General features: G+C 44.5%; 3 protein-coding genes across 7 annotated transcripts in view; all 3 read right to left on the bottom strand.

The window, feature by feature from the left end:
- opa1 (OPA1 mitochondrial dynamin like GTPase) overlaps window positions 1–36042 on the bottom strand; it is an 87571-nt gene extending 51529 nt beyond the window's left edge. The window contains exons 1-17 of one of the 4 annotated variants that reach the window (XM_083766941.1): window positions 35873–36042; window positions 34877–35210; window positions 32541–32637; window positions 31559–31675; window positions 30622–30672; window positions 27443–27549; window positions 24696–24902; window positions 21458–21511; window positions 18470–18574; window positions 17441–17527; window positions 16198–16311; window positions 15856–15936; window positions 13618–13692; window positions 13374–13445; window positions 9726–9825; window positions 8602–8735; window positions 7778–7850 (exon numbers count right to left, since the gene is read on the bottom strand). In XM_083766941.1, coding sequence (XP_083623067.1) covers window positions 7778–7850; window positions 8602–8735; window positions 9726–9825; window positions 13374–13445; window positions 13618–13692; window positions 15856–15936; window positions 16198–16311; window positions 17441–17527; window positions 18470–18574; window positions 21458–21511; window positions 24696–24902; window positions 27443–27549; window positions 30622–30672; window positions 31559–31675; window positions 32541–32637; window positions 34877–35210; window positions 35873–35901 — 1837 coding nt within the window. In that variant the 5' untranslated portion in view covers window positions 35902–36042. The remainder of the gene's footprint in view (window positions 1–7777; window positions 7851–8601; window positions 8736–9725; window positions 9826–13373; window positions 13446–13617; window positions 13693–15855; window positions 15937–16197; window positions 16312–17440; window positions 17528–18469; window positions 18575–21457; window positions 21512–24695; window positions 24903–27442; window positions 27550–30621; window positions 30673–31558; window positions 31676–32540; window positions 32638–34876; window positions 35211–35872) is intronic. The other 3 variants (XM_083766943.1, XM_083766942.1, XM_083766944.1) reach the window with 3 other exon arrangements.
- Window positions 36043–44756: 8714 nt separating this feature from the next.
- Window positions 44757–123967, bottom strand: atp13a3 (ATPase 13A3). Of its 2 annotated transcripts, XM_083767464.1 has the most exons (34): window positions 123761–123967; window positions 109457–109537; window positions 97853–97941; window positions 96398–96571; window positions 93689–93901; window positions 92620–92690; window positions 90651–90734; window positions 90196–90265; window positions 86569–86703; window positions 82474–82546; window positions 80359–80490; window positions 77991–78179; window positions 76590–76747; window positions 75221–75409; window positions 73182–73243; window positions 72430–72580; window positions 71574–71699; window positions 70153–70170; window positions 69562–69715; window positions 67591–67711; window positions 65145–65269; window positions 63119–63279; window positions 61977–62108; window positions 60340–60419; window positions 59141–59183; window positions 58383–58492; window positions 56995–57091; window positions 56300–56372; window positions 55059–55236; window positions 53922–54109; window positions 51327–51415; window positions 50606–50686; window positions 49417–49518; window positions 44757–47683 (listed from the first exon to the last, which is right to left on the bottom strand). In XM_083767464.1, exons 3-34 carry the CDS (start codon window positions 97901–97903, stop codon window positions 47486–47488), a joined length of 3828 nt encoding a protein of 1275 aa, XP_083623590.1. In that variant the 5' UTR covers window positions 97904–97941; window positions 109457–109537; window positions 123761–123967; the 3' UTR covers window positions 44757–47485. The 2 variants fall into 2 exon arrangements, with proteins under 2 accessions (XP_083623590.1, XP_083623591.1); XM_083767465.1 differs by lacking the exon at window positions 49417–49518.
- Window positions 123968–143526: 19559 nt separating this feature from the next.
- The window catches only part of tmem44 (transmembrane protein 44), a gene marked incomplete at both ends in the record, with an annotated part of 4280 nt that continues 3627 nt past the window's right edge, over window positions 143527–144179 (bottom strand). Inside the window, one exon of the mRNA XM_083768063.1 lies at window positions 143527–143539. Within this exon, the coding sequence (XP_083624189.1) occupies window positions 143527–143539 (13 nt within the window). The remainder of the gene's footprint in view (window positions 143540–144179) is intronic.

Genomic DNA, 144179 nt, shown 5'->3' with positions numbered 1-144179 from the left:
CGTCAACAAATAAAAACTAGACTAAAATGTTAGGAAGGGACTAGTGAACAAGAGATCCAGTATACGTCATTTTACACTTGGTTGCATGCTGAAAATAGCAGATCTGCAAGCTCACAACTCGCCGTGCTGCAACGCATTGTGGGCTTGTAGATCGGCTATTTTCATTACATGTAAAATCAGCCATTACAACGCCATCAAGGCCCGCCAAAACACATTTTAGTCGACTAAATCAACTGTACATTTAGTCGACTAATACTAGACTAACACTAAAACATTCCAGGTGACTAAAATGTGACTAAAACTAAATGAAAGCCATTCAAGAGACTATGACTAAAACTAAAATCAAAATTTGCTGCCAAAAACAACATTGCTCTCGAGCATGTCGATCTGCTACTTAAAAAAAAAAAAAAAACACAAGAAGTTAGAGATAAGAAGTTGTCTTAAGTTCCTCTCTCGAAGAGAGTCATATGGGGTGCCGCCACCTGGTGGCGCAAAAGCACAGAAACTCTGCATGTACTCACGAACAATTCCATTGGATCGTGAACGTGAAGCTCACGGTGACCTCCCTAACCCCACCCACTCGGTATAAAACCGGGGGTTGGTCCCATGAGCGTCATTCCTCTACCTTTCTGCCGCAGATGCCAGATCGCTCTGACAAAGAATTCACCACCGGCTGTTGAAACTGTTTTCCCTAGAACGGACGAGTTTTTCTCATACTTGTACCTGGAAATTCGCAGCCCCTGCGAGGTGTTTTTCACTCACGAACGTTGCAGAAAAGTTCTCTCCAGCAGTAAGTCCTTTACACGGACAATAAAACACAAGTGTGCAGTCACGCGGCTTGTCGTTTAGTCCTTCTCTTCTACTAGCTTTGCGCCTTAGCACTCAGCTAGCTTACTGCTTCGCTTGGTCTACAGTTAGCTGCCACGTTCAGGGTTGCTGCTAGCTTAGCCTCCCTAGTGCTACTAGCTTTCAGCTTCCCTCATTAGCGAGTCCGCTGCTTAAAGCGTAGCCGTCAGGCACGTTTTTCCCCTTCGTCTACGCTAGCTACGTCCCGCCGTTAGCCCTCAGCCTACCGGCGAGGTGCTGACCAGCTACTAGCTAGACCCACGGCCCATAGCTACACGCTTCGTCTACGCTACCTGCGTAGCTATACGCTAGCTACGTCCAGCCGTTAGCCCTAGGCCTACCGGCGAGGCGCTAACCAGCTATTAGCTAGACCCACGGCCCGCAGCCACACGCTACGTCCCGTTTTTTTTAGCCTTCAGCCTTCCGGCGTCGCGCTAACTAGCCACATCCTCGCTAACCTCCAAGCTATCTTCAGCCGTTAGGCGTTGATTTAGCGTCGCCATCGTATCTTACGTAACTTACGTAAGTTACGTAGTTTACGGCCCGCTCTTAGCCTTCAGCCTTCCGGCGTCGCGCTAACTAGCCACAGCCTCGCTAACTTTCAAGCTATCTTCAGCCGTTAGGCGTTGATTTAGCGTCTCCAGCGTGCCTTACAACGCTGACTTGACGTCCAGCCGAACGGCGCCGTCAACTAGCATTCTCCGAGCGTAAGTTACGTAAGTTACGTAGTTTACCGCCCGCAGCTACATGCTACCTCCCGCTCTTAGCCTTCAGCCTTCCGGCGTCGCGCTAACTAGCTACAGCCTCGCTACCCTCCGAGCTATCTTCAGCCGTTAGGCGTTGATTTGGCTTCACCATCGTATCTCACAACGCTAGCTTGACGTCCAGCCGAACGGCGCCGTTAGCTAGCATTCTCCGAGCGTACGTTGGTTACGTAAGTAGGTTACGAGAGTTACGTAAGTTACGTTCCATAACCCTGGTTTTTTGAGTTAATTTTTTAATTTTTATTAAATCAACTCCATCGCACACCATGGCCACCGGTGGTGACGACAGTGACTTCGACCCCCCCCCCCCATGGAACCAAAGAGTTGCTTCAGACATGGCTGTCTCTACCTCCTCTCCCAGACAGACACACATGCACTGTGCATGTTTTGTCTTTGTCTTCCACACATCAGAGATGCCTTGAGAACACACCACAGTTTCACAACGTGGTTTTCTCTGTTTGGACAGCTGATCTTCAGTGGAGCACCACGAGTCCTACTCTTTCTACTCCACCACCACTTTACTTTTACCCTGTTTTGTGAGTTACAGACAGTTTTCCTCACAACATTTTTGTTATATTATATATTATTATTATATAATGATATTATATTATAACTTAAAAGAGAAGTGCTTCTACAAGCTCTTGGACTGCTGGTTCCTCCTTCAAGCTGCACCAACACCCAAGACGACCTGCAGGGGTGACAACAGCCCTCCCGGGTTCCCCGAGGAGGAACGCCACCTGGGGTCTAGACCCATGCTAGAGCATGGGTCTAAAGCATGCTCGCCAGGCTTTCGAGACCCCTGGTCTCTCCCCCTGCTGCTTCTGTTGCAGACAGGGAGACAGACTGACGCATCTCACGCGTCAAGAGTCACCAAGACAGGTCCCTGGTCGACACCTCCGAGCCCTGCTGTCCCGACCAGCCCCAAACCTCGAGGTCTAGGCCCAACGCCTCGTCCTCTCTCTCCAGACCCCTCAACCTTGACGCGTCTCAGAGACACCATGGCGAGTCCTTCCTCGGCTCCTCCCCTGCCAGGAAGGCGACTCGGACCGCCAACAACAAGCTCCACACGCTCTTCACCACACTGGTGAACAGGCCTGTGGAGCCAGACCCAAGACATCAGCCAGGTCTCGCCGGCTGGCTCTGGGTGCTGCTCTCCCTCCAGCGGGATCTCGTCGGCCCACCAACGAGGCTCCCCCGATCCGGGTGGTTGCGACGACGGGATGTCGGATGCAGTCCTAGGCCTCCACCGACAACTACCGCTACTACTACTTCACGCAGCGGCCAGACGCACAAGTCTCACTCGACGTGGTTCCCCAGCGACCCTCGACTACCGACTGCTTCCCTCAACATTACAGGTATGTACATTGTGAAGCTAGGTTTGTTTAGCTGTTTAGCTAACCTTTTCGAGGTCGGGAGTAGCAACCTCGTTGGATGGCCGATGCCACCCTAGCATGCTTAGCATTCTAGATAGGCTGCTTTCAAGGTGGACGATGGACAACGAGCTCCTCCAAGAGCTCCCTCCGTGGACGTGAGGGACAAATGTCCCCCACGCCCCACTGACCAACGCCGCCGCCCTCCAGCAGCCGCGGCCGGCACTAGGGAGGGCCACGCCAGCCTGGCCGCCAAGAAGATGTATGCCCTTGCTGCTGCACAGGGCAAACATCTCAACGCCGCTTCACTGCTCCAAGGATCTCTCACAGCCATCTTCGCGGGTATGGGGGCTGTCCCCTCCCGCGATGAGGTGACGGAGATGAAACGACGGCAAGGCTCAGCAGAAGTAGTGACACTTCCTGCCTCCCGGGGGAGACGCACCCTGACGTCTTCCCCCATCCCCCCCGCCTCAGGGCTTGCACTGGGCGTAGTAGTCTCGAACTGCACTCCCGAGCCGCCCCACAAGAGGTTGAGGCTCATGGCACGGGTTCCCGCCACGTACGGGCCCGTGACCAAGCCACACAAGTCTGCACTAAATGCACATGTTTCTGTATGTTTCTCCATAATAAGGGCACTGCCCAAAACAATAAGAAAACAACAAGAACACCAATGTCGGGGGACCATGAACCCTCTGTCAGGGGCAACCCACGGGCTGGCCACTGCAGAGGGGCGGGGCATGAAACTGGTGGCGTACTCAAACGCCACTGGGGAGACGGGTCATGCCAAAATTTTTCTCTGGTCTGAGGGTGGACCACCCTTTAACCAGGCGCATTGCATAGTGGGAACGCCACGGCGCGTCACCATGGGTTCTGCGCACCTTAGCGAAGGGTTACAGACTCCAGTTCGCTATGAGACCCACCGCGTTCGGAGAGGTCATCTTCACCGAAGCACGGGGTCAAGCTGGCCATATACTCCAACAGGAGACGATAACTCTAGTGGAGAAGAAGGCCGTCAGAGGTGCCCCTCAGCCAGAACCGCAACGGTTTCTACTCGGGGGACCATGAACCCTCTGTCAGGGGTAACCCACGGGCTGCCCACTGCAGAGGGGCGGGGCATGAAGCCGGTGGCGTGCTCAAACGCCACTGGGGAGACGGGTCATGCCGAAAATGTCTCTGGTCTGGGGGTGGACCACCCTTTAACCAGGTACATTGCACAGTGGGAACGCCACGGCGCGTCACCATAGGTTCTGCACACCTTAGCGAAGGGTTACAGACTCCAGTTCGCTATGAGACCCCCCATGTTCGGCGAGGTCATCTTCACCGAAGCACGGGGTCAAGCTGGCCATATACTCCCAACAGGAGATAATGTCTCTAAAGGAGGCCGTCAGAGAGGTGCCCCTCAGCCAGAGCCGCAGCGGTTTCTACTCCCGCTACTTTCTGGTCAAGAAAAAGGGGGGGGGGCTCCGTCCTATCCTGGACCTTCGAGCACTCAACAGACATCTCAAAACTTTCAAGTTCAAGATGCTGACGGCCAAGTCTCTGGCACGTTCCATACGCCCAGGCGATTGGTTCACGTCCATAGATCTAAAAGACTCCTTTTCACATCCCTATCTACCCACCACACAGGAAGTTCCTGAGGTTCGGGTTTCAGGGGAGAGTGTACGAGTATACAGTTCTCCCCTTTGGGATGTCCCTTAGTCTCAGGGTCTTTGTTCGATGCACGGAAACTGCTCTCGCCCCATTACGGCAACAGGGTCTCCGGGTTGCAAGCTACATCGACGACTGGCTTCTGAGCGCGGCCTTGGAGCAGGAAGCGGTACAGAACACAGCCAGGGTATTGTCCCACGTGACCTCTCTAGGTTTCAACGTGAACCATACCAACAGCATGTTGACGCCAACGCAGTCCACGGACTTCATAGGCATCACGTTGGACTCAGTCGCATACACTGCGAAACTGAGCGCCGACCGGGTGGACGACCTACTGAAGTGTGCCGCACAGTTCAGGACGGGCCACACACTTCAACTCGGGGTGTGCCCGCGCATGGCAGGCCTCATGGCCTCAGCCATATCTCTGGCACGCTGGGCAGGCTGTACATGAGACCTTTCCGGTTGAAGTCTCTACACCTGCCTCCCAAGTTCACACGGCGCCGGGTGAGAGTCTCCCTGGGCTGTGTATTGGCCTTGAAATGGTGGTCTGACAGACGCAACCTGACGGAAGGGGTACCGCTGGGGTTGCCCCTGTCCAGAAGGGTGGTCACCACGGACGCCAGTCTTTCTGGCTGGGAGCCACTCACGAGGGCAGGACGGCCAGAGGGGTGTGGAACGGTTCCCTAGAGGGATCCGCTCACATCAACTGTCTAGAACTTCTGGCGGTGTTTTTCCTCGCCTTGAAGGAGTTCGAGCCGTTTCCTCGGGGGACATCACGTGTTGGTCCGTACGGACAACACCACGACGATGGCCTACATCATCAGACAAGGGGGGATCAAATCCCTGCGTCTGTGCTCACTAGCTCACAGACTGCTGGTCTGGTGTGACGGCCGGTTCATCTCCCTCACGGCCTGTCACGTCCCAGGACGCCAGAACTCAGCTGCGGACCTCCTATCGAGAGGCCCACTCCGCTACAGCGAATGGTCCCCCCATCCATGGGTGGTGGGCCAAATGTGGCGCAGATTTGGAGTTCCGGTGGCGGACCTATTTGCCACGGGGGAGAACACGAAGTTCCCCCTGTTCTTCTCCCTCACAGGCAGGCCGCCTCTGGGTCTGGATGCCTTGGCGCATCAGTGGCCTCAGGGCCTACTCTACGCCTTCCCACCGCTGGAACTGATCCCACAAGTTCTAGCCAGGGTGAGAGTTTTGGGCTCGGGGCTGCTACTGGTGGCTCCGGCCTGGGGGTCCTGGAGACAGGACATCGCTTCCCTCCTCTATCGCGACCCTTGGCGACTCCCTCTGAGGGTCGACCTGCTAACGCAGGCCAACGGCGAGATATTCCACCCGCGCCCCCAGCACTTGGACCTTTGGGTTTGGCCTGTGAGGGGGCACCGCTCGCGGTAGCGGATCTGCCACAGAATGTCATAGAGACTATTCTGAGTGCTAGAACAGTCTCCACCAGACGCCGGTGCAACACGGCTTGGCAGCTGTTTGAACGTTGGTGCTCGACCAGGCCTGGTGGGGTCCTTCCTTTCCAGGCCTCGGTGGGGCCCATCCGGACCTACCTGCAGGAATTCCTGGACAGAGGTCTAGGCTTGTCCTCGGTTGAGGTCAACTCGGCGGCGATATCCGCCTCCCACTTAGGTGTGAACAACGGACCGGTGAGTGAGAACCGCTGATCCGTCAGTTCATGAAGGGTGTCCTACACCTTAGACCGGTTGCCAGATCCCTGGTCCTAGCCTGGGATCTGACGGTGGTATTGTATGCGCTTAAGAAGGAGCCATTCGAACCACTGGAGGCAGTGGATTTGAAGTTTCTCTCGCTGAAGACCACGCTGCTGGTCGCACTGACGACTGCGAAGCGTGCTAGTGACATCCACGCACTCTCAGTCAATGAGAGCTGCATGAGGTTTAGTGGTAACAACGCTAAGGTCACGGTTAGGCCGAACTTGTCTTTCAAGCCAAAGGCCTTTCCTGCTGGTCGTGACCCGGTGGAGCTCTTGGCGTTCCACCCACCGCCTTTTGCCTCAGAGGAGGACAGGCGGCTACACTGTCTCTGTCCAGTCAGGGCGATCAGACTGTACAGGGACAGGACAGCTCCCTTCAGACAGGGAGATCAACTCTTTGTCTCTTGGGCCTCCCACGCCAGGTGGCAGGGGAAGCCTATAACAAAGGTGAGGCTTTCACAGTGGGTTGTGGAAGCTATACAACTGGCTTACACCAGTAGTGTGGTGGAGCTCCCTGAAGGGTTAAAAGCTCACTCCACGAGGGGCATGGCGGCATCCTGGGCCTTGGCACGGGGCGTCCCCATCCAGGATGTGTGCGCAGCGGCAAGTTGGTCGTCTCCCTTGACCTTTGCCACGTATTATAATCTTGACGTGGCACCCAGGGACTTAGCCCAGGCGGTCGTGGGTGCGGCAGCGCAGTGATTGACAGTACATAGTGCCCCCATGTTCGCATAAGCGTTCCCTAGAGTGGCTCTATGAGATGGTTAGCCATCAAGCCCGTTTCACGGGCACATGAGGCAGCTTGCTGTCGGCTCCTTAGTAGGGATTGATAGCAGTCGGACAGGTTGGTCTGTCCCGCTATCGGCTTTGCTCTACCTGGTCAGGGACCTAGGTAGCCTTTAATTGTCCTCCTTACGGGAGTATACACGTGCCACGCCTGAGGGTGACGTGCGTGTGTCTCTTGATAGGTGGACCGTGGATCGGTCCTATCAGCCGGTGTGATCATACGGGAGTGTTATGATCCCCATATGACTCTCTTCGAGAGAGGAACTTAAGACAACTTCGGGTTACTTCAGTAACCTCAGTTGTATAAGTGACTCGAAGAAGAGAGTCATCAAGACGCCCTTCTGCTTTGTCAGCGGCAGAAAGGTAGATTGATAGGAATGACGCTCATGGGACCAACCCCCGGTTTTATACCGAGTGGGTGGGGTTAGGGAGGTCACCGTGAGCTTCACGTTCACGATCCAATGGAATTGTTCGTGAGTACATGCAGAGTTTCTGTGCTTTTGCGCCACCAGGTGGCGGCACCCCATATGACTCTCTTCTTCGAGTCACTTATACAACTGAGGTTACTGAAGTAACCCGAAGTTTCTGCCTTACAGCAATTGAACTAATTGAGGTCAGCTGTGTTTTCATTGTCTTACCTTTCCCTGTAACCACTGCAAAGTAACCCAGGGCCTTCATGGGGAACAGCTTGCCTTCCACTATCTGCTGGATCTGGAAGAGAAGAGAATGATCTCAATAGTATTGTTGTTGTTGCTTGGAACACTCCTCCTCTGTTCATTTTATTAAGTCATTGGTTTAATTGCTCCCAAAAAGTTCCAAAAAAGCTCTTGGGATCGTTCATGTTTAATTTGTACCACTTATGATGATCATTGTTTTCCATTCTTGTTTTCATTAGTAGGCTGAAAACCAATGGAAATCAAGCTCTAAAGTTTAGCTCAGTGTGGTCTGGGCAGAATTTAGAAAGAGCTGAGCTCCCTCTTATGGTGGAAAGACGTATTGCAGTCCGAGCAGCCACAAGGAGCTACAAACAGGAATCACTTATCTTTATCCCGTCAGTGAAATTGGAACAGGGAAACAATCCCAGTGGAAAAACAGGCACTAAAATACTTTCATTTAATTACAGCTTAGCTAGTGTTTGAAAATCTCCAGTATCAGATTATTTAACCTTTTATTTTGACACTATGGCCTTTAAACTGACATGCTTGTGAGTGACTGACTTATAATGCATGACACAAAAGCAGAGGGGTTCAGTGTGTTGCTCAAGGACACAATTAAATGGTCTATCCAACCTGTGAACCATTCATCTGACTGACAGAATTGGCAGGTGTATTGCTGAAGGGAGTGCAGTGTCAAATTATAAAGATCTGATCTGATGAATGATTGCAACCAGCACTTATGGAGGCCAAGCAGTCTGCCCACTCCAAACGAGCACTAAACTAAAAACACTGTGTACTGTTCTTACTCTGTTGGGGTTGGTGGCCAGGTTCTTCTCAGCCAGGTCCACTTTGGTCAGGACAAAGATGGTTCTCTTTCCCTGAGGGTCCATCTGGCTGACCAGGTCTGTCACGATGCTGCGCTCCGCATCCACACTGCCGTCTGCACGGAGGAAGAGGAGGGAGGAGGAAGGGTTTGAAAAGCAGAGAACCTGAGTTACCGTCATCATCATCATGGACCATGTTGTAGCACTTGTTCCTGTGAGAATGTCCTATTTACACATGAACACTAGCATGCCCTTTTCCGGGCAGATCATAATACGTCAACATTTAGCGAAAATAGCAGATCTCAGAGCTCGCGGCACGTCACAAAACACTGTGCGTTGTAAGCTTGTAGAACAGCCGTTTTTGAGAGATTTGGTGTTAAAGGACCACTTCACCACTTTTCAACCCATCTTCATATAATAGGTCCTCACTAATAATCATGATAAAATGGCACGATTTTGAATGGCACAAGTCTGTGTCTCATAGGAGGGCTGTGGGCAGTTTAGAAACCGTCTTCCAGTGACATCATCATTAGGCAGATTCTTTTTTAAACAATTTGTTTTGACAAAAATGTTTAGATTTTCATCATCGTGAGAACGATGGCTTCCATTTTCGCATTGCAACTTTTCAGAAAAGCCTGCAGTTTTTATTAGCTTGTATTCCCCATCGATGATGTCACTGGAAGACGGTTTCCGAACTGCCCACAGCCCTCCTATGAGACACAGTAGAAATAATTTGCGCCATTTCTTCATGATTATTAGTGAGGACCTATTATATGAAGATAGGTTGAAAAGTGGTGAAGTGGTCCTCCCATTCTGACCGGGCACCCATTTTGGTGTTAGCATCATGTTATGCTTTATCTATTGAAAAATAGCAGATCTACAAGCTCATATCGCGCCACCGAGTGGCGCGATACGAGCTTGTAGGTCTGCTATTTTTGAATAATCGAAGAACGACTGACATTTTTAGAATCTGATCTCAGGTCAGAATGGGTTCATCAGACCAGTGTGTGTCCAGTGGAAAACCTCGTATGAATCTGATCTCAGGTCAGAATGGGTTAAGAGAAAACGGAGTGGACTAATCCATGTGGTTCATAACGGTTGCTCACCCTGTATGCAGAGGATGATGGCGTTGGGGTTGGCCATGTAGGCCTTGCTGATGCTGAAGATGGTCTCCTTAGTGTCTGCTGCCATGCCCGCTGTCACCGTCTGCCCAAAGCACATTTAGCCATTCAATACATTGATAATTAGACCGTGTTTGGGTGGGTGTCTCGTAGCGCGACACTCGTCTGCTTTTTTTTTATAGTGAAAATATTTATTTCAGAAAACTGGAGGATTTAGAAGATTTTTTTTTTAATGTTGAGGTCAGGTCTAAATGGGTTAAATTAAGGTTAGGTTAAACATAGTGGTTATAATGATATTATCACGATACATGATATTTGAGAAAATCTACATCCTAACAGATTCTTCTTTTTGAGTGGTGCAACCACTCCTACAACCAGCAACTGCAACTGAGTTGCACCACTCAGTTCACACGGGTGTGATTTTTTTTATTGCTGGAGCAGTTATGGTAATGGCGTGTGGAAAGCATAGCATGTACTTCACAGCAGAGAGCTCAGTGAGATCTTTAATCAGGCAAAGAAAATATACCAACATGGGTTGATATTATGGGCCAAAGGTGAAACATTAATAACAATGTCTCTTCTAATCAAACAACTGCTCCCTATTTAAAAGTCTGCGTCTGTGCAATCACAGCATCATATTCTGATTAACGTCATTAGTATCACCATATCTTTAATATCACAATCCAAATTATCTCCGTAACGTTTGAAGCACAGAGCAACAGCATAATGGAGGACAGAGATGCAAGGTGTCAGATGCACGGAAAAGAGACGGAAAGGTTTGTAATTAATCTCCGGGGAAATTGGTAATACAGAGCACCTGCGACGTGTTATAATAAAATATTGATACTTGGCGCCAGCGTATGGATAATGTGTCGCCAGAGGAAGTAGGATGATATATCGCGGTATTGATTTTTTTTGTGCCACCTACTTAACCCATTCTGAACGGGCACCCATTTTGGTGTCAGCATTATGTTATGCTTTAGCTATTGAAAAATAGCAGATCTACAAGCTCATATCGCGCCACCGAGTGGCGCGATACGAGCTTGTAGGTCTGCTATTTTTTGAAAAATCGAAGAACGACTGAATTTTTTTAGAATCTGATTTCAGGTCAGAATGGGTTCGTCAGACCAGCGTGTGTCCAGTGGAAACCTCGTATGAATCTGATCTCAGGTCAGAATGGGTTAAACGGGTATTGATAATGAGAGAGTCAAGGAAAAAGGAAAGAGTAGTTACTAGGGAATTAATGCAGTCAATGAATGCCCTCAGACTTAAAGGGACACTTCACCCTTTTTGCAAAAAAATATAGGTTAATGACGTTTAGAAGCTTTAGATCACTTTCCTGGGGGTATTTATGTGTGTAATATGTGGTTTTAGTTATTTTAGATTGTAGCAGTGAGCCTGTTGTCTCTGATGTCATGGACACTGGTCTCACTACCTTCCTGGACTACAATTCCCATAATTCTTTGGTGTACTGCTCCTCCTTGTGGATAGGGGGAGAGCTGTCTTACTGAGACAACATGTAGTCCAGGAAGGAAGTGAGCCCAGTGTCCATGACATCAGAGACAACAGGCTGCTACAATCAAAAATATCTAAAACCACATAGTACATACATAAAGCCCCCCAGGAAAGTGTTCTAAAGCTTCTAAACGTCATTAACATATATTTTTTTGCAAAAAGGGTGCAAAAAGTGTTATTATTATAGGTGATATATCAAACATTTTCAAAATCCTTCAAAAATGTTGTAAAAGGATCTGCATGGTCAGGATGCAACAGAATGTAGAGCTTAGGTAGAGCGTCTATAGAGCGTCGCAGTCCTGCCCCCTTTCATGACGACGCCAGGCCCAGGAAATTATTCCCAATGTAGACATTTTTAAAGCACAGCTCAAGACCCACTTCTACAACATTGCTTTTAATTGATCTTTAATTTTTTTTTGTTATTCATGTCCTCACTGTATTGCATTACTGCTTGTTTTTTTTGGTAGCACTTTACAATAATGACCCGTTATAAAGCATTTATAAACGTTTATAAGCAGTTTGTAGACTATTAACAAATAATTAACAACCTGTTTGTTGACATGCGTAAATGATTACTAAAACCGTTATAACTATGGTTACAAATCATTTATAAGGTATTAGTAAGTAGTAAACTATTCATTAATAAGCCATTTATATACATCTGTAAATGATTATTAAAGCATTTGTAATGACCCGATTATAAAGCATTTATAAACATGTATAAGCAGTTTGTAGACTATTAACAAATCATTAACAACCTGTTTGTTTACATTTGTAAATGATTACTAAAACCTTTATAACAAATTTACGAATCATTTATAAGGTATTAGTAAGTAGTAAAACTATTCATGAATAAGCCATGTATAATGTATATATATACCATGCCAGGGTTTCCTGCACAATGTTGTTGGCATGGCGCTTTTTTTTTGAGGGGGATAGTGAATCATGGTGTGTGTGATATGAAATGTCCAGTGCCTCCCCAGTGCCTCCCCAGTGCCTCCCCAGTGCCTCCCCCAGTGCCTCCCCAGTGCCTCCCCCAGTGCCTCCCCAGTGCCTCCCCCAGTGCCTCCCCAGTGCCTCCCCAGTGCCTCCCCAGTGTCTCCCCAGTGCCTGCCCAGTGCCTCCCCAGTGCCTCCCCAGTGCCTGCCCAGTGCCTCCCCAGTGTCTCCCCAGTGCCTCCCCAGTGCCTCCCCCAGTGCCTCCCCAGTGCCTGCCCAGTGCCTCCCCAGTGCCTGCCCAGTGCCTCCCCAGTGCCTGCCCAGTGTCTGCCCAGTGTCTGCCCAGTTTCCGCCAAGTCCCTCCCCAGTGTCTGCCCAGTGGCTCCCCAGTGTCCCCCTGAGTGCCTCCCCAGTGCCTCCCCAATGTCTCCCCAGTGGCTGCAGTTTCTCCCCAGTGCCTGCCCAGTGCCTCACCAGTGCCTCCCCAGTGTCTCCCCAGTGTCTCCCCAGTGTCTGCCCAGTGGCTCCCCAGTGTCCCCCTGAGTGCCTCCCCAGTGCCTCCCCAATGTCTCCCCAGTGGCTGCAGTTTCTCCCCAGTGCCTGCCCAGTGCCTCACCAGTGCCTCCCCAGTGTCTCCCCAGTGTCTCCCCAGTGCCTCCCCAGTGCCTGCCCAGTGTCCCCCCAGTGTCTCCCCAGTGTCTCCCCAGTGCCTCCCCAGTGTCCCCCCAGTGTCTTCCCAGTGCCTGCCCAGTGCCTGCCCAGTGTCCCCCCAGTGTGCCTCCCCAGTGCCTCCCCATGTCTCCCCAGTGCCTGCCCAGTGTCCCCCCAGTGTCTCCCCAGTGCCTCCCCATGTCTCCCCAGTGTCCCTAGTGCCCCCCCCCAGTGTCTCCCCAGTGCCCCTGCAGTGCCTCCCCAGTGTCCCCCAGTGTGTCCCCCAGTGCCTCCCCAGTGTCCCCCAGTGTCCCCCCCAGTGCCTCCCCAGTGTCTCCAATAGCAATACAAGAGCAATAATCCAAATTAATCTTAATTTATTAATCAAATTAATTAATTAATTAATCAAAATCTTCGACGCGCGGCATTTGGTCGCGCGCCAGAAGCCCCCCCCCGTGCCCAGCACCATGCCAAGGCCTTTTCCTGCAGGAAACACTGCATGCAGTATCATGTGTGCATCTCTACTCACACTGATGACTCCTGGGAGGTCGACCAGTACCATCCTCTGTATTCCTGGACCTTTGACGCTCAAGGATATTGTCTGGAAAAAACAACAAATGAAATGAGACCCTACAACGCACTACGGTAATGAGGTGGCATGTTCAAAAAGGTTACAATTGCATTAAAAATGAATGGCCAAAATTCATCTACCTAGGAAGACAACCTATAAACAGCTGATGACAGATCATCTGATAATATGGTCTTAATCTCACCTCAGGGCTGACCGTCTGACCGGACTTCACACTCTTCCTCATCCTCAGCTCAATCTCATGCCTCAGGGCGGCCAGCTGTGGCAGGGAGAGGTGGGAGGAGACAGGTTAAGACATGGTGGTGCTTTATGGAGAGATGGGAGGAGACAGGTTAAGACATGGTGGTGCTTTAGAACGTCACAGAGGATGGATGGAGAGATGGGAGGAGACAGGTTAAGACATGGTGATGCTTCATAACGTCACAGAGGATGGATGGAGAGATGGGAGGAGACAGGTTAAGACATGGTGATGCTTCATAACGTCTTCCCACTCTGCAGTACTGATTCTCCTAGACCTATCAGCAGCATTTGACACAGTGAACCACCAGCTGCTCCTAGAAACCCTAGCGGAGCTAGGCATCGGTGGAACGGCACTAAAGTGGTTCTCCTCCTACCTCACCGATCGGACCTACCAGGTTTCCTGGAAAGGTCTGCTATCATCCCCCCGAACCCTCCAAACTGGGGTCCCACAGGGATCTGTACTTGGTCCCCTCCTTTTCTCACTGTACACTAAATCCCTTGGCACTATCATCTCTGCTCACAATATATCCTATCACTGCTACGCCGATGACACACAACTGTTCCTATCCTTCCCCCCCTCTGCCACTCAGGTGGAAGAGCGCATCACTGCATGCCTGGCTGACATATCACAGTGGATGTCCTCCAACCACCTCAAGCTGAACCCAGACAAGACTGAGCTTCTCTTCTTCCCAGCTAAGTCCTGCCCTATGCGGGAGCTAACTATTTCCGTAGACAACGCCCTGGTAACGTCTGTCCCAACAGCCAGGAATCTTGGTGTTGTCCTGGACAGTCAGCTCTTGTTCAAAGCTCACATCACAGCTGTCACTCGATCATGTAGGTTCACACTCTATAACATACGACGAATTAGACCGTTCCTCACCCAGGAATCAGCCCAGCTCCTAATCCAGACAACAGTCTTGTCAAAACTCGACTATTGTAACTCCCTCCTTACTGGCCTACCAGCATGTGCACTTAAGCCTCTCCAGCTGATCCAAAATGCAGCAGCTCGCTTGGTCTTCAACCAGCCAAAATTCTCACATGTCTCCCCCCTGCTCCGCTCCCTCCACTGGCTCCCGGTCGCTGCCCGCACAGAATACAAAACTCTGATGCTGGCATTCAAAGCAACCAAAGGTATGGCTCCCCCATATCTTACAAGTATGATTGAACCCTACAAACCCTCCCGCGCACTCAGATCAGCCAACGCAGGGAAACTGGAAGTACCCTCACTAAAAACGCCGGGACAACACTCCACACGTCCCAAACTCTTCTCCCTTCTGGCTCCAAAACTGTGGAATGCACTTCCCATTGCAGTCAGAACTGCAGCATCACTCCCAATCTTCCGCCGTAGCCTGAAAACCCACCTGTTCAGACTCCATCATGGCCCATAGCACTTACCCTAACCCCTTAGATAGCATTTCTGTTGGCTTAGATAGCATTTGACACAGACTTATAGCATGTTATGTAGACAGCACTATAATTGTATTGTATATAGTCATAGCACGCCATAGTACATATGTATAGCATAGTAGTGAATATGTATAGTTTATTATGTATAGTGTATGTATAGTTTCATCATATAGATATTCCACTGTTACCTTCTTAGCTTACGCATGTTTCATGATAAATGCTTTTATGTGATGTATTCCCATGCTTTTGTTCTTGCTTAAATGTAAGTCGCTCTGGATTAAGAGCGTCTGCTAAATGCCTAAATTGTAAATTGTAAATTATAACGTCAGAGGATGGAGGGATGGATGGAGAGATGGATATGGTTGTCGGGCAGAAACCTCCAAGAAATCAGTTTCACTTTTTTGTTGTTGTAAATTAATGCCGTCACAACAGTTGTGGGAGAATTTTCTTTGTGTACATGTTTCTACTCTTTGAATACAGCGAAAGAAAAGTGTTACACGAAAGTAGTGGAAAGCAGATCTACAAGCACACTATTATATTTAATATTTAGAAATGATCATAAAAAGGGTTTTAGACATAGAGGGCTACAACTGACAGCAACAATTTCGGCATTTAGCAGACGCTCTTAATCCAGAGCGATTTACATTAAGCAGTAACAAAAAGCATGGCATACAACATCACATAAATATAAAAACAAAAGTAGTTATCATGAAACATGCGTAAGCTAAGAACGTAACAGATATGGAAGGAGCTGTTGATGCTTTCAGTGACTCACATCCTCCTCCTTGGACAAGTCAAACTCGCGGCCACTGTCCTTGAACATGGCCACATGGTGGGGGCCTTCGCTTAGCGTCACCTGCAGGGAGAGAGCATAGGGGGGAGTGTGTCAAAATGGAATTGAATGAAATGGACATGATTGTTGTGTCTCCCACCGATCTTTAAATCACTTTCCCAGGCGTTCATATTATTGACAATGGTAAATCAATAAGGTGGCTCAAGGGTCACACTCACTCATACAGGTATGAGCAGAGAAATGTTGGTGCGACAGCCCCAAATGTGGGTGGTGTGCATGTGTGTGTGGGTGCATATTATTAAAAGTCAAGTGTCAAGATTTTACTTTGACAGGAGAGCGGGTCATCATCTCTCCAGAGCCCCGGGGGAAGATCCTGGCCTGGGCGATCATCTCCAGAACGCTGGTCTTCCCTGCACTCTGGTCACCGACCACCACCACCTGACCAACGATCATAGTACACACAAGAAGTCAGTCTTCTAATGCAGGGTTTCTCAAAGTGGGTGCCGTGACCCAAGTCCAGGGGTGCCTACTTCTATTTGGAATGTATCACTTCAGTTCAACCACTTAAATCCTCTATACTTAACCCATTCTGACCTGAGATCAGATTCATACGAGGTTTCCGCCGGACACACACTGGTCTGATGAACCCATTCTGACCTGAGATCAGATTCTAAAAATGTCAGTCGCTCTTCAATTTTTCAAAAATAGCAGACCTACAAGCTCGTATCGCGCCACTCGGTGGCGCGATATGAGCTTGTAGATCTGCTATTTTTCAATAGCTAAAGCATAACATGACACCAAAATGGGTGCCCGCCCAGAATGGGTTAAATCCTCTATACTGAAATACTCTATACAGTTGCACTTTCCTTGGTGCGTTCTTTTTCAATCTACACTAAATTGTGTCACCAAAAATAGCAGATCTACAAGTAGATCTGTTTTTGGTGAATGTTCCCCCCAGAATAGGAATGCTATTGGGTTTAACCCATTTTGGACTGAGGTGGATAAAAAAAAGGCTTCTAAATCCTAACATTATTCTGAAAAACCCATGTTTCTATGTCAGTGGTGCTCAACCTTTTTCATTTCAAGGAAGCTAATATTTTAGATAAAACTGTTCGCTCTGAAATATATATTCAATGATTTGCGCCACATTTTAATGATTTTTCAAAAATAGCAGACCTACAAGCTCGTAGCTTGTACTGTATGTAGATCAGCTATTTTTCAATAGCTAAATTATAACATAATGTTTAAAACACCAAAAGGGGTTCCCGTCTAAAATGGGTTAAGTAGTTAAACGCCAAGTATAAAGTTATTTACATACCGCTAATGACAAAAGTGCTATAAAGTAACAATGTAATTCATGGGGTGCCGTGGATGAAGAAGTTATTTACAAGTTATAGGTGACCTGCTGTGACAAAATAGTTTGAGAGCCACACTTCTAGTGACATGCACGTGTTCCTGTACGCCACACTGTAAAAGACACATTCTCAGTGTTGAACAGTGCCGTGGCACACAGGATCTTTGATAGATGCATTTCTCAGATAAATGACGACAGTACGTGTTTCCTTACCCTAGGTAGGTGATCCTGGGTGTTGTAGTTTGAGTCGAAGTCTGCCAGAATGTCCAGGACTTCAGAGTACAAGTCAATGAGAGACTTCTGCATGGAATCAAAAAAAAAGAAAAGAAAAAAAAGATGCATGATACATTTGACTTTATAGGCTGCGGCGGTCAAGGTGAAGCCCAACACACACTGGGTGCGTTGCCGCACGGTAACTCCTGGAAAATAGAACTGGTTTATATCGAAGCGTCAGGCGAGGCGTCAGCGCGTGTCGGACAACGCCGGTGTGGGATAGGTTCATTGAAAATAACGGAGGCGGCTGTTTTGACGCCTCCGTTATTAATAGGGGCAGCAGTGGCTCAAGGGTAGTCTTGCTGAAGTGTCCTTCAGCAAGACTCTGAACCCCTAATTGCTCCCGATGTGCAGGTTGGTGCCTTGCCTTCTTATACTGTAGTGAGCTAGCCTCCTGCAGATCCAATGCCATGGCATAAAAAAAAACCCTAACAAAGCCATGGATACCGTATCGTTTAACACATTTAGTGCCGGAAGTGCATCAAAATAGAAGCTCCGGGGTGACCGCTCTTATTCTGAAAGCCATGAACCGGAAACACTTTCCTAAAAAAGTTGACTTTACAAAGAGACCTCACATCCCCGATCATCTTAATCTATTTTTTTACGCTCCAAAAAACGTTCATATTTTGCGGGAGAGACGGATGAGGAGCAGAAATGAAGCGCCAGCATATCGATCCATTCATCACCACGGAGAGCGCCTTGGATTAGGAGATACGAGTCATTCTTTCCGCCGCGCTAACATGGGAGTCAATGACAAGCTAATTATTGCACTGAGCGTTAGCGTACGGAAAGCGAAAAGCGAAATGCCAAAAAAAAAAAGGAAAAATTCTGAATATTCTTCTCTCGCCCCGCGTCGCTGGGACATCGCTAGGACGTCCTAAGACGTCGTTGGCACTAATATTTCGGGATCCTTATGACGGCCTCATGCGTCCTACGTACGAACTGAAACGGTTAACAGTAGCTTCTCACCTTGGCTTTCCTCTGGTGGATGCCCTTGTCATCTTTCTGCAGAACCACTTTCCTCAGCTCTTTGTTCTCCTTCTCCAATCTTTCCAGCATTCGCTGGTACTTCATCTACAGAAAGCACACCGGCGGGGACATTAACAAGCCTTTTAACACACTTTTATACGTCACACCGATAGCAATAAGGATCACTCACTAAATGCATAATTTACCTGCAAAGGTTAGAACAAATTATGTTTCTTTTTAACTAGGTGTTTAGTATTTACATGAAATTTCACTCTGCTGGGTAACCACTTTCAACCTGGCGTCCATATTTGGACATGTCATAAGCCAAATAAAAAAATATACAGTATATACAAGCTCACAAGGGAAACTTTACTTTTGTAGACAGCCGGAATTCAGAATGCATAGACTAAGTTATATGGTAGCATAGACTAAACAGAGGAGTCAAAAAACTAAACTTTGTTCAGGACGAATTCATCTTATCATTACACTAAGGCTGCCCCCGAACATTTGGGGTTCGAACCTTCACTCGTTAGGGTTGCCACTCGAATCTTAATTAATGGGCTTGAACCAGTCGTTTTTTTTTTCTGCGAGAATGTGATATGCATAATAAGAGTACTATGTTCATGTTGTGTTTAGATGTTATTAATAATCAAGGGGGCACACAACCGATGCGCCAGTGCGCATACGTTGTCAAAATGTTTTCTGCGCGGTAGATCAAAGGAATGCAAGGCGCATCGTATTAGAAACGAATGGTTCAAAGGTTCGCTCGAAAATTCCTGCCCGAAGTTCGAGTCCTAAAAACAGGGCTAGGGTACAGCCTTACATTAACACATACCGTAGAAATCATCATCACACACATGTTCATCTCCTCCCTAATTCAGTATTTTAGCTGTGACGTGAGCGCCCCCTCCTGAGATACTTCCGGGTCCTACTTTTGTGTCGCTTTTGTGTCCCCATGGAGTTATACTGTGACGCCCCGTCGGACTAAATCTGAGACGAAAACAACCACGAAAGTCTAATTTTACCGCTTTCCTCGCAACAACAAAGCTGCGCTGCTCTCCAAAATCTGGCTGTGACAGGCCGTCTGCCCCACATGGAATACTATCGCCATTTTATTTGATTGTGTCAACTAAATCCTCATTAATGCAAACTAGATTCAACATACTCAAGCCTGCACACATTGTAAATATCCCCCGAAATATTTTACCGAGCAAATGGACTGTTGCCACCTTCAATAATAATTATTTTCTTTTTTTTCTTTTTTTTCTTTTTTTTTTTTTTTAATTTTTTTTTTTATAAACGTGTGTGTGTGTGTGTGTGCGTGCGTGCGTGCGTGCGTGCGTGCACTTGCGAGAGCTGTGTAAAGGCCAGCCAATAGGAAGACAGGGTGTGTGTGTGCGTGCGTGCATGCGTGCGTGCGTGCTCTTGCGAGAGCTGTGTAAAGGCCATCCAATTGCACAAATAGCAGACCTACAAGCCCACAAGGTATCGCAGAGCAACTCATTGAGATCTTGTAACTTTAATTTCAGCCCTGTAATTAAGCTCTTATATGTCTCAGCTGTGGAAGTGTAAAAGACAAACAAGTGGCGCGCAACTTGAAGGTCTTGATCTTGAATGGTCTTGAATGGTCTTGAATGGGGGGAAACTATGCCCGAACAAATTGCTCTATCGCAAAAAGTAAAAGTCGAATGCAAATAATTCTTTCGCTGTGAGTGGCCTGAGATATTGAGGTACACCATGTGCGATCGAAAATGTGGTTATAAGAGCGAGTTAAGAATTGTCATCGCGATAATTTCCTCGTAAGATTTCTACAATGGATGTCAATGAGCAGATTGACTGTATTTGTGTCACTTAAAAGGCCGTAGTTCACATTCTGTATGTCTCTGTGTTTTGGTGGTCACATTGTGTGAAAGAGGACATGTGTGGCTACAAAATGACCAAAGGACATGCGTGTAAAGTGAATATCTTGGCCGGGACGGCAATTTGTTTGGTAAATTTTCAAGGAAAGATTTTCTGTTCACGCACTCTAGTGAAAGAAGCCCTGCACTCTAACTTGGCACTAATTAGGCGAAACGGCCTGCGATTGAACTGCGATTTCGGAAAAACCGTTTAACGTATTCGAATACGGTTTGAACCACGAAAAAGTCCAGAGTCGTGTGAGCTTTCTTAAGTTTAAATCACGTTTCTACGACAAAGTATGCCAGAGTAATGAGGCTGCAAAAGTGAGGTTGATTTAGAGATCAATCCCATACATTGTCAATGGGAGGAAAAAACTATAAATAAAGTTAAATATTTTAAAAAGTATAAACTTTTTCAAAACAACTTTTTCACCAATTAAAGTTCAAAGATAGATGAACATTATAAAGTTTGAATGAAGTTTCAAAGTGAAAGTATGACGGAGTAATAAGAGCTCAAAAAAGTTAACTGTGAAAAATGGGACCTTTCTTCCATCGACTCTCACTATAAAGAAAGTAAAAAAATGTTAAAAAGTTAAAAAGTATAAAAAGTATAAAACTTTGTAAAAATAAAAATACAAGCACACATCACTGCAAAGAGCTGAACAGTTTGAAGTTTGAACTAAATTTCTAGTGTAAAGTATGTGGAAGTTATAAGGTCGCAAAAAAAAGGGTGGAATAAAGAAGAAGAAGCAGCAGAATAAATATAAACTGACAAGAACTATTGTGTGCTCGCTGTGGCGAGCCCACAATAATAGTCTTTATTGTCTCCACATCATATATTTTTGTTGTCATGGACACTTAATAATTCTACTCGAGTTGGAAGCATTAAGACCCATTTTAACCCTCTATGGCTTCCTTTCTGAAAAATAACGTCAATTTAAAAAGATTCACGCGTTTAGATATTCTATTTACAATGGGATGCGGACGGGAGCTGGTGCCACTTGGACCCGGACGTAACGTAGCACTACAAAATGACGTCGGACTTAAATACTGAATTACACAAGAACATCTGGAAGGGTGTTAATTGTACCTGTGTTCGGACCAGATCTTCCTGAAGCTGGTCGATCTTTTCTTTATCTGAAGACTGGGTGACGGAAACAGGAGGATTAGACCATCGCCCCGCTCGGCTCCACACACACCCAGCCCCACTATAGCTTCTATGGTTTATTATTATCGCGTGCACTTTAAATTACAGTGGTGAGCAGTACCAGAGTGGAGAAAAGACAAAGTTAATGCAAAAAGATTACAGGAGAGAATTAAAATAAAAAAAATCACATTTCAGGCAGTTTTTTTCAGGCACGTCATTCGGGTCTGTTTCAGCTTCAAATCAGCAGGCTAAGAATCACACACAGGACAGGGGTCACAAATCTGACCCTGGAAAAGACGGTAGAGCGTTAAGCTAGAATCGTACCACTGTACAAAATCATTACAGTGCAGGATTTTTTTGTTTTTTTTCCTGATTTGGCAACACCTCATTTTCCTCCATGAATATACCATGTTCTTCAGGTTTGAGCAATGAGACAGAACAGAAAGGGAAAGAGCCACAGGAAAGCAGGGGATTGGCAGCAGAACACAGGGAATTAAACGCACACACATACCTGTACACACACAAAAAAACACAAACGCAAACAACACTGTGCTAAGACCGAGGCTAATGTCACGAGAGCGTGGGAGCAGTAGCTGAGGTTCTAGAGGTTCTGAGGTTCTAGAGCGTGGGAGCAGTAGCTGAGGTTCTAGAGGTTCTGAGGTACTAGAGCAGTAGCTGAGGTTCTAGCGGTTCTGAGGTTCTAGAGCGTGGGAGCAGTAGCTGAGGTTCTAGAGGTTCTGAGGTACTAGAGCGTGGGAGCAGTAGCTGAGGTTCTAGAGGTTCTGAGGTTCTAGAGCGTGGGAGCAGTAGCTGAGGTTCTAGAGGTTCTGAGGTTCTAGAGCGTGGGAGCAGTAGCTGAGGTTCTAGAGGTTCTGAGGTTCTAGAGCGTGGGAGCAGTAGCTGAGGTTCTAGAGGTTCTAGAGAGTGGGAGCAGTAGCTGAGGTTCTAGAGGTTCTGAGGTACTAGAGCGTGGGAGCAGTAGCTGAGGTTCTAGAGGTTCTGAGGTTCTAGAGCGTGGGAGCAGTAGCTGAGGTTCTAGCGGTTCTGAAGTTCTAGAGCGTGGGAGCAGTAGCTGAGGTTCTAGAGGTTCTGAGGTTCTAGAGCGTGGGAGCAGTAGCTGAGGTTCTAGAGGTTCTGAGGTTCTAGAGCGTGGGAGCAGTAGCTGAGGTTCTAGAGGTTCTGAGGTTCTAGAGCGTGGGAGCAGTAGCTGAGGTTCTAGAGGTTCTGAGGTTCTAGAGCGTGGGAGCAGTAGCTGAGGTTCTAGAGGTTCTGAGGTACTAGAGCGTGGGAGCAGTAGCTGAGGTTCTAGAGGTTCTAGAGCGTGGGAGCAGTAGCTGAGGTTCTAGAGGTTCTGAGGTACTAGAGCGTGGGAGCAGTAGCTGAGGTTCTAGCAGTTCTGAGGTTCTAGAGCGTGGGAGCAGTAGCTGAGGTTCTAGCGGTTCTGAGGTTCTAGAGCGTGGGAGCAGTAGCTGAGGTTCTAGAGGTTCTGAGGTTCTAGAGCGTGGGAGCAGTAGCTGAGGTTCTAGAGGTTCTAGAGAGTGGGAGCAGTAGCTGAGGTTCTAGAGGTTCTGAGGTACTAGAGCGTGGGAGCAGTAGCTGAGGTTCTAGCGGTTCTGAGGTTCTAGAGCGTGGGAGCAGTAGCTGAGGTTCTAGCGGTTCTGAGGTTCTAGAGCGTGGGAGCAGTAGCTGAGGTTCTAGAGGTTCTGAGGTACTAGAGCGTGGGAGCAGTAGCTGAGGTTCTAGAGGTTCTGAGGTTCTAGAGCGTGGGAGCAGTAGCTGAGGTTCTAGAGGTTCTGAGGTACTAGAGCATGGGAGCAGTAGCTGAGGTTCTAGAGGCTCTGAGGTACTAGAGCGTGGGAGCAGTAGCTGAGGTTCTAGAGGTTCTGAGGTTCTAGAGCGTGGGAGCAGTAGCTGAGGTTCTAGAGGTTCTGAGGTACTAGAGCGTGGGAGCAGTAGCTGAGGTTCTAGCGGTTCTGAGGTTCTAGAGCGTGGGAGCAGTAGCTGAGGTTCTAGCAGTATAGACCGATTCACAGAGGGTTTCCTGGGTGCGGCCATTACTGAGGTGTACCATTGAGTGCAGCAGCACTGATTAGCTACACCTGGCCTACGGAGCACCTGCTCCATGGATTACACCTCAGTAATGGCCGCGCCCAGGGCACCCCTCTGTGAATCGGTCTATACATTCCTAAAGGTCTCCACACACCAGGCGCATTTTTCGGATTTTTAGCAGCGTTTCTCCATTGATTTTCCGAAAAACGCGGCTGGTGTGCAATCACCTTTACAGTGTGTCGTAATGATTCGTCTTTCCTTTGTTGTGGAAAATGATTTAAGTCTATAATATGACAACTGTGGCAATGCTTGACCTATCGTCTTCCTGCTAAATCACCTGATGTTGTCAAAGCCTTGCAGATCCTCATACAAGGACGGGTCAAAGCTGTGGTAATGGGTGCAGTTCACACGGCATGCAGCAGAGTGCCACTCCAAACCATGCAGTTGCTTTTTTCTGCACGTTAGAGCAGTGCTGTTGATGACTGAACAGAAGTCGCGCACCCAAAGTATCTACGAGTTCACAATACATTGAGACACGTGGTGATCTGGTAGATATGCCATTTTTCGGCGTGCGACTCGTCTTGCGGCGTATAAGTATAGATCAGGCTTAGATGTTTTGTAAGAGGGGAGGGACTAGGCTGGCATACAGTATGATACCAAGCAAATGCCTGTATTCCATTCCAACAGCAAAGTGATATTTAACATAATTAATTGATTGCAGAGAGTCGTTATGGGCAATGTTATCATATTCACAAAATGTCAGCTTGGTGTTTCTTTTTGGTAAATGTGTTCCGCGTCTAGGGCTGACACTTTTACAGATCAAATTATGTCTATTAAGCCATGATAATTGCTTGATAATACATTGGCCACAAGACAAGAGGACGGTGCAATGTTGGGGTTAATCTTTCTCATATCAAATATCTAAACTGCATTCTTCGTAGGTTCATTTGGTTGATCTCGTCCAGTAAAGGGTTTCTACATCAAAGGAGGGGAGGGGGCTTCTGGCCTTCTGGGTGCTACGGTCTAACTAAATGTCCAGAAGGTCTTCTAGTGCTATTTGTGGTCATCTGCAGGGGGTTGGCGTTTGGGTAGGAGTTGGGGGGGAAGTCCAAGTTGAGCTGGGGACCTTCACCTTGCGCTTGTGCGTCGGGGGGCTGGGGCTGGGGTTCGGGGCGGTGGCTGGGCTCGGAGGGCTCGGAGGGTTCGGAGGTGGAGGTGGAGGCGGACTGGGGGCGGGCTCTGGCGTTCGCGCGCTATTGGCCGCCGCAGCGGCCCGCCGGACCTCCTCCTCATGCTGCTGAATCTGCTGCTGAATGAGAATGAGCTCGCCGAGCAGACCCTGCTGAGGGACGGCACAGTGAGACACAGCAAGTATAGCAACAACCACAACAACCAGGCCAGTGTGCCACCACACCAGGCATGGACCTAATACACACACATCAATACACCACAACAACCAGGCCAGTGTGCCACCACACCAGGCATGGACCTAATACACACACATCAATATACACCACAACAACCAGGCCAGTGTGCCACCACACCAGGCATGGACCTAATACACACACATCAATACACCACAACAACCAGGCCAGTGTGCCACCACACCAGGCATGGACCTAATACACACACATCAATAAACCACAACAACCAGGCCAGTGTGCCACCACACCAGGCATGGACCTAATACACACACATCCAAAACAGAACAGCACAAGACTGCAACCACACAGTGCCTATGCAACGTCACACACGCCATGCCCACTGCTACAGGCAAAAGGGTGTGTAGACGGTTTCCAAACAAGTCACCATTCAGTCAAGAATCAGGGTGTTGGGCTTTCCCAGAATCTTGCCACTATCATCAGTGTTACCCGACAAAGTCAAGTCTCTCTCTGCCACACGTGGGGAGATGCAAAACTTTGCCAGACTGAGAGCAGCAGAGAAGGCGACTGATATGGTTAGAGCAACCAGGGCCTCTGAGCCAGTGGCGCACTGTGGCGGTTCCGTTCTCTTCAAAGTCAAACAAAATAGGCTATGCCATCCAACCCATCATCACTATGTTCAGGTTATTAAATAAGCTACTGAGGACCATTTAAGTATCTCTTCTATTCCCTCTATTGAATTTGAGACTTCATTTAGGGTATGCGTTTTTTTTTTTCTTTCTTCCAACATGAATAAAAAGTTAAAAACATAATTTTAGTGTGGTTCAGCACATACTAGGCGTTTGGCAACTGTGATCATAATCTCTAGTCTGATGATAATTTTGATGATGATGATGATGATGAAATAAGCAAAGCAAGCGCTGGGATGTCACTCTAAGCATGGCAGGCTGCAGGGGAGGAGGCGAGCTTAGCTTTAGTCCAGTGGTCCCCAACTCACGTTATTTTAGATTTCAGAACGGAGGAGAGTCACATTCAACGAGGAGGACCGTCAATGTAACTTAAGAGAACTTTTTTGCATTTATTTTTTGTGCATTCAGTAAATAAATGCACTTTCAGATCATACTTGGTATCTAAATGTGTAATCATGTTGGGACCACGACATTGGACTATAAAGCATGGTAGAGGAGAGGAAAAACACTGTCCATCTTCTTCTGGTTGGAGCCACTGCTATGTGGTCACTCATCCTGTTGGAACTGTACAGTTAAGTATATGAAGTGTCCAAACAGCATTAAAACACACGCAGCACCTCGTCCCTTTGCTAGAAGGAGGTACCAGACAGAAATGACAGACATGACAAGACAAGGAGGAGGAGAGAGGTCAGCAGGGTTGAAACATAAAAGGTGCAAACAAAGTGGTTTTTGCCATAGGCTGCTATACAGCATGAAGCAAACACAAGGCACGGGCTCCTGAATTCTGGGGGGGAAAACAACAACAGCATTGAGAAGCATGAGGGAACAAAAAAAATAAAATAGCAATGGTCAATATCAACGTAAACATGAGCTACCATGTTGTACTCTATCAGGATGAGTTCCATGTACAGTATACATGTTGGTGACCCAGTACCATACTCAACGTCGGGTCCGGGGACCGAAAAGTGTACAGATGGAGCCAAATTAACCTGTGTTTCCATTTGCACACTCAGGAGTTCTGACAAAGCTATCAGCCATATAGCCTTTTTAAGACAAAGCTAGCAGCCATAGCTTTTTTAAGACAAAAGCTAGCAGACAGAATATAACAAGGACACTCACTTCCACATTCAGTGTAGCTAAATGAATCACAGATGACCCAAAACAATTATCAATCAAATATTGTCTGCTCAATATCATAACTAAATATCTGCATCTGTGTAAAACATTATGTAGATTTAACCCATTCTGAACAGGCACCCATTTTGGTGTCAGCATCATGTTATGCTTTAGCTATTGAAAAATAGCAGATCTACAAGCTCATATCGCGCCACCGAGTGGCGCGATACGAGCTTGTAGGTCTGCTATTTTTTTTTTTAATCGAAGAACGACTGACAATTTTAGAATCTGATCTCAGGTCAGAATGGGTTAATCGGACCAGTGTGTGTCCAGTGGAAACCTCGTGTGAATCTGATTTTAGGTTAGAATGGGTTAATGAATACCGACTAATTCCTCCTCTTGACACTGAAGTGGAAGTGAGCTAAGCCAGAGCACATTATTTTCACACGGCAACACCCCCACCCCGGGTCTTGTGATACAAGACATAAACGGCCGCAGTGTGAATACGGTCACACGGCGACAAGGAAACACCCGTAAAGGGTCTATAAATGGCCGCCGTGTGAATGGTGCAGTGACAGCAGACTGCACAGCGGAATCCTCCGTGTTCATGTATGATGAACAGAGAGCATTGGACTGTGTGTGGTGGGGCGGTGGAGGTGGAATTAGAGACAGCATGGCGGTTACAGGCTCACCTTCTTGTACTGCTTGTCGCTGCTCTCTGGCGTGGCGGCAGCGGCAGCAGCAGCAGCAGCAACAGGGGCTGCCTCCGTGGCTTTTAGCGGAGGTTCTCCTGGCGTTTCTATCAAAGCAGACACAAGGATATACACACACACACACACATCACAGTTACCATGGAACAGAACACTGTATGGGCCGATTCATACTCCTATTTTAGAGCCGAATAAAAGTCGGTTCGGCGCTGTAGAGCCTACAATGTGACGTCATTTTAGGTTCGGAGGGGGGGCGGGTACCGTCCTAAAGTCGACTGAAATTTTCTGACGAGCTGAAATAATTTCGGCATTACAGCACCGAAACAGCGGTAAAATAGGAGTATGAATCGGCCCTATGTCGAGCAGAATGCCCTCCGCTGAAACTTAAAATAACTAGTCCCATGACAAGCAACTGACAGAGAGCAGTGGTTTTCAAACTTTTTGGTGCCAGAGGCACACCAATAATGGGGCAAGTCAAACTCTCGTGGTACAGTCGTATTCATGGGGAAAATAGCTGCTCTACAAGCTCACCGCGTTGTGATGCGACACACGTTGTGAACTTGTAGAGCAGCTATTTTAGCTTTTGTGTGTGTAATTTGCATTTGTAGAGCAGGATATGAGTGTGCAATAAGTACTGATATAATACATTTTAAAATAATTCATTACTGTTTGTTTGTATAGTTGTATTGTATTGGAATAATGTGTGGTTGTCACAAAATCCAAAAAGGCACAACTGGACTTATATTACTCACGGCACACTGTGTGGGAACCACCGCCTTCATGCACAGAATACACCCTTGATTAGCAGAAGCAGCATCTAAATTATTCTCAGGTGTTTGGAAAACTCTTGCCCAACATTATGCATAACGCCGTTTTGGCTAGTTGAACATACAAACCAAATTGCTTTGACAGCAACTGCCATTGTTATGGAGTCCTACTGCCTACTGGTATGCGCTCTAACATGTATGTACACAACCTGTATAAATAAACCGCCCTTCAAAGTGTCATAGTGGAACAGCTAGCTGTCATCAGACCACTAAGGAGGTTGAAGTTGACGGTAGTCTAGACTAGAACAACAAGGTAGGTAGGTACACAGAAGAGTGGGCTGGAATGGAAAGCTACTGTGTGTGGAAATTACTCATGGAGTACTTCATGGACTTACTATCCTAGATTGACTATGTCCTGGCTCCATTTTCCAAACACCGGAGTGGTTTTCACTACCAGCATTGACATTGACAGCCATTCACCAGTCCATGGGCTGTTAATGTCAATGGCTAGTGATCCCAAACAGAGCAAAGAGTTATGGTTTTACAGCAGACATTTCACCACGTTGGAGGAAATGAGGGTGTCTGAGCATGTGCGGCACTACAAGTCTTACACCATATGCGTTTGGGAAACCCAGCCAAAGACAAGATATTCACATAATATTTTGCCCCTTTAGTGTCTGTTCTTTTGTAATATTATATAATTTCAACACACTAGTATTGTGCAAGAAATGTAATCTGTTTTTGTAATGTTACAATCTTGTGGCTTATTTTGAGGCCAACATGGTGGCGTGTCCATTGTACTCTTTGTTAGCGCTCTCTAAGCATTCAGAAACACCTCAGAGGTACAGGGAAAAAGTCAAAGTAAACATGCAGAGCAAAGACTAATACTGTTAAATTAGCTCAAAATGAGGTCATAATGGGAGAGGACGTTAAAAGGACCATAGCGGTTATCTAGCATGTTTAGCTACATTTAATTATGCCTTAACCTACAGTATAGTATACTTGACATTATCATTATTGCCAGCCAAAACATTTTCCATATAAACTTGCAGCCTTGAAAAACGTAGTTTAGGTAATGCATAATAATGTTGCATTGTAATGCCTTTTCTAAAATATATTTTTTATCCCACGATTTTGTAACCCATTTTTCACCCCTGTGTCAATCATCTAATGTGATCCTGGGCTCTACACACCCTCCACCAACCTAGTCCCCCATATATGGGGGATGTAATGCCTTTTAAAGCACATATTGATTTATATATTCGAAAACGGGTAGTGAAAAAGTCAAATGTCTATGAAAAGAAAGTCGGGATCCGACGGAGCATTAGTCCGACCGAACAGGTCTAGGTCTAAATGGGTTAACATTTCTATAGATAAATAAATAGACAATGACGACATGCATTGCCACCGGGATGGTCCTTTAAGGGGTAACACACTGGATCTGTTGTTAAGTGCACTGGATCACAGGATAGGATCAAAAACAATTGAATTCATTTCTGAATTATTGATGGTATTACAAAACACTTATTAATTTGGATTTTTATGAATTCAGTGGGGATAAAATGCAATCTCAACTGAACAAACCAAAAGCGAATTAATGCCTTATCAACCACAAGTTGGTTAGTTTCAGTTCTGGGGAAGAAAAAAAAACCACTCATCCCGGTTAGAACTTTTTCCACCAGGTGATGGGACATTCAAATTAATGTCTTTGACATCACCAGGTCTGAATAACAGTTCTGCTGAACTGGATCGCAGGGGGAAAGATCCGCAACACCGCCTTTAGCTCCGACCCACGGGCCAACAGCTGACCAGAACCAGACCCACAAGCAGCAGGAAAACCATAATGACGTTGGGGTCAGGGGGTCAAGGGGAGGGGGTTCTAAGCAGCACATTTTTACTTGAATTACTTTAAGTGTTAAGTGTAATCTAAATTTGCAGAGGGCAGATACAAAGACATTTCTGTCAATACCAATGAACAAAATAAATAATGTGCTATTGTGGCGCTCTGTGCCTTTAACATTCTCGTAGCGCACGGGCACGTGACGTAGGAGAATGTTAAAGGCGCAGAGTGCCACACTATTGCCAAAATAGTCCACTTTTAATAATTGTATAGTTTCAATAAATGTGTCGCATTGCAACCCGTTGCTCCAACCCCTTGTACAGTAGATTATGCTATTTATTTCAGCTATTCTTTTTGAAAAAAATATTTTTCAACAGGTGAATTTAAACAGATAAATCATAAAGGATTTAGACGATTATGCAAAAAGAATATAGATTATCTGAAATAATTCCCGACCACCAGGCGATTATGTCTAGAGTTGACCCAGGGAGAGGAGGGAGCAGGGAAGTACTATACTGTAACTCAACATGGTTATTGGGGTGAGGATTACACACCTAATAACAGATGCAGACCAGCTCCTTTGACTTCACTACCCAAAATCACACCTGTGGAGAACGTGGAGGGGGGGGGGGTGGAAAGGAAGGACAAACATAAAATAAAAAGATGATAAAAGGCTAAAGCAGAGGCTGTGCAGAGCAGGATAACTGCTGGACGACACTGAGGGCAGCCGTGCAAACCCAGAGGAAAGTATAGTCTGGGGTTAAAGGAGTTTTATTATGTGATGAAGGGCTAACTATACATACATAGACACACTGAACTATTAGACTTCTTTATTTAATCAAATTAGGCAATGTTTTTGATCCACCAACCATGGATGATTGAAAACCTTGTCTAATTCATTCGTTTATATGACAATAAATTCCAATTGTATTCAATGTGTCTTTTTTTTATGGTTTGCGAGCACGAACAGAGAATACTAGACTTAGATTAAGAAAGCTTGACTGGGTTAATATAGATACCTACCTACTGGAATTACATACATTTATTTACTAATCTACAATGTAAATACTGCATAATAACAATACCAGGTCCAATAACTCATCTCCTCTGGACTTGCAGCAAGCAGTGATATGGTCCAATACACAGACACCATACGCAGGGCACCACAACCATGTTAGATGCTCTATACTGTAGCAGCTTTGGTGAAGTTCAATGCCAATATTAATGCCATGACTGTTAACTGGTGGGAGCCCAGAGAAGCATTTACGGTGTTGTGTGGATGTACTGTATAACTACAGTTAAGTCTATTCTCAATCGGGTGAAATCAAATACTTTGATTTGAGCTTTAGCAAAAATGCTTAATTTCATTTCATTCTGTTCCTGAAATCACAGTATCTAGAAGACGGGCCAGTCAGGCAACTCTATGATTTTAAATGTGAGGAGATCCTTATGAAGGTGCAGTGCTGGATTAATCAGGGCTGTTTTACTCACCGGTAGACAGGAGGCTTTTGAGGAAAGCGAAGTTCTCTCCTAGTTTGTTCATATCAGGCATATCAGGTAGTAGCTTAGCTATTGCCTCTAGCTCTGGGAGGGCTTTGGTCAGTTTGTCTGCGTTTCAAAAGACAAGAAAGGAATCAGTGGTGTAGATGGTATCAGTACAAAGTACAAACACCAATAAACAAGGTTTTGACGACTTCAAATATAGATTTGCAAGTTTAAATGAACCATAAGAGAGGATTTGGAAAGCAGCCCCACAAAATGGAAAGCCCAAACAGACAAATCTGGCTTCTTTCCAATATTGTACAGTTAATTTCATACATGACTGGTTAACTACAGTACGGTGTTGTCACACAAAAATGCCTGGGAAAACCTACACGGGCAGTAAAGGGCAGTCCATACTGTCTCCGACCACCAAACTTTTCGTCGGAAAGATCAGACTTTAATTTTTCGGCGAGTTCGGCGAGTCACAACATCTGGGAGTGCAGCTTTCAGAACAAAAATTCGGAGGAATGCGTTTCAGAAGTTGCGAGTGGCGTCATGTTGTAGTTGTACCGGAGCTTTCCGACGAAAGGTTCGATGGTCGGAGACAGTATGGACTGCCCTAAACTCACAGAAGGCCATCTTAATTACACCTGTTTTGTATATAATGTATATCTACCTTTATCCATACACAAAAAGGTACCCAGCTCAGTAGCCTTATGGTAAGGGCTGGATTGGGGGTAAATTCATGTAGAAATACTAGCGTCATGTCCAGGGGGAATACTTGAATATCAAGCTGCCTCACGTTGCAGGGGATAGACTTCTGACTTATGGACCACATGGCTCGGGAACCGTTAGTTCTCATTCTCAAGGAGAATACTTATACGTATTATACTTATACATGACTCATAGTGACTATAGTATCCCTCAAAATATGTAAGACTTGAACCGGGTTCACAGTACTTCATGACACAAATGATAAGATATACTGTACCTAGATCAATCTGTTCACTCAGTTCCCAGACGAAGTCAGGAATCACCCAGTTATATTCACTAAAGTCAGGTAGGAACTCCTTCCATTCTTCGTACGACTGGGGGGGAAAGGACAAATGTTCATCAACGTAAAAAAGGTGTTCCCGTCCTAAATGGGTATAATGCAAAATTGGTCATAATTCGTTGTCTGAAAACAATCCACATATTTTAGATGCCATTTTATTTTAGATGCCATATTATTTTAATAGTTTCAATTAGAATACAAATAAATATCCTGCATCTCTCCATTATGCAAGTGTAGTACTAGTGCATATGACCATCCTCTGAAAACATACATTGATTACAGAGAGCAAATTACCGTATCTACAGTTCTACAGTCAGGGAAATAGATGATCTTTTAGGATTTCAGATTTTGTTTTAGATCAACTGCCCCCATTTTCTTCTGCCCACATTTCTATACTTTCATTGTGCAGTTTGTGCCATCATAGACAAGGGCAAGGTGTTGAAATCCTAGATAACGTACACCTCAGTCGTGCCTTTATCATCTAGGAAAGTTAAAAATAGGTGTGTAGGGTGGACACACCCTCCAGTCTAGTTTAAACAGACACTGGAATACCAGGGACCATTTTGTGTAATTCAGAGAATGTTTCTTGAAGTACAACCTTGACTTGAATAAATAAGCATTGGGTTCAAATCGAGCACACTACTGTTGTAACTAATGAGTAAACATTTATACTGTAGAATAGGATAATCAATATTGGCTACATAAGTAACGAGTCCAACTGAACAGGCCTCCAACTGTGGCATTTACCTCAACGAGACAAAAACGGAATACGTAAATATATGCAAATTCAACAATAACCACGTTATCTAACCACTTAACAACACTCCTTTGACTACAAGTATTTGGGTTCATATGCATCTTCTTCCCAAAATAACTTTAAATTAGGAAGGGTACGGCCTGGTCAGCCTGCAATGACATGCATAAGATCTGGTCATCCCAACTTAGTAAGAGGTTTGTAATGGGAAAATGACATTTTAATCTATGTAAGTCAACTGCTGACAGAGGTAGTAGGAGTAAATAACTCCTGTTACCAGCAGTCAAGAGCCTATTTGTGTGATTTCTAGCAGATTGGAACAGCCATGTAAGGCCATGTGTTAAAGGAGTGTTCTGTTTATTTTCAACCTATGTGTGTTATTTTGGGACTGTAAGTGTAAAACTGTAATTGGGAGATGCCATGATACCTTGGTGTCATACTCGCTCTCGTAATAAATCCGTGATTGTGTTCTAAACACTTTTAAACCTTTCCTTGATCTGGACTTCAAATTCATTACACTTTGGTTGTGAGTTTAAAATATCCAGTACAGGTTTAAAGTAAAAATATTTAGGACGATCGTTGAGACGATTCTCGCAAATCCACGGGTTCATGTACTTTTTTATTTGCATTGTAATCCCCATAGGGGGATTTTAGATCGCCTCATATAAGAACCATGTTTGAAAAATAAACAAATCATCCAGGCCGCTTCACTCATATGGATATGAAGAATCAACTGACTGAGAGAAAATGCTATTGTTACCGCAACTGAATTAGTTACATTTTCGCTAGAAACAGACTGTATCATTATATGAGTGACTGACTGTTTGACTGACTGGGGATGAGTGAGTGATTTCGGCGCTCTATGGCTCCGAGACATGGACACTTTCAAAGAAATTAAGAGAAACGGCTGGATGAGAGCGCAACATCTCTCTTGGAAGAGCATCCCATCGAATTCTCTAATATACAGCAACCTTCCCCGTGTTTCTTCACTAGTCCGATCCAGAAGAACACAGTTTGTCGGCCACTGATCAAGAGGTTAGAACTCCCCTTCTTCTCTGGAATCCTGCCTCAAAGCAGACCAGAGGTAGAAAACTGTCGTTCTGAAATAGCATTTAGCAGATTGACTAAAATCCTGGCATAAATATCAGCACCATGCAGATGCTGTATATATAGCGCCTTTTATCCAAGGCGCTTTACAGAGATTATGCATCACATTCACCCATTCACACACACATTCATACACTGATGGCGGCAGAAACCATGCAAGGCACAAACAAGCACATCAGGAGCAATTTAGGGGTTCAGTGTATTGCTCAAGGACACTTCGACACTAACTCTGGGGGAGCCCGGGTTCGAACTGGCAACCTTGCGAACTGGCATCCAGCCACTCTACCCCTGAGCCACCGCCGCCCCTGTACAGTAGGCGTGGGGCAATAATATAACTATGTCAATCACAGTTCCTGTCCACCACTAAATTGATTCTGATCACCGTTCATTCACAATGTCAAGACAAGTATACCTTTTTGGCCGTGTAGCCTCCACCCACAGCAGAACCCAGCAGAATGTACCGCAGCCTCAGCAGCCTGGCGGCCAGGTGAAGCCCCCAGAAGTTGCGGTGCTGCTGGTGGCCCCGGCCTCCTCCCGACCCTCCCGGGGGAGGTTTGGGGGGCCGCATAGGCAGCCGGGACATGGAGGCGAAGTGACGGGCCGCTGTGCGATGCGGGGGACGCTGGGGGTTGGCATTGGCTGAGTAGCGGTGGTGGATGGCACGGGACAACGGGTGCAGCTTCTGCAGGGGCACTCGGAACCTGATTCCCATGTTGTTGTTGGAGACTAGGTTCCTGCATGCCAGGCTATGAGAAACATAAACAGTAGTGGGCCAGTGGCATAGATCATCTCCCAAACAACCAAGATTGTCCCACTACTTTATTTCTGAAAACAACTAACAATTGCACCGACCAATTAAGTGCCCCGATCATTGTACACTAAAGTAATTGGCTCCAAATGCAATTGTGCGTGGAGAAAAAAAAGCTTATTGTAACATAATTGTAACAAAAGTGACAGTACACAAGTACAGTAAAGTCCTGCATATCAAGCATTCAAGCTATGAGAAACAAACATCGGCAGAGACAAGTTTACCTAGCTGGCATGGAACATGTAGATATGACAAAATTACCATTTAGCAGTAGATGTTTGTGGCTACTGTTCTGTGGACCGAGCACCTCATGCAAAATGTGATAGGCTACAGGAGCTGAAGCACATTTAACAACAGATGTTAGTGCTGCGTAGTTTACATTTACAGCTTTTATCCATTTGTTGAGGATGTGCATGGTGACATATATATTATGCGTAATAATATAAAATATGGTGCTTACAACCGTTAGCAGTCAGCTAACAATGTTAACTATACACCCCGATAAGGATAACGCTCCTCCACTACACTGTGGCACTGGCACTGTCCTCCACTGTCACTATATACAGCTAGGCTAATGTTATCTCAATAAAAACAACTTACCAGGCAACGTTGCTGCCGACGCGCAACATAGTGCTGTTACCAACAGCGGGTAAAGGCAAATGTCGTATAGATTCCCTCTAGGTACAATTTAAACCATCTTTCCAATAGGTGGACATTTGTTTGCCTGACAGAGCAGCTAATTATCGTTAGCGAACAAGGGCACAGCAAGAAAAAGGAATGACAGCAACACTTCCGGCCGACCGGTACAACCTCCAAATAGACACCACCAAACATCAACCGATGAATCAGTTCCTATATCCAACAATAAACACCCATAAATTAACTTATGTAGTTGGCTTGGTTCAGAAATGTACAGTGGTTTACTTGTACTTCGTTACAAGTAAAAATGCCTACTTAAATTACCCAAAATAAAAGTACACTATTCATTGTGCAGAATGTCCCATTTCAATTTTCCAATGTATACAAATATTTTATAAATTATTAGCAGATCTGCTAATAATTAATCATTTTTAAGTGGTTAATGTATGTTTTGTAATAATAATCAAAATCTACAAAGTAACTAGTAGTAACTAAACAACTTAAGTAGTGTACTTAAGTAAATGTATAGTTACTTAGTTTACACACTGGTATGATCTCAGTAATTAAGGGACCAAGAAGTCACAAAGTGACTTTGGTCACTTATTGTTTTTGTGTTTATTTTTCTTCTCCTTCTTCCTCTTCTTCTCCTTCCGCCTAAAATTGCTGTTCTGACTGAACGGTGCAGTCGGTTTTCGCGAAAATCTGGTAATCTGGTAGAGGGCCATGCCAAACGGTGACTATGCGAAGCCCATGACGATTGGCCAAATGGTGGCGCTATAGCACTCAATTGAAAATGCTAACTTTGAAAGTGAATATCTCATGAACCGTTTGACCGTTAGCAATGACACATTGATACACACATGTGTCATTCTCATGACTTTTGACCTCTGACCTTTAGATCACCCACCATTTTTAATTATATGAAAAACATTTAATATATATAAATATATTTAAATGTATCACCTCCCAGGATCTTTGATCAAAATGCACGAATATTTCTACACATTTTATTTAAGTGAAAAAGAAATTGTCGAAGAGAAGTTTGTGCGTGAAAAGAATTGCCGCAAAACACACTGTAGTAATGGATAATGACATGCCCAAAATGAGGACACACTTGTTACCAAAACACTGAACGATATTACAGTTTACAATGAAACGACTGACTGTCCAGATAGCTCAGTTGGTTGAGCTCTAACCTTCAGACCACAAGGTTGTGTGTTCAAATCTGGGTAACAACAACTCAGCCTGTGATTCTTATTTGTGCATATTGTTCTTATTGCGTATTGTCTTCTTTCTTGGTCCCGCCTTATCGCTGTTTGCAGCTATATTTATTATTATTATGTATTTTTGATGGGTGCTAGCCCCTCCTATAATGGTTTAATATTTGTTTTTAGTTCAATGTTTGTTTTAAAAACACCATTGACAATAAAGATAATTTGTTTTGTCACATTATGTTTGTTTTGTTTTCATCATATTGTAAGATGATAGAGCGCCCCTCACTTCACACAGGTGTGAGTTTGTATATTAACAGAGCGGTTCTTGTTATACCAACATTGGACTTTTTAACAGAGTAGATGTAATTATTCCTGTGTTCTGGTGAATTTGAGTTTGATACTTTATCATACTTTTTTTTTTTTTTTAATATACAGGTACGCCTATATGTAATATATAATATATATTTAAATTATCTAATTTTTTTACAATAGGCGGCATTCATAAAACGGCATGGTTCTTGCCCAAAACTGCATTAGATTGGCATACATTTGGCATGTATGTACAGGGGAGGCTGGATTTGGAAGGTATCCATGTAACACATTTTCATTCACATATATTGAAGTGACAGCTAGGGAACTTTTTGAAAATGGCTATGGACGTTTTTCCCTCGCCAAAATGTAGTAAAACTTTGAAACAATTAGGTATTTACCCCCCTTCCAGACAAGGTTGGTCGCATTGGAAACCTGAGGTTGTCTAGAATCAAATGGTATCTCTATCTTTGGTCTATCTCTAATTTATGAGCATGCTACAGTCTCCGAAAGATAGTCGCCGGTGTCCGGTGTTCCAGACCGCAGGCCCCATATAATATGGGTAATAAAGAAATGGTCTTCTTTCTCTTCCATGTTTCTACGGGATATTGTTCTTATTGCTTATTGCCTTCCTGCTTGGTCCCGCAGCTTGCAGCTATTTTTATTTTATTGTCTCCACCAGGCCGAAGGCATGTGGGGAGAGTATGTTTTGCACTCCGTCCGTCCGTGTGTCCGTGTGTCCGTGAACAGCTAATCTCGGCCACCGTTAACCCGGTCGATGCCAAATTTTGCACACACACTCCCTGGATGCCAACGATGAACCTCTGCCCCAAACTTTCCAGAACGGCCTGTTATAGCGCCACCAGGAGGCCGCTTTGTGCAAAACAAGTTTTTGCACAGTACACCTACAGATTTTGTCCAAACATCACGCAAATTGGTACACAGTCTCTCTAGAGCCATTCAACGAAACCCGTCTTTCAGATTTCTCACACTCCATCCTGATTGGTTAAGATTGGCTTCCAAAGTTCACAGGAGTGCTGTACAAATCCCCACAACTCCTCAACGCAGCGTCCGATTGCGATGAAACTGTGCACGCATATTCCCACTAGGCTGAGGAAGAAATCCTGGTGGAGACCTGTGCCCAGAAGGGCACTTTTTCTAGTTTCATTTTGTTTTTTGTTTTTCATGGCTGCCAGTTCCCACCTGATGTTGTGTGGGAGTTCAGACTGCTCCAGACGGTACTGAATAGCTGCTAGCTTACATAATGTCTTGAGACTAGGACTGCAGTCTAAGATAAACAGGTCACTACTGGATTCTCTAAAGAGGATGATACGATCTCCCATCATGCAACAGCACATCACAGACGTCCCTGAACACGGCCCTTTCCCCTTGAGCTCAATCTTCTTCCAGGAGAAGGTCTCTGGACTGAATTTCCACAGATCAATGTAATTGAGATTCCTGCCATTACCACCAAATATGTACAGCTCTCCATTGTAGGTAAAGGCTGACTGATCCCAGCGTCGTTCTGGTAGAAGCTGTGTAGAAGGTGTGTTTAGCCAGTGGTTGGTCTCTGTGTCAAACACTCTGATGGTGTTGTAGTACGGACCCAAGTTGTTGATGTAATTACCCCCCCAGCCCCCAAATACAAACATCTTTGTCCCAATGATGGTGGCAGAGTGCATTCTTGAAATAGGAGGTGGAGTTCCTCTGGTGTCAATTAAAGACCAGACCATTGTGCTGGTGTCCAACTTGCAGATGTCATTAGTGATTGCATGCTCGATGCATCCTCCATGAATATACATGACCTTCCACAAAACACAGGTTGAGTGGTTTTTCCTCCCCACTGGAACATTCCCAGACACCTGTGGTTTGAACCATCTGTGGGCGTCGACAACAAATGCATAAAGCAGGTTGCAGTACTTGTCAGAGTAGTGCTCACACCCTCCCCAGAAGTAGACAATATCCTCAATGATCACAGCTGTGTAACCCCGGCGAATGGAGACAAGGTGACGTTCTCCTGTTTCAGGTGACAAATTTGCAGTGGTCAACTTCCTCCAGAGTAAAGTCACTGGGTTGAAGACCTGCACATCAATCTGATACCTGTTGTCCCATTCAAAGTAATACAGCTCGTGTCTCACCGCTACAGCAACATGACCACCTTCCTTTGACTCCTTCTGATGCAACGTCCAGGAAAACATTTATAACAGTTAATGGTGAATGGAAGTGCTCTGTAGAAGAATGAAGAGCTCAAGAGCCAAGGAAAAGGAACACTTCTAGATTATAGAGCTCTTTGAATCTTGGTCGAAAGAGTCTTGAAGATAACTGTCTTGAAGAGATCTGTGAAGAGTTGAGTCTCAGAGACTTCTCTGAGACTAAATTGCTTTTTATCATACTGGCTGGATTGTTCGTGTCATACCGGTGAGGTCACATGTAAGTATGACATCAGGGACCCCTGTCTGACCCCTATTTGGGCACAGACCTGCTGGGAGATTTGTGTGTGTGTGTGTGTGTGTCTTTATTTAACGAGGGTATTCTTTTATTCTTTTATTCTTTTCTATGGACTGTATCTATACTATCTACCTGAACCGTGCACCCGATACTTTATTACTTTGAACTACGGTACTCAACTGAGTGCTTGCTTCTCCTCCTTTCTTCAAGGTGTCTTTATTTGACCAGTAAAACCAGTTTTGGGGGAATGTGACGCAGTCGGTAGCGCTGTCGCCTCACAGCTAGAAGGTCCCGAGTTTGATTCCCGGCCAGGGAGCATGTTCTCTCTGCGTCATCAAACAACAATTAGCAGCTGGGGTCCGGACGACGATGATAGTATTGTCTCCCAGCCCTGCCTCATATTGGTCCAGTCAAGTGCAAAGCCAATATGGTCAAGTCATGTACAGCATAAACAACATTGCATATTAAGAATCACAATATATCATGAACGATATTTCTAATAAAAGGCAAATGGTCACTTTATCGTATACTCGGGCTGTGTTTTTTCGATTACTTTTCATTTATTTTTATTTTAAGAATTAAAAGTAAATGAAGGTAATTGAAAAAACAAGGTTTTCGATTTTTCAATCTTTTTAATCAAATGTCTAATGTAATCCTGGGGTCTACACTCCCTCTGCCAACCTGGGGAGAGCAACGAACTAAACTCATGCTCATCCTTCAATGCAGTCCAAGCGACTTCTTTTCACCTGACAGGGGGGAGCACATGGAAGGAACACGTTATTCCAACCAGTTCCTTTCCCCTCCATCAAGCTGGCCAGAGGGAGGAAGTTTAGAGACCAGGATTAGGCCTACTGCATGTTTTTGTGAGGATACCTACCCTAGGAGACACGGGGAGAACATGCAAACTCCACACAGAAAGGCCCTTTCGCCAACCCCACATAGGGTATGGGCACTGATATCTATCATGATTAAAATAGTTTGAAGTTACAATGGCTTTGTAGGGAAGTGGGCTTGTCTGGTAAAAATGAATATCAAATACTGAATCGAGCAACTTAAACACTGTCCAGGGTAAGGTTGGACTGTTTGGGACATTTTAAAACCCCGGTTTACTATTCCCAAAATACCCTGTTTTTCGGTTTTACAATCTTTAAAGGTGCTATAGTACCTTTTCCAAAGGGTATACCACCTTTAATGACTGGGGCTAAATAGCACCCTTTGGTAAAGGGTGCTATATAGCACCTTTAAGAAAAATGGTGCTAAATAGCTTTCCACCAACAATGCATAGTCAAGTGCTTCAATAATTTACAAAAAATATATAATGGAATTACAAAGTGCGAAGACTGAAAATCTTAATATAATTTCCAAAGTTGGGTGGGCCACTAGGGATATTAGAAGCAAATGTATACATTACAAAATGATACATAGATTCTACTTATACCTTACTGTGAAACTGTTCAGGATTAGATGGGCTTGGTGGAAGACAAAAGGTGTTGGAAATGTAGGGGGGGGGGGTGGAATGGTACGTTTTTAGTTTTTACATAATCTTTGGAAATGCCCTGTGGTTTTACCCTTCTGGAAAGAGGTACTGAGGAAACTCGGAGAATGGCTGGGACTTAGATTACCAGAATGCCCAAGGCTCTGTCTCCTGGGAAATGGCACGAGGTTGCCACAAGGGGGCACCAAGGCACAACATGCATTAGTGACTGCAGGTCTTACCACTGCAGCTAGGTTGATACTGAGAAACTGGAAGAGCTCAGCTACACCAGACCCAACTTATGACTGAAACTGCTTCTTTTGAGGAACAATGTTCAATAAATCAACAGCATTAGGCTGAATTCATGTTTCTTTCCTGGTGGGGCAAGAAATTCAAATCAACATAACCCCTGGCTGTAGCTCATTGCTCAGACATTGGGTGTTTTTACACTGTTGGTGTTACGCAGAAATATTACAGTCTCTTATTTTATTTTAGTGAAGAAAATGTAAATACAATTATCCAATCATCCTGCTCCATTGGGAAAATATGCATCAGAGCCATATCAGTTCAGAGTCAGCTATTTTCAGATCTACTCCTAGCCTCACTCCCTTGGAAATTTCAGCCCTTTTCAAATTGACTACTTGAGTTTAATATAAATTAAAACAAAGGACTTTTCAGCACATTTATTGAAAAGAAAGAAATCAAGTGAAATCAAAAATACAATTCTCAGAAATAATGTAAAACAAAAATAAATAAAAAATAAATTACGAAGTACAAAAATGTGTAGGTAATTAAAGGGGGAGGGGGTATCCTGACAAAGAAAAAAAAGACATGACATACTCCAGAATAGCCTCTTGCTGAGGTCGTGAGACACACAAATCTGAAGCACAACTAAATCATTTTGACAGAAAAAAAACCAACATACAGGAGAACAGTAATAAAATGTTTTAACAACAGTAATATTTTCATCGTTTTAGGTATCAACTTTTATTAGATTTCTCTAGTCATTACAAATACACATATTTCCCTGAGGGAACATCAACTTGAGGGGTCCAAAGACGAAGTGGTTGACCCATCCTAAATGCCTCATAATGGTCTTTGCTTCAACCACGTGAATAATTACGCAGACAATGCCAAGTAGAGATGTCAACAGTCAGTATTGGTACCTGTTATAACCGCATAGTTTGTTTTTTTGCACATTATAAACTGTTACTATGACATTATGTTTGGCTGCCAGAGAAACCAAATAGTTTGTTATAGCGAACAAGGATACAGCAAGAAATGAGAATGAGAGCTCAGGTCGGATTTTCTCTACAGGTTTGTAATCAGCTGTTTTTGGTGCATAATACCGGAATAAAAATGAAGGGTTACAGTTTAGACTGGAGCAAAAAAGATGAAGTGAATTCTTAAGGTGCATCAGCACGACAGACAGTTGAAACTGAATTATTGTATAATTTCCCAGCTCCTTCGACAGTACAAAGCCACATTCTTAAGTTATAGCAACACTTTGATTCAACATGAAAAGAGGAAGATAATTCAGTAATCAGTATACAATAAAAAATCAGTTGGATGACGGATGATGGATGGTGAGCCAAGATATAAATACACAAAAATCAAAGATTGTCAGACATATAGATGCTTATAATCTGAATTCTACAAACACTACATTGACGTAGAATTCCTTTCTTTCCCTTGTAAGACCCCTTGGTGAACACCCAGATACTGAGACAGACAAACATAAACATGGATTAACTAAAAGCAGAAATTCAACCATTTTAAGCCTTATCTTCATACAGTATTTGGTCCTCACTAATGCTCATAAGATGGTACTGTACTGTAATGTACTGTATGTCTACTCTCTCTGTGTCTCAGTGGACTGTTCAGAAACATTACTCCAATGACCTCAATAGGGATTCCAAGCTATTTGAAACTACAGCCTTTGAAACCCTGGAAAGTTGGCACAATGAAATAGCATATATATATATTTTTTGTTTCTTAAGTGTTCACAGACCACCTCTTAGACAGAGTAGAAAGAAATGGTAGGACGGTACCATCTTATGATGAGCATTAACTGACGCCCAATTATAAGAGAACATTGAAAATGGGTGGTGTATCTTTAAAAATGTCCCATTATACTTGTTTTGCATCAGTGTCACGCACCGAAAATAGCAGATCTACAAGCTCACGAAGCATCATTCTGCGACGTGTTATGAGGCTTGTAGATCCAGATTCTGGTGTACAACACCAGTGCATACGCAAGAATAAATTACCCTTTAAGAGACTTACAGGGACACCAGTCTCAACCTCTCAACATCAAGTTAAACATTAATATTTTTTGACAGAACTAGAATAGTGGCAAAAACAATTGTCCAACTACTACTTTATTTCTGAAAACTACTAATCATTGATCCGAGTGCCCTGATCATTGTACACCAAAATAATTGGCTTCAATCGTGGAGGAGAAAAGCCCAGGAATCATGACTGAACCAGAAGACGCAAGCTTATGGCAACATTGTAACAAAAGTGACAGTACACAAGTAAATCTAGACAGCACAAATATCATGTTGACAGACAACTCAACTGATTATGACAAACAGTACCAAAAAAAGTAGAAGAAAAACCATCAACACTTCAGCCCTTTGATATAAAAATGCATGACCTTTTCATATATCATAAACGATCTTTTTCAAATGCCTTTTGTTTTCTTTTCTTTACACACATCGATACTGTAAATGTACATCTCAAACAAATATACAAATAGATTATCATCAACATAAATTCAATCCTATTCAGTTTCGTCATACATAGGGTAGGGTATTCTAAAAAGCTGAGGAATATATACTTTTTTTTTCTTTTTAAACGACCACTGTACCAGTGTTTAATAAATGCCATTACTCTTTGGGAAATGCAACTAATCAGTACTTCTGTAGGAGACACCAAAAGACTGCATTTCTTTGGAAAATCAAATTGCCATTGTTTGTTCTTTGTGCAACATTCAAGACCCTTAAGGCCGATTCATACTTTGTCGTACGACGGTGTACAAATTAACCAGTATAACCCTACAGTTGGACTGGGGTCCCCCAGGGCTGTAGCCTGACTGGGGTCCCCCAGGGCTGTAGCCTGACTGGGGTCCCCCAGGGCTGTAGCCTGACTGGGGTCCCCCAGGGCTGTAGCCTGACTGGGGTCCACCAGGGCTGTAGCCTGGTTTCCAGTATAACCCTACAGTTGGACTGGGGTCCCCCAGGGCTGTAGCCTGGTTACCAGTATAACCCTACAGTTGGACTGGGGTCCCCCAGGGCTGTAGCCTGGTTACCAGTATAACCTTACAGTTGGACTGGGGTCCCCCAGGGCTGTAGCCTGGTTACCAGTATAACCTTACAGTTGGACTGGGGTCCCCCAGGGCTGTAGCCTGACTGGGGTCCCCCAGGGCTGTAGCCTGACTGGGGTCCCCCAGGGCTGTAGCCTGGTTACCAGTATATCCCTACAGTTGGACTGGGGTCCCCCAGGGCTGTAGCCTGGTTACCAGTATAACCCTACAGTTGGACTGGGGTCCCCCAGGGCTGTAGCCTGACTGGGGTCCCCCAGGGCTGTAGCCTGACTGGGGTCCCCCAGGGCTGTAGCCTGACTGGGGTCCCCCAGGGCTGTAGCCCGATACACTGCGTGACAAAACAAATCACGGAACACGGCAAATCAGTCTGTAAACCAGGCTACCAGGGCTCTATACTAGCCGCCCCTCCTCTTTTCCCGGCTACACCAAAACACAATATGAAAAAAATATCAAATCTATTAGCTCACAACACATTGCAGTGCGTTGTGAGCTTATAGAGCTGCTATTTTCACCGAATGTTTCACCTCAGAATAGGAACACTACTGTATAGGGTTAAAGTGGTTAATTAATAGATTTGAACAGATTTAACCTGTTTAAATAAATAAAGCTCCGACAGAAAAATCATCAAAATAAATAAGAGATTCAGAACACCTCGAGTGTGTCTTCTAGGCCTCACCAGATTTGTCATAATACAACTGCCAAATTTAGTACAAATGTTGTAGACACAGCAAATTGGCACAAGGACGTCAGTTCCAGCCAACAATCCTAGGCAAGGTGATCCACAATCCTTCCTTAGTCCTTCTCATAATTCCGGACTATTTTATGCTCAAGAACATTTAAAATAGCAATATATTTCACCTATTTAATGTGCAGGGCAAATATAGTTCAATATCCAATATTTTAGCCCACATTTGAAAAAAATGTCCCACCAGATTAATAAAACTGCCTTTTATCTTCTTTAATTACTTTTATATTATCAAAATGAGATAAATAGCCTACAAGCAAACCAAACCAGTGATATGTGATCGGTTGTGTAGACACACATATTCACCTGACTTGCAAACAATACTTTGATGGAAATGGCCTGACAACGCAGAGCAGACCATAAAGACTGTGACCCAACTGTATCCGTGTTATCGGTGCGCTTCACTGAAACAGTTACATCACAGAGCCTAGGGGACATGAAATATAGCCCTTTGATATCTCTGGACTCTGTAGGCGTGTCCAAGAATACATGTATACCATAATATGGTATGACAAATTCACAGTGGGTTACCTGGGTGCGGCGGCCATTACTGAGGTGTACCATTAAGTGCAGCAGCACTGATTAGCTACACCTGGCCTACGGAGCACCTGCTCCATGGATTACACCTCAGTAATGGCCGCGCCCAGGGCACCCCTCTGTGGATTAGTCTATACTGTAAATGTTTTCTTGGACTCGCAGCACATGAGTGTGAAATGGGAGTGCGTGATGTGATGTGATGTGATGTGTGTGTGTGCCGCTGCATGTGCCTTATCATGTCAGTGAGCCGAGGAGAGAGACAATGCCTAGCCTTATCGGTTTTAATTGGTCTTCCATAGGAAGAAATGTAATACGGAGAGGATTACAGATCAGAGAAAAAGAAAAGGCAAGACAATTGAGCTTCCTTCCAAAACACCACCTTTGTGGGGAGAAAATAATCACATTTATAATATATTTAAAAGATATCTGATCTTTGAACGTTGGAGCATTTAATCAACAATCTCATTTCAAAGTCACATAGCGTCCTTTTAAAAAGTACCATAATTTAGTGTCAGTCATTTACTCATGTTGTCACAGTATTAACCTTTTTTTCTTTATAGCATAATTATGTGTCATTTTGGAAGGAAACTCTAAAACTGTAAGTGGCGCAGTACTGGGCCTGTCTACAGTACATGCACATGGGGGACAACTGTCCATGCTCCCGGACCAAATGCATGCTGCCTCTTGTTGTGCGTAGCTATTTCGTTTTTAAATACATACTGAAAAGGTTTGGTTTAACAATACAGTAATGTTGCCCGCATGGTACTACTGTTGGAACAGTGGTCATATGACCGTGGCATCACGGTCATATGAAACTGGCTTCATGCAAAGTCCATGCATTCAGCGTCCTGTATGAAGACCTTTATGAGCTGGCTGTAGGTGAAGGCTTGTGAGGTGCGCGAACACAAAAGCTATCGGAGGCTCAAATTGACGGTTTTTGACACACGGGACAATTTGGCTCATCCATCACACCTGGGTGGTGTTTCCCACCCTCTGATTATGACGTAAGAGCAAAAATGGGAACGATGTGAACATGGTACATTTACTAATTCATTCCTGTGTAGATAAACATGACTGGGTTTCTCAGTTCTCTGCATATGTTTTACAACAAGGCATAAAAAAAAGCCTTGAGGCACGGCTTCACCTCATAATAAAATGTGCCTCGGCTGAAACAAGACACGCACAATGAACGGAGTGCTGGCCACAGGTCCCAGCCTGTGGTTGAGCCTACAGTAAATGAGGGTAGGTGTGTGTGTGTGTATGTATGTGTGCGTGTGTGTGTCATTTCATCAATCAATAGACACAGAGGCTGAAGTTTCAGGAGGGGCGGCCTGTTGAGAAAACAAATGTGAGCAGCCAACATGCCTGGCATATTGCCCACCAATAAATGCTCTTATAAAGCCATCTTTTCTATAGTAAATGGAACTACTCCACTGGTCATGTCAGTCAGAGCGCGGTGGGATCATACTTATTGTATGTTGGGTGCGTAAAAGAATTGTGGTTGAGGTCATGGCGGGGGCTAGGAGTTGATCACGATCTGGTAGGAGGAGCCGTTCTCCGGGCGGGGCTTGGCCTCAGTGGTGGTGGTGGGTTTGGGCGGCCAGTCAGGGTCCACGCTGAGCTCCTGGGCCAGGTGCATGTAGCGAGCCTTGGGGGCCGTCGGCTGACGGCAGCACAGGGTCGCCAGACACCTGCGTCCCCACACGTCAACGCTCCCCTATGAATGCAGCGGGTTCCAAACACATGGCCAGAGAGTGGTGAGGGGAAGAAACGCACTGTGAACCGGTGTAGCCTGCATGCTAACGTTCACACATGCTTCAGCAGTTTAAATGCAAATCATTCCATGCCAATATCATTTCAACATGCAAAATGTGAACTGCACAACTGAAATACAGCGGTATTTTATTTGTAATACATCATGCACATTGCTATGCTATACAGTCCATTAGAATACTAGAATGCATGATTGATAATACACTTACAAGGTTGGTGCGAAAAACAGCACAAGCTAATGTTGATAAGAAGTTGACATGAATTGAAAACAACATAACTGACAAGTTCCACAGAGTAGCTTAAATGTGTTTTGAATTAGTCTTGGTCTACAAGTCATCACTGTTGGGTGGAAACCTTATATGTCCAAAAATGTTGCTTTACAATATAAAAAGAACCTCAGATAGGCAACAATTAAACAAAACATACAGTATATAGACAGTTATCGACAAGCATGATGCGTTGCATTGTGTTGTGAGCTTGTAGATCAGCTTTTGTATGACAATGTCATATGATCATACGACAAATTATAAAATAGGTGATTCATTTATGGAAACACAAGGTTTCTGCCCGACAGACGAGACGACTTGTTTTGAAGAGGCAGAGCCTCTAGAGCTAGCCCGGTTTGGTCTACAATTACATACCTGGGCCATGATGATTCCACTGATACACAGTAGAGGGCGCTAGTGGAACAGCTAAACATAACAGAGAGGCGTGCTAGGCTGAGGCTAGCAGGACATTAGACGGCCTTGAGAGGAAAGGAGGGAGCCGATCGAACAGGGAGCGATCAGACTCCCAGAGTCATGCCATTACCAAGGGCTTGGAAAACATTTGTAGGGCGAAAAATACGAAAAGGAGATAAAGAACAACGATAGTTGTATAACGTGTTGATAATACTTTACAGGCCACCCAACGATTGTGTAAATGATGTCTTACATTCCCACCCATACAACACACACAGCACCAGAGTGCCAGAGCAACGCATTCTCACTCCTAACTTGTCACATACTGATGCTTGTTCAGGACCCCTTGGTGTCACTGGACAATGCACACGACTTATGTCCCATGAGACGTGCCCAAATACATACAATGTCCAGTACTGCCCACTGAATGTTTGACTTGCATACTGCAGAGAATCATAAATGATCTGCTACGCGAAGCGGGTACCTATGGTGTCCTCATCGAACACGATATAGGTACGTTGACCAAGCCTCAATATGACGACTTGGGAGTGAGAATGCATTGCCGAGAGATCTTTCATCTTTCCTATACCATGACCCTTTGGGGTAAATGTGTTATTAACCAATATATCCCTAGTATATATATTTGGATTGGTTTTGGGATAGGCTTTTATTATAATAATAGCAGGTGGTAAAAGCAAACACGATTTGAAAAAACAAATTGGTTTTTAATTCCTGCGTAGCTAAGTCCACTGTCTGGAGTGTAGGCAGGCACGGTCGGGTAGGTAGAGGAGGCACAGGGGAGGAAGAGGACATAGATCAGGTGGTAAAATGAAGACGACGGCCACATGCTTTTGGTTAAGAGGTTATAACACGGTGCTGTGTGAGGTTAGGGAAAGGAGGATAGGGTGAGAGCGAGAGAAAGGAGGGGAACGCCTGAAAAAAGGAGAGGAAGAAGAATAAGAACAACGGGAGGAAGAGGTGTCATTTTTGTCCCAACCTGTGATGGCGGCAGGGCGGCGGAGGCGGGTGTGACCCCATAGCTGCCCTGTTTGTCTCGGCTGAACACAAGCTTCCATAAGACGACGTCAAGGACGAAGGTCTATGGAGTAACAACGCAGTGGGCAGGGAGGAGGAGAAGGAGGAAGGGGAGCATGAGGTGGGGGGGAGAGAATTACAGAAAGAGACTAGTTGATTTAACACTGCGTCTGGCTTTGTCCTTTTACATCCATTTTCTTTGCTTTTTTCCGTTTGTGATGATGCCACAAACTGGGAGAAGATTGAGAGGAAGTGAAGTTATTTTGTGCGTTATGAGGTTTTGGGGTGTGCATCATCATCTTCTCCACTATTTCAAGCTGTGTGCGTTAGTCGTGAAAAGAGTCAAACAGTGAGCAGTTAAACTGAACACACAAAACAGAATTAGTGAGAAAGAGAAGGTTGGTTTTCTCCTGCGAAACAATGCAACGGGTGATTTCTGTTATGCAAAATTTCTGTCACTGTTTTTCCATTTTCATTTCATGAGACTGTATGCAGAGGGGGTTGACATGGGCAGACAGCGCCATCTAGAGTATCTGCTAAGCAAGGCTTTGGAGCTTTCAAAGAAAGAGGGAGTGCACTATTTGCAGGAGGGTAGCGAGCTAGCCGACTAAATCATACAGGTGATTTAGCAGTTGTCAACGGATTGATATATTCTTTTTTATATTATATATTTTTTTGGGTTCATTTCTGATAGTAACAGTGAGACAGAGACGGGAAGGGCTGGAAAGAAAAAGGGGATGCCAGCAAAGAGCCTTGGGTGGGATTTGAACCAGCGGCCAGCTGTGAGGAAGGGCTGGAGCCTTATTTATGTGCCAAGCGCTCTTAGGTGAGCATTCTGATCATTCTTTTCAGGAAAGAAGATTTGCAATTTGCCAGGCCACAAATTAGGTCAGAAACATATGGCATGGGTTCCTGCTTGCAAGACCTTTCACAAAATCATTATTAATGGTTTAGTTTATTCAATAGTCTGTGTAGCCCGTGTCTCTGAGGATGTGGACTTGATCATTTTCATGATACACTATCAACTCTCTCCACAACGACCGATCCTTCCTGTCCAGAAAATGATGAGCACACTGCATGGGAGAACAAAATAATTGACTGTGGGAAAAAAAACAACTAGATGTTTGTGTGTGTGTGTGTGTGTGTGTTACCTCCACCACGACAGCCACAGCAGCGTTGATGATTATGACGATTAAGAGTTTGACTCTCCATTCGAAGGGGACACAGACAATCTGGATGGAGATGACGGAGAGATCAATTCATACTTTCATCATAGCATCATTGACCACTAAAACCCTAAATGGTTCCCAAACCTTTTAGCCTGTGACCCCCACAAAAATAATTAGATGTCTCTCCCCGAGACCTAAACTAGTGCAAATGGCAGATGTACAAGCTCACAGCGTGGCGATTCGTGCCGCGTTGTATGCTTGTAGATCGGCTATTTTCACGTGCGCTTAACAGTTACATTTGTGGAATTTATGGGATTTATTTTGATTGTTTAAATTGTATTCATGAAATTCTTTGGAAAAACAGTTTGAATTTATTTTTAATGTATGAAAAAGGAGGGGGATAAAAGTGGTCCGTGACCCACAACTGGGTCCTAACCGAACTGAGCTCATGCCTCCTTCCATGCATGAGGAGTCCAAGCCACTTCTTATCACCTGACAGGTGATAATAACGGGGGAGTTTCCCTGGTTGGAAGGAACACGTTATTCCAACCAGTTACAGTATGTGATCATATATACACATCCTCCACAGGCCTACAGTGGGGATTGGCAGTGCATCACACAGAGGGGGAATTACTAAATTGGGAGAAACAGTTGCTTTTTTTTTGCGCGATTGATTCTAAAACGTGTGTGTGTGTCCACGTACCTCTAGGAAGTCGTCAATGGCGGCAACTGGATAAAACATGATGAACAGCAGGAATGCATACAGGATCAGGGCACAAAACACAAAGGGCCCTGGGAAGAACACACACACACACACACACACACACACACACACACACACACACACACACACACACACACACACACACACACACACACACACACACACACACACACACACACACACACACACACACACACACACACACACACACACACACACACACACACACACACACACACACACACACACACACACACACACACACACACACACACACACACACACACACACACACACACACACACGTATTATCAAACTTTTTTTTAAGGATGGTCCATTGTTTTGCATTGACAATATATCCATTCCCCCAACTCTCACCTAAATGTAACTCAACATACTGTAACTCTAAATGCCTTGAAAGTCAGGAGGACCAAGAAAACGTCCTCATCTTGAGGGCATTCCCTCTGCTAAGCTTTATGAACTTGAGGTTACGGCAGGGGTTGGCCATTCAATCTGCGCGTTCTCCTCAGGCCCGCGGGCTGACCAGGACACAGATATTTGTGGTTCTCGGAAAACTGTTGGTCCGTTTGAATTGCTGTTCGGCAATGCATACCCCGGAGTCATATGAGACACACGCCAAGCTTGGTTTGGACTAGAAGACATTTTGAAGCTCTTGCTACTGAAATGACCGATTATGGAGAAATCCTGTCATTTAACATGCATCTCTATGGGCGAGGAGGACAGCTTGCCATCGCAATGACCGCAGAGTGGAGTGGGTGGGGCTTAGCGAAGGGCTAATTATTGGGGTACAAGCATGTGCTCTGGGCATATTGTAACAGAATGTTTATCCGTAAAGAGCTGTGGCGCCCCCCCCCACACACACACACACACACACACACACACACACACACACAAATGTCCATCAAAGAACGTCTTGGCGACTGAACAGTCTTAGTTCTGGCTGATGTCGCGGAGTCAAAGAACTCCCAAGCAATCTCTGAGTTATGCCGGCCACAGAGTGACACACAGGCAGAGATTTGGTCAATTATAGCATGTACTGTAAATATTATCAAAATGGGTTTTACCACTTTAACCGCATTTACATCAGCCATCTGAAAACAACGATCTACAAATTCTCACTAATACGTACATGAACATATTACATACAAAATCACTAATGCATATTCATTGTGGGGGTCCTTAGCATGACACAGTTTGAGAACGTCTTGTCTTACAGTTCTTGTAGCGGGGCTGTCTGAAGGGCTCTTATTCACTCACAGTTCTTGTAGCGGGGCTGTCTGAAGGGCTCTTATTCACTTACAGTTCTTGTAGCTGGGCTGTCTGAAGGGCTCTTATTCACTAACAGTTCTTGTAGCGGGGCTGTCTGAAGGGCTCTTATTCACTAACAGTTCTTGTAGCGGGGCTGTCTGAAGGGCTCTTATTCACTTACAGTTCTTGTAGCTAGGCTGTCTGAAGGGCTCTTATTCACTAACAGTTCTTGTAGCTGGGCTGTCTGAAGGGCTCTTATTCACTCACAGTTCTTGTAGCTGGGCTGTCTGAAGGGCTCTTAAGGCTCATACATAGTCTGGATTTTCGGTGGTTAGGTGACCACCGAACTACAACATGACGTCACGAGCCGTGGTGAAGAGCAAACCACCGCCACCGCTCCAGCCCTTCTCTCTGTTTTTACTCACCACCGCTCAACGTTATTTCAGCTCCGGTGGTCAGCTCACCACCGGAGAGGTGGTCACCTCACCACCGAAAATCCAGACTATGAATAGGCCTTTATTCACTCACAGTTCTTGTAGCTGGGCTGTCTGAAGGGCTCTTATTCACTCACAGTTCTTGTAGCTGGGCTGTCTGAAGCGCTCTTATTCACTTACAGTTCTTGTAGCTGGGCTGTCTGAAGGGCTCTTATTCACTCACAGTTCTTGTAGCTGGGCTGTCTGAAGGGCTCTTATTCACTCACAGTTCTTGTAGCTGGGCTGTCTGAAGCGCTCTTATTCACTTACAGTTCTTGTAGCTGGGCTGTCTGAAGGGCTCTTATTCACTCACAGTTCTTGTAGCTGGGCTGTCTGAAGGGCTCTTATTCACTCACAGTTCTTGTAGCTGGGCTGTCTGAAGGGCTCTAATTCACTTACAGTTCTTGTAGCTGGGCTGTCTGAAGGGCTCTTATTCACTTACAGTTCTTGTAGCTGGGCTGTCTGAAGGGCTCTTAAGGCTCATACATAGTCTGGATTTTCGGTGGTTAGGTGACCACCGAACTACAACATGACGTCACGAGCCGTGGTGAAGAGCAAACCACCGCCACCGCTCCAGCCCTTCTCTCTGTTTTTACTCACCACCGCTCAACGTTATTTCAGCTCCGGTGGTCAGCTCACCACCGGAGAGGTGGTCACCTCACCACCGAAAATCCAGACTATGAATAGGCCTTTATTCACTCACAGTTCTTGTAGCTGGGCTGTCTGAAGGGCTCTTATTCACTAACAGTTCTTGTAGCGGGGCTGTCTGAAGGGCTCTTATTCACTAACAGTTCTTGTAGCGGGGCTGTCTGAAGGGCTCTTATTCACTCACAGTTCTTGTAGCTGGGCTGTCTGAAGGGCTTGCCCTTGGAGAAGACGACGGCCACGATGAGGTACTGGAAGGAAGACACGTAGAAGAGGCTGGTGTTCTCGTAGTTCTTGATGTTGTGGTCGTCCAGCTCGGTGGAGTTCTCCGACATGTTGTCGTTGTCATGGGACCACGATGACGCGTTGCACGCACTGGACCAAGAGCACAGCGGGACGGAGACGTTAACAGAGATTCAAATTTAGAGTATTTATTTCATCACTTTATTATCAGTAAATGTATGTTCATTTAAAGTGACCTTCTAACCTGCCTCATCAATATTTACCCAGGTTGAGATGAAACAAAAGAGCATACCTGATGCCACGTGAAATTGCTCCTAATTACTGCTTGTGACTACATTGTTAAAACAATTTGACGGCCGCTAATTGTTTAATCCAGGGTTCCACCGCGCGTAATACAACATTCCCGACATTTGTTTAACCCATTCTGACCTGAGATCAGATTCTAAAAATGTCTATTACATCCTGACAGTTTTATTATTAACCCATTCTGACCTGAGATCAGATTCTAAAAGTGTCTTCGATTTTTCAAAAATAGCAGACCTACAAGCTCATATCGCGCCAGTCGGTGGCGCGATATGAGCTTGTAGGTCTGCTATTTTTCAATAGCTAAAGCATAACATGATGCCAACACCAAAATGGGTGCCCGTTCAGAATGGGTTAATGCGTTTAATTCGCTGTTTTAAAATAATGAAAAAGAAACAGCAGATTTATCCGGGACCTGATGACGAGGGGGGGGGTTGTTTGGACTACAACGCCTCATGGAGGCGGATCCTGTAGCGTATTGTAATGGCCGCTGGTGTGGATGATCATAACATGCCGACGGACCATTCTTCGCCGGATTTTCACGCATCAAAAGCCCAAATACTTCAGCGTATGCTCTAAAGGTAATAAAACAATCTCGGCAGTGTAGAATATTTGATTAAATAGCGGGTAACACGTATTTCGCAGTAGAACTGTTAATGCACTACATAGTCTTGCATAGCCAGACAACTATTCCACTATTTTAAAATGCTACATACATAGTGCCTTTCCTCTGACATCATCTCTGCTAAGCTAAAGGGAACCACTGTATGGAACTCACTCTGAGAGAGGTGTCCAGTCCTCGTACCACGGCTGCTGTTTGACCAGCAGGAAAGCGAAGATCTGGAAGCCGAGGCAGATGAGGATCTGGGTCAGCACCGAGAAGAGCAGGGGGCCCGAGATCAGACCCGAGGGAGGGCGACGCGACACCAGCTCCTTCCACGCTGGGTTCAGACTCACTGAGGGAGATGATGAAAATTAAACTCTTTCAGCGCCACCTGGTGGTCACCAGTTTTGGCTCTTGTTGCCACCGAAGCCCATTATAAGAAATTTTAAAAAAATGTAATTCTATTGTGCATGTCATGTGCATGTCACCTGTCACCTGCACACCAGATTAGAGGAATTTTCTAAATATCGTCTTGTCGTCCCTGGCAATCAGTGCATAATTGGATTAATCTCGTCTTGTCGTCCCTGGTATTTAAACCGTTTTAATAGAACTGATAATAATAATAATAATAATAATAATGATAAACTGTTAATTTATACTGCACACACATTTATATACAATATAATCATTTAGATGTATGTATTTATTAATAGATTAAACAAATAACACTTTGATTTGTGATGAATTGTCATCAGGCCAATAAAAAAAACACCCGTTTTATTGAACCGATGATCCATCCATGGAGTTTTTCTTAATAAAGATGTCTAAACCATGGGCGTCAAAACTCATTTTAGATCATGGGTCAGACGAGGCAAACTGCCTTTCCATGTTGTAATTATTCCCAAGCATGAGTACATGACACACAGACTGACTGCACAGAGGGGAAATGAGCTGGCCTTGATGAAGCCCTGGACAGACTGATGGGTTGATGAGTCACACACACACACACACACACACACACACACACAGTCTCTCTCACACACACACACACACACAGTCTCTCTCTCACACACACACACACACACACACACACACAGTCTCTCTCACACACACACACACACACACAGTGGATAGTCACTATAAAGATACAATAAATGTTGCAGGCTGGATTTGACTCCTTTGCGGGCCACAGTACACACACACACACACACACACACACACACACACACACACACACACACACACACACACACACACACACACACACACACACACACACACACACACACACACACACACACACACACACACACACACTGTTGATGTGGGTTTTCTCGTTTACTTAGTCCTCTGTAACATTACAATTATAGAGCATAGTTACAATCTATGAATCTGTTCCTTTTTTTTGTACTTACTGGTGAAGACGATGAGGAGGATGATGGCGATGTCGATGAAGAGGAACTGGAAGTCTCCGAGGTTACTGAGGATCTATCAGCCAACAGGGAAGAGAGAGCTCAGTCAAGGGTCTACAGTATCAGAGAAACACATCCTTTGTCACGTGTTAAACACAAGGTGTCAATGTGCCTTAAGCCAGGATGAACGGGCACCCATTTTGGTGTTGGCATCATGTTGTGCTTTAGCTATTTAAAAATAGCAGATCTACAAGCTCATATCGCGCCACCGAGTGGCGCGATACGAGCTTGTAGGTCTGCTATTTTTGAAAAATCGAAGAGCGACTGACATTTTTAGAATCTGATCTCAGGTCAGAATGGGTTCATCAGACCAGTGTGTGTCCGGCGGAAACCTCGTATGAATCTGATCTCAGGTCAGAATGGGTTAAGCCAGGATGAATGGGGAACACTTTTAGCCACAGACTCATCATCCTCCGGCACAACACAAAGACACTTGGTCAGTCCTTTGGGCCAGTAGCCAACAAGCTCCAAAACAAAACACCCATCCGGGATTAACCCATTCTGACCTGAGATCAGATTCTAGTAAAAATGTCTTCTACATCCTGACAGTTTTCTGAAAAAGAAAATACCGAGCCGATATTCGGTTTATCTGATATATCGGACTTTCACTATTGGACTATTGCAGTTACTGTACGTACGGAATAGAGGAGGGTGACACTGATGTACTGGATGATGCTGTAGAGGGCCATGAACTTGAACACACAGAAGGAAGTGATGAGAGCAGCTCGCCCCTCCCTGTGGACAACACAGAAGACAACTCAGAAATGACCAATTCATTCATTAACTAGATTAGAAAAAGTGCCCTTCTGGGCACAGGTCTCCACCAGGATAGGAATGTAGGACATTGCAGCTTGCCTTCATCTGGTGGTTGGATATAAGGGCAACAAAAGTAAATCAGGAGTCTGAGAAATCTGAAAGACCGGTTTCGTTGAATGGCTCTAGAGAGACTGTGTACCAATTTGCGTGATGTTTGGACAAAATCTGTAGGTGTACTGTGCAAAAATTTGTTTTGCACAAAGCGGCCTCCTGGTGGCGCTATAACAGGCCGTTCTGGAAAGTTTGGGGCAGAGGTTCATCGTTGGCATCCAGGGAGTGTGTGTGCAAAATTTGGCATCGACCGGGTTAACGGTGGCCGAGATTAGCTGCTCACGGACACACACACGGACGGACGGAGTGCAAAACATACTCTCCCCCCATGCCTTCGGCCTGGTGGAGACAATTAATATATGTGTTATTGCAATTACCGGTATACCAGTTTCAACATGCACGTGAAGACAATGATGACAAGCTTTTCATGACATTCTACCTGAATTGTATACTTTCCCTTCCCAGACTGAGGCAGATTCTAAAAATGCCTTCTAAATCCTGACCTACTGTACGTTTTCAAAAAAGAAAAAAGGGCGTTCCAGTCCTCCTACTAGAGCATCCAGATCCTCGTTTGTAAGCGGAATAAACTGTTGATTCAGCACATTTGGGGCATTGCTTTGTTGCAGTCTGTTCATTGGGGTATTATGTTCATTGTCATTGCCAATAGATTAGATAATTTCCTTCATTTGTTCCCAGTAGCAACCAACTGATGCTGGTTGATGCTAGGCAACAGGTATAATAAATGTAAATATTCTAACGATGCCCATGATGTGTTTGACCAGTTTTGTCACTGGAGGGCACTCTTCACTAACCTATGGAATGTTTCGCTGATTTTCGTGAGCTCTCAACACGTTGATCACGTGACCAGATATATTTTTTCTTCACATGCACACATGCAGAGTCCTGTCTTCTTTCCGCTCTATAATGCAGTCCAATGGAAAACTGCTCACGGAGCAAGCTCTCTATAACAGCTTGTCGTGTATACAACATCTTTTTTTTCTTGATTCTACAACATCCGTGCGCGTCATTTGAGAGCACTCGTACACGGAATGGAGCGACGCAAAATATTGTGAGATTTTCCAAAAGGTAGGTGAGAAATGGCTGAAAATCCGGGCACAGAAAGTTGTGAATGGAAATGCAACGTGATGACAGTACGTACCTGATGAGGCTGGGAACACAGGAGATGTTGGGGGACTTGGAGGTGAACGGAGAGGCCACCGAGGCCTCCAGTTCTGACAGAGAGATGCCACCGTGAGCCCTCTTCAGAGCCTGGAGAGGAACACAGGATCACATACAGCAGGTTACAACACAGACGAAGCCATGCAGTAGCAGAGGTTCTACTAACCTGACGCTGCCAGATCCAAGAAGCTTGCTACACAAATTTGTTTCACAGCTTATTGGGATCTGGGATCGCGGAAGCAAATTCGATGACGGGGCTGTTCCTTTTTTTCAAGATACTTGGTAGATGATTGGATGGGACCGTCTGTCTATCACCGTGTGGGCGTGCAAACACAACCAATCATATTGACGTGTCTATATAGCTTCACATCCGGTTTCGCCCATGTCCCGCCCTTAGCTCACGCTGATTGGTTCGGTACGGAACAGATTTTTGTCAGCTCAACTGTCTGAGAGATCCCAGATGAATGCTGTGTTGGAGAACATGGTTACCCAATACCGCCCTCATCTGGCAGAGTCAGGTTAAGGTTCTACTAGTTGTGTGCAAAACTGAACTGGTCTTGTATTACAGTGTACTTGTTTGGTATTCATTAAAGTAAGATGTTTCTGCTGCTAGGGCTGTCACGATTACACATTTACGTCGGTGATTCATTGTCACACAAATAATTGAGATTAATGCTATAAGGCTTTTTAGGCTTCATAATAATAATTAAAAAAAAATATGTACTGTAGCATACTTACTCCACAGTCATTGGCGCCGTCACCACACATGCCCACAAAGTAGCTATAGAGAGATAATAAAGAATATTAATCACGTTCCTACACATGGCAAAAGCTACCTTACAAAATGGTAAAGTATAGACTAAAAATATGACATCCTGTAATATGTCTTTTAGATCTGAGATATTTTGTGCAAAAAGTTTACATTTTGGATTAGGATGTATTACTTTAGGATAATTAATGTATTGATTTAAATAATTAAATAATGTGCACTTTGAAATTCTGGCCTAAAAGGGTTGCGCTAGCAGAAAGGTAATTGAATCCCCAGAAATCAGTATGCATTAATGGACACATCAAATTCTATCACAATCCAGCTAGTCGTCTTCAAGTGCTGAATAGACACAAAAACAAGAGGTTGTTGAGGCCTTCTCTCTCCCTGACCACATACCAACTACACAGTGATATAAATCAAACTTTTAACGTCGCAACATGAAAACCGCAAGCATTGCGACGGAATGGTTAAAGTATCGTTAAAAAAAAAATCACACCTGTGTGAACCGAGTGGTGCAACTCCCCTCTCTCTCCAGCCCCCCCCCCCCCCCCCCCCCATCCTCTCTCTCATTAGCTACTGTGAGTGGATGACCCAATTAAGCATTACACTTGTTTATAACAGGGTCCACATTGTTCAATTCATCAAAACATTTAAAGACATACAAACATTTAGAGACATACAAATAGACATGTCTCTGTAGGTAAAGAACAGAACAGGAATTCATCATATGGGAAGCAAAAAAGGGAAAAGATACAATATACAGTGAGGGAAAATGGGGGGGGGGGGGGGGGGTGGGGGGATTCAGATTTTACAGAGGCCAGTTTCGAAATGCAGCCATCCGTAGGTGCCCTTTGAGAGCGGTTTTGAAGGAGTCAAGGGATTCACATGTCTTAATGACTGTTGGTAGGGCGTTCCACATTTTGGTGGCATAGGAGCGAAAAGAATTTAGTCCCTTGTTTGTGCCGAATCTGGGTTGTACATGGTTTGTTGCACTATCTCTCTCTCTGTGCACAACAGCGCCCCTACTGGTACTAATAGTCATACTAGTGCTCATTAACATCACATACATAGGCGGATGACACATAGGCGGACACATTGCTGTTCCTTGGAGTGGTTGCACCACTCAAAAAGAACACTATAAAACAGAAATAGTGAGCGTGGTACTCACTCTACGCCCTGTAGTGCTTCTATCAGCTGGGTCTTCTGATCAGGGGCCATCCTGGCAAACACAGTCCCATGGAGGACCAGCTGAACACAACACAACACAACACAACATAACATAAACACAACACAACACAACACAACACAACACAACACAACACAACACACATGTACACAACGTGTCAATGGCCACCCCCAAACTGCAATCACAACTGTGTTTAGAATTGCTCTCGTGCTCCCTTTCGGTTAACAAATATTTATAATTATTTTAATACAAATATTATAAAAAAGGGATAATACAAATGCGCTAGCTCCAATACATAATACTTATATCTGTTATGATTAATTCATTATGATGAAAGGTGGATGAGTATTAATTTGTAAAGCCGGGGAATTCTACAGTATGTTGTCTTGACTTGACAGGAAGTCTGATCCAATCACTTTTAGATTTACTCCAGTTTAATTCTGAGTTTAAGTTTTGTTGTATTCAAGATCTGATTTTAGGCATGTTTAAGCCTCCAGGAAAATCCGTGTTGAGGTTCTTAATCCACTGTTTTTCATTAAAACGTCTTTGTCCTAAAACTGTCCAGTTGGGATTGTGTTGAAGTCCAGCGCCTTTTAGGGCTTCAATGCCGTGAGCCATGAAATGTTGAACCAACCTTGTGGTTGTCTTTTTTGCATTGTTAATATTGTATCTGTGTTGTCCCAGCCTTGTAGCTATTGTTTTACCCGTTTCTCTGACATATTGTAAACCACATTTTTCACATGTGATTAAATAAATGCAGTTGCTGGTTCTGGCTGTTATTAGTTGTTTAATCTCAAAACACGCGTTTTGTAGTTCTATTTTTGACTAATTGTTTGGGTTTGAAGTATTCTGGTCCCTGGCGTGCTGGTGTGTTGATTTCTTTTAGCTTGCCCTGAAAATGAATTTTCAGGGCAAGACCTCGACCTTGCGCGTGCCGACTCGGCCCCCAGCCTGGTACCCTAGTCAAAATATGGCCCTTGAGGAAAATTAATTGGGGAACCCTGCTCTACTGTAATGATTTAAATGTGTGTGTTACAGTGTTTGTGGTCCCCCTGCCCCCCTACCTTCTGGAGCATGTCTGTAATGATTTAAATGTGTGTGTTACAGTGTTTGTGGTCCCACTGCACCCCCTACCTTCTGGAGCATGTCTGTAATGATTTAAATGCGTGTGTTACAGTGTTTGTGGTCCCCCTGCCCCCCTACCTTCTGGAGCATGTCTGTAATGATTTAAATGTGTGTGTTACAGTGTTTGTGGTCCCCCTGCCCCCCTACCTTCTGGAGCATGTCTGTAATGATTTAAATGTGTGTGTTACAGTGTTTGTGGTCCCACTGCGCCCCCCTACCTTCTGGAGCGTGTCTGTAATGATTTAAATGCGTGTGTTACAGTGTTTGTGGTCCCCCTGCCCCCCTACCTTCTGGAGCATGTCTGTAATGATTTAAATGTGTGTGTTACAGTGTTTGTGGTCCCCCTGCCCCCCTACCTTCTGGAGCATGTCTGTAATGATTTAAATGTGTGTGTTACAGTGTTAGTGGTCCCCCTGCCCCCCTACCTTCTGGAGCATGTCTGTAATGATTTAAATGTGTGTGTTACAGTGTTTGTGGTCCCCCTGCCCCCCTACCTTCTGGAGCATGTCTGGGAAGTGTTCTGCGATGACGGCAAAGGACTTCCCGCTCATGGCAAAGTGGTAGTGCTGCTGCTGAGCCTTGGACTCGTCCACATGACACACGTCCTCCAGGCTGATGGACACTTCCTGTCGGGGACAGATTAGGGAGCCAAGGAGAGCCGTGTGAAGATACCACCTGAATTATGGACCAGTGTTGAGAAGTCAAGTTGTCAACCTCTGGTCATGGTCATTCCTCTGAATTATGGACCAGTGTTGACATGTCAACCTCTTGTCATGGTCATTCCTCTGAATTATGGACCAGTGTTGACATGTCAACCTCTTGTCATGGTCATTCCTCTGTGTGAAGATACCACCTGAATTATGGACCAGTGTTGACATGTCAACCTCTTGTCATGGTCATTCCTCTCGACTTTAAGGACCAGTGTTGACATGTCAACCTCTTGTCCTGGTCATTCCTCTGAATTATAGACCAGTGTTGACATGTTAACCTCTTGTCATGGTCATTCCTCTGAATTATAGACCAGTGTTGACATGTCAACCTCTTGTCATGGTCATTCCTCTGAATTATAGACCAGTGTTGACATGTCAACCTCTTGTCATGGTCATTCCTCTGAATTATAGACCAGTGTTGACATGTCAACCTCTTGTCATGGTCATTCCTCTGAATTATAGACCAGTGTTGACATGTCAACCTCTTGTCATGGTCATTCCTCTCGACTTTATGGACCAGTGTTGACATGTCAACCTCTTGTCATGGTCATTCCTCTGAATTATGGACCAGTGTTGACATGTCAACCTCTTGTTATGGTCATTCCTCTGAATTATAGACCAGTGTTGACATGTCAACCTCTGGTCCTGGTCATTCCTCTTAATTATGGACCAGTGTTGACATGTCAACCTCTTGTCATGGTCATTCCTCTGAATTATAGACCAGTGTTGACATGTCAACCTCTGGTCCTGGTCATTCCTCTCGACTTCTCAACAGAGGGTATGCAGGTCGTGCGTGCCCTGACTGCCATCATTATACCCCCAAGTTATGGGGGAATGCCCACTGAGCGGCAAAAGACTACTTCCTGGCCTTGACAGCCAATACATCCAAACAGAAATGAGTATATGACCTCCACATGCTTCCTCACCTCTAGTCGTGGCGTCTTGCCGGGCTTGTCGGCGTATCTCCAGGTGATCTTGGCAGACTGTCCGTCTCGGGGGGGCAGGGCGTCGGCGATGATGACCGTGTCCTGGGGAGGGATCATCCCACAGTCTCTGGCCACGGAGATAGCGGTCAGCATGTTGTCCCCTGCACGGGCAGAAAGGAGATCTTGAGTAGAGTGGCCGATAATTGTTTAATCCAGGGTTCCACCGCGCGTAAAACGCTATACCCGACATTTGTTTAATGCATTTAATTAGCCGTTTTAAAATAATTAAAAAGAAACAGCGGATTTATCCGGGACCTGATGACGAGGCCGTCTCGTTCTGATGATGACGGAACCGGAAATCAAGTCATCATCTGGGCTGCTAGGGCTTCTGGGAAATTGAGCCCAATGCAAGTGGATGGGGGGGTTGTTTGGACTACAACTTGCTCTGCACTGTGGTTTCGTTCCGCATCGTCATGGCCGCTGGCTCGTCTGATCATAACATTTTTCGTGGTTAAAAGCTGCAAATACTTCAGCGTATGCTCTAAAGGTAATAAAACAATCTCGGCAGCGTAGGATATTTGATTAAATAGCGGGTAAAGCGTTTTATGCCCTCAAACTGTTAAGATGTTATTGTTTGCCTACAAATCATTAATGTTCTACTGCAGCTCCGACATCTCTCCAGCATCTCTGACCTTTTACAAAGACACCTTCCACCAAGATCGCCGAGCAGCATCCCGTCTAAAATATAGTGAAAATCGTCGGTTTACAAGCTCACATGCACTGTGAGCTCGTTGAGAGATACAAGGTTTTCTGCCCATGTCATTTAACCCATTCTGACCTGAGATCAGATTCATACGAGGTTTCCGCCGGACACACACTGGTCTGATGAACCCATTCTGACCTGAGATCAGATTAAAAAAATGTCAGTCGCTCTTCGATTTTTCAAAAATAGCAGACCTACAAGCTCGTATCATGCCACTCGGTGGCGCGATATGAGCTTGTAGATCTGCTATTTTTAAATAGCTAAAGCATAACATGATGCCGACACCAAAATGGGTGCCCGGTCAGAATGGGTTAAAATGGTCTTTGTGTTTTTATTGCATTGTTTTGTTTGTTTTTTTTTTTTTTTTTTAAGATATTTTTTTTGCGGCTTACGCCTTTTATTGATTTTTGAAGGGACAGACAGTAGGCTGACAGGAAACGGGAGAGAGATGGGGGGATGACATGCAGTAAAGGCCGTGTCGGGTCCGGGAGTCGAACCCGCGGCACACTGCGACTGGATTACCAGTCCGGTGCCCAGACCGTTACGCTACGGCCTGGGCCTTTATTGCATTGTTTTGAGGTTTTTTGTTATATTTGATTGTACAGCACTGGGATCTACTGTTGTTATTGATTTGGATCACCAGAATCACGGAGGGAGCTGGGCTGCCTCTGGGATAGACAGTAGTCTAACCAGATTAGGAAAACACCGCAGACCACTGTCCTGGAAGCCTTCCGTCAGCCCACAGCGACGTCCTAGACGTGTGTGTGTGTGTGTGTGTGTGTGTGTGTGTGTGTGTGTGTAGCGTGAGGAGAGAATGTGTGTGTATAGCGTGAGGAGAGACCTGGCACTCTGATGCTGTATAAATTGGGTCGACTACAGGGATAGGTGGGGATTGAGGAAAGAGAGGGGAGACACTAAGAGAACAATGGAGTGAGAAGAAACAAACAAATGGTAAAATAAATACAATAAACTTAAGTGACACAGAGAGAGAGAGAGAGAGAGAGAGAGAGAGAGAGAGAGAGAGAGAGAGAGAGAGAGAGAGAGAGAGCGCATTAGGTGGACTTAAGAGCTTAAGAGAATTGAACTTTATTAATCGAGATTCCAGGAATAGCTGAATAAACGCTAAGAATGAGCCTGATAAGAGCCTCAGAGCTCCAAGCAAGCAACACTCCCAGCGAGAAACAGAGGTTGTGTGTGTGTGTGTGTGTGTGTGTGTGTGTGTGTGTGTGTGTGCGCACGTGTGCGTGCGTGCGTGCTGCTCACCAGTGACCATGACGGTGCGGATATTGGCTCTGCGGAGGTCCTGCAGAACCGCTGGAGTCTCTGCCTTCAGTTTGTTCTGCATGACGATCAGGCCCAGGAACTCCATGTTGGTCTCAATGTGGTCCCTGACAGGATGGACACGCAGTCACTCATCAGGCTCAATAGAAACCACCCTATCACTCATCAGGCTCAATAGAAATCACTCATCAGGCTCAATAGAAATCACCCTATCACTCATCAGGCTCAATAGAAATCACCCTAGCCTGTGCCCTCAATAGAAATCACCCTAGCCTGTGCCCTCAATAGAAATCACCCTAGCCTGTGCCCTCAATAGAAATCACCCTAGCCTGTTCCCTCAATAGAAATCACCCTAGCCTGTGCCCTCAATAGAAATCACCCTAGCCTGTGCCCTCAAAAGAAACCACCCTAGCCTGTGCCCTCAATAGAAATCACCCTAGCCTGTTCCCTCAATAGAAATCACCCTAGCCTGTGCCCTCAATAGAAATCACCCTAGCCTGTGCCCTCAATAGAAATCACCCTAGCCTGTTCCCTCAATAGAAATCACCCTAGCCTGTGCCCTCAAAAGAAATCACCCTAGCCTGTGCCCTCAATAGAAATCACCCTAGCCTGTTCCCTCAATAGAAATCACTTTAGCCTGTGCCCTCAATATAAATCACCCTAGCCTGTTCCCTCAATAGAAATCACCCTAGCCTGTTCCCTCAATATAAATCACTTTAGCCTGTGCCCTCAATATAAATCACCCTAGCCTGTGCCCTCAATATAAATCACTTTAGCCTGTGCCCTCAATAGAAATCACTTTAGCCTGTGCCCTCAATAGAAATCACTTTAGCCTGTGCCCTCAATAGAAATCACTTTAGCCTGTGCCCTCAATAATTGAGGGCGAGAGCTCCCATACGAGTTGAGCTCAGTTTACACTTCACACCAATTATTATACAACGGGTAGTTTCGAGGAAGCAATCCAATTGGTTGAAATAGCCATCTTTCTTCCCTTGCTTCAAACGAAACGAGCATGATGGCACACCTAATCAAAACATAAAGATCAGCTGTGCTGATGAGACGGAGACTCACACCGGCTGAGTGACTAGGCTGGCAGTTTGCATGGGACATTTGTGGTCGTAGTATCTAAATCTGGCATTAAATGAATATGAATTTCTATTTTCTATCAAATATCTTAGTTACAATAAAATTTAGTTAACATGTTCTTTTTTGAAGGGTAACTGTAACACTCGAGGGTGTGCTTTATGGTGATTATTGGCACTTCAGTGATGCATGTGAAACTTGGCTGAAGCCTCATTGCATCACTGGACTGTGCCAATAATCATGATAAAGCACACCCTCTCGTGTACAGTATTATTGCTTAATTCGGAACACGACCAAAACGTTGCAGGTCAGCTCATGTTGGCTCGTTGAATAGCAAGACATTCAACTTGTTGAAGCAGCACGTTTCAGAAGGTATCAAACATTATAACCAAACAGGCGTGAACAGCTCCCGGGGATCGGTCATGCGCACGCTGTAAACACAGATTAAATGGCAGCGTTCTGGACAGAGGCCAGTGAAGACCAGCTCATCAATCTCTTTGAAGCATTGCCCCGTTTCAATCTGCCGTTATACACACACACACACACACACACACACACACACACACACACACACACACACTAGTGATGCATGTCGGTCCGTCTTTTTTAAATGTACAGCACACACCTACCTCTGACAAAAGAGAAACGGAGTGAGTGAACGAGAGAAATAGTTTGTATACTGTAAGAGTATACAATATAATATATATACAGAATACAATCAAATAGGTTCAAATGCCTGCTCTTTGCATTGATGTGGAGTAACTGTCTCTGCCCTGTTTTAAGCCGTTTATATCTCACATCCCGGAGGGACTGTTTCAATACCATTGCCATAGAAACAACAATCGGTCATTGATTGGACTGTTCAGTGTTTATAATGTTGTAAACTACTTTTGGGGATTCTGTTGCAAATCGCAAATCTTTAGTCTCAACTAAGCCTCTGAGCCCTGCCCTGCTTTGAACTGCTGCAAGGTGTGACTACTGTGCAACCTCTTTCTTTCATAACTAATGAATGACCTATTATATACTCGGTCATACACTGTATAACAATGTCTGTTAAAAATAGCCAACCAACTAGGCACACAATGACACAAGATGGAGTTTCTTCCTCTTCTTCTATTTTTCGCCTCATCTATGACATACCAGAAATAGGGTATTAACTTGGTTAAGTCTGTCTGTGGCTTTTAAAAATATTTAACCAATGAAAAGTATTACCAAGGGCTTGTAATAAAATAACTACATTGGATCCACGTGTTATTTTCTTTCCATTTCCTGTTTTTGTCACCCGACAATAGTGACAATATGTAACAGGGTGACACTGAACTGGGGCGAGGGGCAGCTGTGATACCTGTTGATGTTCTGGACTTTGTGCCAGGTGAGTTTGGACTCGAGGCGGCGGTGTGCGAGGGCGATGACCCTGAAGCCCTGCTTGGTGTAGTCCTCCAGAACCTCGGCAAAGTCCTCCGGTACTGGAGAGAGACAGAGAGAGAGGCCGGGAATTATAGACCCAGTCATGGTACTGGAGAGAGACAGAGAGAGAGGCCGGGAATTATAGACCCAGTCATGGTACTGGAGAGAGACAGAGAGAGAGGCCGGGAATTATAGACCCAGTCATGGTACTGGAGAGAGACAGAGAGAGAGGCCTGGAATTATAGACCCAATCATGGTACTGGAGAGAGACAGAGAGAGAGGCCGGGAATTATAGACCCACTCATGGTACTGGAGAGAGACAGAGAGAGAGGCCGGGAATTATAGACCCAATCATGCAGGGAAATACTCCTTTCAGGAGGCTATATGGCGGAAAAAAAAACATCAACCTGAAAGAATGAATTATCGGACTTCCCACACCAACACTTTCTGATATGAACACTAAGGCCATCACACTGCTAGCACTCTCAATATCACATGACACTGATCATCCCCTGTATCGCTTCTTCAACCTCATGCCATCTGGACAAAGATACAGAACCTTACCCTGGAAAAAGGTTAGTTTCAGTTTCAGTTTCAGTCCCTTCAGCCATAGCGGCATTAAACAAACTGCCCCGCTGATAAGATGGTTCTGTACACAGTGGGGAACTCATGTTTTTGTATTGTCTTGGTGTTATGTTTTTCTGTACTATGTGTTGTTTTTGTTGTTGACCTGTGAAGCTGTGCTTGTGCATGGGTAGTAACCCCACCTGTCCTTAGCATGTTAGTACACAATCTACAGTGAGTAAGACGGGTAGTATCCCCACCTGTCCTTAGCATGTTAGTACACAATCTACACAGTGAGTAAGACGGGTAGTAACCCCACCTGTCCTTAGCATGTTAGTACACAATCTACACAGTGAGTAAGACGGGTAGTATCCCCACCTGTCCTTAGCATGTTAGTACACAATCTACACCAGTGGTCCTCAACAGGCGGACCGCGGTCCACGACCGGACCGCGGCACACCTCTCTGCGGACCCTGGAGAAATGATAGAATAAAGAGAAAAGGCCTGGGCCGTGGCTCAGCGGGAGTGACCCCCCCCATCTCTCTCCCCATTTCCTGTCAGCCTACTGTCTGAAAAAAAGTCACCGCAACCGCAAGTTGAATTCTCTGTTGTATTCGATCAATGCCGAGAAACGCAATTAACACTCTGAATGTGTGTATTATGTGCCGGCATGTCATGATGACAATGTTGCGCTGACTGGCTCACTAGCAGTGACACATTCACACATTCAGTTGAATGAACAAAATTTGATTTTTGGAGGTGTGAAAAAATATATTTTCATACTCTGCCACCCCAGTGTTGGTTGGGATGGGACCCGGTTTGTATAGCTTGGTTTGACTGTACTAAACAGGCATAGTTGTTTCTAGGGGTGGGGGGCGAGGGGGGCAGCCCCACCCCATGGGGCCCGCGACCCGCAATTTTATTTGCGTGCGCATGAGACTGGACCATGGTTTTATTAAAAAAAATGTTGTGGACCTTCAGCATTTCTAGTTGAGGACCCCTGATCTACACAGTGAGTAAGACGGGTAGTAACCCCACCTGTCCTTAGCATGTTAGTACACAATCTACACAGTGAGTAAGACGGGTAGTATCCCCACCTGTCCTTAGCATGTTAGTACACAATCTACACAGTGAGTAAGACGGGTAGTATCCCCACCTGTCCTTAGCATGTTAGTACACAATCTACACATGTATCGGAATGGACATGTTCTTGCCTACACCATCCCTAATGAACAAACCAATTGACAAGGGACACAATTTCAAGAGGGAATTGGCATAACAAAATGAAAGAGAAACAAAGAATAGCAACAAAAAACCCAACATGACAGTCGTGTTGACATCTCACCTGTCTCCTTCTTGCAGAGACTGGCCACCACTTCTGGCGCTCCCTTCAGATATGCATCCATGCGTTTCTCTCCCAACAGGCGAGCGACCACACTCATCCTCTGGGACGCCGAGGAGAAGGGGAACTGACGCACAATTCCAATCTCGTACGCCGACTGCACACAACACACCATAACACTCACTTTAATTGCACTTTTAATTTCTGTTTCATAAAGATAGTCAGATGAAGGTCCCATAGACTGAAACATTGTCCTTTCCCATTAATAAACTTAATTAATAAACTTTTCAACTGCATTTGAAGACATTGTGCGGGAGTTTTTTCCTTTTTCACTTACACTTACACTTTTCAATGCAATTTAATTTGCAATAAATCCCAATTGCTGAGAAAATATCATTGTCTAGTTGAAGCACCAGGAGATTTGCTCATCCCATATAGAAGAATTGAAAAGTAGTTCCCAAAACTGAGTTTGCCCAAAAGGTTAAACAAGTTCGTCTAGTCTTAAGGTTTCAAATCCTTAACCGGGCCAGCTCACGTGAACAGAAATAAGGACAACTTTGGAGCATCGTCAACAAAAGGAAGTGGGACACTTACCGACAGCTCGTACAGTTCCTGGAATGACACAAGAAGAGAGCATGTGATGAGAAAGTGATGTAACATTTTGGTCTAATAAGCAAAACCCAGTGCTGTGCTGTGACATGACCTGGTCTTAGCGTCGAGGTCATCCAAAAGATTGGCATGCTCGTTGGCGTGCTTGTTCTTTCGGTGACTGCTGCATTGAAATAAGCTTGAATTTTATGGAGGGTGAATAGAATACTCTGTCTTTACTTGACTTGACTTACAAGAAACTGAACCACTAACTCCCGATGATTAGGTTGGTGCCTTGCATGGTTTCCTCTGCCATCGATGTGTGAATGTGAAATGCATCGTAAAGCGCTTTGGAGAAAAAGTGCTAAATAAATGCAGTCCATTTACTTGTACTTGACGTCACCAGGGATTGAGACTTTGAGTTGTTATTTTGCTGTATTTCACTATGATGTGTTGCTGGCCAATCATCAATTCAATACAATACACATTACACACAGTGGAATGCGTTTCTAACCTACTGTATCATCTACAGTAGAAAACAGGTCTAGCAGAAAGTGAGAGATACTTTCTGTGATTCATTATACAGTAAGTGAGCAGTGCATTGCTGAGCTGTGCATCTGTATGTTTGCACTACTGTGCTGTCCTGCACTTTTTTGCCATGAGAAAATAATTGTGTTGCTGTTGTTGTAACCGTTTGTTTTTTACTGTTTGAGACCGAAGACAAATTTCCACACGTGGACAATAAATGAAACTAACTAACTAACTAACTAACTAACTAACTAACAAACTCCAAGGTGACATTATTTTAGAAACCAATAAGGCATGATTTTTTGTTTATTGTGTTTGTAATAGTTTTTTTCTTGTTTGTTTTCGTTGGAATGCTTTTTTTTTGTTACGTTTTCTTTCTTCAAATGTAACTATATTTAACTATGTAATAGGGATAGGCATTAATATTATGGTGAATTTGATAAAATGGCCAACATATCCTCCCTGCATATCCATCGCCTGTCCAATATTTGGAGAATGAGCAGTTCGGTTTTGCAATGGGAAAAAGATGTGAAACCGATTCCAATTCCACAGCGGACAGCTGGTGTTTGAAAATAGGACGAGCCACACGTGCACAGTGCCACACTTTGTGTCTGTAGAACTTTATTCGGTTTGCCAGTTTAATTAATTGATCATTTAAATTATCAAGTGTTTCACCCCGAGTGTGGGTGTGTGTGTGTGTGTGTGTCTGTGTGTGTGTGTGTGTGTGTCTGTGTGTGTGTCTGTGTGTGTGTCTGTGTGTGTCTGTGTGTGTGTGTGTGTGTCTGTGTGTGTGTGTGTGTGTATGTGTGTGTGTGTGTGTGTGTGTATGTGTGTGTGTGTGTGTGTGTGTGTGTGTGTGTGTGTGTGTGTGTGTGTGTGTGTCTGTGTGTGTTACGCACCATGTCCTGCTCTGTGGAGACAGCGGGAGTGGGTTCGGGGGGTAGCAGCTGTTTGGGCGGGCGCACCACGGTGGGCATGATGCGGTTATGGAGTGCTGTCTCCTCCTCAGTTGCTTCCTCCAGGATCTGAACGGATCAAAGAAGGGATGGGAATGTTGAATTGAGGATAAACACAGTTAGCAGACAGAAGACTACTTCTTTTTATATTCATTTTGTGTTTTGGCACATGCTTCTCTAAGTTCCTGGAAATATGTATTTTTTGTAATACTGTAGATCTAAAAGAGTGGGCTTTGTGTGGCCTAGAGAAGTATTAAGTTCAGCAACTTTCTAAAGTGTCATCCTCTCCCCCTCAAGGACAAACAGGCCCATCAGAGAAAGCCCTAGAGACGTCCAGGACAAACAGGCCCATTAGGAAAGCACCAGGGACCAATGTGTCCCCCACAGCTTGGAATTCTGCCAAGTCTCATTGTCACTGAAAAGCATGCATGTTGTTCTAAACGTTATAAACAAATGCTGCCTTGTCTGAAGCATGTGTGAGAGTGAAGGGTGAATGAATCAGGGCCAGGGATCGACATCAGTTTATGAAAAACACATTTTGACCTGAGATCAGATTCTAAAAATGTCTATTTGGGGACAGGACAGTGGTCCCTGGCATATCTAAAAAATGATTCCACCATTGTAAAGGTTGGACTTATTACAGCTGCCAGAATACTGCTGCATAATTGGAAGGTCCCCTAGAACACTTGGTTTGACCAAACACTTGTGTTTGGTCAAACCACGTGAAAAGCATTGAGCCGGCCATGAAACACGGACGGAACAGACCATGTTGGTGTGATATGTGTGTACAAGGCCTCACCCAGCCTGTGGCTTCAAACATCTTGAGGTCGAGTGGGTCTCCAGACAGCTGTCCTTCTATCTTGGTGAGGGAGTGGCAAGTAGCCATGCAGGCCACAAACTGAGACTTCACCAGGCTCTCCTTGTATGGATTCTCCTCTGACACGTGGAAGCTGGAGGAGGAGGAGGAGATTAGGCAGAGAAAATGAGAGCGTTTAAGTGGGAGAAATAGTCACTGAAAAACTTTGGAGATGAAATCCAATAATTACACCATGAGGTACAAACCCTGCTGGGATGCATACGCAGATTAGACACATGAACGGACAACAGCGGATGGACATGCGCTGCTCCCGTGCTTACGGTTAGGTTAGGGTTTGAGGTAGGTTGTCGGTCTAATGACAGTCGGACAAATAGTATGTCTATAAAACATGAAGTAAATACACTTTTTTAACACTTGAGAGGTAAACGAATGAGCTCCAGTTGAACCTTGCCATTTCTTCTGTGGTGATATTTTGGAAACATTTTTCAGACTTTGGCAGAGAGTGGTGATTTGGACTTTATATATACAGATTTCTGATATCGTTTTTCTGTTAAATCGGGTCTCCGATAAATTAATAAGTTAATTAATACGTTCCTTCTTCATGTTTGGATTATTCATTGAGGAATGTTTTACCAACTGAAAATCCTCACCATTCACCAGGTAGGTAAACGACAGCAATAAAGTAATTACTATTAGTCATTTTATCTGTTATCTAGTAGTTGACCATCACATACCTGCCATTTTCAACTCTCTGGACTCCCCATAGGTCAAGGCCATCTTCTGTCAGAGTTCCAGTCTGATAGGACAGAAAGAAAAACACATGATCAAACACTTCCTCATCCACACTTAAAACACCCACAGCACCGGTCATTTAGAGGTTACTTATAACCACTGATTGCTGAGCTGAGATTAGCTGTATCTCGTGTGCTGTAAGGTTACTCGAGCACTTGGCTCCAAAGCCAGGGCCACTTAAGCCGTAGATACTTTGATGTACGATAAATAGTGATCATAATTTTTACTTTTATTTCACGTTGCTGTAAGAAAAACATCAGGGATCTCCATATAATATGGATACAACAGTAACCGTTGGTTCACAATGCCAATGTCCATATTTGTCCACAGATTATAGACTTTTCCCCTCATTACACCAGGGGTTCTCAACGTTTCTGGCCAGGGACCCCCAGAGATGCTTTGGCAGTGTCTCGGGACCCCCGCCCTGCCCCCTCCCTCCCCCCAATATAAATTGACCGCTACAATAACCTTAAAGGACCACTTCACCACTTTTCAACCTATCTTCATATAATAGGTCCTCACTAATAATCATGAAAAAATGGCGCAATTTTTTTCTACTTGGTCTGTGTCTCATAGGAGGGCTGTGGGCAGTTCAGAAACCGTCTTCCAGTGACATCATCGATGGGGAATCCAAGCTAATAGAAACGGCAGGCTTTCTAGTCCTGAAAAGTTGCAATGCGAAAATGGAAGCCATCGTTCTCACAATAATGAAAATCTAAACATTTTTGTAAAAAAATCTTGTTTAAAAAATAATCTGCCTAATGATGATGTCACTGGAAGACTGTTTCTAAACTGCCCACAGCCCTCCTATGAGACACAGACTGAGTAGAAAGAAATCGTGCCATTTTATCATGATTATTAGTGAGGACCTATTATATGAAGATAGGTTGAAAAGTGGTGAAGTGGTCCTTTAATAATATTGACGATACACCATAAATAAATACTGAAAGCAGATATAATCATTAGGGAAGGTGTATGCATGTACTATGTGAACTATATGTAAACTCTTCATTTCAATATCCCAGCCATTCAGTTGCAAATTATTTGAGAACCCCTGCATTACACAATCAAATGTAGTCACATAAATACTACTCTTGCAATGTCCTAAAGGGGATGCAAGGATTAATGTGGTTAATCCACTATGAAAAGAATCATCTCATCTCGACCAACATGTCTTCCCCAGGCAGTGCTGATGCGTGAGGAGGCTCACCCACCCTCTGCAGATCAACATGTCTTCCCCAGGCAGTGCTGATGCATGAGGAGGCTCACCCACCCTCTGCAGACCCACATGTCTTCCCCAGGCAGAGCCGGTGCGTGAGGAGGCTCACCCACCCTCTGCAGACCCACATGTCTTCCCCAGGCAGTGCCGATGCGTGAGGAGGCTCACCCACCCTCTGCAGACCAACATGTCTTCCCCAGGCAGTGCTGATGCGTGAGGAGGCTCACCCACCCTCTGCAGACCAACATGTCTTCCCCAGGCAGTGCCGGTGCGTGAGGAGGCTCACCCACCCTCTGCAGACCAACATGTCTTCCCCAGGCAGTGCCGATGCGTGAGGAGGCTCACCCACCCTCTGCAGACCAACATGTCTTCCCCAGGCAGTGCCGATGCGTGAGGAGGCTCACCCACCCTCTGCAGACCGACATGTCTTCCCCAGGCAGTGCCGATGCGTGAGGAGGCTCACCCACCCTCTGCAGACCGACATGTCTTCCCCAGGCAGTGCCGATGCGTGAGGAGGCTCACCCACCCTCTGCAGACCAACATGTCTTCCCCAGGCAGTGTCGGTGCGTGAGGAGGCTCACCCACCCTCTGCAGACCAACATGTCTTCCCCAGGCAGTGCTGATGCGTGAGGAGGCTCACCCACCCTCTGCAGACCCACATGTCTTCCCCAGGCAGAGCCGGTGCGTGAGGAGGCTCACCCACCCTCTGCAGACCAACATGTCTTCCCCAGGCAGTGCCGATGCGTGAGGAGGCTCACCCACCTTGTCGAAGCAGACGAGGTTGAGCTGCCCACAGATGTTGATCCTCTGAGGGCTGATGCAGAAGATGCCGATGCGTTTCAGCCTCCGCTGGGCGTACACGATGCCCGCCGTCATGGCGGCGGGCAGCGCCGGTGGCACCGTGATGGTGATGATGTCCAACGACTCTATGACGATGGTCTTGGCTGGCACCTGGCAGGGTACATACATACATACAGTACACACCTTTAACCCATTCTGACCTGAGATCAGATTCATACGAGGTTTCCACTGGACACACACTGGTCTGATCAACCCATTCTGACCTGAGATCAGATTCTAAAAATGTCAGTCGTTCTTCGATTTTTCTAAAAATAGCAGACCTACTTGTAGATCTGCTATTTTTCAATAGCTAAAGCATAACATGATGCGAACACCAAAATGTTCCCGTTCAGAATGGGTTAACCTACATGTTCAAATCAATATTTAGTTTATTTACTGTTGAAAATAATGTTATTTGAAAATAAATCAGTAGCGGTGAATGTCCAACAAACGAATGCCCAGCGACACAGATAACAGTGACATTGTTTATTGGCATATAGACCGTGACAGACTTACAATTAACAAACAAAATAAATGCCTGTTTGAATGTATTGTCTTGTCTTTCCACCAAATTGAAAATGATTGATAGAGGGATCAATAAGGACTCGGATCGATAAGCAGTATCGATAAGTTGATCTATATATCCATACAAATGAACAATTTCCTTCCCTAGTGTTGTCACAGCATTAGTTCAATAGCAGTGGTCAATAGTACTAGCCTTGCCCCATTTATTAAGTTGTGAGTACAAATGAATCAAAAAAGCCATCACAACCATTGACGTAATCACTTTATTCCCTATAATCGGGGGCTTAATGTATCAAAATGTAGCAAACTTTAGCTTGTTTGGCTAACGGCCGATGTAATCTACCTAAAACCGTCCGAAATCCTCGCGTGCACTCTCGCAGTCTTTATGTGAATCGCTGCGTAAAATGCGATATTTGGGGCTTGATTAGAGCTTAATTTGACGTAGTTATTAACCCATTCTGAACGGGCACCCATTTTGGTGTCAGCATCATGTTATGCTTTAGCTATTTAAAAATAGCAGATCTACAAGCTCATATCGCGCCACCGAGTGGCGCGATACGAGCTTGTAGGTCTGCTATTTTTGAAAAATCGAAGAGCGACTGACATTTTTAGAATCTGATCTCAGGTCAGAATGGGTTCATCAGACCAGTGTGTGTCCAGTGGAAAACCTCGTATGAATCTGATCTCAGGTCAGAATGGGTTAACTAGCTTATGGCCAGCCTAATTAACAGTGGATTGTGATTGCAGCTGATTCCAGGTGCCTTACCCCATTGGTGACACTGAGGATGATGGTATAGATGAAGCCAATGCCGGCCACCGCCACCAGGCAGAGCAGGAAGAGGTAGGCGTCGCGGTAGAGCTTAAAGTCGGTAGGTTTGGGGTAGAGGATGGAGCGCACCAGTTGGCCCTTGGCTGTGCTGAAACCTGCAGGGGTGGGTGGGAGTTACAGGAGGACCTTTAATGGCTTCTTTGGAACACAATAAAGGGGAAAGACAACACTTAAGGCGTAGAGGAGAAGGTTTAATGGTGTATTTCAGAGCAATAAAGGGAAAAGACAACACCCAAGGGGTAGAGGAGGAGGTTTAATGTTTTGTTTGAACACAATAAGAGACAACACTCAGCCACTAGAATTCACACATATTTTCTTTTTCTACCATTTCTGTGTTGTGTGGCTAAATGGGTGTCCAAGGTATGGTGTGACACACTTTTTGGTCCAGCGAGATGTGGCTCATGCCTGCAGGTGTCCCCGGAAACAGAGCTAACAAGCAGTGCACGATTCTGACCTGAGATCAGATTCATACGAGGTTTTCCACTGGACACACACTGGTCTGATGAACCCATTCTGACCTGAGATCAGATTCTAGAAATGTCAGTCGCTCTTCGATTTTTCAAAAATGGCAGATCTACAAGCTCGTATCGCGCCACTCGGTGGCGCGATATGAGCTTGTAGATCTGCTATTTTTAAATAGCTAAAGCATAACATGATGCTGACACCAAAATGGGTGCCAGGTCAGAATGGGTTAACTAGATATAGTTAAGCTAGAACAGGCCAATGTGAAAAGGGTGGGATATATTCCTCAATCTCGTAGGAAAGTCTGCGAGGACCACCTCACCACTTTTCAAACTGTCTTCATATAATAGGTCCTCACTAATAATCATGATAAAATGGCACAATTTGTTTCTACTCGGTCTGTGTCTCATAGGAGGGCTGTGGGCAGTTCAGAAACCCGTCCACCAGTGACATCATCGTTGGAAGAAACTGAAACTGCAATGTGAAAAGGGTGGGATATATTCCTCGGCCTCGTAGGAAAGTCTGTGAAAGATTTCACGTAAATTGCACGGTGCGTTCATGATTTGAGGCCATTTGTTCCAAAACATACTCTCTCCCCATGCCTTCGGCCTGCTGGAGACAAATACTGAAAATGTAATGATGCCGTTTAGGTATTATCATACTAAACCTGTGTTGCTGCTGTTCTACTACATACAACAACCGGTTGGGCCATTAACCTTTGCTTTTATGACATTTAGTCTGATACCATTCATGTTTATGGAAGATGCCTCTAAACATGTATTCTATTTGCTAGTTTTGAACCATTTAAAATACTCTTTCAGCTTAAAAATAACCAATAGCCAAAAATAGGCGATCTACGAACACACACACACACACCTGTGCGGACCACCACAGCCTTGACCAGCTCTCCGGTGTAGAAGCGAGTCTGGATGACATGCGTTCCACAGAACAGAGTGTGTCTCTTATGCCCTTCAGTGTTATAGAGCTGGTCCCCCTCGGAGTCTGAACCCTTATCCGCCAGGGACGGGTTGGGAAGATTGGTCTTTGTGACGGGAACACTCTCACCTGCAGCGAGGAGAGAGGAGGACGGGGGAGGAGAGATTGTGTAGTTATCGGAGAGGAGAGTCTGGAATGGCAATGAGAAGACGATAGAGCAAAGAAAGGATGGTGGGTGGCATAGATAAAAAGCTGGACTCAACTATTAGCAGCCAGGATGCACAAGAGAACAGTACTGTTTAATAGGATGCAGGGCTGGCCTGGGCAACACACTGCCAATACATTAAGAGGAAGAAATGAGGAGGATGTATGTATGTGTGTGTGTGTGTGTGTGTGTGTGTGTGTGTGTGTGTGTGTGTGTGTGTGTGTGTGTGTGTGTGTGTGTGTGTGTGTGTGTGTGTGTGTGTGTGTGTGTGTGTGTGTGTGTGTGTGTGTGTGTGTGTGCGTGCATGCATGCATGTATGTAGTGTAGTCTCCTGTTTGGGACTCATGGTCGTGCAAATGCTGATACAGATCAGCTGACTGTGGTACAGTAAGCTGACTGTGGTACAGTAAGTGTGTGCTTTGGCAGATAACCAACCAGGTGCTTTTGTCCCCTAAAAAAAACATTTAGTGAAATCCGCCAGAGTAGCTACTAGGCGGGAAACGTTGGCTTCTGACTTGTACAGAATGTGCAAACACACACACACACACACACACACAGGTTCACAATGTGCTAAATAAAACGTACATTTTGGAGCATCGAGTAGTGTGTGTGGATACATGTGGGGACCACACACACACACACACACACACACACACACACACACACACACACACACACTGACTTTCCCTTTGTCCCAGTCCCCCTATAGCAGCCATCTGGACCACAGTAATGTATGTAATGTAATCTGGCCCAGGCAAGTACAGGAGAGAAGGAACTCTGCTTCCATTCCTGCTGTTTTGTTTGTTTTTTATTTTAGGAACCGTCCAGATTAATACAGTGTTGTGATAAACATTTCCACCCCAATAGCAGCTTTTCAGTGCCTTCTGCCAGCTCTATTCATATTTTTAATTCACAATTGTAATGCCAATAGAAAAATCCGTGACATACACGGTACTATATCTCATTTTCACGCGGCAATCCTATAGTATTATATAGGGGGTATTTCAGAGACCCAGTCCTGATGGTGGCGGTAACTTTTGCCGATTTTGACCGAATAGAGCGAATCTGGCGATGTCATTTCCGGTTAAAGGGACAATTCACCCTTTTTGCAAAAAAATATATGTTAATGACGTTTAGAAGCTTTAGAACACTTTCCTGGAGATCTTTATGTGTGTAATATGTGGTTTTAGATATTTTAGATTGTAGCAGTGAGCCTGTGAGCACTTCCTTCCTGGACTACATGTTGTCTCAGTAAGACAGCTCTCCCCCTATCCACAAGGAGGAGCAGTGCACCAAAGAATTATGGGAATTGTAGTCCAGGAAGGTAGTGAGACCAGTGTCCATGACATCAGAGACAACAGGCTCACTGCTACAATCTAAAATATCTAAAACCACACATTACACACACAAAGACCCCCAGGAAAGTGTTCTAAAGCTTCTAAACGTCCGGGATCTGTCCGGGATGCTATGCGATCATCGTTTATTTTAATATCCAAGTCAAGTTAAGCTCTAATCAAGCCCCGAATGTCGCATTTTACGCAGCTATGCACATAAAGACCGCGCGTGGGTGTGTGCGCGACTGTGCACGTGAGGATTTCGGCCGGTTTTAGGCAGATTACATCGGCCGTTAGCCAAACTAGCCAAAAGTTGCTACATCTATGCTACATTAAGCCCCCAATTACAGGGAATAAAACAATTACGTCAATTCCGAACGGTAGTTCAAGATTAACAGTGATATTTTTTTACTGTACTATGTAGTGAAAGACACACAGTGGAAGAGGAAACAGGAGCGCTGAGCTGACCTGTGAGCATGCTCTAAAGACACACAGTGGAAGAGGAAACAGGACCGCTGAGCTGACCTGTGAGCATGCTCTATGTAGTGAAAGACACACAGTGGAAGAGGAAACAGGAGCGTGGAGCTGACCTGTGAGCATGCTCTAAAGACACACAGTGGAAGAGGAAACAGGACCGCTGAGCTGACCTGTGAGCATGCTCTATGTAGTGAAAGACACACAGTGGAAGAGGAAACAGGAGCGTGGAGCTGACCTGTGAGCATGCTCTAAAGACACACAGTGGAAGAGGAAACAGGGCCGTGGAGCTGACCTGTGAGCATGCTCTCGTTGACGATGCAGGTGCCGCTGACCAGCACGGCGTCGCAAGGCATGATGGTCCCGTTGCTGGGTATGACCATGACATCACCGGGGACCAGGTCTGTGGACATGGCCTCTTCGATCTCTGTGGGTCACATGATGAAGGGCAAAGGTCAGGTACAGCAGGGGTTCCGCCAAACCTTTTCATGTCAAAGGACCCCCCAAAATGACACTAATTGGCACACGGACCCCCATTTCAAAAGATATGCCAGGGAGGGACCCCCATTTTTACGGCTCTAGCAATGATTCTCAACCCGTTTAATTTCAAGGACCCCCAGTTTGACATGCATATTAGTCTACAGATCTGGGACCCTCAATTTATACTGTAAAATCAATGTTAACCCATTCTGACCTGAGATCAGATTCATACGAGGTTTCCACTGGACACACACGGGGTCTGATTAATTTAACTCTGAGAGATGTACAAACAGACTCATTGGGGGGGGGGGGGGGGGGTCAGGTGTCAGACCAGGACAGGTGGAGAAAGAAAAGAGAGTGTTGAAACAAAGATGGGGCGGTGGCGGTGGATTCAGGGGTAGAGTGCCTGGATGGGAACCGCAAGGTTGCCAGTTCAAACCCTGTGGGCTCCCCCAGAGTTACTGTCGAAGTGTCCTTGAGCAAGACACTGAACCCCTAATTGCTCCCGATGTGCTGGTTGGTGCCTTGAATGGTTTCCACTGCCATCGGTGTATGAATGTGAATGGGTGAATGTAATGCACAATCTCTGTAAATGGCCTTGGATAAAGGCGCTATATAAATGCACCAATATGGGAACCAGAGAAGGGAGGGGGGAAAGGGAGGGGGATGCCCTGGAAACCACACAAGAAAAATCAAGCCGAGTGGAAGCAGAGCCATAGAGTAAGACAAAGTTACGCAAACTCCGTTCACTTCATGGGGCCGGTCTAATGGCTGCTCTTCTACTGTACATAGACTTCTATTGGTTTGTCCCTTTTGGAAGGCCTCAAATAGGGACAACCGGAAGTTTACGGAATGCATTGCAGTCTATGGGCTCGCATGAGTACATGAACCACGTGACCACCAGGCTGTTTTCTAGGAATAGATGGCTCTGGGTGGAAGGACAGAGTGAGGAGGGGAAGAGGGAGGGAGGGACAGAGAAAGGGGGAAGAGGTATTTTGTGCGTCAGAGCCCCGGAATCTTGTTCAGCACATCACTCATTACCCACGCCTCTCTGAGCTGTGAGAGAAAGAGCTGAGGCATCATATGCATGCACACCAAACACACAGAGGACAACATTGTCCCGCACAGAAAAACACACTTTTAATATGCTTTACAGACACACAAGTGATTGTAAATAATGCTGTGTCCCGTCATAGCAGCAAACTAGGTAGCCAGCCAGACAAGGTGCAATCTGAGAACCCATCGGCAAATAAAGGAGAAACAGTGCCCCGTTTGACGTTGGTCAACAGTCTCGAGAGCCTAGACAAGGGGTGACTGTGCAAGTATTGCTTTCAGTTACACTGTCGTGACAGTAATTTCTTGGTATATTTCAGTTATTTGTCATATCTGCCCTGTGCACTTTTTCATTACGAAGCCTAAAAAGCAAACTTTATCAAATGTTCCAATTTCCAACGCCGAAAACACAATTAAATCGTTAATTTATTTATTTATTTTTACAGGGACAAAGCTCATTAATCAACATGTCAGTTTTCACCTCAATGTAAATGTGCCAGAGTTAGCCAAACCTAAATTTTATCTGTAGTCCCTGGGCAGGCTTTAAAAAAATGTGTGCCTGCACACAACACCATTCGTTGATGCCATGTGTGCATAATTATGTGCCAGCATCCATCACTATGTCCATACAAAAACACAATACAATACAGATAAAAGAAAGACAGAGTGTGTAGTGTGCCAGCACACAACACCATGCGTTGATGCCATGTGTAATAGCAATCTTGTGTGACAATAATCGTCACCATAAGTGTGTAATCGTGGCGGCCCTATGGAGCGCCACACTCAATAGTGCAGTGTCTTGCTCTCAGTTAAAATAGTGCCTAAAAGCAGACATTCCACAAATACATTGAAAATGATGGAGTAGAAAAAGACAAACCGTTGTTGGCTCGGCATACGGACACGCGGACAATACTGTGAGCTGCCACCATGTCATGAAGCATGATATATTGCTGCAGAGAGAGAGAGAGAGAGAGAGAGACAGAGAGGAGACTGGGTCAAACTTCTGGAAAATACTTCAATAAATAAATGAATTTTCCTCAAGTGTGTGAGAATCCACTCAATTCAATTCAATTCAAAGGAGCTTGAGAAAACGTACGTTTACATTGCCGATGCAGAAGTGGAACAAGACAATAACAAAAAAAAACAATTTACAAATAAATATTGGATATAAATAGGAATTAAATAAAAGAGCTGCTAACAGAGCTGTGTTACATTAATTAACACTTTAGACCATCTTGTGAAACTATAAAAAGATTGTGCATTTTCTGTCAGAGATAGTTATACAATATACATCCATATAGGAGACGTTAGCTTTATACTTTTGATAAACGGTGTACACACAATGGTTTGAATTCCTTAACCCATTCTGGACGGAAACCCGTGATGGTGTTTTAACTAAGCATTATGTTATACTTTAGCTATTGAAAAATAGCACATCTACAAGCTCATAGCACGCCACCGAGTGTCGCGCTTACGAGCTTGTAGGTCTGCTATTTTTTTTTAAATCATAAAAATGTGGGACAAATCTTTGAATATATATTCTTTCCGAAGACTATTTTATTTATTACGAGTCGTCAGGCCTAAATGGGCATCCATTCTCCTGTCACAGCAGCTCACAAATCTGGCTGCTGTGTTTGCACATTGTTGTACAGATATGGGAGTCTTTTGTGTCATTAGTCATGTTTTCAAACTCTCCATCTTTGTCCACCACCTACAGTATGTGATTATAATGTACGGGTAAGGAGGAAGGAAATTGGGCCTCTTCACTTCCTTCTCAGGTCTTAACAAATTATGAATAATTAGGTGATTCAAAAGCTTTAACCCATTCTGGCCTGACCTCAAAATTAAAAAAATATATATTTTAAATCCTCCAGTTTTCTGAAATAAATATTTTCACGATTTCATTTTTTTTAGCAGACCTGCTATTTTTCAATAGCTAAATTATAACATACAGTAATGTTTAAAACACCAAAAGGGGTTCCCGCCCCAAAATGGGTTGAATAAAGTTAAACTAAAAACACAGAACAAATACCTAAATAACATTTTAATGTGATACAGTAAATAAACTGCTTCTTCTGCTATGTGCGACGCGTGCGTGCGTGTGTACGCACGAGTGCGTCAGAGAGAGAGAGAGAGAGAGAGAGAGAGAGAGAGAGAGAGAGAGAGAGAGAGAGAGAGAGAGAGAGAGAGGGAGAGAGTTTGGGGGCGAACTAATGAACCCAGGGGCAACAGACCATGCAGATGGGTCTTTATGCTGGGCTGAATGGACCTGGATTAGACTGGGTGTGGGGCGGGGTAGCGTGGTGGACGTGTGATGCTGGTTTAGACCCGCTTGGCTCAGCTTGAACTGGCTTGGACTGGTCTCTTCACTGAGTAACAGTTTTACAGAGAAGAGCAGAATCATGGCAAAGGGGACCAGAGTACAAAAGCATTGTAGTAGTTGTAGTTTGGTTCACCTTTTCTTAGGACACCAGCTGGCCGGGGGGGGGGGCGTTTATGATACATTTACAAATACTACAGAATTATATAACCCAAGTCTGCTATCAATAGCTTCAGACTTGTTCCTGGTATAGGTCAAGGTAGGTAGCAGTGAGGTGTGGGTTGACTTATAACCTGCAAGCTGGGTGGGTTTGGATAAGGTACTAGAAAATATAAAACACACTAAAGACACTTTGTGTTTTAGTGTTGAGGCTTCAAATTCAGTGGCAACAGTACTAGTGTAGCTTTCGTTTACAACTCTGGCACCAAAACTGACAATAAGCCTAACTTAACCCATTCTGACCCGAGATCAGATTCTAAAAATGTCTTCTACATCCTGACAGTTTTCTGAAAAAGCTATGTTTCTATGTCGGTCGTTCTTCGATTTTTCAAAAAATAGCAGACCTACAAGATCGTAGGTGAGCTATGAGCTTGTAGATCTGCTATTTTTCAATAGCTAAAGCATAACATGATGCTAACACCAAAAGGGGTTCCCGCCCAGAATGGGTTGTTAAACTGAGCCGAAAATTAAGTTGTGCGGGAGATTCGGTACGGGTTCATCATCATACAGGACGTATGATGAGCTTGTAGATCGGCTATTTTCAGGGCAGGAATAGAAACGGGGCTTTAGACAGAAAACAGCCCTGGTTGCATTGACCGTACCTTTTTAATGGTGTACAGAGAGGTAGCTATGGATATGACCGACATTGACCGTACCTTTTTAATGGTGTACAGAGAGGTAGCTATGGAGATGACCGACATTGACCGTACCTTTTTAATGGTGTACAGAGAGGTAGCTATGGAGATGACCAACATTGACCGTACCTTTTTAATGGTGTACAGAGAGGTAGCTATGGATATGACCGACATTGACCGTACCTTTTTAATGGTGTACAGAGAGGTAGCTATGGATATGACCGACATTGACCGTACCTTTTTAATGGTGTACAGAGAGGTAGCTATGGAGATGACCGACATTGACCGTACCTTTTTAATGGTGTACAGAGAGGTAGCTATGGATATGACCGACATTGACCGTACCTTTCAGCGCCACCTGGTGGTCACCAGTTTAGGCTCCGAGTGCCAATTCTCCCATTATAAAGAAAGAAAGAATTTGTAATTCTATTATGCATGTAATGTGCATGTCATCACCTGTACACCAGATTAGAGGAATTGACTGAATATGCTTGAAAAAAAGAAAATAATGAAAATAATTAAGAATTAAAAAAAATATATATATATATATATTATTATTTTTAATTCCCAAGGGAGAGACGTCTTAACGCCCGTGGCATCCATTACAAAGACGGCAATAAGACGTCTTGTCGTCCGTGGTACCTAAAGAGTTGGTGTACAGAGAGGTAGCGATGGATATGACCGACATTGACCGTACCTTTTTAATGGTGTACAGAGAGGTAGCTATGGATATGACCAACATTGACCGTACCTTTTTAATGGTGTACAGAGAGGTAGCTATGGAGATGACCGACATTGACCGTACCTTTTTAATGGTGTACAGAGAGGTAGCTATGGAGATGACCGACATTGACCCTACCTTTTTAATGGTGTACAGAGAGGTAGCGATGGATATGACCAACATTGACCGTACCTTTTTAATGGTGTACAGAGAGGTAGCTATGGAGATGACCGACATTGACCGTACCTTTTTAATGGTGTACAGAGAGGTAGCTATGGAGATGACCGACATTGACCCTACCTTTTTAATGGTGTACAGAGAGGTAGCTATGGATATGACCAACATTGACCGTACCTTTTTAATGGTGTACAGAGAGGTAGCGATGGATATGACCAACATTGACCGTACCTTTTTAATGGTGTACAGAGAGGTAGCTATGGAGATGACCAACATTGACCGTACCTTTTTAATGGTGTACAGAGAGGTAGCTATGGAGATGACCGACATTGACCGTACCTTTTTAATGGTGTACAGAGAGGTAGCTATGGAGATGACCAACATTGACCGTACCTTTCAGCGCCACCTGGTGGTCACCAGTTTAGGCTCTGAGTGCCAATTCTCCCATTATAAAGAAAGAAAGAATTTGTAATTCTATTATGCATGTAATGTGCATGTCATCACCTGTACACCAGATTAGAATTTACTAAATATGCTTGAAAAAAAGAACAACATTATAATTAAGAATTAAAAAAAATATATTATATATATATATATATATATATATATTTTTTTTTTATAGCAAATAGCAGATCTACAAGCTGATATCGCGCCACCGAGTGGCGCGATACGAGCTTGTAGGTCTGCTATTTTTGAAAAATCGAAGACACTTCTGATCTCAGGTCAGAATGGGTTGATCAGACCAGTGTGTGTCCAGTGGAAAACTCGTATGAATCTGATCTCAGGTCAGAATGGGTTAATGGTGTACAGAGAGGTAGCTATGGAGATGACCAACATTGACCGTACCTTTTTAATGGTGTACAGAGAGGTAGCTATGGATATGACCGACATTGACCGTACCTTTTTAATGGTGTACAGAGAGGTAGCTATGGATATGACCGACATGAAGACGATGGCACAGGCGTAGTAGTAATACTCATCGGCGCTCCACAGGATCACACTGAAGAGCTGGAAGATGTAGAAGGGATTGAGGACCTGCAGAAGAGAGAGAAGAGCAGCGATGATGATACCAGTAAAATGCATAAAGATTTCTTGTTGCCAGTCCACCGTACATAAAAAGGTTATCTTTGAAAAACAAAGAAGGGTCCCGCACACTGTCAGAAAAATGTTGCTCTTTATTCAACGTTTCGGTCTATTCGACCTTCATCAGGACAGACAATGAAGGTCGAATAGACCGAAACGTTGAATAAAGTTTCTGACCCTTCTTTGTTTTTCAAAGATAACCTTTTTAAGTATGCTTTATTGCCCTACGCACCTGTCACTAGCCTTCTGAGGTGTGCGGCCTTTTGCTAAAAAAAGAGTCCACCGTACACAAAGGGGGGGGGGGGGGGGGCGCAGCAGTGTGCATTGTGCAAGGACCTTTAGATTGTTTATTTGCAGTCGCACTGCAGCAGAACTTCAAGAGAAACATAATATCTTTATGAGTGGATTATCAGATACGAGAGGCATGACGTGGAACAACGAGCCAATTTCACACTCTGCACCTGCATCTCTGTATCATTGTCATTTATCATTTTTATGTATTTATTAGCATAATAGTCTGGACTCTGGACTGGCCCAGTCTCCTATAAAAAAAAACTCCCCTCTCTCTCTCTCTCTCTCTCTTTCTCTCCCCCCCCTTCTCCTCCTCTCTCTCCTCTCCTCCTCTCCTCTCCTCTCTCTCTCATTAGCAGGCAACAGTGCAGCACTGTCTCTCTCTCTCTCTGTTTCTGGCACAACAACGCCCGTACTGGTACTCATTAACCAACACATAGGTGAACACTGACATTGCTGTTCCTTGGAGTGGTTGTACCACTCAAAAATGGCTCTACTGTACCTGTGTCAATGCCGTGATCAGAGTTGTTGTAGTTCTCTCCATTTTTCAGTCAGAGAAGAGACATGTGAAACTCATCATTTCCCCCTCTCCCCCCCCTCCTCTCTCTCTCTCTCTCTCTCTCTCATTAGCAGGCAACAGTGCAGCACTGTCTCTCTCTCTCTGTTTCTGGCACAACAGCGCCCCTACTGGTGCTCATTAACCAACACATAGGTGAACACGGACATTTGCTGTTCCTTGGAACCTTCCTCAAAAATGTGCCGTCATTAGCATATATTCATTCTCCTGCAGCCAATGAGCGAATGTGAAAAGTAGCAGTAAGGACAGAATAAAGGAATAGAAGGTGGATCAGCTTCCCCTCAGGGTGTTGGAGATGCTGTGTGCATTACTAATACAGATTCTGTTGACCCAAAAATGTTCTTCATAGAAGACACTTCAATCCCACTGACTAACGGACATATTGGGCTGTATTTTGCGTGTCCAGGGCTGCGTCCGAATTAATTCCCTATGCCCCATATAGTGCACTACTTTGGCGTTCCGCCATTTTGTTGTAGTGTCCGAATGTGTAGTGAGCATTTTTGCACCCTAACATAGTGGACTGAAGTATCCCACAATGCACCGGGAATTGTAGGGAGCATCCGATGGTCACTACAAAAACACAGCGAAGCAAATCTGCCCCATAATGCATTGCTCAAGCTCGCTCTTGAGCGCACATGCACGCGTTTGCGCACGTGCGCTGCTTCTGCATGCATGCACTCATTGCGCTCCAACTCAGAAGAGGCAGAAGTTGAACCAGCGAAAGAACTCAACACAAATGTACTTTTTAAACATTCGCTTTCCCTTCCCTGGCGGATCTCGAAGCTACAGATCTCGAGACAAATGATCTGTGCATTTATTTGAATTTTTTTATTTTATTTATAATAAATTACTCATTTGCAATAGTATTACTGATCCATTGTATCACCCAGGCCCAGCACATGACGTTAGGAGAGGAATCAGTTGCTTGCTGTAGAATATATTTGTGAGATTCTTTATCACAAACGTAGGCTAAATACATGCATGTGAGACACATTAATTGTGTCCGAACTCCGAACATATGTTTTATTAATATTCATTAATTCCTGCCATGAAAAAATATGCTATCTAACATTATTTAATTGAATTGCGATAAATACATTAAAACTTCATTATGTAGGCAGTCATTTATTGGACTGCTGTTTCTGTTAACACCAAACGTCCGTATTATTATTGTGAGCAGAGCTTGTAGATCGGCTACTTTTGGTAATTCTTTACCAAAAGTAGGCCTACCCGATACAAGCTCACAACACGGACGTCGCGTTGCTTATAGATCGGCTATTTTTCATAGGCCTATGTTATTTTAAAATAACCTTTTTATCATAGACATATAGGCCTAAATGCCTGCAAACATATTTTCATTGACCTATTTTTTCTTTATTCATTCATGAATTTAAAACTTAAAAAAAATTGTCCTTGCAGGGAGGTGACAGCCTGCAGTCACTTATTTGATACAGTCTGTTCCTAGCGAAAATTCAGCAGCAGCGTTTTGACTGGTTTCTTGACAGTTGATCCTTCATATCCAAATGATTGAAACGGCCGGGATGATTTGTTTATTTTTCAAACAGTTCTTTATGAGGCGATCTGAAAAAACCTAATGGGGATTTCATGCAAATAAAAAGTACATGAACCCGCGGACCTACAGCGCCCTCTACCGATATTGACGTCAGAGTCGGTGCTCCCCATACAGGGAGTATTGTCCGAAATCATCACTATAGAGTCCACTAGAGTCTGGATCCCTGTATGGGGGGTAGGGAGTAGGGAACAACCCTAGCAATTCGGATGCAGCCCAGGTCTTATTACCTAACTTGAGTAAACTAAAGACTTGGAGGCGTGATCAATGCTCTTTGGCCACTCAGAATAGCCAAATGGCATTGATCACGCCTCCAGGTCTTTAGTTTACTCAAGTTAGGTAATAAGACCTGGTACTTAAAGACACGCAAAACACAGCCCATTGTCTGTCCGTTTGACCGACTGACTGACATTATTGTCTGTCCGTTTGACCGACTGACCGACATATTGTCTGTCTGTCTGTCTGTCTGTCTGACTGACTGAAAAAAGCATTTGTTTTAGGAACACGTGCACATGGCAGTCTATAATGGACCATCAACGTACTTGACTGACGTACTTGTGGTTTCTCTTTGTCATGTGTACTTATGTCATAGTGGCACGGGTGTACACCTGTCGTTTCTCTTTGTAATGTGTACTTATGTCATATAGTGGCACAGGCGTACACCGTACAATTCTGTCATATGTTTTCCTTTCCAGAAACCGTCTACATACAATGCTACTTACGACCACAGTATGAGTTCTCAATGATTCATATAATCCTCACTTGCCCCACACTGAGCTGTGCAAACTTCACGGTCGGTGAGTTGACAAAGTGCAGTACTTGACCATAAAAACCTCCCGGCATGATGCCCACTTGAACTGCTCGGTGATGAGACACATTCCAGTTCTTAGCGTCGCCGTTTTCCCACAATGCAAGTTGAAACATTAAAGAGCAAACTAGCTTCTAATTATAGGGTTTAAATTCCAGAGAAACAGCTGAGTGCGTGGTGTTGTGCAGGGAGCCCCACCTCTTTGATAAGCAGCTTGAAAACGGAAGGCACTTTCACTGCAATCTCATTGACTCCAAAGAACAGTCTCCTGTCAAAGGGTCAGACAGAGAGGAGAGTCATTTACACAAACGGGTCAAATGTCACATTTCACACAAACCATCAAATGGAAAGCGACGCTCAGTGAAGGTAAAGTAAAGACCTTCACATTTATAAAGTGTGTGTTATAAACATAATATTAAAGTGTTGAAGAAGTCATGCAAACTGTGATCCAAAATAAATATTCGTACAGGTCAACTCATGAAACTATCGCTGTGAAGGCAACTGTTCTAAACAGTCAAAAATAGCAGACCTACAAGCTCGTAGCGCGCCACTCGGTGGCGCGCTATGAGCTTGTAGATCTGCTATTTTTCAATAGCTAAAGTATAACAACCAAAAACAGGTACTGTACAATGTGTTAGTACTGGCGGTGTTACCTGTACTCCTGTTGGTTGCTGGAGAGCCCTGTGCTGTGCTCCGAGTGCAGCCCGGAGCAACTTAACTCCCGATCCTCCAAGCCTCTGAGATCACAAAGACAGATCAATTTTATGGATTTTTTGCCCAATTTCCAACCGTACCAAATTCCACCTCTCATTCTGCTCCCAACTTTGGCTAAATTGACAATTATAAACCCCCGTGTTTATCAATTGGTTGTTCAGCAGGGCTCGATACTGGAGTACGATAGATTAATATTCTGCCTTCTGTGTGTGGAAAATGTCATCAGTTAAAAGTATGGTGATGAATGGGTTATTTTTTACTCATGGTATAACTGAAGAGGTTATTTTACGTAGATGTACAGCAGGATATTATCATCTAAGAATACAGATATTTTAGTACAACATGGATTCACCAGCTTCAACACCCATATAAACAGTCTGTAACATAGCAAAGTTCAGTTTGGCAAATTTCAAAATGAACAGACAACTCCTAATGAACAAATACAATGAGCAAAATACACTTCCACTTGATGGTTACGGTTAATATATATATACTTAAAACCGCTGTAATCATTGTAGAAACAAGCCACTAAAACCTGAGACAAGAAGGCATTACTTTTTCATCTTCCAAAATTTCTAAAGCGGTATAATCTTCTTAGCAGTGGAAACCTCAAATACTAAATTGTCTGCCTAGCTTATGAGATTATGCATGGTTTAGCTCCCGCTACTCTGTCTGGTTGCATGAACCTCACATTTAACACAAAGAGCTGTACGAGGGAGGACTGCACAATCAAACTATGAAAAAGAAAACTACAAAAGAAAAACTACTTTTGAAGGTTTTCGTAGAATCTGCCTCAGGTCTTAAAGGGTTATGAGCAGGGGTGCACACAAGCGGTGTGCCAGTGTGCATGCGTCGTCAAAACGGTTTGGTGCGCGGTAGATCAAAGGCATGGAGGGTGCATTTGCGCACCAGCTGAGAGACAGGGATTTAGAGAATGCTGACAGGCATTCAAAAGGAACTCAAATGAGATGTTAACGTCCTGTAAGTACACTTAGAAATAAAAACTAGTGTTGACTAATCATTACAAGTGGCTCTTATTTTGATGGCAGTTTCTGTACAGAAAGTCCGTTTCACTTGTAAACAAGCTACGATGGATGAGCTGTCAAAGTGCTAGTCGCTAAACCACGTTAGTGACCATGTTTACAATATTAAAACTGTCACTTAGACAATAATGTAGGTTACACACGCTGGGATTAAACATGGAACCTGCAGGCAGCATTAGGTGAGTTATTCATTGTATGTGTGTTGGACGTTTGTGGTTGTGCTAGAGATAAACGGACAGGTGCTGCCAGTGGGATATACAGTACTGCTGCTTGACGACGACACTGACACTAGGTGTACTAGTGTAGCTTTGCATCAGTTGCATCTGCCCCGTGTTAAAGCAGCATAAAGTTGTGGCAGGATACGAACGTCTGTAAACTAAACTACATGGGCAGGTGCTCCTTTGACCCATTCTGACCGGGCACCCATTTTGGTGTTGGCATCATGTTGTGCTTTAGCTATTGAAAAATAGCAGATCTACAAGCTCATATCGCGCCACCGAGTGGCGCGATACGAGCTTGTAGGTCTGCTATTTTTGAAAACGACTGACATTTTTAGAATCTGATCTCAGGTCAGAATGGGTTAATCAGACCAGTGTGTGTCCAGCGGAAACCTCGTTATGAATCTGATCTCAGGTCAGAATGGGTTAAGTACTAACCCAAAATAATAGTGTGCACCCCTGGTTATGTGATGTTGACTTCTGTCAACATGGTCAGATTCATACTAGCATCCATCAGTGTTCTATCTGTACTGTCAGAGTACAGTACGCTGGAGGAGAGGCAGCAGAACGAACGATGCGGAGCCGGTGAAGTGTGAAGGTGTCAGCAGATATATACGATACGCAGACGACAGAGACAGAGTGCTTACGTTAGAACCTCAAAGTTCTGCAGGTTGTCGTTCCAGTAGTATGTTGTGCTGTGGAGCGTAAAATAACGGATCTGAGGAAAGGACAGGCGGGGGGGGAGACATGGGAACGGACATGGGGAGAGGCAGGAGGAGAGGGAGGGAGAGAGAGAGAGGCAGGAGGAGAGGGAGGGAGAGAGAGAGAGAGAGGCAGAGATGGAGAGAAACAATAACATTTGTCATCAATTACAATTTACAATTTAGGCATTTAGCAGACGCTCTTAATCCAGAGCGACTTACATTAAGCAAGAACAAAAAAGCATGGGAATACATCACATAAAAAGCATTTATCATGAAACATGCTTAAGCTAGTAAGAACGTAACAGTGGAATATCTATATAATTAAACTATACATATAAACTATAAATATATACTATACTATACTATACTATACTATGCTATACATATGTACTATGACGTGCTATGACTACATAAAATGCACTTATAGTGCTATCTACATAACATGCTATAAGTCTGTATCAAATGCTATCTAAGTCTAAAAAGTGCTATCTAAGGGGGTAGTGCTATGGGCCACGATGGAGTCTGAAAAGGTGGGTTTTCAGACTATGGCGGAAGTTTGGGAGTGATGCTGCAGTTCTGACTGTAATGGGAAGTGCATTCCACAGTTTTGGAGCCAGAAGGGAGAAGAGTTTGTGAGTTTGGGACGTGTGGAGCGTTGTCAATAACATTTGTCATCAAAGAGACCTGAGCGAGAAACTCTGGATTTAAATGGAGAATGTCCAAGAGAGAGAGAGAGAGAGAGAGAGAGAGAGAGAGAGAGAGAGATAGAGAGATAGAGAGATAGAGAGAGAGAGATGTCTAAGAGAGTTTGTGTGTTAAGAAAGTATGAGACAGTGTGTGTGTGTGTGTGTGCGTGTGCGTGTGCGTGTGCGTGTGTGTGTGGGTGTGATTCAGACCTGTGTGGGCTGGTAATCGGCATAGTGCCTGTGTGTGTGTGTGTGTGTGATTCAGACCTGTGTGGGCTGGTAATCGGCATAGCGCCTGTGTGTGTGTGTGTGTGTGTGATTCAGACCTGTGTGGGCTGGTAATCGGCGTAGCGCCTGATGAGGTCCTGAGCGGGACTGCCGTCCGCGGGGTGGGGGGTGTATCCGTTGGCCAGGGAAGGGGAGGCCGAGGTGGGGGAGGAGGGGAGGGAGGTGGTCTGGGTCTCCAGGCTGTGGTAGGGGTCCCTCCCGGGGGCCAGCATCACTCGCACCTTGGCCAGGAACCAGCGTCGGAACTCGTCCTGGTCACACAGACACACACATGATGCAATGAATCACTAATGCAAACTGACATTCTTGTTTGGGGTGTTGTAGTGTGTCTGCCTCTCGGTCCAGAATTCTCTTCACGGTCACGGGAACACACACGTGTGTGTGTGTGTGTGTGTGTGTGTGTGGGTGCATGTGTGACTGCGCACGCACACACACACACACACACACACACACACACACGCACACACACACACACACCACACACACACACCACACACACACAGGGCGCTACTGCACAAATGTCAAGTTGTTTGCACAAGCATGGTTGCATGTGAGCCTGTGTCCGCCTGGCTGTCGGCCTGGCTGTGCCGGAAATGTATTTTCTGCGCTGATACAATCGATTGGTTGTATTCGCTCACATGTACTCTGTGGCATGTGAGAATGAGGTTAGCACATAAAACCCCTGGGCTGCATGTGGGACATTTGCTTGGAGGCATCCAAAGGCCAACTTATACTGTGAAAACAATAGTCACTGTTTTGGGGAACAGGTATTACTTTGTTGCACGGCTACTTTGAACACATGACACCGTCATACAACATGGTATAAAATAAATCATCAAAAGCACACATGAGTAAACTCACAAAATGGATGCTGCCAGGATGAGGATTTGGACAATGGTTTTCATATGACGGTTAGCATGTTTTGTTCTAAAATATGACATCTTTTGGGCCTTTTTCCTGCTTTTTATTATATAGCACAGTGACGAATGAAAGGAATGCCCGGAGCAAAAGGTCCCCGGCCAAGACTTGAACCCACCGACACTGTGATTCTGATAAGGTCAGTACTCTAACCGTTCTACTTTTGGGAGTGGATGCTATAAAACTATGACTTCAGCTCTTTCAGTCCCATCATATGACAAAACAACAACAAATAATACGCTACTGAGATCATGAGACATGGTGTCAATTGGAGTACAGTTCATATTGATGGGGTTGAATGTGGATGTCAATAATATTGTATTCCATCAGCCTCGGGACCTGAGATCAGATTCTAAAAATGTCAGTCGTTCTTTGATTTTTCAAAAATAGCGGCTTTTGTTACGCTCGCTCCGCGCTCACGTTCATCTCCCCCACGCCGCTCCTCGCTCGCTCAGCGCTCACCTTCATTTACGCATGGAGCGCTCCCCGCTCCGTGCTCGCTCCGAGGCTACACTCAGATGCCCGCTCCGCTCAGCAGAAAGAAATGACGGGGGAAAAATAAAATGCTGTTTTCCTGAAATTGGCTAATTAAACCTGAAGGCCTTCGTTTCGGCTAATTTCGGCTAATTTACATCATGCTCCAAAAAAGACCGCATGTTGCTGCAACATGCGGTCTTTTTTGGAGCATGATGTAAATTAGCCGTGCCGTGTGCATTGAGCGGCTCGGAGCGGCTCAGAGCGGAGGACAGTTCTCGCTCCGGAAGTCAATCTGACACATTTAAAAACCCGCTCCGCGCTCACGTCAAAATCCTCCCGCTCCGCTCCTCGCTCGCTCCGCTCCCGCTCCGCTCCGCTCACATGCTCTGATGGGTTCCCGTTCAGAATGGGTTAACTAAGCATTATGTTATACTTTAGCTATTGAAAAATAGCAGATCTATTAAGCTATTTTTGAAAAAAACGTAAAAATGTGTCACAAATCTTTGGATATATATTCTTTCAGAGCGAACGTTTTTCTTATTTTGACGACCAGAAATCACACTGGCTAGGCCAGGCTAGTGTTCCATTGACACCTGTACCATTCCTTAATCACATTAATGTAGTTAGATAATGTATTTTCTTATGATTTGTTTACATTTCAACCCTAAAATCATTTGAGAGGTAAAATGTCCCAGAGCCTGATTTGTACCTCACTGTGCAACGGAAATAACTGAGCTGAATATGCCATCTTTGACACATCGAATGACAGAGTATAAGTTAAGCATAACTTTCTATACCTTTTTCTATCCTCCTGGGCAGGGGTTTTCAACTGATTGTGAACCAGGGACCACCACCCTGACTTATATCAACCTGGGGCCCACTATTGTGTTGGGTGGGGATATGGGCTAAGATTAGTGCTTTTGTAAGTTAACACTTGCTATGCATCCCATGCATCCCACTGTTTCTCAACCGTTGACTACTCGGTAAAATGTCCTAATGACTCAACCAGACAATCCGGTGCACTTCCCCCTTCTTGAGATTCTAACTCCCTTTTTCTGTTGAATTTCTTGAACTCCAACTTGTCAGTAAATGACTACATGGATGGACTCATCATAGGTCACCAGGTCATTCAGTTCACGATTTCTCAACTAGTGGAAAGAACATTTAAAACAAATCAACAAATCCTACATTACTAGATGCATGGTCAGGGACCACATGCAATACCTCCACGGACCACCTGTTGAAAACCCATGCTCCTGGGGATTACCGGTCCTCATAAAGACGCAGCCACACACACACACACACACACACACACACACACACACACACACACACAGAGAGATAGGACTCACGGTGGAGCGTAACAGCACCACCTGGGCGTCGCGGGCGGTACTGCGGCAGCAGGTGGACTTCACACACCACTCGGGCATCCAGTAGAGCAGCAGCAGCAGGAAGCCCCCCGTGAACACAACCCCCAGGCCCACCAGAGCCAGACGCCAGCGACACAGACGGTAACTCTGCAGCTCCTGGAGGACGGGAGGGGAGGGGAGGGGAGGTGAGGAGGGGGGATGGAGATGGAGATGGAGATGAGGTCAGTGGGGTTTGACTTCGAGGCAGTTAGCATAAACCCCAGTTCCCAGTGCCAGCATACGTGTTCACTTTAAAAGACGGTGTTGCGTGTCTTAAAGGTTTTATGACATTCATTTTAATTTATTTTTCTTTTTTCTTTTAGGTTTTATGACCTCAAAAAACCTGAACTCTGAAGATTTTCTGTGGTCTGAAGTTTTCTTTGGGGTTTTTGGGGCCTTTTGAGCTACAATGAAAACAGGCAACACAGTGAAACAGTGACATCTGCTGGCAAATCCCATTGACATATATGGGATTTGCAGTAAGTGATGTCACTTACTGCCGGCAAATCAGAGCACCTGTTTGAGCCAGAAAACCCCAGATCACAGAAAATCTACTGAATGTTAAAAGTTCATGTTTTTTGGGTGCAATTGAGATTAGAAAACCTAAAAAAAAACAAGAACAATTCCAAAACCTTTTTTTTAATGTCACAATCCCTTTAAGTAGATAGATAGATCTTTATTTGTCATTGCAACGTGTACAACGAAATTAAAAGTGCCAACCAATCAGTGCATCATATCACAAAACATACTGGAGGCGTGATCATTGCTCTTTGGCCACTCAGAATAGCCAAATGGCATTGATCACGCCTCCAGGTCTTTAGTTTACTCAAGTTAGGTAATAAGACCTGGTACTTAAGACATGCAAAATGCAGCCCGAGGGGTGGCGCAAGATATACACTTGTGGGTAGATATACACGCATGCATGCACGCACACAGTAGCCGATCTACCAGCTCACAACGTGGCGCTTCGCACCACGTTGTGAGCTTGTATATCTGCCATTTTCACTAGTTTGGGTCCCGGGCAAACGTCCAATTTCTCTTTTGGGGCACAGGCTAAAAAGTTTGGGAACCACTGGTATAGAGCATTCATTGATGGCACCAGTAGCACAGTGTGAGATGGGGAGAAATAGCATATAGGTACCAGTGGAATAGAGCATTGATTCACCACTGGTACCAGACCACTGGTCCAGAGTGAACCACTGGTACCAGACCACTGGTACCAGACCACTGGTCCAGAGTGAACCACTGGTACCAGACCACTGGTACCAGACCACTGGTCCAGAGTGAACCACTGGTACCAGACCACTGGTACCAGACCACTGGTCCAGAGTGAACCACTGGTACCAGACCACTGGTACCAGACCACTGGTACCAGACCACTGGTCCAGAGTGACTTACCATCTCATCCTCCTCTCCCTTGTTGAGAACCTTCATGTCTTCTCGTTCCATGCTGCAGACCGTTTAGACCACGCCCCTCTGTCCAGTCACTGGAACAACAAGACAAACAACACCATATCAGTCCAGAGAGCACAGACGACGACAACATTATCCCCCACATACAGTAACCAGCTCAGTGGCCTTGTGGTTAGAGTGTCCGCCCTGAGACTGGGAGGTCGGGGTTCGATCCCCGGCCGGGTCATACCAAAGACTCTAAAAATGGGACCCAGTGCCTCCCTGCTTGACACTCAGCATCAAGGGTTGGATTGGGGGTAATGTCCCTTGGGGGTCCCTGCGACATACTAGCGTCATGTCCAGGGGGTGTACTTGTACATCAAGCTGCCTCATGGCTACAGAAACAGGAGATAGGCTCCTGCCCCTATGGGCCTCATGGCTACAGAAACAGGAGATAGGCTCCTGCCCTATGGGCCTCATGGCTACAGAAACAGGAGATAGGCTCCTGCCCTATGGGCCTCATGGCTACAGAAACAGGAGATAGGCTCCTGCCCCTATGGGCCTCATGGCTACAGAAACAGGAGATAGGCTCCTGCCCTATGGGCCTCATGGCTCGGCAAGGCTACTTACTTTACAGTAACAGTAACAGTACGGTCAATAACAACGTTGTCTGCATGTCAAACAATAATCCACACCGTCATACCGTTTACTAGTACGGCCTAATCATTACACGGTCAAATCCTCATCGTCAATTTAGTTAAATCAACACTGAGGATTTTACTGTGTATATATAGGCGTTGAAGGGGCCAAAGTTGTCTAATCTTGGGACAGGTGACTGGGTGGGATCCCTGACAAGAAGCTATATGTTATTGGGCAATTACATGCATTACAGATAGCAAACTGCTTCAAACTGCATAATATCTCAATGCTGCCTGTCTAATGCTGCCTGGAGGAGGCCAGTGGGAGTACACTGGGGATGAACAATGAGACTGCGTCCTGGCAGCTCTCCAACAAACACTGGATGACCTTGAGAAAGAGGAGCAAAGGAATAATTTATGTTTCAACAGGTTTCTAGGAAGGCAGTGAGGAGGGCGATGCCCTGGCATTCCTAGGAAACATTTTAATAGACATTTTGAAGCGGGTGGAGCACTAATTTAAAGGACAACTTTAGTTTTTTTCAACCAAGGTTCATGTTTTAGGTTGTTAGTAGAGAAACTAAAAGGGGAGTGTTAATTTTCTTTCATTTGCTGCTTTCTTTTGTTTTGGGTATTTTAGCAGTTTTTGACAGGGGGGCGGGGGCATTCGAGCATGGGGCTAAGTATGTATTTTTTTACAAAATATTATGGCGATTTATTTTTTTATTATTTAGTCCTAATAAACCCCAAGAAATTACATCTGACCACATTAGATAACAGGATCTATTGAATGTGTGACATATTGAGCCTATACACACAGTATAAGCCTTACCCCAGTAGGTAGATCACATTCAGTAGATCCTGTGATCTTCTGTGGCCAGATGTAATTTCCTGGGGTATATTAGGACTATAGTAAATAATACAAAAATAAATCACCATAAAATGTTGTAAAGAAATACATATTTAGCACCATGCTCGAATGCCTCCTCCCCCTGTCAAAAACACACTCATCTTTTACTTTCTCTAATAACAACCTAAAACATGAACCTTGGTTGAAAAAAACCAAAGTTGTCCTTTAATACTTTGAAAAGTTCAAAGCAATCACTTACTTCAATATAGAAAGTGAAGAAGTAGAAAGTGGACAAAAGTACAGAGATGGCCATGGAAATAGTAACAATAATACGCTTGACTTTTAAAGTAATTAGTTACAAATTGCTCTATCTACGCCTTCCCTCTCAGGGTTGAGGACACCGCGACATGCTTCTTTTAAAACCATGTCACGAGTTCACGTTGATTGAATGTCAAACCCCTCTCCCACAGCGTTAAAGGACACCTTTAGTTTTTTTCAACCAAGGTTTCATGTTTTAGGTTTAGGTTGTTATTAGAGAAACTAAAAGGTGAGTGTTCATTTTCTTTCATTTGCTGCTTTCTTTCGTTTTAGGGATTTTAGCTCTTTTTGACAGGGGGGCGGGAGCATTCGAGCATGGGGCTAAGTATGTATTTTTTTACAAAATATTATGGCGATTTATTTTTTTATTATTTAGTCCTAATAAACCCCAAGAAATTACATCTGGCCACAAAAGATCACAGGATCTACTGAATGTGACAAACTGACATATTGAGCCTATACACACAGTATAAGCCTTCCCCCAGTAGGCTACCTTCACATTCAGTAGATCCTGTGATCTTCTGTGGCCAGATGTAATTTCTTGGGTTTATTAGTACTATAGTAAATAATAAAATAATAAATCGCCATAATATTTTGTAAAAAAATACATATTTTTCCCCATGCTCGAATGCCCCCGCCCCCCTGTCAAAAACTGCTAAAATACCCAAAACGAAAGAAAGCAGCAAATGAAAGAAAATTAACACTCACCTTTTAGTTTCTCTAATAACAACCTAAAACATGAACCTTGGTTGAAAAAAAACTAAAGTTGTCCTTTAAGCTTCCGGCTTTGCAGAGACATTTTGTAGATTTTATTACATGAATGTTTATGTTTTACTTCTTATTGTTTTCTTATTGTAGGCCACTGCAGGAGTTAACTCCATCGGGGCCCATGACGTAAATCGCGTCAAGTTCAAGTGCACGGTCATGTGCCCGAGACGGAGATTGATAATCTCCGTCAAATTAGTGCTATGAAAACTGATCGCATCGCTCTACAGCCTAGCTTGCCGACGATGGGCACATTTTATTAACCCATTCTGACCGGGCACCCATTTTGGTGTTGGCATCATGTTATGCTTTAGCTATTGAAAAATAGCAGATCTACAAGCTCATATCGCGCCACCGAGTGGCGCGATACGAGCTTGTAGGTCTGCTATTTTTTGAAAAATCGAAGAACGACTGACATTTTTAGAATCTGATCTCAGGTCAGAATGGGTTCATCAGACCAGTGTGTGTCCAGTGGAAACCTCGTATGAATCTGATCTCAGGTCAGAATGTGTTAATGGATTAAATAGGCCGGGGCCCTCAAGGTGTTAACTAGTACTGGGGACTGGTTACCACTAGTACCAGTTAAGAAAAGGTTTTCTTCTTTTCACACAATGGAGCAGTAAGTGTGGGGAGAGAGAAGTAGTGTGGAAATTGTGAAACACAAACACATGATTGATTGACACTTCACTGCGTCATTGTCGCTGAAAGAAGTTGAAGCCAACTCAACTTTTTTTTTCACACCAGTCACGCAGCAACTACCTTAGCTTAATGTTATGCATTATGTTATGCTTTAGCTATTGAGAAATAGCAGATCTACAAGCTCATAGCGCGCCACTAGGTCTGCTATTTTTGAAAAATCGCAGAACGAATGACATAGAAACATAGCTTTTTCAGAAAACTGTCAGGATGTAGAAGACATCTTTAGAATCTGATCTCAGGTCAGAATGGGTTAATGTTAAACAATTGTAGCCTGTTGCTTTGTCGTCTCTAGTGTCAACGCTGCATGAGTGTGGATGAAGCAGGAAGAATTCAGTTGATTCTTTGTGAAATCAAGGGTAACAGAACTATACTGGCAAATGTGTATGCTCGAAATATATTGTTATGGAATAACAAACGTCCACGAATGAAAACTAGTACCAAGGCCAGTGGACGGAGGAGGCTTTGGTGGGTGTTTTAACATTATGGTTTGATTCTCAGGTAGCAAAAGGCCGATGCACAGCTCAGAAGGCTAGTGACAGGTGCGTAGGGCAATAAAGCATACTTTAAAGGTTTTATGACATTCATTTTCATGAATTTCATCAATTTTTATGACCTCAATTACACCCAAAAAACCTGAACTTTGAACATTCAGTGGATTTTCTGTGGTCTGAAGTTTTCTTTGGGGTTTGGAAGCCTTTTGAGCTACAATGAAAACAGGCAACACAGTGAAAACAGTGACATCTGCTGGCAAATCCCATTGACATATATGGGATTTGCAGGGTCTTACATCACTTCCGGTGCCTGCCGGCAAATCAGAGCACCTGTTTGAGCCCGAAAACCCCAGATCACAGAAAATCTACTGAATGTTAAAAGTTCATGTTTTTTGGGTGCAATTGAGATTAGAAAACCTAAAAAAAATAAGAACAATTCCAAAACCTTTTGTTTAATGTCACAATCCCTTTAAAAAGGTTATCTTATAAAAACAAAGAAGGGTCCCGCACACTGTCAGAAACCAAAAATGTTGCTCTTTATTGGTTTCGGTCGATTAGACCTTCATCAGGACAGACAATTGTCTGTCTAATCGACCGAAACGTTGACCAATAAAGAGCAACATTTTTGGCAAGTTTCTGACATTCTCAGGTATATGGCATAGTGGAAACTGGAAAACTTTGGTGAAGGTTTAAGCATTTTGCACATCACTGTCATGTTTGAGTTTGTGCTTAAAATGTACTGTAAATTCTACAAACTGTTAATAAATATTTCAATCAATCAATGTTTTGGTTTATAGCTTATTTATTATAGGTTTATTTCAACATTCCATATCAAGTTGTGATTTTAATTTGTGTATAATATAAAAGGAAATTAAGCGTTTCAATATTGACCACCGGTAATTCTTTAGCAATTAACGCAACGGTAAAGTGAAAAGGCACCATAATAAAATCACACCGGTGTGAAGTGAGGGGCGCTTTACCAACCCTGATCATCTTACATCATTGCGATATCATAACATAACATCATAACATAACATGTTTGTCTGTCAGTGACAGAAAAAACAAACATTAAACTCTGTTCATTGTTAATGGCATTTAATGTTTGTGACAAAACAAAAATTAAACTCTGTCCATTGTCAATGGCGTTTATAATGTCTGTCTAGGAAAGACAAACATTAAACCTGTATATAGGAGGGGCTAGCGCCCTTCAAAAATGGGGGGAGTATTAAGTCATAGTACAGTGTTACAGTATTATGATAAGTATGGAGCACAGCAATGTCTAACTATAGCTCAGTGGTCCATTTGGCCGGCCAAGGCCAATACCCAAATACAAGCATGACAGTACAGCCAACAGCTGTTTGACCTCGCTGGCCTCCACCTGAATTGCATTTTATAGTGCTTTTCCAAGTGCTCAAAGCGCTTTACAAAGTTCATTCATTCATACATTAGGAGGCGGCGAACAGTCAACGCCAGCGTCCTCACTTCCCACATTCACACACCAATGGTGGCAAAGCTCACACCGACCGACTCATTGGAGGCAATGTAGGGTTCAGTGTCTTGCCCAAGGACACTTCGACATGTGGACAGGAGGAGGAGCCGGGATTCGAACCGCCGACCCAGGGATCATTGGACGACCTGCTCTGCCTCCTGCCAGCCACAGCCGCCACCGTTACTTTCCCGTGCGTGCATGCGTGGTGCGTGCATGCGTGTGTGCGTGCATGTGTGTGTGTGTGCGTGCATGTGTGCGTGCACACCACACACCTTATAGTTTGAAAGTACTGATGGACAGCTGAGAGAAGGGGAGAGGGAGCTCACTGCATATAGGGTAACGCAAACATCTGATGACTCAGTTATTCAGCTGCTGCTAGCACAACTGGTGTGTGTGTGTGTGTGTGTGTGTGTGTGTGTGTGTGTGTGTGTGTGTGTGTGTGAACTTGACATATAAGTCAAAAGGTTAACAGCCAGAAATGAGGTATCAGTTACGGTTTAGACCAGGGGTCCTTGAGGGAGTTCCAGGGGGTCCCCAGCTAAATGATAGTTTGAAACGGGTCCATTTGTACACTCTCAGAGTTAATCAACATTGATTTTACAATATAAATTGGGGTCCCAGATAGAATTGATATTAAATGGGGGTCTGTAGACCAATATGCATGTCAAACTGGGGGTCCTTGAAATTAACCCATTCTGACCTGAGATCAGATTCATACGAGGTTTCCACTGGACACACACTGGTCTGATGAACCCATTCTGACCTGAGATCAGATTAAAAAAATGTCAGTCGTTCTTCGATTTTTCAAAAATAGCAGACCTACAAGCTCGTATCGCGCCACTCGGTGGCGCGATATGAGCTTTTAGATCTGCTATTTTTCAATAGCTAAAGCATAACATGATGCCGACACCAAAATGGGTGCCCGGTCAGAATGGGTTAAACGGGTTGAGAATCACTTCCAGAACCGTAAAACAATCTTCTCGTATGTGGGTCCCGGCATATCTCTTCAAATGGGGGTCTGCGGGCTAATTAGTGTCATATTTTTCTCTCGTTTGACATCAATGAAAATGCGCTAGTTGTATTAGTTAGGACGTTCCCACACGTCGTACGGTCTAAACGGGTTAATGAAGTGGTTGCACCACTTAAAAACCTGCTGAATGTTTTCCGTCACTTCCTGACCTGGAATGACCAATTGTCCAGGTGGTCAGATGATGTCAGAAATAAATCTCTCAATCCTGCATGCTTGGTTGGGGATGCTGACTGGGTTCCCACCCAAGCAGGAAACATCCTAGGCAGTTGTCATGCCGACCCAACTGTGGGTGGCAGTAGGCAGAGGCAGTAGGTGGATAGTGTGATGGGTTCATGGGCGTTGTGCCACACAGAGTGGGTGTGAAATAACAAAACGGAGCGTTTGTGCCCAGTGGGACGCCCTGACCCTCTTTGTACTTGGGGTGGATTTGGGTGTCTCTGGATCTAGATGCCAGTGTAAGATAGAACAAGGCATGCTGCTGATGACATTTGTACTGCAGGGATGGGTGCACACATAAGGGCTCAACATCTATTTTTATACGTGGTATCACCGGTGTTCCCTAGTTAACACCGTCGGGCCCATGACGTAAATCACCATCAAGTTCAAGTGCACGGTCATGTGCCCGAGACGGAGATTGATAATCAAATTAGTGCTATGAAAACTGATCCATCGTCAGCAAGCCTAGAGGCGCTTGCTGACGATGGGCATATTTTATTAATGGATTAAATAGGCCCGGGCCCTCACGGTGTCAAAGATAGGAGCACTAGCAAAAACTAGTAGTAAAATTAAATGGTGAAAGTAGTAGTACTATGTGGTAGAACATCACTGGGGAATTAAGCAATATCCTGGGGCCGGGCCAGAACTTAAAATGAACTCTCCTTGCCTGTGTCTGTCTGTCCTTCTTCCATCCGTCTTTTCACTGAGACTGTGTAAAGTGAGGGGGCACTATCATCATCATCATACATCACATTCCGTGCTCAGCCAATCAAATCATAATAACTGTCATTCCGGCCAATCACTTCTGGCGTCTTCACTTTTCTGCCCTCACTTTTCAATATGTATGCTCAGCCAATCAAATCATTGCTATGGGGTGATCAGCCAATGTTTGTGTACACACAAACCCTCACAGCTGGACATACGTAGGAGGAATACATTTTACTTACTAATAATGGTGAGATTGCACGCTGGAATGGCAGCACAGTAGCGCCCAGCGCCATCTCTGCTCCGTTGTGTCAATGAGTAAACTATCTCCACGCTACTCTAGTACCAGAGATACTGTCAGCTCACAGCTCTGTGTCCAGATGGCAGGGGAAGAGGAGCACTTGTTCTGACTAACATTTCCTCTCACAACAATTATTTGCACTCACACAAATTCTCCCTACTTTGAGGTCCAAAACTTTCGCAATTCCGAGCCGTGAATGTTATGTACCAGTAGACAAAAACACACGCAAACAGAGCCGTGGTTTGGTTTGCAACATACTTTCAGGCATAAATTAGCTAGGGTGGATCTGTAAAGTTGGCCGAGTGGCCAAGGCTCCAAAACGTGACAGAATCAAGCAATACCAATTAGGGTGTTTTCCCTGATGCAGGTCATTTACAGTGGAAAGGCCTCGAACAAAACAAAACACTAAACTTACAAAAAGACAACATAGAAAATCACTTGAAAACTAATTATAGGGAAACAAACCCAGAACTTGAGAAACTGTGTTAGGATATAAACCCTGCAATGACTGCCCCCCCCCCCCCCCTAGCAGCTCTCCCTGGGTGTTACCTTCTGGTTGTTAACTTCTGGTTGACTCAAACCCAAACAATTACACAATTGACCATAAACATGCTGTGAAAATCTTTGCAAAGTACTTGTGTTCTCTTTTACAATTCACTGAGTTACAAAATAAATAAAAATGCACTCATGTCTATTTCCACAGTCTTCCAAGCCGGCCGGCAAAGTGAGTTAAATGGATGGAAGTGTAGTTTAGGAGGTGTGTGCTTCGTTCTCCATGGGTGTATGTGTGTATAACGCACGGGTTGCCCTGTGACAGGATCACTGAACTATGCTCAAAGGACAGTATTATATAACATTCGTCATTCCACAAATGCCGATTGGTCAACTGATAGCGATATGTCAGAAAATGGGTTAGCAAGAAAACCTCAGGTTGAACCATTGGTTTTCACAGTTATGACGACAGTGGTTTATTTCATAGCAGGGTATACCAACTATGGTAAACTACACTAACCTGCTCCAAAGAGGTTATGTTCAAGACAACAGATAAATGCATATAAAAGCACTGCATACTGACCAATAAGTTATCTTGGAAAATGGCATCACCATCCTGTAGAAGATCCCATGGAGCTCATGTGTGGAGCCCGAGAGGGTGGAGCCCAGGGCAAATGAGTTTTGAGACCAGCAATTCCTGACAGGCATTCCTGACAATTTTGATATGAAAGGAAAAGTCTTAAGATTCTCAGAGGGAGTTACCGTATCTGGGTCAGCTTCTGGAGCTGTTTGTTGGCTGCCAGTCAGCAAAATCAAAGCCATTTCATTGTGCTCTTGTTATATACCATTACCTACTACAGCATGATCATCTGACTAAAGAGACTGATTGAAGCACTAACACCTTGTACTTGCAGTCTTGCACTTATGATAGTATAACCCATTCTGAACGGGAACCCGATCTACAAGCTCATAGCGCGCCACCGAGTGGCGCGCTACGAGCTTGTAGGTCTGCTATTTTTGAAAAATCGAAGAACGACTGACATTTTTAGAGTTCAGAGAAACTAAGACATTGGAGTCGTGCGGGCGTCCTTGCTTTACAATTGCACTTATGATATGACAAGTATGAGCCAACGTACTGCTGCTTAGTTTGAATTATGGTTTTACCTTATTAAATATTTTGCCCCAAGTCCATTTTACACAATGCTGTGGTCGCAGCTGAAAGAATAAGGCTGACCGTGAAGAAGCTCACCAAGTCAAACCTGGTCGAAACCTGGTCTGTTGACTAAGTATTGATACATTTTTAAACATTTAGTGAATAAATAAGGCTGCGATACCAAAGCCACCATCCTGTCTACCATGAGGATCTTGAGCTCTGTGGTGTGGTTAACTCTGCAGTCGCACCACTGTGTCTACAGTACTGGACCTTGGGTTGGCTCCCACCGGGTCAGTACTTTTCCCAGATTGCATTTTTGGTCAAAACAAGCTTTATACAATGGCCCATTGTACGATTATCGTGGTTACAAAATATATTTTCCGGGTTTTTTAGAATAAGCACTGGAAAAACACTGGCATATATATATATATATATATATATATATATATAAAACATTTAATTAATACCGGAATATTTGACAATCAAATTATCACCCAGAATTCTTTTTCCAACTGAGGGCTAGCAAAATGTAAGACAGATCTGAAAAAGAGCCTGGTCGGCTCAAAGCGTTAGCGCTGAAGTAATCATACATTTTGGTGTGCAGACTCTTAAACAGTAAGACAGAAACATGTTCTGTAGTAGTAGTCAACCCTGTAAACCCTGAGCTCACACAAGAACACACACCTCTGAGCTCACACAAGAACACACACCTCTGAGCTCACACAAGAACACACACCTCTGGCGACTGGCTTAAACTAAACTACTAAGAACACACACCTCTGGCGACTGGCTTAAACTAAACTACTAAGAACACACAGAAGAGAGGGGGAGGGAGAGGGGGAGAGGGGGAGAGAGAGAGAGAGAGAGAGAGAGAGGGAGAGGGGGGGAGAGGGAGAGAGAGAGAGAGAGAGAGAGAGAGACACATTTTTTGGCAGGACATGCTGTCAGATCAACAATGGAGCGACATGAGTTGGGGACAGACGGGATGGGGTGCGGGGATAACGAGAGCAAGAGAAGGGGAGACAGAAATTTAAGTCAAAAAAGAAAGAAAGAATGAAAGAAAGAAAGAAAGAAAGAAAGAAAGAAAGAAGCACAGAGAAACAAAAAGATATGGATTCGGGCAGAGTGCTGCAGCGTGTCACGGTGTCATGGCCAAGGGCAGGGCAACCCCTGCATCTCCCCTCCTCCCTGTACCACCAGACAACACCCCCCGCCTGCACAGATCTTATCAAGCCAGTTTCCCTGGCACACAGCAGCATGTTTTGCTTGGGACCAAACCCTTCCTAGTATTTTACTGTAGGAGCTCCCCACCCCACTCCCCCTCCCACCCCCCAGGCCAGTGGGCGCTATAGACACTGGGCGCAGGGCGGGCGGGCGACCAAGCCCTGCGCCACTTCCACAAGCTCTGCCATGACTGGAAATGCCGGGGTGAGTGCATCATACGTACAAACAACACTTCATAACAACTTTGTCCTGCTCGATTGACTCAGAATATGGACATAATGTGAATAGACTGGCCTCAAACAATGGCCTCAAAGGATGAATGCGATGCAGTCGCTGAAAAAGCTCAGGCCAAGTTACATAGGCGGTTATGTCAGGATCACCTAGTAGTCAGATAACACTTTTTAACCTCGTATGCCCTTCTGGGAGTTCACAATTACACAGGCTCCCGAGAGAGAGATATATTACCCAGTCTGTTACTCCAATGCTAAATAAGTTACCATTTAACCAGGAACTGGAAAAGAAAGAGTTTATGCTTTAAGTGAGGTGAAGTGCAACATCAGATAGTACTATGCAATAGTATGCAACTAGGCATACATGGCTGGAGTCGAACATTACATACATCAATCAAAGCAGTATAATCCTAGCCTGGCTAATAAGCCAGACTCAAATCACACTGTCATGTGGTATTTGAGTCTGGAGATGCTGTGTATGGATCTTGTTTCCCGGGGGGGGCGGATTCAAACATTCTTTCTTTGACGCAATTGGTCAGAGCTACTGTCAGTCAAAGGTCTCAAGCATTGAACGTCACTGTACCAAAGCCAGCCCATATTGCATACCGTGTCCCGATTGGCCACACCAGTTCTCTGGTGTAGGAAATGGGCGTACAATTGAGCCTCTCCAGACCGTAATCCGCCGGCAGGCAATTTTTTGCCAACGGCTGATTCGGTCTGGCTTATTAGCCAGGCTAGTATAATCCGAGTATTGGTTGTCGGCTCTCAGCTTCCCAAACAACTCAGCTTCCCATCATGCACCTGTGCACAGTGTGAAGCTCAACAGCGCCACTTTGTCACCTGAAGGTACTCTAAACAGACATATGGAGCCTAAACAGACATATAGGGACACACATTGCTGTTCATTGGAGTGGCTGCACCACTCAAAAGAACTGGGGGACATAGGACCTGGGAACATAGGCATGACCCAGAACGAATGCAGTTAATAGGCTGGTTCTCCAGGTGTCCTTACCTTCAGAGTCTGGGCCGCGATACCCCAGGCGGTCCTCCTCCCCTCGGTCAGCGCACTCTCTCACCACACCAACCTGGACCCCTGGTAAACACATTACACACACCCACCCATTAGGGACACGTCCGTCAGGCCTGGGAAACATTCACAGGCATGGAATGTGGGTAAACTCGTAAGCAGCTCTGGATAGGAGAGAACTGAAGGCCTGTCACAATTATGTTACATAATCGCCAAATAGCAATTATTTGATTAAGCTATTAAGCCATTACTTTGCATAATCCCCAGAATAGTCTTCATGTTGAAAAATGTTGATACATTATTTTCAAGTCTCAGTCATTTCTTTATACGTACTTTATACGTAGGGATTTATTTTGTTCCTGATCCGATTCCGATCATTTTGACTTTGAGTATCTGCCCATACCGATTTTTCCAGATCCAATATTTATATTTGCCCGGGGGGCACCAAGTCCTATTTAAAATATATGTATAACTCTTAGTTGGGGTTTCAACCATATACAAACCTAATCTAATTGTGACAGTAGGTCGCAGATTACTATGAAAACTTGGTCACTTGGAATTTCAGACAGCTGATGGGTGGCTGGTGGGTAAAGGACTTGGTTTCATGCTCAAGTTGTGGGGATGACGAGAGAAAAACTGGTCTGTAAATAAATACTGTGATGTTGAGAAACCCTTTGTGGGGCCTCCACTAGTGCATCAGCTCAACCTCAGGGATATTTATAGATTCTATGGTCAGGCTTGTTGTTGTCCCCTCATTTGATTAGCCTGCCATTGTGTCTGGTCAGCCCTAGTAAAGCCCTGTAGGAGAGGACAGCTGGTGGGCTTTGGTTGGACCACAGAATTAGCCGTGACGGTCATGCCGTGTTGCTGGGATGCATTAGTAAACATGGGTTTGAGAAGGGGAGGAGGAACGTCATGGTGCTGACCAACGGGTTTGAGAAGGGGAGGAGGAACGTCATGGTGCTGACCAACGGGTTTGAGAAGGGGAGGAGGAACGTCATGGTGCTGACCAACGGGTTTGAGAAGGGGAGGAGGAACGTCATGGTGTTGACCAACGGGTTTGAGAAGGGGAGGAGGAACGTCATGGTGCTGACCAACGGGTTTGAGAAGGGGAGGAGGAACGTCATGGTGCTGACCAACGGGTTTGAGAAGGGGAGGAGGAACGTCATGGTGCTGACCAACGGGTTTGAGAAGGGGAGGAGGAACGTCATGGTGCTGACCAACGGGTTTGAGAAGGGGAGGAGGAACGTCATGGTGCTGACCAACGGCTTTGAGAAGGGGAGGAGGAACGTCATGGTGCTGACCAACGGGTTTGAGAAGGGGAGGAGGAACGTCATGGTGCTGACCAACGGGTTTGAGAAGGGGAGGAGGAAAGGCATGGTGCTGACCAACGGGTTTGAGAAGGGGAGGAGGAACGTCATGGTGCTGACCAACGGGTTTGAGAAGGGGAGGAGGAACGTCATGGTGCTGACCAACGGGTTTGAGAAGGGGAGGAGGAACGTCATGGTGCTGACCAACGGGTTTGAGAAGGGGAGGAGGAACGTCATGGTGCTGACCAACGGGTTTGAGAAGGGGAGGAGGAACGTCATGGTGCTGACCAACGGGTTTGAGAAGGGGAGGAGGAACGTCATGGTGCTGACCAACGGGTTTGAGAAGGGGAGGAGGAACGTCATGGTGCTGACCAACGGGTTTGAGAAGGGGAGGAGGAACGTCATGGTGCTGACCAACGGGTTTGAGAAGGGGAGGAGGAACGTCATGGTGCTGACCAACGGGTTTGAGAAGGGGAGGAGGAACGTCATGGTGCTGACCAACGGCTTTGAGAAGGGGAGGAGGAACGTCATGGTGCTGACCAACGGGTTTGAGAAGGGGAGGAGGAACGTCATGGTGCTGACCAACGGGTTTGAGAAGGGGAGGAGGAACGTCATGGTGCTGACCAACGGGTTTGAGAAGGGGAGGAGGAACGTCATGGTGCTGACCAACGGGTTTGAGAAGGGGAGGAGGAACGTCATGGTGCTGACCAACGGGTTTGAGAAGGGGAGGAGGAACGTCATGGTGCTGACCAACGGGTTTGAGAAGGGGAGGAGGAACGTCATGGTGCTGACCAACGGGTTTGAGAAGGGGAGGAGGAACGTCATGGTGCTGACCAACGGGTTTGAGAAGGGGAGGAGGAACGTCATGGTGCTGACCAACGGGTTTGAGAAGGGGAGGAGGAACGTCATGGTGCTGACCAACGGGTTTGAGAAGGGGAGGAGGAATGTCATGGTGCTGACCAACGGGTTTGAGAAGGGGAGGAGGAACGTCATGGTGCTGACCAACGGGTTTGAGAAGGGGAGGAGGAACGTCATGGTGCTGACCAACGGGTTTGAGAAGGGGAGGAGGAACGTCATGGTGCTGACCAACCGTCAGAAGGGGAGGAGGAACGTCACTGACACAATAGATAGCCAAATAGCACCCACTGATATGAAGGCGGAAGCTCCCCTCCCCCTGGTAAATCTGTCACGTCGTAGTCACACGCGTATATTCTTTCTACTGTATGTCCGAGCATAGACTCATCTCAGTAGACAAAGGTCTAGTGGTTTACGTTTAGAAACTTTAGATAGTGTAAGGTAATAAATAGGGGTCTTGTCCTTTATGTCACTAGGACAATAAATACAATAGTGACTAAAAATAGTCTCTATAGTGAATCAGCATCACCAACATCAAATTATTGAGGACACATTCTGGGTTACACCTGACCTTTGTCTTCAGTTACGTAAGTCAGATCAGGACAAGTTTTTGTATAGTCCTTAATCACGGTTCCAGTAAAGTTTTTGTATAGTCCTTAATAATAGTCCTTCCAGTAAAAAGGGATTGACAAGCCCACCTTTAACAAAGGAAACAAAACAACATTTCCCGAAAAGCAAAGAAAGAAACCTCGGAAGGGTTACAGTTACTGTACTATTGTTCCCTCTCTGCACCCCTCTCCAATTATTATCAGGCTTTCATATCATATCAGGTGTTTTAATGGAAATTGCTCTCAGGAACAGCTCAACTGATTTTGTCCTCATCGTGATGTCATCAATGTCACCCTACTTTGTATAATTCTTCCTCTTCTTCAGTCTTCAGTTCCAAATTTGCATTTCCACTTTGTTTACAATGTCCACCATTGTTGGAAAACAAGCCTGGTTGTATCTAGCATCAGTATTATAATGACTCAAATATTAAATAATCTGCATATCAGCACCACCACCACCTCAGGACATTGTGGTACTGCAGCTAAAACGGCTTTCAAAGTCCAGAAAGAAATGACAAGGACTGGTTATATCAGAGTGGTGATTGAGGCTCAAACCATTAGAAATAACTTTGAGAGACAATATGATATTAAATATTAAAAGCAGTTTTAAAATGCATGTTATTTGCGCTTTAAGGTTAGAGCCAACAGCATCTAATAGCCCACCTCTAATACGGGTCATTCAAAGCCTCTGAAATTCTTCAACAATGCAGCCCTCAGCACTGACCAATAACATAGCATTTTATGCAATGATTACACAAACGCTGGTCTCCAGGACCCCTGGTAGTACTGATTTCCGTCCCACCAGCATTCACCTGGTGCTGTTTTAAAGCAAGCCGTCTAATCATTAAGTACTAACTATACTATACTTAGTTTCTTGTAAGACCTAGACTTGAAGAAAAGAAAAACAGCAGTAATATGTGTCCTGGGGCCGGAGTACAAAACCAGTACTTTGAACTATTGCACTTTAGTCCTTTCCAGTACCTTTAACCCAAAGAAACAGGCATGATAGCAGGGTAGAGGTGTGTAAAGAGCCCTCAAAGATTGAGCAATTCCTTTGGAGTCGAGTGGAATCATTTCCTTCAAAGACAACAGTTCAGCCGCCCCCACAGTGCATTTCACAACATAGCCTGCCCTGCACGAGATAAAGCCAAATGGTTATTCACAAACCAAGGACTACAAATCAGACAGATTAAAAATAAATGTATTTAATTAATCACTTTCTATTCTTTTTCTTCTTCCTGTTCATGAACTTGCAGAAACAATGAGCCACGACCCAATGGCAGCTGTCAATTCATGGAAGCATTCTGAGGGAAAATAAATTGTCTTTATCACTTCCCGTCTGAATGATGGGGCATTATAGCTCTGCTTTGTTCCACCAGCGCGGGTCCCGTCCTGCTGTAGATCACTGTGGCTATTGGCCTGGGTTTCAATCTATTACTACCTGCCCTTCCTTAAGTTCCTTTGGTCACAGGACAGGACAGGTTGTGATCTATGACCCTGCAAGCATTGTTTTACACAGTCTCACTCCTGGGTTCTCTCCAGGCAAAACAACTTAAAACATACAGGAAACATTTATTATACTATAACCCGGTGATATCATAATATTCATTATGAAATATGCTGATGCAAAGACAGCTGTGATCGTTAAAGTGCAAGCAGTGATTTATGGCCTGAGATAGGCAGTTACAGGTCCGACCGACTGTGCCAATCACAGGAGTTAGTAAACACAAGTCAAAGGGAATAGTGCGGCTGCCTGTGTTGGAGCTAAATAAACACGAGTTCCTTCCACCGCGGTGCGCGTTCAAACCGTCCTGCTAGTCTAAACACGAAACAGCCAATTCCAACCCACCTGCAAATGTGAAAAGAAATTCCAAAAAACCTTTTTAATAGCTGTAAATGCAGTCACCTTCCTCCCACACTCAGTGGATCCGAATCCAGAATGAAATAAGTCCAAGATCCCCTGGTGTTTTGAGAGAGAGCACCAACTATATATATATATCAAACCTGTAAGGTGCCGGGCTGACGTTACCATGCTACAAACAGCTTCTGCCCATCCAGGAAGAAAAGGGGCGGAGTTGACATGGATGAGGGGAGTGAGGGATGAGGGAAACGGATGATATAATGTGCTGGACAAAAGGTGTGTGCTTGGTATCTGAGAGCTTACATCCCAAGAGAGAGCCATGAGGGCTGAAGAGGTGGGACGAGGTGGGCTGAAGAGGTGGGACACACACAGTCACACACACACACACACACACACACACACACACACACACACACACACACACACACACACACCTAAGTCAAGCCACATGCTCTCGGATTAGTAGAGGCATTGCTCGACACCCTGGAAAAACCTGCTGATACCGTCGACCGTGAGATTGTACTGTAGAGTTGTTGTTTTTTTGTACTAAAGAGGGATGCTTTATGGTGCTGAATGGCCCTTGGTGAGGTAGGATCAGATGTGAAAGGCTGCAATGACGTTGCGAAATTACCATCGTCCACACGCCAAATGCTGGGCAATTTTGGCTGTGGTTGTCAAGTTCATTTTCCTCCAAGAAAACATCAATAAATAAATAAAATACATTCACATCACAAAATTACCAATAAAACTGAGTGATGGATAAAAACAAAAGAGATTAAAAAAATTTAGATTAGAGCAGAAAAACTAATCAAATCAAAGAAATGTTTCGAGCAACACAGACTGAAGTCTGATGAAGTGTTGCCGGAAATGAAACACCATCGACTGCATAAAACAAAGAGCTCTTAATTTGAACTATAAGTGTACAGATCTTTCTGCTCTAATTTACACGTGTGTTTTCTCTGCCAGAGTGACCCTTAGTAATTAACCAGCAACGTTAACCACGAAAGTATTCTGGTCAAACAATGTAAATCTCACCCCGCTGTAGCCGCTAAAAGGTTCTAGAATCTTGCTGCCATGAATTTGTTTTACTACCGCAGGCCAAATAACTTTTTCATACATACAATCCTCATTCTTGACAACCCACGTTAAGCTAGAAACGCCACCTACATTAAGGTCAACCAGAGATGAACAAAGGAGAAATGTCTCAAAACAGAGTACACAAATGGTCATTATGAGATATATGCCAAGTCATGATGAACCACAGAGGCTGTGGCAAGAGACAATAATTATGGCAAAGTTGCCTGAATCCTTAAACACATGAACCCGTCCCTAGTGTCCCTATTCTGGGCATGTAATGATAGGCGAACATTCAGAGTCAAAATAGCCGATCTACAAGCTTACAAGTTACAACGCATCACAATGTTTGTATTGACCAATTTCTGCAAGAGGTTTGTTGTAGGGCAAAAAGGAGTGGGGCAAGTATAACACAACAAAGAATAATATACAGGCTTCAAACTTTAAATGGTTAAGAGTCTAAGAGATACAGCCTCTCTCTCAGCATGTCATTCCAATTCGAGTCGATGTTCAGCCTTTGAACGTGCCCAGTTCAACTCCCCCTGTCAGGCAGCAATGGACTATTTGTATCTCAGGTTTGCGTTATCATGCAAAATTTCACAGTTGTTTCTATTTTCAACCAAAGCACTTCATCATGCTTCTAGTGATGGAGGGACGAAGGGGCAGCTGGTTTGTCTTGGCCTTGTTGGAGGTAAACCACCATGGGCACTGTTAACCCATTTTGGGCAGGAACCCCTTTTGGTGTTAGCATTATGTTATGCTTTAGCTATTGAAAAATAGCAGATCTACAAGCTTGTAGTTGTAGGTCTGCTATTTTTGAAGAATTGAAGAACCACTGACATAGAAACATAGCTTTTTCAGAAAACTGTCAGGACGTAGAAGACATTTTTAGAATCTGATCTCAGGTCAAAAGGGGTTAAGGCCCAGCTCTCTGAAGTGCGAGTCAGGGGCTCTGGGGGTAAACAGTGCTAGGCAGCTCAAGGGACTTTCACCATGTCAGTACATTTCTCATCCCAGCTCTGGATCAACATTGGCCCATCTTCCATCACATGCTGCTTGTCTTAGAGCTCACCTGTGAAAAGTACTCGGGCATCAGCTCAAAGGCCCGGGAAACATTGGCGCCGCACTTCTCAATCCCCACAACCTAAACCACCTCCAAAGTTCCAGTTTGAGAGGACACCGAGCTTTCTCTGGGAGAGAGGGTAAAGGTTTAGAGGTCAAAAGGGCAAGATCAATACCAGGGATCTTGACCATGATAGTGAACCTTTTAACCTACTGCACAGGAGGAGGGTGCTGGGGGACAATAATACTGCAGACATGCCAAAGGAACTATAACAATAGATAAAGTCCACTGAGCTTGTGGCGTACAGGCGTACCCAAATGCCATTGTCTAACGCAGTCCATAGAAATGCAAAACTGTGATAAGAATAAAGTAACTGCGACAAGCACATGCTATACAGCTCTACGACACACTCTACTGAATGAACCAACCAAGATAAAAATCTGGAGATAGGTCTTAGCACAGCCATGCCATGCGAATCTCTTATTAACAAGAGGTAACACCACAGGTACAGGCTTTAGCTTTTCGACCGCATGTTCCGACTGTTTCCGCGTGTCGGTCCGTTGGTGTGTCGGATAAGCGTGCGCACACCCCCAACACCACTGGTCACAAAGAGACATAACAGTCAATAATATTAAGTATCCCAATTATCTTCTTCTTATTACTTTAAGGAAGCCCATGAAAGATTTCATTGCCTTGCTTCTTTCACTTTAATACCACAGGTGTTTCTCAACTGACATTGACCACCTTTGTGATATTTGTGAGGGTTTTATAATGAGGTTTAGAATGAGATGTTTTCCTTGACCGATTGAGGGTCTAAGGGCGGATTCATACTCCTATTTTAGAGCCGAATAAAAGTCGGTTCGGCTCTGTAGAGCCGACAATGTGACGTCATTTGAGGTTTGGGGGGGGGCGGGTACCGTCCTAAAGTCGGCTCTTCGGTGCTACTGAAATTTCTGACGAGCCAAAATCATTTCGGCACTACAGCGCAGAAACAACGGTAAAATAGGAGTGCCAAATGTGGACCTGTAAAGACCTTTGATACAGTAAAGGCCTATTCATGGTCTATACTCCAGTTCAGGGTCGGCACGCGCGTATCACCAAAACCTGGAGTATGAATAGGCCAGCAACAGTGATTAAGAGCTAGACAAATAAACGTGACTTGATTCCACGGCCAGGGTATCCCTGGTTTGTGAAATGTGAGGCCTGGATATTTCACTGATTGGGTCATCTCTCCAACTGGGCTGCAAGCCTTGAGGTTATCAGAGCTATGCTGCCTGGAACTCCCTCAATAAAATGACTCATTGTTCAAATTAGGAAGCGGGGGTCAGACAATACATTATTTTATGAGGAAATGGTAGCCACAAGTGACTATGAACACGTTTGCATTAGAATGTGGGTATTATTGTGACCTTAGTCACAATTTCCTTCATCAAGTGTACTCTAGTCTAAGGCATATATAGTTAAGTGTTGAAAATGAGTGGTATTCCCCTTAAAATACATTATGTTATGTCCAACAGCAGAACCAAAACGTTTTGCTCTCATTTAAAGCTTCACTCATTAACTGTTCTATCCAATTCCGACATGATATTCAACCTGGTTCCTCCGCAGTCCGCACTAGGGGGTGACATTTTATAATTTTATAATAATAGACCATGCCTGCTTGCCCAGTGGAGAAATTGGATTTGAACCTTCAAGCAGTACCACTTCTCAACCAGTGTCCAGTAGTGTCCAGTAGTCCTACCCGAACACAGGATATACATTTCTCAATAGAGCAGGGAGACAAAATTCAGTCATCGCACTTCTGTTAGTATTGTTTATCCACGTAGGACGGGAACCGCTTTGAGGTAGTTATTGCCATGTACAGTATATAGCAACATAATCCTTTTGTACATTTTTTATAAATATGTTTTTCAGAAAAGGTAGGTCAGGATTTAGAAGGACATTTTTTTAATCTGCCTCAAGTCTAAATGGGTTAACGGTTAACGTGTTCAATTCAACCACATTTCCCATGATGCCTTGCGGGTTGTGGGCAGTTTTCCTGTGTGTAGTTGATTTGAAAGGAAACTACAAGGGAAATGGCTGCGAACAGGAGTCAACGTGCAGCACTTCTCTTCTATGTGTTGGTACCCGGTCAAGGTTCAGATGATTTTTGTGGAACTAAAAGGCATACAGATAAGAAGATGACACACTGAGAGGTGTGGCAATGTGGGGAGTTTTGTTGCATTAAATACAATGAGAAATCAGACAGAACTTGACATTTCATAAATAGGCACTCTATGAGGGAATTATTTGTGAGAAAGAGTCTTGAACTTGCAATAAACTATCTGCATGCTAATGAAAACTAAGGAGATGACCTTCTTACATCTACAAACTTGTAGATCAGCTATTTTTGGGGGACAACACAATGTACAAGAACATATAATAAAGCTTTTGGTTTTCATTATAAACAATGAAACCACGCTAGAGGATGACATACTTTCTGTTGTGACTCATTCATTACACTGACTGTGAATGAGCTAGATGAACACACAGAGCAATAAGTTACCATCTATCTATCCTATCCCGTCAGTCAGTGAACTTTGTCCCTGATGGACCTGGAAGATTTAATATTAAAGCTGGTGTGTGTGTGTGTGTGTGTGTGTGTGTGTGTGTGTGTGTGTGTGTGTGTGTGTGTGTGTGTGTGTGTGTGTGTGTGTGTGTGTGTGTGAAAAGGTCAGTACTGTTGTATTTTGAGTTTGAAAGAAATGCTGTAGAATTGGGTCCCTCGTTACTTAGTGATGAATATCTTAAATCCAAAAGCTCCATGTACTGTAACTATGCTATGAGATCAGGGGGGCAGTCAGACAGATATTTAAAGCTCCATGTACTATGCTATGAGATCAGGGGGGCAGTCAGACAGATATTTATTATAAAAGCTCCATGTACTATGCTATGAGATCAGGGGGGCAGTCAGACAGATATTTAAAGCTCCATGTACTATGCTATGAGATCAGGGGGGCAGTCAGACAGATATTTAAAGCTCCATGTACTATGCTATGAGATCAGGGGGGCAGTCAGACAGATATTTAAAGCTCCATGTACTATGCTATGAGATCAGGGGGGCAGTCAGACAGATATTTAAAGCTCCATGTACTATGCTATGAGATCAGGGGGGCAGTCAGACAGATATTTTGTGAAGCTACTAAGGAAATCGGGATTTCCTGAAAGTTCATATAATGGCCTGTTGTGGCGCTGTCATTGGGCCCAAAAAAACCCATAGCCCCATAGAAGTCCATGTATTTGGGACCAACTTCACCTAGACTGTATTACCTTAATAAACATGGTCATGAATACTTTCTGCTTCCAGTCACTAGTTTAAAGTCTAATTTCTAATGTCATAATATTCTTTTTGGAAATGTATGGTCCCATTTATAAAGAAGATTACCATAAAGTCGCGCATGTTCTGAGGTTTACGTTCATGTTAGACACGCGGAACGCTTTGTCCATATTTTTTACAGTCTATGTATGAGATACAATAAACATTTCGGCAAAGAGAAAGGAAACCAGGCAAAAGCAAGAGAATTTAAGGAAAGCGTAGTTAAATGTGTAGTAAACAAATGCTTGGCTATGAACACGGTAACATAAAGTCCCACAATTCCTTCGCTGTCTTATTTTCCCACAAGTCTTTTATTGTCTTTCATGGACCATGCCAACGATGAAACTAACACATTGAAGAGTTAACCACTTTGCCGCATGAGATTAAAAAAAAACGAATCCAATCATAAACAGTGATGAAATCTAAAGAAAATTATTTCCTAAAACAGAGCTAAACACGTATATCTATTCTACGTCTGAGCATAGACATGGTAAAGCCTGCCTCTGATTGGCCTACCGACACTGCTCGGTAGTGTTTCCTCCGAGGTGGTGGATAGTGGATACTGAATAGTCTGCTGCGCAAGGTTACTCCGTGGTGGGAAATAAATGAATACAAGAACGATATATAATACAAGAGAATGACAGCTTGGCACGAGCGACACTAACTTTTATTTTTGTAGAAGTGGCAAACTAATATTGTTTAATTTAGAACACAACCAAATCAAATGCACGCGTTCAATCAATCATTCAATCAAAGCAGACGACATAAGCAATATTAGTTTGCCTCTTCTACAAAAATAAAACTTACAATTTACTGTCGCGTGTGCCAAGCTGCCATTCTCTTGCACATTAGTAACCTAGCGTCTCGGAGGACAGTCTGGTGAGACCATGGGGGCTAGACGGGCAGTGTCGGTAGGCCAATCAGAGGCAGGCGGAGCGTTACCATGTCTATGCTCGGACGTAGAATAGATATACGCGAGCTAAACATGAGGAGAGCAACTTGGGTTGGGGATCCAAATTCTTGGGAAAATAAGTATGAAGTAGAAGTCAGAAAGGCATTCCCAACTATCAACTTTTATAAAGCGATTTTATAAAGAAATGTGCATTTTTAAAATGTTGATTGTTCCATGATGAATGATAAAATAAACGGGGGCATGACTCAATATGAAGGGTTAAATGAGGAATAAAATGAAATATGAATCAAGTACATCTATTCAAGAAATGTATCGTATGAAATGCAAGACAGCGTTTCTCATCTCCCAAAACAAGCTGCCCGTTTGTTAGACATGTCTTGAGATGGTGTAACAGAGTTAGCACAACTGAATGTCCTGTATCAAACTGCATGGAAGGAATTGGCTTAAAAAGTGTGGAAAGATAAGTACACCAATTACAGTCACCGTCCTAAAACCCACCCTCCACATGAACTTTAAGACCTGCACTTAGTTTGGTAGATGCCAGTGAAGGATAATAACTGCTACTGTTCTCCGTCGGGTCAACTTGACAAACTTCCACCATGGAATCGGAAGGAACGTCACATTAATAAATCGTTAATAAGTCCAAACTACCTTTATGTGGTCAGGTTATATCCTCCCAACTTTATTCACTGCCTGTTGATATACAAATATTCAGGTTCATATTGTTCATAATATGTCAACCCACTTAGACCTGAGAGGACGCATTTGTGTCACCTACTCACCTTATATAGCTTTTAACCACTTATTTAAAACCATTATTTTAAACTTTAGCTGTTCAAAAAGGGGACCGCATGTAATTCCGACGGAGCATTAGTCTGACATGCGGACTAGCGTCTGCTCCCGTGCTTGCGGTTATGGTTAGGTTAGGGTTTGAGGTGGGTTGTCGTTTGTCGGACCAAAGACTAGTCTGAACAACGTACTGCACCCGTTGAGAAATATATATACACTGTATATATATATATATATATATATATATGATTCTGGGGGGTCCCTGGAACAACATCATTTCAGATGGGCCGAATACATATAATTGACATGAAGTAGTTTATAGAAACATAGTTTTTTCATAAAACTGTCAGAATCTGGACTCAGGTTGTGTGCCCCATACGTTTGTGCTTCACAAACATCGACTGTTCCCAAAGCAAGTTTTCAACTCTGTTGACAGACTGTAACTTGTTGTCTGTCTGCCTGAGGCAGGTAAATAAAATGTAAAACGTTCGGGCAAGTGGAGTTTGCTTTCAAGTGTGTTCGAATGGGGATGGGGAAGCAAACATAAATTAAATGTTATTGGTTATTCATGAAGAACAAATAATGTTACCCTTATTACAAGTAGCAGACTAGCAGCTGTGCTCATTCAGATTTTCAAAGTGACTGTCTCAACTCGGCAGTTATCGAATGGATGTTAACATTAATATGATTTTGGGCATGAAGTGGGCATGACGGTTTGACCTAGAACTTGACCTGTACTTGCCCAATGGGCAAGTGCCTAAGTGTCAACTGTCAACCCGTTGTTTTTATTGTTGATAGGCTTTTAGACGGACAGACCCCCCCCCACACACACACACACACACACACACACACACACACACACACACACACACACATTTGAAATGTTTATGTCCACATAATGAGAAGTACAGGAATACCTTGTACAAAGGACATAAACACTGCCAGTGCAGTTTGACAATGGGAGAGCAGCCAGTTCCAACGTGCACACACACACACACACACCCACACACACACACACCCACACACACACGGTTTGATTCTCTCTACTGTCTCATGTTTACTGCTGTTGTTGCTATGACACCTGAATTTCCTTCCGGGATCAATAAAGCTTATCTCATCAATAAAGAGTCTCATCTCATCTTAACTTGCTCGCTTGGCTACAGCTCATCTGACAGGTCATGACAGGCAAGAAGACCACCAGAGCTTCTAAAGGAGGCAACAAATGCTTTAATTGTATAGGAAAGCAGAACATGGACACCCAGAACTGAACCAGTCCAGGACTGAACGAGGCAGGACAAGAGCTCGTAGATGTAGAGGATCCCCATCATAGATAATTATATCACATCTAATCCTCCCCATCAGCTGAGCTAGCTAGCCAACACTTGGATTTATACTCGACTGCGAGCAGTGTCGCGCACGGAAAATAGCCGATCTGCAAGCTCACAAGCAAAGCAGTCTCTTTAACGTCCAATCGGGGAAAACGGAGCTAAATCATGCTCGGATGTGTGAATCAAAATTCACGTGTTGTTCACTAATCACCATATCTATATTGGCCACGATGCGATGCGACTGAAAGACGCTGACCACAACAACAGTAGCTAGTATAGTCTCTCTGCCGTCTCGTGCGTGGCTGAATGACAGCCTGTGTGTTTTCAGCCAGCCTAGAGTAACAACAAATGAAGGATTCGCCCATGATGTCACAAGTTAAAGGACCACTTCACCACTTTTCAACCTATACTTCATATACTAGGTCCTCACTAGTAATAATCATGAAAAAATGGCATTTTTTTTTCTACTCGGTCTGTGTCTCATAGGAGGGCTGTGGGCAGTTCAGAAACCGTCTTCCAGTGACATCATCGATGGGGAATACAAGCTAATAGAAACCGCAGGCTTTCTAGTCCTGAAAAGTTGCAATGCGAAAATGGAAGCCATCGTTCTCACGATAATGAAAATCTAAACATTTTTGTAAAAAAAAATATATCTGCCTAATGATGATGTCACTGGAGGACGGTTTATAAACTGCCCACAGCCCTCCTATGAGACACAGACTGAGTAGAAAGAAATCGTGCCATTTTATCATGATTATTAGTGAGGACCTATTATATGACGATAGGTTGAAAAGTGGTGAAGTGGTCCTTTAAAGCAGAAGCAGAAGTGCTGCAGACTCGTGGGGGCTCACTTTAAAGTAACTGTCAATTAAATGTATTAATACATCAATGACGTGCCCCCCGCCCAACGTCTCTTTTCAGTTGACAATTTGACAAGACGCATATATATATAGGTTCATCGTCAAATCAAATAGTTCATGTCAGGTAAAAGTAAAGGGCTACACACACACTTCCCATGGTGCGTAACGTCACATCACTATCCTTGGTGACATTGTCCCAGGCTTTAGCATGTTAGCCGTATAGCAGAGCAACTGACACATGGGTGATGTGGACATAAAATAACAGACACTCACCCAGAACCACCTGGACGCGGTGAAGATCACCTACGAGTCATACTGAGACGAAGGGCGGCTGTTATGTGGAGCGAAGCGTCGTTGTGGGGAAAGAGGCGTACAACAAGATGATGTTATCTTTAATGTGGTGGTCGCCACACACAGGGAAGCAGCGGGGACTCGGAGGAAGGTGTTCTGTGTTGATGACAGACAGTCAGCAACAGCGAATGAGTCGTGGATTGGAAGCGCTGCTGAACTGCCCTGAACTGGCTCTGGCACACGGCAGCCTCCATCCACCCCATAGTCCGGGGGGACCGCTGCGCTGTGGTTGGCTGGCTGCTTGTTCATCAGCGGTGACGCGACGCCACAATCTACAGTACTCTAGTACACTAGAGACAGCGTGTCTGTTTCAGAGCAATCTGGAAACATGCAAGTCTGTTTGAGAGATTAGATTAGATTAAAAAAAATACAGTACTTTAGTGTGCACCGTTTGACTGTATATCAACGAGTTTATAAAACATTTTTTAGATACGGGAACATTTGTTCGGACATATCTGAGATTGAATGGTTTTAACAACGAATACAGAAAAGCTATTTTATGAAGTGGCACAGATTAAAACGCGGAGGGATTCCCCTGGGCGCGTTCCTGGGGGTCTGGAACTCCCCCCACCCCCACCCCCACTCATGGGGGCTGCTGGGGCCTGGGGACCCCCACATGTTAACTCTGTCATTTCTCTACCGTTTCGGACGCGGGGCGGCTCGCCGGAACCGGGCCGGCACCATGGGACTGGGTGCGTGTCTGGAATTCTCTCCCCCCCCCCCCCCACTACACCACTTTTCAACCTATCTTCCTATAGTTGGGTCCCCCCACTAATGATGTTCATGATAAAATACCACTATTTTTGTTTCTACTCAGTCTGTCTCATAGGGCTGTGGGCAGTGCAGAAACCCATCCACCAGAGATATCATAGGGATTTTCCCAGGTTAATTTCACTGATGTGTACAACCTTTATTCAAATAGTTAAATTTGTATTGGAGTGCGTGAAGCTTGAACAATATAGGTTAATTGCGGACCGCTACAGATAAACTGTGGATATTAACCTACCCAGGCCAAATGCCATTGCGCAATAGCCTACACCAACAAGTCTATGCGTGGTGTGTGTGCATAGCCGCATGTGAAACTATATCGTGCTGTAGGCTATTTTGCTTTCATGGTCAGCTTTCATGGCCATGTGAGGAGAGAGAGAGAGAGAGAGAGGTGTGAATTGAATCATCGTGCGTGCGTATATATGGCACATCTCTCTCATGTTTAGGTATATTGTCACGAAAGCCGTGGATATACACGGCTTGGCAAGCCGTGGATCTACAAGCTCCAAGTGTTGCGTCCACATGCAGCGCGTTGTGAGCTTGCAGATCGTCGGTGCCCCACTCACCATGAATCCAAGCAGAGGTCCTCACAAGTATAGGTAAAACACTGCCAGTGCTCAGCGCAATGGCCCGTTTTAAAGAAGTTGAGATTTTACTTGTGCGATATGTTTATAGTTTCATTGGGTATGTACAAGTCATGTTTTTAATATGCCTTTATCAAATGAGAGATGGTAGGGTATAGTGCCCAAGCCCTGTTTGCCATGCAGCCTTATGATCTGTGGTGTGCTTTATAGGCCTATACACTCTCAATTAGGGATTTTCCCAGAGGTTAATTTCACCTTTATTCAAATAGTTTCATTTGTATTGGAGTGTGAAGCTTGAACAATAGGTTAATTGCGGACCGCTACAGAGAAACTGTGGATATTAACCTACCAATAAGGACCCAGGCCAAATGCCATGATGTTAGATGTTTTAGAAAAGATATTTAATTATTATTATTATGAGAAGTGAGAACAATGGCTTCCATTATCGTAATGCAACTTTTAGGAATAGAAAGCCTGCAGTTTCTATAAGCTTGGATTCCCCATCGATGATGTCACTGGTGGACAGGTTTCTGAACTGCCCACAGCCCTCCTATATGCTATATGAGACACAGACTGAGTAGTAGTAAAAACTGTGCTATTTTATCATGATCATTAGTGAGGACCAACTACATGAAGATAGGTTGAAAAGTGAAGTGGTCCTTTAAATATCTTTAAAATCACCACAGAAGACAGCTAGTTCTGTGTCCTGGAATTCACATTCGCAGGCAGCGCAGCAATAATAAACCCAACTAATTTCCAAATTCAGTCCTATATCGTATATATATATATTTTTTTTTAAATAATCCCTTTATAGTAGGCTATACATATACCGTGTTTAATATATACCATACACACAGGTCTATGTTCCCCATGTTCTATCAAGCGGCCATTTTGCTGCTAATTGTAGTGTTGGCCATATATGGAAGATGCCTACTCCTGAGTTTTGACTCAACACCTCCATTCCCGCAGTTTTCCAAACCTGCGAGGTCACAGGAGTCCTTCACTCCTGGTTGCTCTTCAGATTCATTCCTGCTCACCAGTAACATCATTGTCAGGCTGGTAACAGCAGTGAAGCCTCTACTGAATGACACGTCTTTCTGTACACTGTTTCCATTTTGAGTAAAAAGATATAAATACCGTCTCCCATTTTGAGATGGGGCTTGAGAGACCATTTTCAACCTGTCCTCCGGGGCAGGCTGAATCTTATTGTAAATATATTGCTGTATATGTGAATCTTAATTCTGCCTCTCATGAAACAATATAATGGCTAAAACCTAATTGCTCTTGTGACTGGACATCCTTTCTTTTGGTGGACTTTGTTCTTACTTAAGGTAAACATTTTTATATTGATCATCCTCTTAAAGTATCCTGGTTAAAGCTAAGTATCAACCTTTCATAGTCAGAAATGGTTTTAAACCCTTCTATTAGGCACTCATTTTGGTGCCGAGTATATATTGTAATTTGATTACTTTCTAAAAGTATTTTTGGAGTTCCGGAGTTCTCCAAGCTAGCTATCGAAGCTATTCCTGATTTATAACAGTATCCATTTTATACAGTCCTTATCCTAATACATATCTAGTAGAATTTTATCTATCAGTAATACCCAATTTTTGCATATTATGGTTATTTTTTCGTTTTCAGTTACAGATATTGTGATATATCGTTGATGAAATCTCTTACAATATATTGAAAATCACAATATATCGAATATCGTGATATAATTATCGAGGGCTTTAGATATTGTTAATTTGTTTGGTACCCATATCGTATGTGTATGTCTGTCCTATAGGCCTAATTATGGGATACCTTCTTTGTATTCATTTTCTGGACATTGTCTGCATGTTGTGTAATAGACCATTAATAGACCACACATTTTACAACAGGCAGGCCTATCTGATAAATCTTTTGCAGATAGTGGAAAGTGGACCCTCTTGGACAGAACAGAAATAGCATAATATTTCTATATACTAAATACATTTTATTTATAGCCTATAAGGGATGACATATTCAAATCTTCTCCTTTAGTTAGTAAGTAAAAATAAAATCCAGGACCATAGGTTTCATGCAGTCTTGGCAGCCAATCACAGAGCGACCATCCATCCAGGCTATGGGTTCTTCCCTGCCTGGCTCCCCCAGGCTCACCACTAATGAATGAGACAAGCGGATGTGACATCACAGGACCTACAGAAGGTGAGTGAGATACTCTGCCTAGCGGACAATTGTCCCTTTAATAAATATTAAAGGGACAATTGTTCCCAGCTTTTGACACTTTCCCACTTCGTCATTCCCAGCTTTGATATAGGCCTACACCAGCCATCCTCTGTTAAGATGCACATTCTTAAATCCATTAGGAATTTCACCATGTTAAAAAATAAAATGTAGGGTTCAATTGTACTGTAGCAGATGATTGATTGATTGATTTTTTAAGATATTTTTTTGCGGCTTACGCCTTTTATTGATTTTTGAAGGGACAGACAGTAGGCTGACAGGAAACGGGAGAGAGATGGGGGGATGACATGCAGTAAAGGCCGTGTCGGGTCCGGGAGTCGAACCCGCGGCACACTGCGACTGGATTACCAGTCCGGTGCCCAGACCGTTACGCTACGGCCTGGGCCGATTGATTGATTTATTAACAGTTTGCAGAGTTACAGTACATTTCAAGTACAACTCAATACAAAAACTGTTAACAGTGAGTGGACGACACCATAAAGCATTACACTTGTTTACAATAGGGCAGAGGTGGGGACTTGGACTCGAGACTCGACTTGGACTCGAGTCCCGATTTTGATGACTTTAGACTTGCTTGATCAAATCAAAAATAGACTTGGACTTGCTTGGGACTTGAATGCCAAAGACTTGAGACTTGACTTGACTTGAACGCCAAGGACTTGAGACTTGACTTGAGCCCTCTTGACTTGAACATTTTCAAGTCACTTAATACCTTGCAGTGGTCCTCAACAGGCGGACCGCGGTCCACGACCGGACCGCGGCACACCTCTCTGCGCACCCTGGAGAAAAGGCCTGGGCAGTGGCTCAGTGGTCCAGGCACCTTGGCTGGTAATCCAGTCTGGCAGTGTGCCGCGGGTTCGACTCCCGATCCCGACAGGAAATGGGGAGAGAGATGGGGGAGTGACCCCCCATCTCTCTCCCCATTTCCTGTCAGCCTATACTGTCCCTACTACTATCCCTCCATAAAGAATATAAAATAAAGGCGAAAGCCACAACAAAACATTAAAAAAAACAGAATAAAGAGAAGTCACCGCAACCGCGAGTTGAATTCTCTGTTGTATTCGATCAATGACGAGAAACGCAATTAACACTCTTAATGTGTGTATTGTGGGCCGGCATGTCATGATGACAATGTTGCGCTGACTGGCTCACATTCACACATTCAGTTGAATGAAACAAAATTGGATTTTTGGAGGTGTGAATACGTTTTCCTTATGTTTTTGAGACCACCGCTACCCCTAGTTAAGTTTGAAGAAAAAAAGGACGAAGAAAGGCGCAACAGTTTTCTCAGTGCTGGAGGTGTGAATAATGAATATTTTGTCAAGTGAAAGAGCTATACAAACCCGGTTTGTATACCTTGGTAATTGGTTGTTTCTAGGTGAGGGGCACAGCAATTTTATTTTCGTGCGCATGAGACTGGACCATGGTCTTGTTAAAAAAATATTTGTATATCATATAATATCATGTAGTAGCGTGTACTATAGCGTTGCCTGTGTTCCACGTGTTGCACAAAAACAAACACATACCGGCTTCACTCCTGCCGTCGCTGCTGTTTTGGAACAGTGAATTAGAGTTTAATGTTTGATTGTATTAGAGTCTTCCTTATTTTTGTGCACAATTTAAGTTTCTTATTATTTAAGTTTATCTGATTATCTTTTGTATGACATGTAAAATGGTTTGGTATTGGTATATAATGTAACATTCCTCTCCTACCCTGTATTTGAACACGGTTTCAGTGCAAGTAATGACATTTTATGACATCCCTTGTTTGGGACTCGAAACAAAATGTAAGGACTTGGTTGGGACTTGAAACAAAATGCTTAGGACTTGGTTGGGACTCGAAACAAAAAGTTCAGGACTTGGACTTGCCTGTGTTGACTTGGACTTGACTCGGGACTTGAGAGCAAAGACTTGAGACTCGACTTGGACTTGCAACATAGGGACTTTGTCCCACCTCTGCAACCATTTTCAATTCATCAAAATGTTTAGAGACGTACGAATATACACAACTATATAGTAAATAAAAATCACACACGTGTGAACTGAGTGGTGCAATCCCCCCCCCCCCCCTCTCTCTCTCTATCTCTCTCTCTCTCTCTCACTCTCAGAGTCACTACCCCTCTCACTGTTTCTGGCGCCCCCTACTGCTATTATTAAGTCACATACTCATGCTCACACAGACAGACACACACACAAACAAGTACGAGGACATTGCAAGCTGGTTGTAGGAGTGGTTGCACCACTCAAAAAATAAATCATCATAGGAGGTAAAAAGGGAAAAGAAACATATAGTGAGGGGAAACAGGGGTGGGTGGGGGATTCAGATTTTACGGGGGCCAGTTTCGAATTGCAGCCGTTCATAGGTGGCGGTGCCCTTTGAGAGCAGTTTTGAAGGAGTCAAGGGATTTGCATGTCTTAATGACTGTTGGTAGGGCGTTCCACATTTGGCAAAACAAGTGTACTGTGCTTTTAGCACTTCCCTCACGGGCATTTCTTGAACATTGTCTCCTGGCTTCCTCCCATATTATTCCTCTTCCAATTTGCAAGGTGAGCAAAAATCTTTAAAATAGGATTACTTGCGCTTTAATTTTAAATCAGGCTTCAGAGTTTGAGTGCATCCCTGGCTGTGTCCCATCTGCAGTGGAGCGATGATCAATGAATGACGTACAGGCTAAGAAAAACACGAACAAGTTGCCACTCCTGCTTCAGATGTCCTAATCCTTGTTCCCTCATCACTTGTGCAAACAGAATTCCCCCTATTGACACACGACAGTTTGTTTTCATATGCCCCACTCTCAGGGGGGATAAGAAGGACCGAGCGCCTGGCCTCACAGGCTTCAGGGGAACGCCAGCTCAGCATTTATTACTACACATACAAAATATAATTTAGTTTATCTGTTCACAAAAATTAAGTCAGTGTAAAACAATTATACCAGCTCAGTGGCCTTGTGGTTAGAGTGTCCGCTCTGAGACTGGGAGGTCGGGGTTCAATCCCCGGCCGGGTCATACCAAAGACTCTAAATAATGGGACAAGGGTTGGATTGGGGGTAAGTCCCTGCGACATACTAGCGTCATGTCCAGGGGGTGTACTTGTACATCAAGCTGCCTCACGCTACAGAAACAGGAGACAGGCTCCTGCCCTATGGGCCTCATGGCTCGGCAAGGCTACTTACTTAAAACAATTATAGACGTCACATTACACAGTAAAATTCAATAGCTTTAATTTAAAATAAAGACCAATTATTGGTAAAAGAAAAATATATATCACCGATTCTTCACCTTTAAAAGTCATCCTGTATGGCCCAGGCCATAGCGTAACGGTCTGGGCACCGGACTGGTGATCCAGTCGCGGTGTGCCGCGGGTTCGACTCCCGGACCCGACACGGCCTTTACCGCATGTCATCCCCCCATCTCTCTCCCGTTTCCTGTCAGCCTACTATCTGTCCCTTAAAAAATCAATAAAAAGGGTAAGCCGCAAAAAAATATCTTAAAAAAAAAAAAAAAAAAAGTCATCCTGTATATCATTTAGCATTTCTGTAATCATACACAAGAAAAAGTGTTTAGGTTGTGCAGTCTTTAATGTGAAAGACATGTGCATTGTCAGAACATGTTAAAGTCTATTTTTAGTTACTGTATTGTCACTTGTCACTTGGAATTAAACTGATACTTCAATTATCTTAACAGTAAAATTAGGCTTCAACTTGGCTGAATAAGCCATTGTATATTTTGAACGCCTTGTGCTGTTATCAGCAATTGATTGCTTACACCTCATTTATTTGCTTACAATTACAATTTACAATTTAGGCATTTAGCAGACGCTCTTAATCCAGAGCGACTTACAATAATCAAGAACAAAAGCATGGGAATACATCACAAAAGCATTTATCATAAAACATGCCTAAGCTAAGAAAGTAACAGTGGAATATCTATATTATGAGACTATACATATAAACTATATATATATATACTACTATGCTATACATATGTACTATGGCGTGCTATGACTATATACAATGCAATTATAGTGCCGTCTACATAACATGCTATAAGTCTGTATCAGATGCTATCTAAGTCTACAGAAATGCTATCTAAGGGGGTAGGGTAAGTGCTATGGGCCATGATGGAGTCTAAAAAGGTGGGTTTTCAGACTACGGCGGAAGATTGGGAGTGATGCTGCAGTTCTGACTGCAATGGGAAGTGCATTCCACAGTTTTGGAGCCAGAAGGGAGAAGAGTTTGGGACGTGTGGAGCGTTGTCCTGGCGTTTTTAGTGAGGGTACTTCCAGCTTCCTAGCCATTTGTCCCAGTCAGACATGTCACCGGAGGAAATGTAACAGGAGTTAGAGAAATGAGTTTTGACTTTGCATTGTCCCATTATCACAACTCAGGGAAGTCCCGTGAGTGCCCATCAGTTACCAAAACAAGTCCCAGGCTCCTCTGCTCTGGCACCACCGTTCTAAAGACATACAGGCACACGGGCTGCTCTGGCACCACCTCTAAACAATTCCAGACAGGCAGATGAACAAGGAACCAGTGGACTGATGGAGGTCATCTAGTCTGGCGTTTATCTGTTCTGCAGACCTCTTCCCTGGACCAGCCCTGATAACCCTGGTTTACAGGATGTGACCCACTAACCTTGCAAAGCAGCCAGTGGAGTGATATTGTTTTATTGGACACACACACACACACACACACACACACACACACACACACACACACACACCCCTCTCGTTGTAGGAAGCCATGCTGATAAGGGGCTTGGGGTGTCATCTGTTGAATTGGCGGTGCAAAGCCATTACAGGAAAGCTGTCTGTAAGGCGGGTCTGACATCTGAGGAGTGCTGACAGCATCTGTATTCGCTACTGTGCTCTGACAAAGGCAACCACAAGGTACAAAGCTGTACCGAACACCCACGGCAGGCAGAGTCATTCAATATCTGTCATGAAACAAAACCCCAAAAATACAACTTAGATGGGATTCCAAGTTACTCGATAACATACCAAAATGATTGTTTGAAATGGTGCAGTAAAAGAACGACAATGGCTCAATGTTTGCAGTTTTTATTATCTTTCACATCAACATATAAAGCTTAATTGTGAGTGTGCACTATATGGCTTGAGAAAGATTTACTGGTTATCCATCTATGCTCGCCACACACTCTTGCGCTTTGCCAGGCACAGTCTTCTCCGGCCACCCAGGAATACCACAGATACAGATGCCAAACGCTTTAGGGTTTTTGGGCCACTCTTGCAGGGGAAAGTCATCACATTTCTTTGTCTTTACTGGGATTTTGTTCCATTGTGCATTGGCCTCTGCAAAATCCCACTGGAATATAAAATGGACATGTCACATGTTAGTTTTTCTTGGCTGCATGCAACGTTACGTCACTCTGGATATTATGAATATTGGTTAAATGCAGAGATTGTACTGCAGGCATCACACAGGAGACCATGAACTGTTCCTGAAATAGCAGAAGCCTGTCCGGACCCGTATCCCCTACAGACTGGGGGACCATTTTGCACCACTTCCTAGCCAGACAGACCCAGCCCAGTGTTGGTCTTTAATCAAAGATCTTTAACAGCAGAACAATCGGGTCACAATGCAAATCTCAAACAATTCCCCCCCTTCAACCCCCCCCCCCCCCTAAACCCTGTCCAACAAACAGCGCTGCCATGCACTGCCAGTCAAACACAATGCAATCTACATTCCAAGCAGCTTTCTAGTAGCCCTATGACTTATCATTTAACATTTAGTAAACATTTGTACAATATCCCTTTCCTTTGTACCAGCTTCTAATTGTTTCATATCTGGACTAGACTCCAGTGGGCAGCCTTCTTGGTTCAATGGTATACAAGACAATTTTGCAATCAAGTTTATGCCATGTTATCAAACTTATCATAGATCAACTTGCACCAATGACTAGTCTAAACTAAGTATGCACCCCCATCGGAAGTTGTGAGCATGTGCAGACGTACACAGAAGCAACAAACCTACAGCTCAACACTATTTTGTCAATTAAAATGGAATAGGGTACATGCAGTACCACTAACTTTAAAGTAAGTACAACTTAGACCTGTTTTCACAATATATTCCTCTCGTAAAGCTATTCTTTGTTCACAACTGGTAGAAAATCACTGACTTAAGACTGTGCAAACTATAATAAGAAACATATGTTTCCCCCACTGACAAATAACTGAAAGAGCAGATATTTAACGCCGTGCTGATCCTTATATCCAACAGGAAAATGACCGAAGGGTGGCGCTAGAGGAAAGGTCATGGAGTCACCTAAATCAATAGGGTTCATCCAAAATCTGCCTATTTAGATTACGACTATGAGATGTAAGTGTGTGTGTGTGTCTCTGCACACAGGGTGTGTGTGATGCGCCAGTGCAGTATTACTGTGTAGAAGTGCTTGTAGTCAGTGCATGTTGCATGTGTATGTTGCATGCTGCTCCTGCTTGCTACTCTCTGCTTTCAGCTACTGCCGCCGGCTAGCCCTCCTCGCGGAGGGTGAAAAGAGGAGCAGAGTTTGTAAGTCTCCTCCTGCCGGTACACAGCCTCTCCACCACCAAGACTCCTGCAGTGCCTCCTCGTGGCCACACACGGTAACTGAGACTTTGCGGTCCCAGGCTGAACTGGAGGGGATCTCGGAGCAGCAGTGGGCCCCAGAGGCGAGGTGCGCAGGCCCACCGGTGTGTGGACACGCCCTGGCACCTTACCAACCACTGCCCCACCTATGGGTCAAATAGTCCCCCCCCCCCCCCCCCCGCTGCCTTGTGGGACCTTTGAGAGAAGGAAAGGATATGGGAGCAAACCCAGACAGAAAATCAGGAGTGGAGCCCCTAAGGCGGCTAGGTGTCACTGCTGACCCCTTGCTGCCAGCTCCTGCAGCCAAACTGATGCCAGATGTACTGCTTTGCTTTCCTCTGGATCACATCAGCACGGTCGAGAGGGGGTTTTTGATGATTGGGCAACCCAGGATCCCCATACACCCTGCCCAGGCTTGCGCCCTGGAGAGGTCACTCCAGCCTCCCCCTGGAGGGAGGAAAAAACACGGAAGCTGGCAGTCTAATGCGCATAAGTTTCCACCCGATTTGCGGAGAAAGCAGAGCGCCACGGACCAGTTTTGACGGTGGGAGGAATCATTGTATTCCATTGGTTCCATCCACCAGTGCTGGCGTTATCCTGTTGGGGCATTGGGTAAAGCTCAACTAGCGGACGTCAACACTAGCAAAAATAAATAGGATGAAAACGAAGAAAACGAAATCGAAGTTAGCTCTTCGAGTAGCAAGCTGGAATGTCAGAACCATGCGCACAGGGCTCTCTGACAGCCTTGACCTCATCGACGACTCACGCAAGACAGCCATCATTGACCGCGAGCTCCACCGACTTAATGTTGACATCACTGCTCTCCAAGAGACACGTCTCGCTGACTGTGGCTCTCTGAAGGAAAAACACTACACCTTCTTCTGGCAGGGCAAGAGTGCAGAGGAGACCCGGGAGTATGGGGTGGGATTCGCAGTGAAGAACACTCTGCTTCCCATGATAACCCCACCGACAGGAGGCTCTGAGAGGATCCTTACAATCCGCCTTTCCACCAGTAGCGGGCCAGCCAACCTGTTGAGTGCCTATGCCCCGACTCTCTGCTCACCACCAGAGTCAAAAGATAGGTTTTACGAGGAACTTGATGCGGTTGTCAAGACCTTCCCTAAGACTGAGCATTTGCTCCTCCTGGGAGATTTCAATGCCAGGGTAGGTGCTGACCATGAATCCTGGCCTGACTGCCTTGGTCACTTTGGAGTGGGGAACATGAATGAAAATGGACAACGTCTGCTAGAATTGTGCTGCTACCACAAGCTTTGCATCACCAACACCTTCTTTCAGACAAAGCCCCTGCACAGGGTCTCCTGGAGACACCCCAGATCTAAACGTTGGCACCAACTCGACCTCATCATCACGAGGCGTGAGGCACTTAACAGTATTCACCTCACACGAACGTTTCACAGTGCTGACTGTGACACAGACCACTCGCTAGTCCTCAGCAAGGTCAAGCTACAGCCAAAGCAGATCCATCACACCAAGCAGAAGGCTCGTCCACGTATCAACGCCAGCCGTTCTTCCAACGCTGATGTCACACATCGCTTCCTCACCTCCCTCGACCAAGCGCTCTCCACATCTAACCAGCGGAGTGCTGTTGACAAGTGGAACTGCCTACGAGACACCATCTATGACCAAGCCATTGCAGCATATGGAAAGAGAACAAGAAGAAACGCAGACTGGTTTGAGGCAAATGCAGCAGTGATGGAGCCAGTCATAGAGGCTAAGCGTACTGCTTTCCTCAAGCACAAGGAAAACCCCTCCCAAAGGAACCTTGATGCCTTGAGAGAAGCTAAGAGCAAAGCCCAGCGATTGGCTCGATGCTGTGCTAACAACTACTGGCTTGAGCTCTCCTCAAATATACAGGTTGCCTCAGACACAGGAGATATTAGGGGCATGTATGAGGGGATAAAACAAGCTACCGGCCCGTCCATCAAGAAAACGGCGCCACTCAAATCTAAGTCTGGTGAAGTCATCACAGATCGCGATAAGCAGATGGAAAGATGGGCTGAACATTACATGGAGCTATACGCTACAGAGAACACAGTGTCAGAGGAGGCTCTGAATAGAGTTCCAAATCTGCCAGTCATGGAGGATCTTGACAAGGAACCCACGCAGGAGGAGCTCAGCAAAGCCATCGACAGACTTGCTTGCGGCAAGGCCCCAGGTGCAGATGGGATAACACCTGACATCATGAAACTTGGGAAACCTTCCTTGCTTCCTCATCTTCACGACCTCCTCTGCCTCTGTTGGAATGATGGTGCTGTCCCCCAAGACCTGCGTGACTCCAAGATCGTCACACTGTACAAAAACAAGGGAGACCGCAGTGACTGCAATAATTACCGTGGCATCTCTCTGCTCAACATCGTGGGGAAGATCTTTGCCCGTGTTGCCCTCACTAGACTCCACCTCCTTGCAGAGCGCGTCTACCCTGAGTCACAATGTGGCTTTCGGGCAGAAAGGTCCACAGTGGATATGATCTTCACCCTTCGACAGCTACAGGAGAAATGTCGGGAACAGAGGAGACCCCTGTATCTCGCTTTCGTCGACCTCACAAAGGCCTTCGACCTTGTCAGCAGAGATGGTCTCTTCAAGCTGCTTGAAAAGATCGGATGCCCCCCAAAACTCCTTGCCGTCATAAAATCATTTCATGACAACACGCAAGGTTCAGTCTGTTGGGAAGGTGAAACATCAAAGTCCTTTCCAATCCGCAGTGGCGTGAAACAGGGTTGCGTTCTTGCACCAACCCTCTTCGGAATCTTCTTCTCCCTAGTACTGTCAGCTGCTTTTGGCTCATGTCCTGAAGGTGTCTACCTACACACCAGAGCTGATGGCAAACTCTTCAACCTTGCGCGTCTGCGCTCTAAGACCAAGGTGACCAGTGTCCTCCTGAGGGAAATGCTTTTTGCTGATGATGCAGCACTAGCATCCCACACCGAGTCTGGACTCCAGGGGCTGATGGACAGGCTTTCATCTGCTTGTAAGGAGTTCTGTCTTACCATCAGTATAAAGAAGACCAATGTCATGGGACAGGATGTTGGAACTCCACTCTCCATTGACATCGAGGGTCAGACTCTGGAATGTGTTAACACCTTCACATACCTCGGATCTGCAATCTCCAGCGATCTTTCCCTTGACACAGAACTGGGCACCCGTCTTGCAAGAGCCGCCACAGTGATGGCCAGGCTGTCACAAAGAGTGTGGTCAAACAACCACCTAGCTACGCGCACAAAACTCCAGGTCTACCAAGCCTGCGTCGTCAGCACCCTGATGTATGGCAGCGAGGCCTGGACCACATACACCAGACATGAGAAACGACTCAACAGCTTCCACCTGCGTTGTCTACGTCGCATCCTGGGAATCTCTTGGCAGGACAAAATTCCCAACACAGAAGTCCTGGAACGTGCTCACTCCACCAGCATGTTCACCATGCTGAGCCAGCGCCGCCTCAGGTGGCTTGGCCATGTCCACAGGATGGACCCCAGCCGGCTCCCCAGGGCCGTCCTGTATGGAGAGCTGTCAACAGGCTCCAGACCTCTTGGTCGCCCACGCCTGCGCTTCAGGGACGTTTGCAAACGTGACATGAAGCAGGCAGGCATTGACCACAACAGCTGGGAGGAAGCTGCAAAGGACCGTGGCGTATGGAGGCGGACTGTCGCTGCAGGAACTCGCCGTGCCGAGGAGAGACACATCTCTTTGCTGCAGGCGAAGAGACAGAAGAGGAAACTGCGTGAAGCAGCCCCCACTCCTGTGCCAGTCCCCTCTCGTTTTGTCTGCACCAACTGCGCTAAAGACTGTCACTCCGGAGCGGGGCTGTCCAGCCACAGCCGTCGCTGCAAGAAATCATGACCACCCAGGCGCAATCCATCGTCATCACTGACGGACGGATGCCTATGATGAGATGTAAGTTGATATTTTGGCAAGTACAGACATTTGTCCGAAATCAGTGTAATGTTTGACTGGTTTAATTTTATTGTAATGTCCCCTCAAGAGCTGGGTGCAATAACCTCAATTATGTAACGCATACCGCGGTGTCGGGGTTCATTACCTCGGTAATTAAAAAAAATACAAAAAAAAAAAAATATATATATATATATATATTGTATATATATTGTTTTTCCTTTTTTTGTGTGCTGTTCTGGCGACTTAAGTTATATGCCTACGAGTGCATATTGTGTGATATGAAATGATTACCATAATAAACACGGAATCAGTGAGGCTCAGTCTAATCATGTCAGCAATAATGTAACACATGGCTTGGCGAGGCGAGCTTGCTGCATGCCGTGGTGGAGCATCATATGTGTCATCATATGTTTGGCTCAGCATCAGCTATCGTCAGTTAACTTGGAATTTGTTTAATATGTTGATAAAATAATAGGATTATCCATGATGAGGGGACGTTTTTAAATGGTCAGGTGTTTGTTTCATGCGCTGTGAGAGTGAGAATGCGTGTCAGGGCCCAGGAAATGATTCCCTGTTCATTTCCCTCATAGACATTTCAAAAAGTATTTATGACTCACAATTTGTCGTTTGCCGTGCATTTAGATGCTGCCTCGTTTGAAAACAACTGGCTGGAAACATATAGGAATGCAATAGGTGGGCCAATGTACGTAACTGCAGTTGACCTACAGGACTGACTGTGGTAGCAAACTGCTAATTGCAGCGCAAACAAAAACAAGTCTGTAGGGCTTATTCTAAAAGGTTGTGGATGTGTAAATATAAATTCAGTTGTTTAGCTAATGATTAATGTATCCTTGCAGATGTACTCCACCATCACAAGTTACTTGTGTCCCAAGGGGAAACAAAAAGAAAAAAGGAATTGTATCTTTGTTAAATTAAAATGTTGAAATAATATTTAATCATAACTCATCATATTCAAGAAAATATGAACAATGAAAACGAGTTGTTTTAAAAAGTCATTCAAATTTGGGGCCCTTTTTTGCTGCGAAACCTGACTGTCTTGATCACATGGTTCCAGAGAGAATGTCTACAGATTTTGGTTTGACCAAATCTGTAGTTAGGAGCAGCAAACTGTGGCTGAAACATGTGGCCATCCTGTAGACTTCCTGAGCTAGGTATTGCAGTTCATGGCCTAATTTACTGACATTATGTAAAGTCCACAAGATAGTCACAGATTCTGTTATGTCACGGTCGGTAACAATGCCATGCTGGAGCAACAGAAGTCTTTTATATATATATTGGCAGAATTAGCTTTGTTCACATTCTTTGTGCCGATTTGTGCAATTTTGTTTCGCCATAGATCCAGCGTGAATCGAGAAAGCACAAAAGCAAGTGATACAGATTACTACATATGGACTTACGGGTCACGGTCATGAAACCATATAACCCAATATTCTACTGAGGTTCGGCATCACTTTAACCCATTCTGAACGGGCACCCATTTTGGTGTCAGCATCATGTTATGCTTTAGCTATTGAAAAATAGCAGATCTACAAGCTCATATCGCGCCACCGAGTGGCGCGATACGAGCTTGTAGGTCTATTTTTGAAAAATCTAAGAACGACTGACATTTCTAGAATCCGATCTCAGGTCAGAATGGGTTCATCGGACCAGTGTGTGTCCAGTGGAAACCTCGTATGAATCTGATCTCAGGTCAGAATAGGTTAAAGATACCTGCTTACCTCCAGCTCAGAGCCGTCTGATGAGGAATCTGTCCACGAGGACGAGGAGTCCAAGAAGCACAGTTTTTCCACTCTGACCTCTTGCACCACCTTCCCGTGGGGCCGACTTTCTAATACCCCATCCTTGGCTACTGTCACCTGGGAATTAAACTGGGTTAAGCTGGGTTTCCAGCACATTAGAGAACATTAGTTCAAACTTCAAAGAAATCTTGAACCTTTACTTGAAAAAGAATGCCACTGGTTTCTTTTACCTTGCACAAAGGGTCACCAACATCTAAGTAACAGCCCATCTCAGCCCGCTCCTTGACACCGTTCTTCTGTCAGATAAGTTTAAATGGTCCCAACACGCATTGAGGAAGACCATGAAGAAAAGTTAGCATCCATTTGTTTAGTAAACAGGAATATGAGTGAAGTATTGAAAACACTTGAACCCACTTGTTTCCTTTGCCTCTTCATTGTGAGGATGACGTCCTTAGTAAGGTTGCCCACACTCCCTAGGAGACTCTCTGCATCTGGGGAACACCTCTCAGGATGCTGGCTGGCCCCTCTTCTACACCAATAAATGACCAGTATCTGACAAGCTGGGATTGAAGGTCAACCAATCAAAACCACAACAGAAGAAGCCAGGTAGAAGGAACATTGGTAGGCGTGACTTCTGAGCCGGTAGCTAATTCTACAAGCTCCAAATATGCGAGTTTGAGGTCACTCAACCTCATTGGCTAAGCCCACATCCCAGAACCTTACCCTCACAGACATATAAACGTACAGTAGACGCCTCTTCCGGCTCTGGGGCGAGCGTGTCAGAATTGAAGGCACAATTTCCCCGAGATTCCTTGCAAAACATTTGCCTTCAATGAGCGGAAGCTTGTCAAGCTTCCACGTGCTTAACATAAGTCCCAGAAAAGACACGCTGTGATTGGCCAGTAGTCACTTGAGTGACAACGAGAGACATGGAGTCGCATGAGTGACGTCACTTGGGCAGCGACACAGTGTGCCTTTAGCACTTCTAAATAAGAAAGCTGCGGAGAACTGTTGCTTTGTGTTCACTCTTGTATTAATAACTTTGTCTTGTATTGTAATGTATTGTCATGACTTCCGCTTGACTTCCTGCCTTCATTGGAGGCACGTCGGTCCAATGAAGTGCAGCGGCCAATGAGGCATCTATATTTTCTTATATCTATGCTTACCCTGACCTTATCCTAAACCCACTCTACCATTTTAAAATCCGAATTTAGCAGTTGTATAGTTTAAGTAAAAGTGTGCAAAATTTGTTTTTGTACATAGTTCCCATCATGTCATTTTTCAAGTCCTTTTTTGTGCAAAACTAATGCTTGGAATGGATTCAGAATCATGAAAAACCTAGTTTGACATGTCACATGCTTTAAAGCAACTGTGGTTACAGTTGTAATGAGTGTTCTGATGCATGCAATCTTGTCCGTTTAGAACACTGCATAGTTGAGCATATCTAAGGAATTCAAATCATATACTGTAATAAACTATCATCATCACTGCTTTGTGTTCAGCACACAGTACGGTTAGTAGTTTGGTATATGGTCACTTTAACAGGCTAATATTGCAATGCAATAAGAAAAGCACACACTGAACATTTTTCTTTAAAGGACAACTTTAGTTTTTTTCAACCAAGGTTCATGTTTTAGGTTGTTATTAGAGAAACTAAAAGATTAGTGTTAATTTTCTTTCATTTGCTGCTTTCTTTCGTTTTAGGGATTTTAGCTCTTTTTGACAGGGGGGCGGGGGCATTCGAGCATGGGGCTAAATATGCATTTTCTTACCAAATTTGATGGCGATTTATTTTTGTATTATTTACTATAGTCCTAATAAACCCCAGGAAATTACATCTGGTTACAGAAGATCACAGGATCTACTGAATGTGAAGGTAGCCTACTGGAGGAAGACTTATACTGTGTGTATAGGCTCAATATGTCAGTTTGTCACATTCAATAGATCCTGTGATCTTTTGTGGCCAGATGTAATTTCTTGGGGTTTATTAGGACTATAGTAAATAATAAAAAAAGAAATCACCATAATATTTTGTAAAAAAATACATATTTAGCCCCATGCTCGAATGCCCCCGCCCCCCTGTCAGAAACTGCTAAAATCCCAAAAACGAAAGAAAGCAGCAAATGAAAGAAAATGAACTCTCACCTTTTACTTTCTCTAATAACAACCTAAAACATGAACCTTGGTTGAAAAAAACTAAAGTTGTCCTTTAAAGTTAACTGAATTTAGCCTCAACATGGTGATACATACAGCTACTATACAGTAGACTAAGTATTGAAGAACTCACTCTGTGTGAGTGTGACAGATTCTGCTCAGCATCCTGCAGGCTCAGGTGGCCCATAAGAAATGTTACAACTGAACTTACACTTTCAAACCTGCCGCCAAATAATCTGAATTCTACTATATTATGAAGGTGCCTGAAGGGCACTGGTGGCATCAGTATATGCCCACATACGCTATGGTATGGCATGCCCATCATGCATACGCTATGGTATGGCATGCCCATCATGCATACGCTATGGTATGGCATGCCCATCATGCATACGCTATGGTATGGCATGCCCATCATGCATACGCTATGGTATGGCATGCCCATCATGCATACTTAGCCCATTCTGACCTGAGATCAGATTCACACGAGGTTTCCACCGGACACACACTGGTCTGATGAACCCATTCTGACCTGAGATCAGATTCTAAAAATGTCAGTCGCTGTTCGATTTTTCAAAAATAGCAGACCTACAAGCTCGTATCGCGCCACTCGGTGGCGCGATATGAGCTTGTAGATCTGCTATTTTTAAATAGCTAAAGCATAACATGATGCTGACACCAAAATGGGTGCCCGGTCAGAATGGGTTAGGCATATCAGTCGAATCGGCGGTTCTGAACGGCCGATCAGACCGAGCTCTCTCACATCCTCGACGATATCTGAAGTATGACGTGATCTGTGAGCTTGTGATACCACAGAGTGATGTCAGAGTGTGTGACGTCACCTCTCCATATATAGGGAATGCTCCATTTGTGATGCCCACCGTCCAAACAGCTTGTGACGCCACCTCTCTGTACATGGCCACAATTAGGCAATTTTAAGGAGAACGTTCAAGTTGTGCACCAGTGGCAGGCACGCATGTGTCCATAAATGGATATTGGATAGTCATGATGCGTTGTCAACACAATAACCCTGCCAATGGGCAGACTAATAGTTCTGCAAAGTAACAAATATGGACATGCCCGACACCAGCACAAATCAGCACGTCACATGCACGCATATGGGGATACCCAAATTATGCCCAAATATGGACATGCCACTGTCAATGCAAGTCTACTTAGTGAGTAATCAGCATAAATGATAGAGACAGTGCAGCTGCTTACTCAAATCTAACTAAATAGTGTTGCTGGAAAGGGTTCTATTTGTTATGAATACGTCATATATATGAGTCAAAATGATTAGGCCTTTACTCTACCATGTCAGAATAGCACACACTTGTATAACGTTATCAAACATAAAGACCCTTCCGAGAATGACCTACCATCAGACTCACGTTAAACATGTAGCACGTCTGTACAGTTCCAAGGTGCCGCGTGTTGCAAAGTGGGAACCAGTGCTGGATAAACAACTCCCTGTGACAACTCAAGTCACTGCTGACCTGGTGGACAAACTGGAGAGACTAGCCTTGCTTGATTTCCGCACCAAAGAGGTACTGATACATGTGGAGAGCGCCATACGATTTGCAGATCAGCTTCATGTTGTCGACACAAACGGAGTTGAACCAATGGATTCCGTTCTGGAGGAAAGAACTTTGTACCTGAGGGATGATGTCGTTATAGGAGGAGACATCGCTGAACAACTACTCCAGCTTCCTAAAACCACATGTGAGGAATATTTTGTGGCACCACGACGTGGAAACATTACACTTCCAAATAGGGAGGAGAAGGCTGCCATGTTTTGAATAGTGCACACATCGTTTTTGCATTCCAGGATAATGTTACTATCACTTTAGATTGCTTTCTTTGTCACTTCATTGCCTTTCACCATTTGCCAAATCAAGCTTAGGCTGGGGTTGCCATGGCAATCAATTGGATCGGTTCATTTGGGCCGCAACCAGAGCCCTTTCCAGCGGTTCTGGACAACCGCCTGTCCAACCGCCTCGACGCCGGGCACTGCACACCCTCGGGTTGTCTGCGTCAAATTTGGCCGATACATGGATTACAGATGTATGTACGTACAGAGATTCCCTGCATTTATTATAAAATAAGATAGTTGATGCTGAGCCAAATTTGTGTGCTTATGATAGGTACTTAATTTTCACATTAGCAAGTGACTAACCTGCATTGCATGTCTAGATAGTCTGCTGGGGTCGATTCCTCATACTTAATTATACTGCACACGTTGTATTTGGCGATTCCCTTTAGTTTTTTATTAATTGTTGCAGCTTAGTCATCTGTGGACGTTTATCATGCTTGTGAGCCAAATTCCAATACCCAAAATCTCGGCCAGTCG

This window comes from Protomyctophum parallelum (assembly GCF_964188405.1).
Source record: "Protomyctophum parallelum genome assembly, chromosome: 6".
Taxonomy (NCBI): domain Eukaryota; kingdom Metazoa; phylum Chordata; class Actinopteri; order Myctophiformes; family Myctophidae; genus Protomyctophum; species Protomyctophum parallelum.
The sequence above is the reverse complement of the archived record's forward strand: the minus strand, read 5'-3'. Positions and strand labels throughout refer to the sequence as shown.

Coding starts and splice junctions, on each gene's coding strand:
- atp13a3 (XM_083767464.1), bottom strand. CDS start 97,903: ATGGAACGAGAAGACATGAAGGTTCTCAACAAGGGAGAGGAGGATGAG. Junction 57,092..58,382: donor TGTGTTCCCAGCCTCATCAG/GTACGTACTGTC, acceptor TGTTGTCCACAG/GGAGGGGCGAGCTGCTCTCA. Junction 56,373..56,994: donor GTGTCACCCTCCTCTATTCC/GTACGTACAGTA, acceptor GTTGGCTGATAG/ATCCTCAGTAACCTCGGAGA.